Raw genomic sequence first — 123,151 nt, 5'->3', positions numbered from 1 at the left:
CTGTGTGTCTGCGCACACTCGTATGTGTGCTTGTTGCTACAGAGCTCTGTGCTCTTGTCGGCAATATGGGCGCAGATTTTGTCCTTTGTTGTTGTAACTGAGTCAGACTTTGAGCTCATGCACATAAAATGAACAATTAAGTCAATGATAGTCACAAAATGCATAGAAAGAAATGATAACAGGATGTGAAACTGGATAATGTAACTCCTTTATTCTGGAAGCAAATTTCTCAGCCTAATAAGCATATGGCAATATGGCCCGATATGCTGCGGATGACACAGCTAAGATGTGTGTATTACAGCTCGTTTGTTCTCAGCTGGACTGGTTTGTGGGGGCTATAGGGATGTCAGAATGTATTTCTACTTACATGATGTACTATGGATGTTTCTACTGTGATACTGGATGCTTCCAAATAGAGGGGGTTGTACATCTTTGTCTATCTTTTGTCTGTTTGTTGCCCTTTTGTCATCGACCTGATGGATTCCTGTTCTGGGTTGTTTTGTAAGCACACCATCCACCTCACAAGCACAAGCTCAGCACAACCTGGGTTCACTGAAAAGAATGAAGAAAGACATATATGTGCATTTGTGTGAGTGAGAAGATTTTATTTTTCAGAGTATGACAGAAACACATTATATGATTTAGTGCAATGACATACTGAAAGCAGGGTATCATATAGAGCTTTTTTCATAGCATCACATTCATCTGAATGTTGGTGCTGCAGCATTGTCACTCCAGTCTGGATGCAAAGCATGATTTTTTTTTTTTAAGTACTCAATTCATATATGATGAGGTTTGAGTCATGACTGTGCAGGCAATAACACCAGTGCTGACACAAACTCATCTGCAGCATTCTGTATTCATGTTTATGAAGCATAATGTAACAATAGCCTGAATAATAATTTACCTTCCATCACCACTGACATCTGTGGTAGCAGTGCCATTTGCAAATTGGATAGATGTTGTGGCTGTCCTGCTGTTCATTTCTTGAAGCATGACGTTTTGATGTGTTAGACCTGCTCTGCAGGTGGCAGGGGTGTGGCCGCACAGCAGCGTTACCTCTGTAAGCTGGTCTCTGGCTGAGGAAATTCAAGGTAAGATGGAAACTGGGGATAAGGATATACTGTAAAATGTATTGACACTATAATGTTTGCTGTCTTATACAAAACAGTCAGAAACCAAAAACTGGACTGGTGCATTTGTAGTCTTACTGACTTTAGGCTACAAGCCACATTTAACCATATATTCATACAAGGTTTTATTCTGTTGCTTTAAACACATTATCTACCTCACATCCGTGGCCATTTTTGTCATGGCCAAATTAGAAAAACAAATTAACCTAAAATGCATGTATTTGAACTGTGGTTAAGTTGAAATACCTGAAGGAAACGCACTCAGGTAAAGGGAAGATGCAAAGTCCACACGGAAACCAGACACCAGAAACCTTCTTGCTGTAAGTGCTAACCTTTTCACCACCATGCCAGCCAACTCAGCTTTATTGATTTTGTACTCTCCAAGAAACTGATTTTTTTATTCCTTACTTAAACCTGGCAGTGTGACTCAAATATTTGTCCCTCATCAGAGTTTGCCCGGGTGATTACACCCTCATTAGCCAACAGCGAATGAGGAGGAGGTCTCGCTGCAGTCTGAAAATGGTTCTAATGTTGTTCAGAGAATGTTGGATATTTTTTGAAGCAGCTGATTAAAGTCATGAAGAAGGGTCCTTTGTATTGTGCTGTGGTATACCATGCTCCATGAAGTTTTCCAGATTGGTTACAACTGGGGATTTTAACATACAAATTAATGACAACTCTGACGTCTTTGCCAGAGCTTTTATCAGCATCACGAGTTACCAGCATGCTTATGGCCCCACGCATACCAGAGGACACAGACTGGAGCTTGTTTGTACTTTGAGTTTAAATGTTGTTTGGATTTGTTTTAGGAACATTTTTATTTCTGATCATCACTGTATTCTTTTTAAAAAGTATTTGTGCCTTTCTCCCCACTCAGGTCTCAAATTTCAAATTGTTTTTCTGCTGATATTTTTTTTATGCTTTCAATTTATTCTTATCCCCTAATAACAATGTTAATCCTTTAATATATGTTATATCAGTCATTGTCTTATCAGTTTAGATAAAGTATGTCCTGTTAAAAATGAGGACGTACTCTTCTCCTTGCATAATTTATTTATGGTTTAAGGTGTTCTCGTCAAAAAGTTGAACTTGTTTACCCATTCATTGCTTTCATTTAAATAATCTTTTAGTTTGTTTTAAAACTTCAGAAGAAATACAATGGCTGCTTGCTTTTCAAACCTACGGTAGTTTCAAAGACCAAAGGTAGTCCTAGGGTTTTATTTGACATTGTGATATTGTTACTCCTGCTCCACCTGCTGTCACAAATATTTCAAAAATCAATTATGAAAATGTTCATACTTTCTCTGCAGGAAAAAAAAAACAAAAAACAGAAATGTGAGAAATAATAATAATTCAGCATCTTCACTGTCTGTTCCTGCCCCAGCTGAGCCTGTTATTTGAAGATTTTTACCTATTTCTTTTCTTTATCTGTTGAAATTAATTGAGTTATTGACATCATCCTCCTGTTCTCTTGATATTTTACCTGCAACTCAAAAATGTTTCATTTACTAGTATTGGTTCCTATGTGCCTACTGTAATCGAACTTCAGTGATGGCCGATCAAGTCCCTGCTTATTTAGTCACATATTTTTTTTAAAAAAAATTATTTTTTTAAAGCTTAATCTTTCTCTTCTTAGCACTTTTAAGACCAATCTCAAAATTGTTGTTCTTTGCTCACCCACTGAGCCTAACCTCTTCCTTTGATACTGCTGAACCTCACATTATGCTCTATAGACTGGGATACTGGGTGGGTGTATCAGGTTCTACTTTGTAGTGGTTCTTTTCATATCTGTTTGGATGATCCTTTGGTCTTCTTCCAGTTCTCTATCCATGGTGTGCCACAAGGTTTGATTTTGGGGGCCTTTACCATTTCTGTTATATCAGTTCCCTCTTCAGAACATGGTGATGCATGCATTTTTAAGGATATTTCTTACCACTGCTGCACAGATGTCATTAAGCTGTATATTCTTTTTAAGCCCCATATGTTTCTACATTACAGATCTTGTACAGGTGTTGGATGGCTGACGGCCAACTTTTTCTCTAACATAATGAGGAGAAAATTGAAATCTTTGTTTGTGCCCCTGATAAATTTATGCATGGGCTAATAGAAACACTAGATTCACTTTCCACTTTTACAAGTGCTTTTAGTATCTTGTAGTAGTTTGTGATATTAATCTGGAAAACAGCTATAAAAGTACAAATGTTACTTTTACTTACTTTGAACAGCTTTACCTGCTGATACAGAAGGGGATATCTGCTGGCTCCTCCACCTGCTGTACATAGGGCATCGGCATCTCAGTAGATGGGTATAGGCTGACCTGAAGTCCCTGTTGAGGGCTCCGTAGAGGATTGGATTTAGGGCTGAGTTGGCATAGCCTAGCCACAGCACAATGGAATATTCTGGCACTGTGCCAGGGTCTGGATGCTCCTGTAAGCCCAGCACTGTGAATAGGATGAAATAAGGTAACCAGCACACCACAAAAGCCCCAATCACTGCTGCCAGTGTCACTGTGGCTTTGTGCTCCCGCAGTGCCACAACTGTAATGCTGGAAATCACAGTGGTGGTAGTGGAAGAATTGCTCCTGCAGTTGTAGCTGGTGATGCAAGTGGGCCGTTCACTGACAATGCGCTTGGCCTGTGCACGTGCAATGCGAAGTATTCTGAGGTAGGTCCAGCACATAGCCACCAGAGGCAGGTAGAAGGTGAGGAGAGAGTCAGTAAGCACATACGGTCTGTTCAGTTCAAAACGACATTTCCCCTCCGAAGCCCAAGGCCCGTGGTTCTGCACTGTCCCGTTAACGGTGTTCCATCCCATTTGGATGGGCAAGAAAGACACGGCCAGAGACACAGTCCAGACACTCGCCATGGCTACAGCAACTCTCCACGGTAACACCAGTGATGCATATCTCAGAGGCATGGTCACTGCCAGGTAGCGATCGACACTGATTGCCAGAAGGGTGAGGATGGAGGCAGTGCACAACATAACATCCATGGAGATATAGAAGTTGCAGAAGACTGCGCCAAGTGGCCACTCTTCATTTAGCTGTAGGAGAGCAGAGAAAGGGAGGACTAAGAGGCCGAGCAGCAGGTCTGTCACAGCCAGCGACAAAATGAAACAGTTAGTGAGGCAGCGGAGACGTCGAGAGGCACAGACAGCCAGGCACACAAGTACATTACCAGCGACAGTCAGGAGGATGAGAAGGATCAAGATGAAGGCCAGCATTACTTTGGACAACATTATTGCTGTTACTTCACTGGAGTCAATCAGACGACATCATGACCGCTGCTTTATGTGAACCATTGTCCTGTTTTTGTGTCAGATTTTAATCAGATGAAGGATGGTTACTTCAAGGACTCTCATTGATTAAGTGCCACTTAAAATCTTGGCCACCCACATGTAATTCTTTTATCTCCAGCTCTCCCTGTATTTCCAATGTAGGTAGTAACTGATTGTTTCCTGTTGTTGAAAAACCTAAAAAGTATCATATGGACTGATAAGAACAGATTTTCCATACATACTAATGACAGTAAAAAAAAAAAAAAAATCCGACTGGCTGTTGGTTGGTTGTTGAACGGCTTTATGTCTGCAAGGCTGATTAACAGTGGTTCATGGTTCATCTTTCTGTCTTCAGCACCATTTCATATGGATATAGTGACACCTAGTGGGAAAAGACAAAAAGTACAATTAATAAGCCATTATGCCGTACAGTCACAGACACACTTCTACACTCACACGTCAAAAAGATGCGGCTTTCTTATAAATTGGTTGTAACTGTAATTTATGTTATGTAACTGCTAATATACTACTACTGTAATAACCCTTTAATGCCTGCAATATTAAAGCAAAGGCAGCTAGTCAAACAAATGGTAGATGTCATATTAGGACAAACTGGGTTACACTGATAAGATCCTGTCCTGTTTGAACTGAGGAGGTCATGTGAAGGAGCATTTAATTGCTTGTAAATTCAGATTTTGTTTGCCAGAGAGTTTGTTGTTTCTTCTTTGAAAACTTCAGTAGTGTGTCTTTAAAATGACACATATTAACCTGTTGAAATGTTGTTTAAGGTTGAAATTAGTGCTACATATGCTACAGCACCAGCAATGGCTTCACTTTTGTGCAGCTTTAGATGGTTGCATGCATGTCTTACACCTAATGTTTTAAATGTATAATGCATGATGCTAATTATTTCATTGTGAGCTTGCACATAATTAATTCATTACATGCATCATCATATTTTACATGTATGCCACTCTGTATTCTTTTATGCTTCCATTTTACAAACCTGTTTTCAAACAAACAGTCAATCTGAAAAATATCTTTCAGTTTTCGGTAAATATTTAAATCAAGGGCGTCTCATACACAGCCTAATTGTTGATATGACTGGATATAAAAAGAGAACTAGAGTGTGTAAAAGATTCTGTAAAACAATATGTGAGCAAATTTTCTATCAATAGCAAGATATTATTAACATAATATATAATAATAACAACAAGAGCACTCAGAAAGTACAACTCCTCCACGAAGGGCAATTGCTAAAGTTTTATGTTTTTATTACAATATGATGACATCAGTCTGTTATGGCATCATTGTGTCGTGATAGGCATCATAGTGAAAAATAAAAAGTTTGTTGTACAACTCTCTTTTTGCCCTTTTATATGATATGTTACTCAATATGTTTTCTCAAATGTTTTTTCAAGGACAACATTGACCTCGGGTGCTAAAAATGATGGTCAAGGTAAAATGCTTAGCCAACCTAGGTACTCATTTCTCCTAGTATATTCCTGTGAAATTTGAAGACAATCCATAGATATTTTATTTATTTATTTATTTTTTGCTAATATGAAGTTTTCACTGGTTTTCACATTTGCTGTGCCCATGACCAACTTGATTCAAATTTTATCAAAATTAAATCAGCTCGAGATGTCATTTAAATCCACCAGCACACAAAATTTGAAAATTATATCTTGAAAACTGTGGTCAATAGACTGCCAACAACAGACAGACAGACAAACCAACAGAACCAATAATATGCTCCCTTCCTTCGAGGGAGGAATTTTAACAAAAAAAAAAAAAAAAAAAGAGAGAGAGAGAGAAAAAATTGAGCAATCTCTGAATGCTAGTGGCAAAGACCATGACTAAATGGCCGTGATGTTCAGGCCTTCAGGTGCCACTTCATCCATAATACACAATATTGAGGTGGAAATCACCGCAAGGGTTTAGGAGCACTTCTGAAAACTGTTATTACTAAATCAAACTAAATTTTAAAGCAGAAAACCTTGAAAAAAAAATCTTTTTTTAATTAAAAATGGATAGAAGTGAAGTCTTTCACTGTCTTGTGAGCAGAACAAGGAACGAGGTTCATATTCAGAAAGGAAAAGGAAAAGTTTGGGAAATTATTGGCTTATAGAAATAGCTGTCAGGGAGTTTTAGGATTACCTGAAATACCAAAACTTGCCAGCTATGGATACTTTTTCCCTGCTTGGGTCAAATAGCCCTTGGACACCTGTTGGAGGAGTTTGTTAACTTTTGGAGGAAAGATCCACTCACAGGTTAGAACTCTACTCTGAAAGGCACTGGGAAAACCAGATCTAGGGCTCAAACATTTATTGTGAATATGATGCAACACCAGGTAAATGTCTCGGCACTGTGTGATAATGCACAGGCTTTGCTGAGGTCTAGCTTCCTATACTAGTTGTATTCTCACCTGGATGATTAGAAGAATCAAAGTTTAATGCACTTCTGCATTGGCTTTCCCTCTAAGTTATATCTTTTACAGTCTATCTCAACCTGAGTCTGAGTCTATAGATGGTGACAAAAGGTAAAAGGCTGTTGCTAAAGATGTGATTTATTTCTCTACAGGACAGGTTGTTCGCTACTGCAGGAACATCAGGAAGGTTCAGTGTTTCTATCACAGAGGAAGTGGAACTTCTTTTTCGAATGCTGTGGTTACGCCAGCCTTCTAAAACAAACATGGCAGCCCATACGGAAAAGAAATAGTAAAAACTTATATGTGATTACTCATGAAAGTGGCCACTTTCGCATTACTTTCATATATTGTTTTAGTAAGTATCCAAAACATACAAGTTTCATTATATAATTTTTCAAGGGATCTTATATCTGTTTTCACACTTATATGCTTTTCATACAAGTTTCACACAAGACAGATACAAACTTTATAAGATTTATATATATCTTTTCCATATGGGAGGGACCTGAATACTTTCTAAAGTGACTTTGTGCCACAATGGTAATACACAGCACAGTGCAAAAGTCTTAAACCACCCATCATTTCTCTATATTTTGCTGGGAAAATGGGTGATGAGTGCACTGATTTATTGAAACATGCAAACTTGAATAGAAATATGGTATAAGTACTGCATACGGTGACAAGTATAATTCAAAAAGAGAGTGGTTATTCTTCAGCACAGCCTGAACTCTCTTGTAATTTCTTCAAGTAGTCTTCAGGAATAGGTCTCCAGGCTTCTTGGTTGACATTCATATTCTCTTCTTTGGATGTTTCCTGCCTTTTGTTCCATTTTCTGGCAAGATGATCCCACACTGCTTTGATTTGAGGTCCAGGTTGGGCAGGTCAGTATTCCATTATGTGTTTTTCTATCAAGGTATCCTTTTATTGCATTGGTAGCATGGAGGGGATCATTATCATGCTGAAACATGAAGCTGCTGCTAATTAGACATTTTTCAGATAACAACAATTTGTAAGACCTGCAGCGACTGATTTTCAGTACATTTTTCCTCAGTGTCACACATTTCTACCTGTTTCCTTTCCCGTTTCCTCATGGCCACTGGAAGCTTATTGGCCTTACTAGCATGTGACCCACATATGCAAGTCTAATGCAGTGTCCTGATTTAAATGTGCCCAAAGGTTATACACTGTGTCCTATCTTCATCTTATTCCCAGCTTTCCTGTCTTTGCCTGTCACAGTCTGGCGAGGGCAGACTGTATGAATTGATGAGAAGGACCCAAAATGCAGACTCCAAGGAACAGGGAACAAAACTTGAATGTTAACAAAAGGCGAGCCATTTAATGAGGCTGGTAAAAGGTACAAACAAAAGGCAAGGCAAACTGAAGCAAAATTAACACAAACCTAAACTGGGGAATCTAAACCACAATATGAAAAAACCTGGACATGAAACCTGGCGTAAAGAACATGGCGTGAACAACAGACGACCTGACAAGGAATGACTGAAGACACACGGACTAAATACACACAGGAGGATAATGAGGGAAACGGAAACACATGGGGAAACAGCTGACACACATGAACATAATGACGTCACAAGGGGAGAGTAAAACTAAAAACATTGAACATAGGAACACAGGACCCCTTCAAAATAAAACAGGAAACATAATGAGACGCAGACATGACAACCTGAACTTGACAACATAAGACACAGACATGAAACACATGAAGGGCAAGGGAGACTTAACAGGGGTTGGAAGACACAAGAGGAAACTAATAACAAATGAAAAGAAAAAATAACGAACTTAACCATATACCATAAACATCAAAATAAACTAAAACTCAAAACACAGAGTCATAAGAACCAGGATCGTGACATTTGCCCCGCTGTCCTATCACAATAACAATAAAAATAAAAACATTTTAAAAATATATATCAAGAAATAGAATGGCATCTTCACAGTGCCCATTCTGATGAGGATTCAGCAAACAGTAGATGAATCAACTGAAGGACAAGATGCATCTCACAGATTCTGTATCAGGTCTTTTGCAGTATTTTCTGCATTTTTTTTAAAAAAAAGACATGACTTCACATACTGTTCATCTGCTAAGGTAGTTTTAAAGCCATTCTTGTTTTGTTCTCCACATCTCACGTTTTCTCCAGTTTTTTAAAGGTCACACTGCACACCATGCAGCGATATACCACCAGCTAACACATCTTCGGGAATGACGTAAAAATACTATTTTGGGGGGTCAAACTTGCCTTTCGTCATAGATTAATCTAAAGAACACTGAAAAAATGATGTGCTTTTGTACCAGGCTGCTAATAACAAAATACCTAAAGATACAATTTAGTTTAAAATTGGTTCTCCTCATTGCTAAGTAGTCTGTAATGAATAGACCCAACGTTGGTTCATCCCTTGAGTTAGGTGTCTTTTTATGCTTAAATAATTCATCGGTCAGTGTTAAGGGGTCAAATAAACAAAACAACATAAAAGCTTTCCTCTGAAAATGGACAGGGACTGGACTGAGATGAGTGAATCAACAACTAATTGTCAAAGAAGAAATTTCGAATGACCTTCAGAAAGCTTGGAAAACAACTGTTCAAGACCACTTATCCAAAATTACAAGAAAATCTGTCTCCTTGGAAGCAAATTAGAAAGAAATGAAGGGGGGCGGGGGGGCTTAAGACTTTTGCACAGTACTGTATGTAGTTTTCCATTAATAAATAACAACCTTGAATGACAAATTATTCAAAGCTTTACATCCAGACGTTAATGCTTTGTTTTCTACATAGACCTTGTTTACAGATTTACAGAGCGGTATTTGTACTCTGAGAACACTAATGAGATGTCGGCTTACGCTTTTAATGTGTGCCTGGTGGAATGTGGAAAACCACTACTAGATAGGTAAGAGAGATTGTGTGTGGGCAATGTGTGTCTATTAAATGTGGTTGCGTCAATAGGTGGTGGGTAATGTTTGCCTCTCTGTTTTCTAACACTGTAATGGATAATGGGAGATTTGCCAGACTTGGTTCAGTGCCACTTGCTTATCATGTTAGATAAAGATGCTGAGACTCTGGGCCGATGGCTTCAAATCAAGACAGGAAGAAAGAAATGTTTTAATTAAATCTGGTTTCACAGAAACCAGCACCAAATCTGTAATCTTTGAACTCTTCTAATCTGCACATTTCTATGACTTACTCAGCACTGAGCTACATCCAGAGCAGGGGTAGGCAACTCCAGGCCTCGAGTGCCGGTGTCCTGCAGGTTTTAGATGTCCTTGATCCAACACAGCTGATTTAAATGGCTAAATTACCTCCTCGACATGTCTTGAAGTTCTCCAGAGGCCTGGTAATGAACTTATTATTTGATTCAGGTGTGTTGACCCAGGGTGAGATCTAAAACCTGCAGGATACCGGCACTCGGGGCCTGGAGTTGCCTACCCCTGATCCAGAGCAAACACAGATAACAGAGCCACTAACGCATGAAGTGCATTTCCTAAATGCACGAGCCTTTATGTCTCACAGAACAACAGACAGACCCCAAATTTCACCTATTTACATCATCAAAATGTGTCACTCACTTTGTCTCTCATGCACATTTTCTTGCAGAGAGCTAGAAATAGATTTGGCTTGCTTTCAAAACAGGCCTTACAGGCCTTACAGTCATTTTTTTAAAACAAGGGCAACTTTATCACAATCTTGGGCATACCATACAGAAAATGTATATATACGCTATGTATGCGTGTGCTTTTCTTACTTGCTCTGAGCTCAGTGCATTAGTTCAACTTCCCATGTCACAGTGCATGTGTGAGAACTTAACTATGCTTGCTTCCTGTGTTTATCTTTGCATAAACATTTGTTTTAATTTTATAATTTATATTATTATACAGCCTTGACCAGTCACTTATAGTAAACACATAATTTATTTAGCACAAGATGCAAAAGACCCACGTACATTTGTCTTTCATCAGTATAAAGTCACCAATAGTCTGTGTAGATAGTAAAAAATAAAGTCAGTCAGTGTCATTCACCTTAATGCTGGGAAACAGAATGTGATGATGTGTAAAAATGAAAGAAAAAAAAAGATTTAAAAAAAAATCCCTCATTTAGACACTTTATTACTGACCATCTGTTTTCTTTCACAAACCACTCATTAGTTGTCCCTAATGGAAAGCAATGGTGAGTGCTACTGCAGCTGTATGCAGTATATAATAACACACATTCATGCATGCACATGTAGGTCTGCACTGACACACTAACATGACCCAAAACATATGTCTTGGTAATGGATTTTGAGGACCGTAATGGATTGTAATGACTGCTGAGTATTTTGTTTTCCACGGGATATAAAAGGCTGCACTATCCTCAGAAGTTTCTTGCAAAACAACAGTTTAAAAAAAATGTTTTCAGGTGTTGAGGAAAAGGGTCGCATGGGTTTGTGGATATGAAAACAGCACTTTAAGAGTTCATCCTGTGTTTAATAAGGTGACGTCCAGTATTTTGAGGACTTAAGAGAGATGAAATATAAAGTGATTAACTGTTAATTGCAGCAATATTTTCCTGTCTTTGTCTTCTCAATGTAGGGAGATATAAATGAGCTGAAGAGGCTTCATCCTGTCTCACCCAGATCTTTCTTTACTCAGCAAGCTTGTGAAAAGAGTCCAATTTGGGTATAAGGATGAAAGGCAGGCAGAAAAGTACTTAGAACAGTGGCTCTTTACCAGACATGGTCTAAGCTCTGGGATGAGTAATGGAGTTATTTATCTCTCAGCTGGGACTCTCTGCCTAAATTGTGATATTCTCCAAATACCAAGTGTTCATCCTCTGACCTCTTTTTTTTTTTTTGTTCGCCAGATGCGTCTTTTTAGAAATAAACTAATAATAAATGGATGCTCCTCATCATCCCAATAGGTAATCAAAGTAATCACATCTATTGTGATAAATGCAATGTAATGTCTTTTGAATACGTTTAGATTAATCTACCCTCTCAACTGACTCCAAAAGGTAATTTCACCCCCTGCTGAATTGCAAGGGGTGAAATTGCCTTTTCAGACTGGTTGCTACCGACTAGTCATGGATCCAAGGAATAACTCAGCTATACATTCATTTATGTTTCAGGAAGTGTGGCAATGGCCTGAGATTGTGTGCTGAATCAAATCTCTTGTTTTGCTATGAATTCATGCATTTTTGAGTACCATATTTATTTGATTATGATTGGACAGCAGCTAAGTGGTTAAATTATTCAACGGCAAAAAGAAGATTAGACTGTACGGCAGCTGGTGCGATTCTGAAAACGTAATTTTTTTTCAACTATCATCAGATCAATAAACATTTGTCTAGTGCTAAAGAGGACTACTGATGTTGAAAGTAACTCGTGGATCATGTGCATATATCGTCCATTAGAGAAACATAATACAATCAGGAATACAAATCTTTAATTCGTCTTAATACAGTTTAATTGGGTATCAAGTACTTGGCTCACTGACTTCCTCTGTTTTTGCAAAGCAATCTGTGGCTGTCTGCTTTGTTGTGAATGTGCGTGCATGTTTGTCTGTGTGTATGTGTTCACATTTGTCTTCCTGCTTGCCTTTGTTTCTGTCCTTTGGTCTTGGGTGCTTGGTAGGCTAGCTGTTGTGTATTCTAACCAGTGAAGGAAAGCTGTGGAATCCTGATGAAGCATGGAAATGAAACACACTGCGACAGACACGACTGCAGACAGACAGGGGGATCAGACGCATAAAATATGCATAGACACTAACAGCATGCTTTGCTGTGGTACACGCACGTACACACACACACACACACACACACACACCTACACACACACACACACACACACACACACACACACAAACACACAAATGCAAGTTTGGGTCACATGGGGGTGATTGATTGAACTCAATATGTCATGCTTGACCTTGCCAGATCACATCTGTCATGTTATCATTGCAGCCATATAGAGTCCTTTACAGAAATAATGTTGTGTAATGTGGGTTAGACACACACAGACTTAAAAAAAAAAAAAAAAAAGACCAAATCTGCACACAACTGTATCAGCTGGGATACAGCTGATACAGTTCATACAGTTACCAGCAGCACATTTGAAAGGGAACTTCTGAACTGCTGAACTGCAAATAAGATGCAGTGACCATGTCATGACACTAAACCACATCCTCTTGCTATTCTTGTAACCGTTTCTCGTTCTTTGCTCACTTAGGTGTAACATCCAGTTTGAGCTGTGTATGTGGCGACCTTTATTTGAATAACTGCACACTTTAATTTTATATAGGCCAGCTTAAGTCAGAGTTTGTATATCTTGCTTTAAATGTATGATATTGCATGTCTCTCAGAGAAACAGCAATGGTGTTTTAAAACAAAGTGGGTATCATTAGACGTGACTGCACAATGGCTGAAAGAGCATAGCTAGTCCTTCCTTAACTCCATAAAAATCAATGAAACCAGTGCAACAGTTAAAAGCCAGATTGCCTCAGTAATCTCTTATATACAAAGTGATTTACAACAAAATAATATTATTAGATATAGCCAATATTAAATGCCTATAAATACCAAATGTAACCTTCTGGAAATCACTAATTTGAAAAAATAGAATCAGGAATTTAATTATTTTGATTTTTATCAGATTTTATTTCCCAATACTCCTACAGTTTAAGGGATAAAATCATTATATTTTGTTTATCAGCAACTCCAGGAAGACTTTATGGATAATAGGACAATAGGACAATGCATAGTAATGTACATGCTAACAAGTACATGCTAATATGTAACGCAGACATATTTGTTATGTCTTGTTATGTCACAGACCTTCAAAGTGTAAAAGAGAAATTATCACACAAAGAATAATCTCACTTCCTCATATTCAGAACTGATTACATGACCTCTTTGTATATTTGTCTTTGTGCCTAGTTCACATGTTCACATCAGGCTCAGAAGTGGCCCAGCTGAATTCTACACAGTTGCAAACCTCTGACATCTGACAGTTTCTATTCATGACCACGTCACTGCCCACATACGTACTGCTTCTATACTTTTTTTTTCTCCTCATCTTTGCATTTAAATGCAATAAACTATAAAGAAAATCTGATATCAGACCATAAAAAGAGACTTAAATTGAATTTGCACTGACTGTGCTGTCAATTAAATACAGTTTCATCACCTATTTGACCAATCTTAAATGAATTTAACTTTTTTATTTCTATTAATTAGCATTCTTGCTTGGCTGCTGAAAAGCACTCAAATAACACAGTGCAGATCAAATATTAACTCAAACTTGATTATGCTGCCTGGCTACAGCATTCGCCGTGTTTTCACACGTTGCTCGTTTAAATTTGAAGACATATTAAACAGCAAGTATAAATTAGGAAACTATCACTCACCTCAGCGCTTCTTCTCCTTGTCTGTGATGACTGCCCTCGTTACACTGCTCTGCTCCCAGAGCGAACCACAGTCTTGCTCGTGAAGTGTGTGCATTTGTGTGCGTAACGAGTGTGTAAGTGTGTGTGGGAAAGAGAAGAGAGAAAGAGGAAGGGAGTAGCAAGTCCTCGTACAGCTCCATTCCTCTCTCTCTCTCTTTTCCCTTTGCTCTCTGTGCGTCTCCTATTGTTGTCGGCTCAACTCCTCAGGGTAATTTGCTTTTGAAATTATTTTAATGACACTGCCATTCTCTTGTCACATTTTATAAATTGTATGTGCCATATGCCAGAACAAAGAAGATTCTCCTCAACAGTTTGATCCAGACTGGCCGATATTACCTGAATAAATTAGGCAACCTGTTGTATTCAGCCTTAATGGAATGCCCAATAAGTCCAGTATGGGTTGAGAGACTCATACAGGAAGGCATGGTATTTGCGCTTGTGTCGTTTCTTGCCTTAATATTTCTTACTGATCTAAATTCTTCTGCTTTATAAACTTTCTCTGAGAATTGGAACCAGATGGGCTCGAGTGATATCAGCAGAGATGGGCAGTAACGCGTTACTTGTAGGGATTACTATTGCAAAAACGGTAATTAGATTACAGTTACTTTCCCGTAGGAACGCTGCGTTACTGCGTTACTAAAACCATGATTTTTTGCGAGAATGTCTCACGACAGTGACGTAAACGAGTGCGCCGTTAGAGACAACAGCTGTGTGCAGATCAACAGTGGATCATATATCGATTGTGGGAGAGAGTATGAGCGTGCAGCGTTTAAAGCGTGGAAGCACTGACCTTACTTTTAGTTTGATTCCATAAAAAGTGACAAAAACATTAGCGTCCATCGTGCGTGGGAAGAAAACTTCTGTCACGGCTGGCAGAGGGAGCCGTGTGGTGTGGAGGAAAAGGAGGACCCAAGATGCAGCGAACTGATGACAGAGTGATGTTTATTTACAAGGTGGTGGTGGTGGCAAAAACAGGCAACTCAACATGAGCAATTACAAACCTAAACTGGGAGAAACTAAAGACAAACCTGAGACCATACAAAAGGGGTGCGGGGCAGAGAGACGCAGAGACAGGAACGAAACACCATAGAATGCAGAGCTACACGGAGGAACGCAGTGATACATGGATGAACGCAGACGAGCCGACGAGGAGCACAGGCAGACACCAACTATAAATACACACACCAGGTAATGAGGAAATGGCACACAGGAGGGGACACAGCTGGAACTTAATGGGCATAACGAGACACAGACCTACAAAGTAAAACAGGAAATCTAGAACCCGAACCGGACACAAGGGGGGAGGACACAGAATAACTAGAACAGAGGGAAATAGTCACAAAACACAAAACGCTGGGTCAACGACCCAGGACCATGACAACTTCTTTTTACAGCGAAAAAAACCCCCTAAACTTCCAAGCAAGCACCGAGTGCGCAACGACATAATGGGAAATTCACAGAGAAACTCGCGGATTCTTCAACTGACCACGGCACACCTGCACCAGGGTAAACCTCCGCCTACCGCAGTCCTGCTTTACAGGTGAAAATAGAGCAACAGGACCGCTGAGTCTTTGACTTTATTTATTTTCTGCTGTGTTTTACTTGCATCTATTTGAAAGAATGAGTGTAAACACAAAAAATATTTTATTTTATTTTATGTGCTGGAATGTGTAGAAAATAGGTTTAAATGTTAAACTAATTTATTCAAGTCAGAGAATGTTGCATATAATTAAATTTTTGCTTGATGCATAAAGTTAAAAGATTAAAACTGATAAAACAAGTTAAAAAAATAGACTTTTCCATTTGATTGCATTTTGTATGATGGATTATGTAGAAAAAGTAGAATTGGGCTGAAAGATCTATCGCTTTATCACCTCTTCAGGTTGTAAATCGTGTTTTTTAAAAAGTAACTAAGTAACTAAGTAATTACTTACTTTTGAAAATAAGTAATCAGTAAAGTAACAGGATTATTTTTTTTGGAGAAGTAATCAGTAATTAGTTACTGATTACTTTTTTCAAGTAACTTGACCAACACTGGATATCAGTGACCCATTGGGTCAGAGAGATTTCTAAATCAATCTTCCTATTTCTGGCGCAGTTTTTTAGTCAGCCTTTGTGCCTATTTCTCACATGCTTTGGCTTCTAGTGTGGCTTAGATCTCTTTTCCAATGCTAATTTATCTTCCAAACTTCAGTCTGAACAATCAAAAGTCATTGTCACTTCTCTTTTCATACTGTGTTCCTTTTTTTGACTCCCCGTCTCAGTGCACGTGGCCTAGCTCGTATCATAGCTGGGACAGAATTCAGTCTCCCTTTGTCTCGTTTTTTGTGCTTTCTCTTCCTGTTAGAGAGGCTCCCTCTGCCTGCTGCTTCTTTTTATTCCTTCAGCTGTACATCAGTTAATCTCTGTTGCATCTCTTTTTTATTCCATGCTATGCACCTTTAAGCCCTACCTTATTTTCCTCCTCCTTGAGTTCCAGTTTATTTCCACTACAAAACTATGAGATAACATATCTTCTGTCATCCATTATCTCTCTCTCCTTCTCACTTCGTATATCTATTTTTCTCTCATTGCCCTTTTTTGTGTACACAAATGTTGTCAGTCATTTCTAGGTGCCAATTCCTAATATTTCACCTTTTTTCAGTGTTATATCAATAGCATGTCTCAGTCTCACACCATGTTTCCATAACAACAAGATTTCTAGAGGACCTTCTGGTATTTCGTAGATGGTGGCGAGTGCCTGACTGGCATTCCTAACTTGGAGTCAGTTCTGAGTTAGGACTGCCAATGGCTCTGTTTGTGATGCATATTAAAAATAAGGCTGTGGATGGATGCCTTTTAGCTCAAGTGCTTTTACAGCAAGTTAGAGAAATAAAATAATAAAATAAACTATTTAAGCTGGCAGAAAGTATGCAAAAGGTAGTTGGCAGTGAAACCCCATATACTCATTGGCTACTTTATTTGGTGCACCTGTGCAATTCCTCGCTGTCGCAAATATCTAATCATGTAGCAGCAATTTTAGGGATTTAGACATGGTCAGAATGACCTACTGAAGTTCAGAGCACGAGAATGAGAAAGAAAAGTGATTAAAGTGACACTGAACTTCGGATGGCTGCTGGTTTCTGAAATATCAGACTATCCAGATGAGGTGAAACAACAGATCTGCAGATGTACTAGGAATTTACCACACAACCAACACTAGGGTTTATAGGGTTTGCAGATAATGACCCAAAAAGAGAAAATATCCAGTGAGCTGCAGTTTTCTGGATTTAAATGCCATGTTGACATCGGACAAGAATGGCCGGACTACTCAAGCTGATTTGGTGTAGCAGTGGAACGTGGAGAACATAATTACTTAATAAGTTACAGTTAGTTTCGTGAAACTGTGATAAGATGACCCTGCAAGTACTGAAGCAGAAGCAAGAAGAGCCTTGATGTCCTCAAAGGCTTTTTGACAGTGATCTCACCACTAGAACTTAACTTTGGGAGTTACATTAGTTAGAGGAACCACAGGAGAGAATTTTTTAAAAACTCATGGTAAAACTCCATTCCAAGAAATCACTGACATTGTCTCTTAGTAGTGGTAGGAAGGAACTCAAGAGCCTCCACTTTGGCTCTGAAGGGATGTGCGTTCTCTTGTTCAACCACCTTAACCAAATAGGTGGCCTTAGAAAACTCACATTTGGCAAGACTCATTCTAACATTTGCCTTAATTAGATGAACAAAGCCTGGATGCACCTAAGATGATCTTGACAGGTGTTGCTATATAAAACTACATCATATCAATACAGCACACCCTTCCAAACCAGAAATGATGCAGTTCGTCTGGCACTGGAATGTGGCAGGAGGATTTCTCAACCCAAATGGCATAACTGTAACTGAAAATAATTCAGCTGGTGTGATAAAGGATGCAATTTCTCTAGCATGTGGTGTCAAAGTGGATGGGAACATCGAACAACAACGCAGTGTAATAATTGAGCATAACCCATCCTTTCTAGATTATTCTAGAAGGGAAGGGCTATGCTATTCTATATGTCCTAACATTAAAATCAAGATTATTCAAAGACACTTAAGATAACCCTGTTCGAAACCTTTAGATTTCTCTAAGACCTCTCCAACTACTCCCAACTGGATCTAAGCAGTTCCCCGGAGTAGAAATGATGTAGTTCAGTTCTACGAACTGGTGAAAATAGTAGGAGCACACATTTCCTTGTAAAGGCGAATTAACAAGAGGCAAAGGGTCAACGCTTGGTCCCCTAGGCCAGGGGTTAGCAACCTTTAGCACCCAAAGAGCCATTGGACCCGGTTTCCAGGCAAAAGAAAACACTGGGAGCCGCAAATACTTTTTGACATCTAAAATGAAGATAACACTGTATATATTGTGTTTTACTTTTATGCTTTGTGTGAACAACTAAGGTGTGTTGCTTAAATCCATGAAGTGCTACAGAGAAAATTACATTTTATTTATGTAATTAACACATTTTGAATTCTTAAAGAAATATAACAAAAGGAAAGACACCCAGCTGAACTAAAATGATCCATGTAGCAAACAAAAACTGTTGAGAGCCACCAGCCTTATATCGCCTTTGTGCTTTTGGAGCCTTAACCTGACTTTAAAAAAATAATTGGGAAAAAAGCACTATGCTGCTAAAAGATGAAAAATAGATATTTACAAAATTCTGCCTAAATATGTATTTTAACTGGTTAATGTGTGTGGCGGGGCGTGGCCTGTAGCGCCACGGCAGGGGAGGCGGACGCACCTGAGCGGCACCCGCAATCACGCCTCGCCGCCTTGACGTCTGTGCTATCTATGCTGTTGTGTTGGTGTGTGTCGGGCTGTGAGCTTTAACACTGGCTGTATATGTACAGCAACCGTGTGTGAAACGTGATGTCACGGGGGTGGGCTTGGAAAGGATTTTGGAAAGGATAGATATTGGCATTATTGCAGGCAAACCAGCCAATAAAATGGATGAAACACATCGTGACTGGGTCCCAGCGCTACACAAGGGACCTGCTTCAAACATACCACCATGCCAATCAGATTACTTCTTCCATGTGAGGGTGAAGAGGTGACCCTTCTGGATAAGATGGTGAAGGTTTGCTGTGTTTGGTGAACAGTGTGGTAGTAAAACCAGGGCAGCAGCCCAAGCAGAGAAGCCCAGACCTCCCTCTCCCCAGCCACCTCCTCCAGCTTATCCGGAGGAACACCAAGGCATTGCCAGGCCAGCCGAGAGACATAATCTCTCCAGCGTGTCCTGGGTCTGCCCCGGGGTCTCCTACCCGTGGGGCATGCCCGGAACACCTCACCCAGGAGGCGCCCAGGAGGCATCCTTGTCAGATGCCCGAACCACCTCCTCTACATCTCTAAGGGAGAGGCCAGCCACCCTTCGGAGGAAGCTCATTTCCGCCGCTTGTATCCGCGAACTCGTTCTTTCGGTCACTACCCACAGCTCGTGGCCATAAGTGAGGGTAGGGACGTAGATCGACCGGTAAATTGAGAGCTTTGCTTTTAGACTCAGCTCTCTCTTCACTACGACGGACCGGTACAGCGTCCGCATCACTGTGGCTGCAGCACCAATCCATCTGTCGATCTCCGGCTCCCTTCTCCCATCACTCGCGAACAAGACCCCGAGATACTTGAACTCCTCCACTTGGGGCAGGAACTCATCCCCGACCCGGAGTGGGCCCATCCCTGGAGCCAGGCCCGGGGAGGGTGCCTGAGGGCGAGCGTCTGGTGGCCGGGCCTTAGTCCATGGGACCCGGCTGGGCACAGCCCGAAAAGGGGACATGGGCCCATCCTCCCCCAGGCCCACCACCCGCAGGAGGCACCGAAGAGGACGGGTGCATCGTGTGCCGGGTGGCAGCCAGGAGCGGAGACCCTGGCGGACTGATCCTCGGCTACCAAGACTGGCACTCCTCAAACATTGTGACCAAAACCCAAGTCATTTGGACTAAAGCCAGTGCTAGACTGAGCTACTTCTCTGTTCAAAAGTCAAGTCACCAAAACTTAAAGTAGAACTTACTCAAGCCTGCACTGGCGACCCCATCACGCCTTCTTCAGTAACCATATCATCATGCTTTGAAACACTAGACTGTTTCAACTAATAGTTTTGTTACACCAACTCAGCTGTTAAAGCAGTCAGTAAAGCATCCTTAAAAGCCTGTCTGTAAAGATTAAAACGTACAACAATCTTCAACACTGATCTCTTTTACATTTATTCAAAATCGCCTCACTTAGATAATCCACAGACTCTGCTACTGTAGCCATCATTTCAACCTGAAAAAAAGCTACTAGCACTGACTTTGCTACTAGTTATTTGCTACCACAGTACAAACCAGGACACACCACTCAATAATGGCAAGCTGAAACATCCCCCCACCCAGCTAACTGCCTCTCAACCCTAGTCTTCATCCCATGACATATACTTAAAACACAAAGCCCACTTGCGTCATTTAAGTTCCAACTATGCTGTTGTTCACCTAGACAGGAAAGTGACACAAGGTCTTAATCCGTTTCTGCACAAAATAACATAAAAGAGCAAGCCAACTAGCCCACAAGTAGACCGAGTTGCTTATCCCTGCAGGGAAAGTTAATCTAGAGAAACTCCTCTACTATCGATACCATCCCAAAATAACCCGACAGCAAGTCAACCATACAGCCAAAGCAACAACTGCCTCACACAAGGGCATTCTACAGAACACGTCAAATTTACCATTACTCCAATAACAGACCCAGGCCAAATAGAAACAAAAGCAACCACCAACAGGTGGTGATCTCCCTCCAAACCTGCCTGCAACTTAGTCCTTAGTAGTTGGTATTAGCACCCACTTTGTTATAAGGGACTCTAGCGTGCGACAAAAGAGGGATTCTATACAAGTAGGATATGCATTACCTATTTTATTTACAGGAGATGGAAACAAAAAGAGGAGTAAATTAGTGCTGCAATATATGCTTTGTTGGGTGACTATAGGAGCTGAAGTGCGTCAGTCAGAGCGCCTCCATACCATGTGAGGACAGAGAAAGAAACAAGGTTGGCTCTTCATATACACTGAGTCACAAACAGCCCCTGATGACAGCTAGCTGGCAAGAATTCATATTTTCCACCCATGAGTCACATGACCCAACAAATCAGACTAAGGGTCATGTGCTGTAAATGGCACTTGCTGAGCACTGCATACCTTTGAAAATAGTCTCTCATCTTCCTCTTCTGTACTCATTCTTTCTCCATCTCTCAGGCTTGCACATTGTTTGTTTGCTCACCCAAGGAAATACTTTTAGCTAGCTGACACACTTTATGCCAAACTAAACAGAAACGTTTTTGTGTATTTGATTTGGATTTGTTGAGCTACTTGGAAAGAATTTGAAATTGCATTTGAAACCTCCTACTTTAAAAACAATTACTTTTTATGCTCACTGTCTTCTTGAGTGATGAAACATCATCACATGTGCACCTTGAACGCATCACAGGGATGAGAAGAAAATAGGCATGTTTTGAGAGTAAATAACAACCTGTGGGATGTCTTTATTTTCCTACTACTGAGCAAGTATATGCATGCCATCATATATTATCTAAGAGTAATATTAACAAAGAGTTCACTGTACTCAAATGGCCTCCATAGTCATTAGATCAGTCCAATAGGGCAGCTTTGAGATTTGCATTATGCAGATTTTCCTCATGGAAAAAGGTCTGCAGTAACTGTATGATGCTATCGTGTCAATATGGATCAAAATGTCTGAGGAAAATTTCCAGCACATTGTTGAATCTATAGAGCCATAACAAAGCCAAAACTACTAGCAAGGTATAACTAATAAAGTGACCAGCGTGTGTAGTGTCTAGTCTATGTCAACACTATGTTCAGAAAAAAAAATATACTGATCAGCCAAATCTTTATTTCGAAAATGTAAGTAACAAGTGTTAATACATACAAAAACAAATAAACACAAAATAGCTGGAAGCCTTTCTACTCACAAGGAAAACCAAAAACCAAAAAGCTGACCATTTCCCGTTCAAAAAGGAGCAAGAGGAAGCAAATACTTCTTACTGATAAGATATAAGTAAATGTTTGAAAAAACCAAACAAACAAACCATTTAAGAGCTCTAGCCCCCTCTTCTGGATTTTCTTTTTGACCCATCCATACAGGGTTTTTTTCATGTGATTTCGCTTTTATTCTTATAAATAACAGTTTTTGATATACTGCAAATGTTAACTTAGCTGGCTACTCCAATGCACCCAATTTATCTCTATGTTTAACAGATGAGGAGCTGTGGTAAATATGCATGAACGCCTTGCTGTGAAACTCTGTCATGTTATTATGATAAACCGCTACCAGGAATTTAGATTTACTTGTGATTGTGTTTTGTAAGGATGTCCTGATTTGCAACTTCAAATGATGTTACTTGAGAGTCACAAGGCGTGGTACAAATGATCTCACCTACATTATAACACAGACTATATAAAATGTATACTTCAGGTCCTGAGAAGTGAAGCAAATGCAGAAGTGCCTCAAACCCACATTGTTTTCTAAGGTTACCAGCAGGTGACTCTTATGACTTAAGGTTAGGTGCTGTGGTCTATAAACCTCTGTGAACACTTTTACAGAGGTATACAGTGACTTAAATGACCATGATTTGAAATATAAAATTAAAAACTTAAAAAAATGGGTGGCCTATAAAGGGACATGTGATAAGTATGTTAAAGTCACACTGCAAAAAACATTAATTTGGTAAATCCTGGTCCCCACTAGAGTCAAACAGGATGATATATTGACAAGCATCCTATGAGTACCGTGTGATTTCTTGGTTAGTTCAATTCTTGCCACATTCAGTTTCATTAAGTTTCAAATTACCAAGTTGGTAAGGGCAAAAACTTTACACTTGAAGCTTCTCAACACAACGCCCCAATGGACAAAGCAAGAGTAGCTCTACCTTTCATTTACAGTCTATGGATTATACACATTGGCTATCACTTGTGAAGTACCCAAAATCCCTTTATGTCCTCACTTTAGTAAAGAATACTATTTCATTTTCAAGGATCATTTCAGACATGGCTAATTTTAAATGTGCGGCGTGAGAAAGCCTCTAAAATCACCATCATAACAAAAGTAAACAGCGATATGCTGATGATAGATCAGTTTTTCATGTGTCTGTAAGGTTTTGACAGCATCATTGGTTGAGGCTGTCAAAACCTGACAGCCATAGCCTTATTGGTTGAGACCCAACCTGCCAATCGGCCTTTTATATTGTGAGCTACATTGGCTGTCCAAAAAGTAATACTCACATAGAGTATTTTGATTGGTCCTTTGTCTTGTGAAGATGTCCAGAAGAAACTAATCCGTGAGTCATCCATATTTCCCCTAATAGGGACTATAACAGAAGAAAAGCTGTAAGGATAATCATCAACCAGTTGAAAATGGTTTGAAGTTTGAGTTTATATTTACAGGGTACTTTTTTTTTTTTAAAAAGGGTGGGGGGTGATTGCTTTGGGAGTGTCATACTGATGATGAAGTTCATAAAGACTTGAGGATGATTATTGGTTCATAAATGGATCGTTTGGATATTAATTACTTCCCACTGGTCTCTGAAAAGTTACTATTTACTATTCTAAGAGTGTAGGTTATAATTAATGTCAAGAGAGCGATCAATAATATTAAAAAAGGTCTCATCAATTATGGATGCTTGTTGCCAATTGCTGTGTAAAGGATGCTGTCAGGAATGGAAAGCTAATGGTTACCAAGGCAACAATCTGTGGGAGGTACAGGGTAAATACAGTTTATTTAAGGAGTGTTTTTTTCAGTCCACAACTGGAATATTAATTTTATATAAGATTCTTAAAACCAGCTATTCAGGACCCAGTTAACATCTGCGTCACTTCACATCTCTTGCTGTTTTTTGAGGTACTAGTGCAGTTTCAGTTTAGAAAGTATATAGAGCTGCAGGAATGTTCCCTATTAAAGAGACAAAATTGCTGCGGTTGCTATACATGCAGTCTTTTATGTGTCTTTCAGCTAACATTGCAAACATTACAAAGTTTTTTAGTGATTGCCAAAGTCAGTATAATTTTTGCTTCATGCTGCTGGAATGTGATCATTAGATCCTTTTCACTGTATTCACATGCATATCAAATTAACCATTAATGAGGTATGGAGAGCTAGCCAGGCAGGGCTTGATGACGTGGCCTCTGGGTTATTACAGACATTTTTTAGTCTTTTCAGATCAATTTTAATGAGCAGCAAAATTCATATTAAAAAAACAGAGTGTGGTTTGATGTCTCATGCAAGAAAAAACCCAGGAAGCTTTTAACCCATCGTCCCTATGCAACATAAAATTGTTAAAGATTAGCATTAGTATTGTAGTGCTTGCCTAGCCATTCGGATTGTTAAAGCATTTTCTCCACTTTTACCTTTCTGGTTGTAGATCGAGGAGGAAGGGGGAGCTCAAATTATCTGTAATAGAACACAGCATCAAGCCATATTCTCTGATGCTTTGCCGTCTACAACATTTGATTTCACAAGCTCAAATGGTGATCCACAAAGGGAAAAGTCAGAGTATGTTATGTGCAAGATGGCTGAATAATGGTTTAAGTCATCAACGGTTCAACAGCTAGATGCTACTGTGAGAAAGCAGACAACCTGCGTTTTTCAGATATGAAAACATGAAAAGATCTTTAAAAAAAAGCACAAAAAAAAATGTGCACGTACAGGCCCGGTTGGACACTCAGACATCCTCTCGACTCTAACACTTCTGTAACTGTCATCGTGTGTTACTGACGCTTTACTTTGAATAATGACGGCACGTCGAGTCTAAATGAGGAAAATAAGAGACATCGCACGCTGCAAAAGCCTGCGGGTGCTGTAGGACTCCACCTTGTTGTACTCACCCACTTCCTCTTAACCGCCTGAAGGCAGGAAGAGAGAAGAGACAGAAGGGGAAGAGAGGCAAAGGGGGATGGGCTTATTGCTTTCATTTAACGTTAACAAAATGCAGAAATGAGAAGTTAAGGTGGACGGACAAACTAGGAGATTTCTAAAGACAAAAGTATAAAGTAGGTAAAGGATTACACACAATCATGGCTCCTTGGATGAAAACCACAAGAGAGCGGTATGGTGTAGGTAAGTCAACATGTGCTTGTTTGTATGTATCTTTGTGTGAGATGTGCAGGCACATCCAGTTTTTATGGTGCCTTTCTGTTACGGTATGATGCTAGCCTATACAGCGAATGAATAGAAATGAGAAAAATAGATTCCCATCACTTCCTGCTTGGCGGATGTAGGCAGGTGCCAAAGGCCTCAAAGAGCTTTAGGAGGTAGACATCAGCTTTAATCCTTCCAAAGAACTGAGATCCTGAAATCTTATTCATCATTTAACTTCAGTGCAACTACGCTAATTATAGTTTATTTGCACTGAAGTGGTTCTGCAGTGGTTTGTAAGGGATAAAATCATAAGCAAAAATGGAGAAATAAGCAGCTGCAAGTAGGCAATCTCTACAAATTGCATAGCATGCAGCACATAAATACGGAAGCTAAAAGATAAACAGTCCTTAAAAATGTTCATTTTTGAAAGTGAAAGCCTGGTTTTGGCTTGGAGCAAATCCTAGAATGGGCAAGTACAGTGTGCAGTTTATCTGTTATGTATGTGGGTTTAATATGGCGGAGCTAATCAGTGTGTGTTGCCATTAGATATGCAGTGCAGTCACACACTTGGAAAAGACACAGATTTCTGCCTTCTAATACAGACTTTATTAACTGAGGTTCACTGGTCTGTTGCAGCCACTGCATTGATTTATCATTTAACCTACTTGCAAAAAGATAGACCATGTAGGGTTCTTTCACCTGGGTAGTTCATCTACTTATAGCACGAGACTGATGCTGATGGTGGGTGTGGGTTAAAAAGTCATTTTAAAGCACTTTCTAATATACTTACTCAAAGAAAATATTGTTTATTGTATCTAGTATAAATATCTTCCTGGTCTGTGTAAGACTACAACACAGGAAGTGGGGGAAGAAGGAAGTCTCAAGTTTGAATACAGTAGAAAAGTCTGATGCAAAAAAAAAAAATGTTGACAATTTAGTCTCACGAAGTGCGCACAAATAAGCTTCCTTTTCCTTTTCTATCAGTTTAAGTATCGTCTAGAAATAGTCTGACTTTTTTGCTTGGTTTTTTTGCACAGTCAGAATTTCATTAGCAGGCATTTTGTAGCTGCAGTTCTTCTTGAGGGCAAACCATCTTTAAGCTCAAATGGAGGAGAGCAAACCTCTGAACTGTTGCACAAAGATGAATGATAGACTGTAGCTGTCGGTGCTCTGCACACTTTTCCTCTGCCGTGCAACTGGTCTTTGGCTGCAACCCATGTCGCTACTCACTGCTGCTTTCACTGTTTCCTAAATCCGATCATTTTGACTGATACAGTCATTAAAGAAAAGACAGAAAGCAGAAAAAAAGAGCCTACTAACGTCTTTAAATTGCTCCAGAGCTCCGGATTATCAACAGCCCAAAACCTAAAGAAATGCTGTTTACTATCGCATAAACCCAACCTGAGGCCCACTGAAGAAAGGCGTTGCTCCTTAACCTGTTCCGTTGCCTGCCTACTCGTGTGTGCCACCGTTTGCAGCTGGCCAGCATCTGGATACACTAACTTATTTGGACTACCTATTTATATTTACCTTAAGCTACTTAGTCGCCATCTACTATTGTGTTTTACTGCTACTTTTTTTTTTACTGGTTAGCCTTTTTTAAAAAAAAACCTTATAACGTGTGACGTCACGAATCAAGCTAGCTTACCGTGTGTACTAAAATCTTCCTGTAACCGAGGCTTGCCATTGCATACTTAGTGTTTGTGTTCAAGTTTATTTTTCCATTGTAACAATAACCTTATTTATATATTCAATATATTTATGTATATTTTTATTTTATTCACTTATGTTTTTTTTCTTCTTTTTTAGTAAAGTGGAACTTTGTTGGCCAAAATGAGAAGCACCTTTCCCTGGAGGTGGGCGAAACTGTCCACATCCAAGAGGTTTGCGAAGGTAAAATGTTGTTAAATAAGTCGGTTATCCGGTTTGTCAGTGTGGTTCAAATACTTTATACATAGATGTGTAAAACTTTGAAATTATTTGTTATTGAAAAACTGCATGTTAGTAAGCATATTTTGTTCGTGTTTTTGTAAATGTTACATTTGTGAGAGTTAGACGTTTATCATGTTTTATGGAGTATAAACATGATAAATACATTTAAAATACAATAATATGTACGCTCAACTGCTACTTTTTACATCCTTGTACTGGGTTTAATCCCCGTTTAGCCTTCAGCATTGCCTTAATTCTTCCTGGCAGAGATGCAACAAGATGATGGAAACATTCGTCAGAAAGTTTGGTCCATGTTCACATGATAGCATAACACAGTTGGTGCAGAGTGAATCTTCTTGATGCAAATCTAAAAGGCTGGATGGAGATTTGGTGTCTATGGAATTAGCCAGATGATTTGGGCTTTGTCACACAGAAACAGCCATTAGAGGCCATCAGAAGATGGGTACACTCTGGCTATAAAAGGATGAGCATGGTCGGGAGCAATATTCAGATAAAAAATGCTAAACTGGTACTAAGGAGTCCAAACTGTGCCAACACGATATCGCCAACACCATTACACCACCATCTGTCTGAACTGTTTATACAAGGCCGGATGGTTCCATGCTTACATGTTGTTTACACCAAAGTCAGACCCTACTATTTGAATATTGCAGCAGAAATCAAGACTCATCAGACCGGGCAATGTTTTTTTCCAGTTTTCTACCATCCAATTTTGGTGTGCTCAACCACATTATAGCCTTAGTTCTTAGCTGGCAGACCAGCGAGCCTGGCTGTAACGACAGTGCCTCATTCAGAGTCCCTTCAGTCGCCTTTCCTCCCCCATTCTGAAACTCTGTTTGAACTTCTTAAGGTTGTCTTGAAAAGGTACTGAGTTGCTGATATGTGATTGGCTGATTAAATATTTGCAGTAGCAAGCAATTGAACTGGTGTACTTAACAAAGTGACCAGTGAGTATAACTATTACATTGCTGTAACTTCCAGAATCAGAGTACTTTATTAATCCTTAGGGAAATTATGTGGTTACAGTTGCTCCAAGACAATAACAGTAACAGACTAAATTAAGAACTAAATTAAATAATACATCCATCCATCCATCTTCATCCGCTTTATCCGGGACCGGGTCGCGGGGGCAGCAGCCTAAGCAAAGAGGCCCAGACCTCCCTCTCCCCAGCCACCTCCTCCAGCTTATCCGGGGGAATACCAAGGCGTTCCCAGGCCAGCCGAGAGATATAATCTCTCCAGCGTGTCCTGGGTCTGCCCCGGGGCCTCCTCCCGGTGGGACATGCCTGGAACACCTCACCCAGGAGGCGCCCAGGGGGCATCCTTGTCAGATGCCCGAACCACCTCAGCTGGCTCCTTTCGATGTGGAGCAGCAGCTGCTCTACTCTGAGCCCCTCCCGGATGGCCGAACTTCTCACCCTATCTCTAAGGGAGAGGCCAGCCACCCTTCGGAGGAAGCTCATTTCTGCCGCTTGTATCCGCGATCTCGTTCTTTCGGTCACTATCAACAGCTCGTGGCCATAGGTGAGGGTAGGGACGTAGATCGACCGGTAAATTGAGAGCTTTGCTTTTACACTCAGCTCCCTCTTCACCACGACGGACCGGTGCAGCGTCCGCATTACTGCAGCTGCAGCCCCAATCCGTCTGTCGATCTCCGGCTCCCTTCTCCCATCACTCGCGAACAAGACCCCGAGATACTTGAACTCCTCCACTTGGGGCAGGAACTCATCCCCGACCCGGAGTGGGCACTCCACCCTTTTCCGGCTGAGAACCATGGCCTCAGATTTGGAGGTGCTGATCCTCATTCCCGCTGCTTCACACTCGGCTGCGAACCGTTCCAGTGCGAGCTGTATTAAATAATACAATATATCACAAATTTTACAAAATATAAGAAATGCCTCCAATATGTACAAATAGCTCAATTATAAATATCCAGAATATTGCAGAGGTGAAATATATATGATTGACATTTTACTCTAAACTGCAAAACTTGTTATTTGTTATTTTCACTGTAGAGCATGTGCAAAACGGTGTAGTTATTGTACTGTGCATTAGATGGAGGACTTGTACAGGGAGATGGCCACGGGTAGGAATGATTTCCTGTGTCGTTCCGTGGTGCATTTGGGAAATCTCAGTCTCTCACAGAACATCCTCTTGTGACTGACCAGCACGTCATGGAGTGGGTCAGAGGTATTGTCCTAATGTTGGACAACATCCCCCTCTTTGATACCATTTTACAGGAGTCCAGCTCCATCTCCACAAAATTATGGAGCTGGACTCCCTTAAGGTGGTGATGTTGTTCCAATTAGAGAGTCTACGCTATCCTGATTTCCTGTCTTGATAGTAAGATGCCACTTTGTCTTTCAGGTTGGTACAGAGGCTTCTTGTCTAGGAACAAAGCTCAACAGGTAAGAGCCTACACAAGCATAATATCAGTGAAGATTTACATTAACAGAAAGCTTTAAAGCACATTTTAGCGGTCAGCCAGATTTATTCATGTGAGAATTTTACTTTTCTTATTCTTTCTTGTGGAAAAGAATATTCCAAGCTATCACCACTTATCATTTCCTCATTCATCTCCTCTACATGTATTCCAGGGAATGTTTCCAGTCAGTTTTGTTCAAGTTAAGGAAGTCATAATTGAAAAACGAGGGTATGTAAAAAAAATAATAATAACAGTACCAAAAATAAGGCATCTTTAACTGTCTGTAAAAGTTTTTTTTTAATTTGTTCCATTTTCCATTACTTATGCTCTGACAGAGATGAGGAAGTGGTGTTGTCTGCAGAGATGCCCTTGGTGAAGGAGGTGACCACTACGTTGAGGGAGTGGGGAAGCATATGGAAGCAGCTATTTGTGGTATGAATTAAACAGTGAGCCACTTTTTGTACTCGTGTGTGTGTGTGTTTGTGCGCCTGAATCGAACATCATTTATTTACCTCTCCAGGCCAATAAAGAGGCACGTGTCAAACAGGTCCAGAGGCTGATGTGGGAACTGATGGAGTGGCGTTCTCAGCTCCTGTCTGGCACCCTGCCTAGTGATGAATTCAAGGAGCTAAAGCAGAAAGTTACTTCCAAGATTGACTATGGCAACAAGTACGCCTGCATTAATATTTAAACATGTTTATACTTTCTCATTGTTTAAAGCTTAATCAACCAACCAGATTTTTGTCATACTGACTGTATAATTCATGTTAGTTTGATCTCCTTTGAACATCTTTCTGTTCTTTTCCTGATAACTTTGTCTTGCAATCTCTATTCCTTTGCCTCCCAGTCCATACCCCTTGCTGTGTTCCTGTGTTGCTCTTCCCTCATCCTTGTTCACCTTGTATCAATCTTCCCTCTATTACTCCCCACACCAGGATCCTTGAATTGGACCAGGTTGTTCGAGATGACGACGGGAACATCTTGGACCCAGAGCGAGCCAACGTCATCAGTCTATTTCGGGCCCATGAGGAGGCCACAGCCAAGATCAATGAACGCATCAAAGAGGAGCAGGTATATAACAAACTGTAGGAAGGAGAGGGCCATATAGAAAATGTTTTCCAAGGGTGAATGTGATGTCACAGTCACAACAGTGTTGTTTTTTTCAGCTTGGAAGCAACAACCAGGGAGTTTTTTTTTCTGGAGTAACTTCTACCCCATTATTGGGGTAATACAAGTACGCGTAAAAGTTACCCTGAACTAAACACAAGTAGAAAAACGACTTTATTACTTTTTAAAAAAAATAATAAATTAGTAAAATAAAACTTAACCCTTGTGAAAAAGTCCTTAAATAATACATTTTACTTCCCAGTCATGTGTGCTAGCTTGGACTAATTAAGAATTCACTTCCTTTCAAATTGGCTTAACTCCACTTCAACTCCATCCAGCCAATTTTTCATTTCAGCCTTGACTCAGTTCATTGACAGAATGGATTTCTGATGATTTTCTTACTCAGTGATTTCCATTTCCCGCACAAACCCACAATCTGCAGCTGCAGCTGGTGCATTTTAGAATAAAGTAACCACTAATTATAAAACATTAGAGCAGCCAAACACATTTATCAGACCCTTGCCAAAATGAACACTTTTGGTTGGAATTTTATCCTGTTAAATCATCATCAGTAGTTATCTCCTAAAATTAATTTCCTCTCACACAGTCCAACATCCAGACAGACCACAGCGGGATCTCAGCACGGATCCAGTCCTCCCCCACCCACAGCCTCTACGTCTTTGTGAGGAACTTTGTCTGTCGCATTGGAGAGGACTCCGAGCTCTTCATGTCCCTCTATGATCCCAATAAGCAAACCATCATCAGGTGTCACTTCTCTTTCCTTACCGTATTCCCTAAAGGTGTTTCAGACATATGTTCCTGTCAGGTGGATTAGACGCTCAGGAAGATTTGGCTTCACATTGTGAAGTAAAGTTATTGCGGGTCTTATATATTTTTCAGTGTCACTGAAAGGAAGTGACTTTTTATTTTGTGTTAAATCACAAACATACAGACTGAAAGATAAGGCGATTTTTTTTCTTATGTAATTGATTCTTCTTTGGAAATTAACATCATAGTTCCAGCTAAAAAATTACATCCCTTGTTTGTTTAGATGTCGTTGTTGTTGTTGTTGTTTTTAACCTTACCTCAATTGTTCTGCTGTATAAAACATATATGCAAAACCTTTTTTCTATTTCTTCTTGTGTCTGTATACCTCTCCATTGTTTCTCTTCTATTGCTAAGCCCTGTTAAATGTGAACAACGGCATGCCAAAAATAAATATACAGAAACTACAAATTATAGGGCCGCACATACTGAGTGGCAGCACTGTGTGGTGCCTGACAGTGCTGACGTTAAGCCCTGTCACTCACTGTCATACTGGCTATATCTATGTCTCAGCCACAGAAGCTGAAAGTATTAAGATAGACCCAAGTCTGTCATCTTATTCTTATAACATATATTATCCACAGCTACTCTTTTGTATTTTCTTGCATTGGCTGTGATCTCTGATTCACTTCTGTCTCATCTGTGCTTATGTGCTTAAATAATTTACTATTTTCTTTGAAAACCTTTTTTTTTCGCAGAGGTATGTTTATCCACATCTCCCTGAAAAAAAGTGAAGAACAGTAGGGTTCAATATTTTAGAAAGATATTAGGTTTTTCTAATTTTTTTAACCTTACTGCACCCACAGGTTTTCTTGGGGTCCGCTTTTCTATTCTCCTCCCTTAAAGTGTCTCTTACATGTTTATGTAGCTACACAGGGTAGATTTAGTAGTTACAGCTGTTTGCAAGGGGATCAAAGATTTGAGCTTAAGTTTCACTGAAACTGTTTTCATTGTGAATCATGTGCATCAGTCAGGCTGCAGTGCACAGTTTCATTTTGGCTAGTAGAGTATGTCTGAAAATTTAATTATGAATGATGAGATAATCTTTATGTGGTTGCTTGCTAAAATGTAAAATTAATTTAAAAATGTTTATTTATTTGTGTATTTATTTATTTGTAACTCTTTACCCTTCTTTGTACAGTGAGAACTACTTAGTACGCTGGGGCAGCAAAGGTTTTCCTAAAGAGATTGACATGCTCAACAACCTGAAGGTTGTCTTTACAGTAAGTGACCACACGAGGGCAATGTCACACTGTTCTTAGCTGTGGAGAGATGAAATAGGTGACCTATTTCTTTTCAGAAGATTACATAGCATTTTTGTTTGTTTGTTTGTTCCTTTATTCCTGATTTCTGAATTTATTTCATACACAATTGTTTTTGTCTTTGCTCAACAGGACTTGGGAAACAAAGACCTGAGCAGAGAGAAGATTTATTTGATCTGTCAGATTGTAAGAGTAGGCAGGATGGACCTGAAAGAAGCAAACAACAAGAAGTTTACTCAGGGCCTGAGGAGGCCTTTTGGGGTTGCAGGTAAGTCATGAAGAGACAATGCAGAGGTTTTTTTTTCCAACATGCTACTAAATTTCTAGCTCTAGTGATCAAGGAGTGGAAAAAGTACATTGGCAATCTTCATTGTCAGTGTTTGCTAGTTCAGCGATAAGCAATGTTTATTTTAGTTTTGTTACATATACGTGACTTCAAATTATGACACACTTTTGCACTAATGAACAGATATATTGAACACTAATCATCGGATATAGTGAACAGGAAACACACTATTGCATAATTTGAAGGCAGTGAAGAAGACTGCAAGTCTGTGAATTTAAAAAGTGCAGGGTTAAAACCCTTTTTTTTTTTTAAAAAAGTAGCTTTGTAAATGCTTTGTGAGCATACTGGTGACCTCAAGGTAACTGAGCGTGTCTTTTTGATTAATGTTGAGGGTCAAATGGGAAATGGCCTGCATTTGTATAGCGCTTTACTCAGTCACTAAGGACCCCAAAGCGCTTTGCACTACATTCAGTCATTCACCCATTCATACACTGGCAATGGCAAGCTACAGTGTAGCCACAGCTGCCCTGGGGCGCACTGACAGAGGCGAGGCTGCCGGACACTGGCGCCACCGGGCCCTCTGACCACCACCAATAGGCAAACATGGGGTTAGTATCTTGCCCAAGGATATTTGGCATACAGCCAGGAGGCAGCCTGGGATCGAACCACCGACCTTCTGATTAGTGGCTGACCTGCTCTGCCACCTGAGCTACAGCCACCCGTAAAACAACAGAAGCTTTCATCCGATTCACAGGAGAAAAGGCTAACACATCTCATTTCATTACCAAATTCCACCAGTTTTACCATCAATAATGACTTTTGTTAGGTGCTTCAATCATTATTACTTGTGTTCTCTAAAGCAACCTTTTTTTGCGCCACGGACCAGTTTATGCCCGACAACACGGACCGGCCTTTAAGGTGTCGCGGATAAATACAACACAATAAAACTAGTACCGGTACTGAAAAAAATATGATTTATTCATAACACACGTGAAAAGACCCAGGAAAACCGAGTTAACGATAAAAAGAATAACAAAATAACGCTGAAAACCGATAAAAACCCTGAAAAACATACATTTCAGACCTGAGCCTCAACTCTCGGGGCCCGGTACCAAACGACTCACGGACCGGTACCGGTCCGAGGCCCGGGGGTTGGGGCCCGCTGCTCTAAAGGTCAACATTGTTTTGCTTCTGCTTGTGCTGCTGCAGGTATTATTGAACATACTTACACCTGGGAGCTATCCTTTGTACAAAGCTAAAATGTTGATGGTGACTATAAAGCCCTTTTTTTTTTTTTACACTTTTGGCTTCTTGGAATCTCACTTCTAAGTTGCCTATATCCTCATGTAACTTCACAACGAGCAATGAGGAGGCCAGTCTTTCTAATGTGGTGTTTTGCTAATGTGAAACCTCAGTACGGATTACAACCTAGTACTTGTTTGATTCTGTCATCACAGACACATTTGTTTTCTCTTCTTGGCAGTGATGGACATCAGTGATATCATCAAAGGGAAGATTGAATGCGATGAAGAGAAGCAGTATTTCATCCCCTTTTTCCCGTATGTCCTGTTTCTTGTTTCTTTTTTTCCCACTCCACCTCTCTCTGACCTTTTCTTAGCAATTAAAAACCTGAAAATCTATTACCTATAAAATTAAGAAAACAGTACTGTAATTTTCTGCATATGAATGTTTTCTTTGTGTTTGTATGTTTGACTCCAGGGTAGTTGCAGAAAATGACTTTCTCCACACCTTACTGAACAAAGTGACAACATCACGAGGAGACAGTGGTGGCCAAGGTACAGTTTTGCAATCCCAGGCTTTGTTCTTTGTTCCTAGTCATGTGGCAGTTCTTGCAAAAGTCCTGCACGCACTGAAGGTTCCCACTGGACTGTATATGCTCCAGTCATTTGTGGTTAGATAAAATGGCAGTTCTTCATTGCATCCTCGCCTCTTTTCTCTGCACTAGGGTGGAGAATGAACCCACCCTTGAGCTGGTGTTTTCATATTACTTAACCTCCATTTCTCCCTGACCAGACTCTAGTCTTGCTGCTCACTACCTCATGTTTATGGCAGACTTTGACAACCCCTATGGGTGACACTGTCTTGTTCCACATAGAGTAACCCCGCATATCCGACTGCACTGTCATATCGCTCAGCTTTTATCCTCCTCTCACTCCTGAAGGCCCTGGGCATAACCTGGAAAATGAAAGGAGCACTTGAACAAGCAGATATGGAAGGAACACTTGAGGCCACCAGATGCCTGCTCTTAACATTACTCACCCCTAATCTCTCCTTCCTCTCTTTTAGGTGCTTTTGCTACTGTCCAGACACACACACACACACACACACACACACACACAAAACACATTGAGTGTTTTCCCTGTAGGTCTGTGGTTATCCTTGAAAATGTAGGTTTGTAACACAGTCTAGATTTCACCACCTATGTATTTCCCTAAAATAGCTCACCTCTTTTTCCCCTTTTGATTCCCAATTCCTTTTCTTTGCTTTTTCACCTAATTTCTCTGAAACCCTCTGAGAGTCCATTTTCTTTAGAAGTAAATTCTGTTGATAATAATAATACCTCCATCTTTTCTTTTCCCCCTTTGCTCCCATTTCCTAAATGGGACACAGCAATTTTCCAGCATTTATTGCAGTCTTGTCTGCAATGCCAGCACATCCTCAGTTCATTTTAATATCATGTTTCCCATAAATAACAGTAACCTTTTACATAAAATAAAGCATCCATTAAGTTCAGCCCTCAGGCCTCATGTTTCAGGGTTTCTGTTGGTCCTGAAAACATCTTAAAGTTTTTTTTAAATTCAGTTTTAATACTACAGGTCCTTGAAGTTATTTTCATTTATTTGGCTTCCATTTGAATTTACATTCCCACAGAGAAATAAATGAACACTCGTTTTGCGATCCCTCGTTTAAAGAAGACTTGAGTGGTGCCTGTGTTTACATGCAAACGCTCTTAAATTTGCTAAGGTTTGGTCTTGCAAAGTTCTTTAAAATATTCAGTTTATGCTCGTGCCCATTAAAATACACTGTTTTTACACAGGTTGTTTTATATGATAGATGGTCCTGCAGGCCAAATCTTATCTGTGCATCTTTCTCTTTCTGGTCTGTTGCATTTTACAGAAACGCATGTATGCTTGAAGAATAAGCATAAAAAGTTTTATGATACCATAAACTGACTGGTATATAATGCGTACCCTTACTCTAACTGTGTGCTCAAACCACTTTTTGCTACAGTGCTCATTCACATACATTCAAAGAACTTTTTTTTCTATACCATTTTCACACGAACTCACACTCTGATGCATCAGAGGCAACATCAGAGGCAACTCTGGGTTCAGTGTCTTGATCAAACATACTTCAGTATGCAGACTGGAGAAGCTGGCGCATCCACTGATCTTCTAGCCACAGCTGCCACAAAGCTGGGCTTGGAGCTGGGTTTGGGTTTGAGCCTGGGCCCGGTCTTGCAGTTGAGAATGGAGCCAGCGAAACATGTGAGGCAACTGAGGACGGGGCTGGTCACCTGAGACCTGCTCAGATTTACCGGCATTAAGATTTCCAAAGCCAGAATAGGAAGATTTCATATGTGCTTCAGGGTTCCCAACAAAGCATACCCATGGCAGCTCTACACAAAATATAAATCTCATGGCTTTAACTAGAAATGTGACCAGATATAAGCTTGAAAAGCCTCTTCCTAGCTTCTTTTAACCAACACAACCACAACTCTGCATCACACTTTATGTAGTGCAGAAGAATAATATGTATAAGGAAAAAACGTATATAAAGTCATTATCGCATCTTTTTTTTTTTTTTCAGTAGTACATTCTCTTCCTCCATCTCTAATACATAGTCTTCTTCATTCTCTTATCCATAGGGCTGTGGGTCACCATGAAGGCTCTGGTGGGGGACATTGTGCAGATTCGGAAGGAATACCCTCACCTCGTGGACCGCAGCACCGTGGTAGCCCGGAAGCTTGGCTTCCCAGAGATCATTATGCCTGGAGATGTTCGCAATGACATCTACCTCACCTTACAGGGCGGAGACTTCGACAAATACAACAAGACAACCCAGAAAAACGTAGAGGTCATCATGTGGGTCTGTGATGAGGAGGGCAAAGTCATACAGGTGAGGAAATGTGAAATAACAGGGACAGAGCATATCAATGGATTCAAAGAGGAGAGGGATTTCTATGAACTGTGATTGGTTTGTGTGTGTCTAGGGTATAGATAAAGTGTGCGGGTGCAAAAGTATATGTTGTGTATTAAATGATTGAGGTGGTGTAGGTCATTGAGCAAGCACGGTACTGATGAAACACTTACTCACCCTCTCATAGTCAGGGCAAATGGATACGGATTTATCCCAGAAGGCAAATCCATCTTAGGCATACATGGATGCACACACAAACATAAATTCTTCACAGTCACTGTGAGGCGTATTTTTCTTTACCTCTCTTTTTCCTAGAACTCCATCTGTCTGGGAGCAGGGGATAAGGCAGTCAGTGAGTACAGATCTGTCATCTACTACCAAGTCAAACAGCCCCGCTGGATGGAGACGTTTAAGGTGTGTGTGTTTTATTTCCTTATCTACTAGTCTCTTCGTTCCGTTGTCTTGATATAATGCATTTGCATTCGTGATTTCTAATGTTCAAGGAAAGAAATCACATCATACTGTCAGTATGTCTTTAGGATATCAGTTTTATTATATTCTACAATAACGTGAGATATCCTCCAGGTGGCAGTCCCCCTGGAAGAAATGCACAGAATTCATTTACGCTTTATGTTCAGACATCGCTCTTCCCAGGAGTGTAAGTATCACCCTCTGTCTCTCTCTACTTGTCTGCATTCTTCATTAGATCATCACTCTTAACTCCTCCTCTCTGATCCCCTGAGTATAATGTGACACTGAAAGGACAGAATGAGTCTAACCTATTTGGAAAATGAGCCAAGGCATCATTACACATACTTGATTAAACAAATGAGCACTTTTTCTTTCTTCTGCGTGTGAATTCGCGTGCCGTGTGAACTCCTTCCTCTCTTTCTCTATTTCCCTGATGTGTTTTTCCCCTGGCCATTTCTAGTTTTGTTTACTTATCATTCTCCTTAATTTGCAGCCAAGGATAAGAGTGAGAAGAACTTCGCTATGGCTTTTGTGCGTCTAATGAAGGATGATGGGACTGTTCTGCAGGATGGACTGCATGAACTTGTGGTCTTCAAGGTCAGAACCAGCGGCAGAACTTTTGGATAAAGAAAGACGAACTAATGAATGGACTCAGTATCCTCTCAAAAGGAAATACCATCATCCTCGTTTTCCAGTTTAGAGAATAGCGCATATAGACCTAAGAACACATAATAACAAACAAAGAATGATCCTTTCATGATGAATTTATGTTTACAATATGAAGGTCAAACAAAAGTGGTGAAAATGTGCACAGCCACTTGTCGAAAATACTGTATGGTAGATAATCTACAAATAAGTTTGAAAGATGATTGCACCGGGGAAAACGTCTAACAATGTATGTTTAAATGCAACAATCATCAAAACTGACCTAAACATGTAGCGAGTATAGATAAGAGGTTATGGCCACCCAGACAGGTTGAGTGAAGCCAAATAGATTTCCTGCCAAATGAGCCCAAGCTAAGATTGAATCCCCATATTGATTAAATGCCAAACCCAATGAAGATTAATTACTCGTGATTCACTCAAAGACCAAATGGATGGTCCCTCTGTGCCCTCTTTCTCGATTATCTCTCGTTATCCCTGCATTCCTCTCGATCTCTGCGCCGCTCATGGCTTCACTCTCTTACTCTCCAATTTTTCCAGCCACTCACTCATTATTTACTGATGTGGCATTAATGAGGACAGAGTTGAGGGTGCTGAGTTGAAAATATGACATTCACTGATGCCCTCACCTCTGCCGTGCCAGAGCTGTCCCACTGCTACCACTACCCACTACCTGCCACCCTGAAGCAATCAACCTAGAAGAACCGTTGATGTTGATGTGACAAATTAACGGTGTTCTGTTTTTTTCAAAGCTTCTATCTTTCTAACTTGTCTGACACAGCTGTATCCAAAACTATGAGTTCACAAAAATTAAGGCAGAAGTAAATAAGGCTTAGGCAAAACATAGGATTACGCTTTACAAATCTTACAAATGTATCAAATCGATCAGTTTTTCATTTACATCAAGACGTCTTGTAAGCTGAGACAATTTCTATACATCTATGACAGCTTTGTCGCACTAATGGTATCCACAGCATTTTGTTAAAAATGACTTTGTGCTTTTAGGGTGACAGCAAGCGCATGGAAGACGTGAACTCCTACTTGTCTTTGCCCTCAACCCGCAACCATCACAGTGACCCCCACAAGATGTCCACACTGAGCCGCAGCTCAAGCAGCGTGTCTGGGGGAGGAGGAGGCCTGTCTGTAAGCTCTAGAGACAGCTTCACCATCTCCACCCTGGTCTGCTCCACTAAACTCACCCAAAACGGTACGTGCAAGCCTGATATTGTGGCGACGTTAGCACGCTAGAGGCTTGGCAGGGCAAACGATTTTTACACAGAAACGGCCATGAAAACACAATAGATGACAAAAGGTCAAAAGCAGACCTTTATGTGGAGGAGGGTGCTTGAAATCAAGCCTGACACATCCAAAAAAAGAAAAAAAAACATTAATTAACAACTTCTTTCAACAGACTAATAAGGCCAGGCAAAGACAATGAATCATCGGTTGGCTGTGAAATTAGTAGAGGACAAATCCACTCCTTACAAGTCTGTAAGAAATACTGGTCGGATGTGGCCTCATGTATTGAGCTGGATTCAAATGTTTCCCTTGAAAACAACAAACTTGTGGTGAAATGCAATCAACATTTTACTGACGTGCTAAGACTGTGTTATTTTTAGGTTTAGAGTTAAAGGTTGAGGTGAGGTCAAATTAGAGGAAAGACAACCTCTAACCAATTAATGGTGAGTCAACAGAATCTTAATTAGACTATATGTTTTGTGGTCATGGAATAATAAGCAAGGGATGGAGGGCAGGCTGTGTATATACATGGATTTTATTAGCAGGGAAAGTCATCATTTTGTCCTACACACTCAGGCAGCCCCACAGGCCAGACACACACACACACACACACACACACACACACACGCACACACACACACACATACAGAGTGAAATGCACATCTACATCTAATGCAAAAAGCACGTTCACCCCAGACAGTAAGGTGCATCAGAGACAGGTGGAGTTCAACAGCTGTTACTGAGGAAGTCAGTCCATCACTATAATGAACATTATCCTGCTGTATTAATCACCTGTACCACGTGCACACAGACACACACATGCACACACTTACACACACAAAGGCTTTTAAGCATGCATGCACACAATGTTGTTCAGGGCCACCCACCAGATGTGCGGCTTGGCCCGGTGAGTCAGAAATTACCGGTCAGGGAAAGCAGTGAGCCTTACGTGGGCAGCACTACAGAGACATGGAAATCTGCCCCGTGTCAAACTGAAGCAGAATTAATGACACAGACTGTGGATTTGAAAGTCCCAGAGGGATGGGCACTGTCCATATAACAATCATTACTTGACAAATCTCCACTTTATTGGCAGATGGAAATGAACTTGAGACTCTAGAATTAAATGTATATTGCCCAGGAAGCATACACTTTATATTTATTATTGTATATTTAAAACCCGGTTGATTACATTTACAGTGGTTTAAAACAGGGAAAACAGCAAATTGCTGAACTTCAGTGCTGTCAGTTAATTAGTGTAACTAATTAAATCATTTATTGTTTCAACTCTAATTTTAATGCAGCGCAGAAAAAATCAGCTTACTATATTTCACATGAAATTAATACTGAATTCTGCGCAATACCAAGGAGAATCTCTCTCTTTTTTAATTATGCTGTTAATTGAAATGGCATTTACATTATAGTTGAGTAACCTCAACTTCCACCTGAACATCAAAAATCCTTTGTTTTCTCGTCTGTGTAGTGGGGCTTTTGGGTCTGCTCAAGTGGAGGACTCGACCTGAGCTCCTCAAAGAAAACTTGGAGAAGCTAAAAATCATTGATGGAGAGGAGGTGGTCAAGGTCAGTGGTGTGAATACAAGTGTGCCATTCAATAAGCGTGTAGACTAGTGTGTGTGTACTTTGACTGCTTCTCCCTTTTTTTTCTGTACATGTGTATATAGTTTCTGCAGGACACTCTGGATGCCTTGTTCAACATTATGATGGAACACTCTCAGACTGATGACTATGACATTCTTGTGTTTGATGCCTTGGTGAGTGTATGGTTTTTGTGAGTCTGACTTTGCATGCTTGCGTTGTCAACACATGTAGCAGATATCTTGACAGGCTATCTCTGCGTTCAGCGGGTCTTGACATCTTTGTATCTAACCGTCCATCTTTTCCCAAATAAACACGACTGTCAGATGATCATACAAAAATTCTCATCTGCCTTTTAAATGTTTTACTGCTTTGTAAGCGTTTAACAAACTCTCATAGTCTCTCTTCTCTTACTATGTCTGGCAGATACACATCATCGGGCTCATCGCTGACAGAAAATTCCAGCACTTCAACACAGTGCTGGAGGCCTACATCAAGCAACATTTCAGTGCTACGCTGGCTTACAAGTAGGTTATTTCCATTATCTTTCCATTATTTCCTCTTACTGTCATGTCACTCCAGAAAGAGTAAGATACACTTTTTAACAACACATCCCATTTACTGGAGCAGCAAAGGAAGTTGCTGAATGATTTGGTGAATTGAATCTAAACCGCATGGTGCAGTGATTAATAACTTCACTCTTGGTTAGTCAGATTCCTGGTCTCAACAGCTCACAGTGACACATGACAACAAGAGCTCAGTAAATAGAGACAGGCTTTTCCAGGAAATGTGAGCTTTTGTCTGAACGGTGCTGAGTGACAGGATGCAGCCAGAGGCCGATGGTGTGGGTTTTTGTTTACTTGTATAATGACAATAGAAATAAATATGGTGATGAAAACCCCTTATGTAATCACATTAATCTGAGGTAAATGAGTTTATATTCCACATAATCACTGTAAAATGTCACGCATTTAAGAATAAAATAGGAAATGCCACTCTTATTGAAAAGATGCTGTAAATGAGGCAGCGACACGTAGGACTGATGAGAATATTACATTCCAGCATGTCCCGCATGGCCGGCAAAATATCACGTTATAATGAAGTGGTCTTATACATGGTGTATTTATTGAGTTTATTTTGCAGTACGCAAACTCAAAAACTGTACACTCATAATAGATGAAAATAGACTAATTATCAGCATTTCCACTTCAGACAAAGAAAACGTCCTTAGTGTTTCTGGGCAGAGGCCCTGGCGATCCCTCTGATCGTCCAATGCTTGACAAATCTGGCTAAAGGGACATGGAACGTCACCTGTATGGAGGGGAAGGAGCCCATATTAGTCTGTGAGGTCGAGAAACAGGGTCCCCTAGCTGAGGGTCTGAAATCAGTTTCCCCTTGATAAGGGATGGAAGGCTGATTTCCACTCTGGATTTCTGAGGCAGTAGACAGGGATGGCTATACTTGTATTTCCCTGGTGCCTGTACACTGGGTTCACCTTGGTGGACAAGATGGTTATTTCCCTCACCTCTAATTTCATTGTTTCATATGTGCTCTATCATAACTCCATCCCTCTCCCGTTAGTATGTTGGCATTCACCCTCTAAGAGGGTCGCTGCAGCTTATCGCCTGTCAGCCCAGAGGCTATTATGTAAAACTGTCTAACTTGCTCTCACCATATTTTAAACTGCTCTCAGATGGAATAAATCCTCCTGTACTTGCCTTTAAGCTACTGCACCAAAACAAAACTAGGGATCACTGACTAGTAATTACATTGGATGTATTTTCAAGTCCACTCTAATGGCAGTGAGGCCAGATTGGAGTCAAGTTTTAAAAGGACTTTTATTGTTTAAGAGGATTGTGTAGTTTTAAAGTGGTCGTTCTTAGCGAGCGATCCGCTGTTGCCACTTCATGGAAATTGAGCTATCACAAAACCAAAAGGCTATATAGCTACTGTACAAATGTTCTAGTGTTGTATAATATTGCGACACAGGAAGGTTAAAGAGGAAGATTCTGGTAGGTTGTAAACTTAGACTGAACTTTGTGCTACCCAAACCTCTCTCCAACTGCGTTGGCACAGCAGAATATTTATGTGTGTGTCTAAAGACGCCTGCAGGGTGTGCATGTGTTGGAGAATGATTTCTTCACCATGCATCTGAGGGCAAATAAAAATGTCTGTGAGCTGTGTGAAAGGTACATCTGTTCAGGTGTGAAATACTATTTTGCTATTTTTCCACAGCCACCTCTCTGACAGTTTTTCTCTCTGGTTCTTTTGCTCTCACTCTATTGCACTCCGTCTTTCTGCTCTATGGAAGTGAAAAATGGAGTTGGTGATTAACTTTCCAACCTGTGCAACATCAGAAAAGGAATGACAATTTTGTCTGAATGATTTTGATTGTCTCCTTTCTCCCCATCCTGCACCTCCTTCCTGATTCCTCCCCCGTATCTTTCTTCCCCAGAAAGCTGATGTCGGTGTTGAAGAGGTATCTAGATGTGTCCAGTCGAGGAGAACAGTGTGAGCCCATACTCCGAACCCTCAAAGCCCTCGAGTATATCTTCAAGTTTATTGTTCGTTCACGCATGCTCTACTCGCAGTGAGTACTTTTTTTTCTGTTTTGTTTTTGGATCCTCGACAATGCAAATAGAGATTCTTGAACACACACAGAACCCAGTGACTCTGCATTGCCAAAGTAATTGTTTTTGACAGCTCTGTGAGAAAGGCCTGCTGATTACAGCACTAAAGGTGCTAATAAGCATTGATGATGAAGTGCAGCAACCAAATGATCTAGCTAATGTCAGGGCAGGACTGCTGAATGGGCAGCCAACATGGCCAGAAAAGTTCCAGCAAGAGAGACACCCACTGTGCTGAGCCCAGGGCTGCACCATATGACGAGTGTAAACACCATTTATAACTAGTGAAAAAGTTGTTGCTGAGAGATCAGACAGATGATCCAGAAACATGATGTTCCCTGCCTGTGGGTAACTTGAGTGACTTTGTGTTGATGCCACTGGATGTAGGTACATAGGACACAACCCTGTAGAATTCTGTATGAATGTTTATAGAAATTAGTTTTGAGGGGATGTGTGTGTGTGTGTGTGTGTGTGTGTGTGTGTGTGTGTGTGTGTGTGTGTGTGTGTGTGTGTGTGTGTGTGTGTGTGTGCCACCTGATCAGTGACAGTCTGTCTTTTTAATCTTCTAAAGGGCATCAGGGGCTTTTGATTGTTTGTTTATTTGATGAGAAACTGGAAATGGGAAGAGATATATAAATTCAGATAATAAATTGATTATACTGAGTTTACTCTGCCAGTTGGGGACAAGGGCAAGTCCATCAAACTTTTAAGGTCAGATTTTGTTTGTTCCAGCATTCTCATGAAATTATATTGGTATACCTTGCCCATTCTGATCTGGATTCCCATGTTTTTAGAAGATGGAAATCTAAGTTTGTGAATGTGAGAGCTTGAGAATGAGGCAACAATGAGACCTTAAGATTAAGTGGAGCTTGTAAATGAATAAGTTTGAATCTTAGTGACCATGACTTCAAGGTCAGAGGTCACTGAGAGTCACAACAATGTCACAACAATGACATTGACCTCAAAGTCAAGGTCAGAGGTCAGGTTTTCTGAAAATCTTGTGAACGTGATAACTTGAAAACGAGGCGACATAGGATTTTGGATACCATTTGTGTGTGTACTAAGAAGCTGAGGGTCAGCACTGGCGGTCATGAGTATTTTTAGAACCTGAAACTATGCCCATTTTAATATACAGTCTACAAATAAAAATGGAGATACATATGCCTATTTAGCAAGGTGTTACAAAATGCTATTATAAAAAATGGCAAGATCCAGTGTCTCAGAATGATAGAATTAGAAAATGGCAGATTTCTCTGTCAGTGAGTTCAGATTTTTCTGCAGGTTTGTCTTTTTGTGCTTTTCTTTGTGTTTATGTATGTGCATGTGTGTTCACACAGACATTTTAAGCAGACATTTAAGCATTCTTCTAAGTAGATGCTTTTGTGTGTGCATGACATTATCTCATCACTGGTCCTAGACTGACTGAGCTTCAGTCACCAGCATCCCCTGGGTGTTTCTAAAGCGATAAATCTCACTCTTCTTCTCGGCTTCTCTCTCTCCTTTTCTGTCTCTTTGTCTACCAACTACCTGCTGCTGACAGTTTCAGCTTCCTCTGCATCTAAAGTTTTCACATCAGATTTCTCCTCTACTCTAAGGCCTTGTCACGCAGAGAGAAAATCACATATTCAGGGGAGCCACCGTGCTGTAGATGCATCTGTAAGGCTTCATCACCGTCACCATGAAGACTAGCAGTCATTAATAGTTAAATAGGTGGCATTGAAGATTTATTAGGTTGTCAAACCAGCTTCGTGTTCAAAATCTATTATGAATGTGTAATGTGTACTTCAGAAATATGTAAGGCAAGCAATTCTAAATTTTGCTTCTTTTTGTCCTCCAAGCTTCAAGCTTGTAATTTCTCTGGTGTCTAGTTAATCGCTCTCACAGTCCTCTTTAATATGTTCACCTCAAGTAAACTGCATGTAATTATATCACATGAAAAAGAATGTTTTCTAATATGAAGACTTATTCTTATTAATGTGATAAAAAAATTATTAGATGATCATTTTATTATCAGCTCAGTGTTTTCTAGTTATGACAATAGATTTGTTTCACAGCAGCCATTTTTATATTACAAAGAAGGTAAACACAGGTGTTACTAATCACATTAATCCTCTGCATCTAAATTAAATAGAACTTTAATGTCATTAGTAACACCTGTGTTTACTTACCAGTTCACCGGAAAATGGTTGCTGTGAAACAAGTCTGTGTCTGAGCTTTTGAATTTTGTTATCTTATTGTTAACACATCTTATTATTTAATATAAAAGCAGGCAGAAAAGGATAGTACTTTGACAGTAAAAGACTAATTACAGGAAAAATAGTTCCCAACTAAAATTCAGGGTCACATTGATGCGTACCTTGGGACTCTGTTCCATCGATCAGATTGAAACATTTCAAGCGTTACAGACCAAACAATAATCAGAGGATTTTTTACAGTTACGCTCATTGGTGATGCATCTTAGAGGTTTTGGTTATTCTCATTTCAGTCAAAATATTGCAGCAATGAGCACTTCGACTCCAGGGAAGCCGATTAAAATTACGAATCAGAACAGGGAGATATTTATGACTAGAAATTCATATGTCATGTTTACTGGTGTCTTGAAGACATTATTTTTACAACTACAATATCTGCAGCTGAGTTGCTCTTCAGCCCCTCTTTTAATCAGACTTCTTCTCTGCCGCTCACTCCTTTCTTAAATTTACATAATTTTGTGTTAGTGTACGCTTCGTGAGCAAATAAAATTTAGGTTAAGAGTAAAGTGATCATCTATTGTGTAAAATGCAGGAGAAGTGCGTATTTGTGGTATGAGTGCACAATCCAGTCTTAGCATAGCAGCACTAACACATCAACTGTAGATAACACCCACGCAGGTGTGCACAGACACACACATACACACCCCCACACACACAGAAACACTCACGCACAGACAGGGCTGGTGGATTAGCAGGACAATGCGTGTGTAATCATAACTGTACTCTGCAAAGAGCCCAGTGATAATACCTCTGTGTGTTACTGCCTAATCCATCCTTCCACATGCTAAATTTGCTGTGTGCCACATGCTAATCCTTCCCCCCAGCACTCATAACTTCCATTGTAATTAAAAACTGCACAGTGCAATTGAATCGCTCAAACACAGTGAGGAGAAGGAGGAAGGAAATGGGTGGAGAGATGGATGGCAATAAAGTTTGCTAATGCGCTAGCCCGTAGACCTGAGGGGATGTTAGAAGCAACACAATCAGCCAGCCTTTTCTTGTGACAGGATGCTGTAGTTACAACAGTCAGTGCTTATCAGTGTTCAGTTGCAAAAACTGGCTTCATTTTGTTAGTGTAATGCTGCATTGTTTTTTCTCCATTACTACAATTGAATATAGGACATTAAATCAAAGATATTGCTTTGCTGTGTAATTACCTAGGCAGTTTTTCGTGGGTTTTACAGCTTCGTATGCTAAATAAATGATTGACTTAGGGTTTAAAGTGCACTCCTGTTACAGAAAGAAGATACGAGGAACTGTAGCCAGTTTAGTTTATACCCCATATCCAGAAAATCAGAAAAATTCAGATGCAGTGTCACTCTGTGCTAAGTGACTTTGATTTCATATAAAGAATGGCAGCACAGAAAAGATGAAGATAACTTAACAAACCTTTCATTACAAGCCTGGAATCAGTTTAAACTGTGAAGAGAAACACTGGTTGTTTTTAGGAAAGCCACTAAAACTTATCAGCGGTATAAAATTGGCTACTTAAGAACTAAGGTTGTTGTGGAGCTGCAATAACAGTAGATTTAGGATTTGAGGAGATGTGGACTTTTTTACCCACTAAATTAATTTGGGCTGATTTTTTAGTTTGGCTTTGGCTCAGGAGGTAAAGCGGGTTGTCTACTGTTTAGAAGGTTGAAGGTCTGATTCCCAGTTCTTCCATTTTGCTTCTGGGCATCATACTGACCCTTGACTTTCCCTTATGCATTTACTGAAGAGTGTGTGTGAAGAGTGTGTGTGAATGTTGGATAAGGTGATTAGGTTTAGATATGTATGTGTGTGTGACTGGGTGAATGAGGCTTTGAGTGCTCATTCAGAGTAGAAAAGTACTCCAGTCCATTTACAGAAAAATCATTCAAGTACAGCAGGCATTATTTAGTAGAGGACAACATTCCTCTTTGAAGTGTCTGACTATGGCACGCATCCTTATGAATGACCTATGAATGAGCTACACATGGCCTGACATCTTGTGATCATATTACTTCTAGAAGTGCGTGTCTCAGCTGCTTATGCAAGGGGATCTATTGGTTTGCAAAGAGAAAGAAAATAGAATAACATAAAATATTGTGACTAAAACCTTGAAATAATTATCCACCAGTCTCTGTTTATCGAATTAATCATTTATAGTACAAACTGATATATGTATCAGTATGCATATGTATCAATTATAAATGAGACTTATTGCGTCTTTTTTGCCCTTTTTGACCATTCTCACTCTCATTGATTATTTAGTACACTTGTTTATTTTCTGCTGTTTTAATCCGTATTGTTTCTTTTATAACCTGTTCACTATTCATATTCCTCTGTAATTACTGACACGGTCTCCCGTCTTCTCTTTTCACGTTTTTCTGCGCTTCTAGGCTGTACGAGGGGAAGGAGCAGGAAGAGTTTGAGGAGTCGCTGAGGAGGCTTTTTGAGTCAATCAACAATCTGATGAGAACAGACTACACCACCACACTGTTGCTCAGGGTAATCACATACACTCACCCTGCATCCACGCTTCACAACCTAGTGCACCTCATTACATTGTTTTTATATACTTTTCATCTTTATCCGAACCCTTTTTCCGCTCCTTCTGTTTTGCTAGACGTCCTGTCTCACTATGTCTCACCTTCGCCTCATGCTCCCACTTCTCAAAGTCTGTTTTTGACTGCATCAGTATTCTGCTGCTTAGTGTTTTCCTCTTATTCTCTGTGCCTACACGTACACAGACATACAAACAGAAAACATCAGAAAAAGTTAGGTAGAAAGACAAGAGCCCAGTGAAAAATGAAACACCCCCTTTAAACACATGTGGAGAATGCCTGTTTGATGGCAAAGTCACCTTGCACAGGGTTTCAAGACAGTAATTTAACACTATTTACTTGTTGCGTGTTGTGTGTGTGCATGTGTGTGTTGTTAGGTTGCTGCTCTGAAGTACCTGCCAACAGTCCTGCAAGATGTGGAGAAAGTATTTGATGCCAAGCTTCTCAGGTAAGCTTATCCTTAAACTCACAAACAGAGAGATATGCACACACTAGCACTTTATCTTTGGTCTTGTTCGTTCACACCTACAGAGAGAATATATGAGTTTTTTCACCTCACGTTTCCCACTTGGCTTTATTCAGTGACCCTTATTCTTCTATTTCCTCCCATATTCCATCGTGGTTAAACCTTACCTCCTTTATCAGGTGATAAAAATCCCATCAAACTGACGTGGACACAAGGACAAACACTCCAACACACTCTGCTTCTCCTCTATGTGCCCCTGAGTGAAATGACAATTTTAGCAGAACCATCAAACAAAAGCCATTTGAACCCCTTCTCTTTTATTCTCAGAGTCCTGAAAAACAAAATGACTTAGAAAGACTGGCATAACCTTTCCTTGACCCAACTGAAACATACAATCAGTGTGCATACTTCACCAGTTAGTATGTTTTCTTGTCTTGCCACATTCAGTTTTTAAACCTTCCCATCCTCATATATTGTCTTTTCACCTTTCTGTGACCTGTGGGGTTTTGTGTGTCCGTGTCTGAGCTCGTGGACTGTCTGCATCTGCCAGTTCAGTCCCTCTAGTGGCTCGATGTCAACACAGTGTCACAGAGGTGCTACCTTAAACACCTGCTTCACACACGAAGATGAGTGTTGAGGCAGAGTTAAAAGTCAGGGCATATATTATCATATTCTGTCTTTTGTCATTCATTTCCTTTTTTTATCTCCCAATCCCAAACCCCTTCACTCACCCTTTATATTCTGTCTTGTGCAATTCTTTACACACATATCCACAAACATATCGCAGCCATCTGAACTTGAAAGTAAAGTCCCCTTTGCATTCCTGATCAGGATCGCCTCGAGCAGAGTTTCCACAAACAGGCCATGTGAATTACAATTACGCTGCTCGAGGTGGACATCAAAGCTTTGTATCGTGTCCTGTATAGTTACATTTCTACACCTTGTAAACGCACCTGTAGTGTGATCTGTGCAGTGGTACTAGTGAAGACATTGTCTGCTAAGGATGTGTTTTGTTACTCAGGGTATCTGCAGCATCTCCACAGAGTATGTAGTGACATTTTGGATTTTAATTAGACTCAGCCCAGATGATTAGTGGACTTCACTGATCCTCTGTACTCGAGCCTGCTCCTGTGCCAGCTTGGGGGACATCAAAAGTCACACAGACCTTTGTGTTATGTTTAGTTTGGGAGCAGAAGGTTTGCATTTTCTTCTTTTATGCCATTATTGAAAGTGCTGCAGCAGCCTGTGTGGCATAATTCAAGGAGACAGAGACAAAGTGAGATACAGACAAAAAATTGAGACCGAGGGTTTGCCATGTTCTGAGCGTTCAATCTTTCTAAGTGGCGTCAGGGCTTGCAACCAGCCCATTTAATTATTCCAAAATTGAATTTGGGGCAGAGGATAAGTCAAACCCATGTCTTCATTAAGATGTGTGCAGACTTTAGCTCATTTGTTTTCCATGCGGCATACACTGCTCTTCCCTGTGATACAACTGCTGCTTCTAGTGGTTGCATATTTTATATGTTAAAGGTGATGTGTCTAAACCAGGGATGGTTTTGCTTTTGATCTTTGAAGCAGTTACATTGTGTGAATTAGTAATGCTTGGTGAGATGTATAAAATGTGTAAAAATATAATTTCTGAATATTTTGTGTGTCCAGTTGCTGTTCCCCATGTGATAATCTTTTATGATTATTCATTTTCCTCTGTGTCATTTTCTCTCCGCAGTCAGTTGCTGCATGACTTTTACTCCTGCATTCCTCCTGAGAAACTCCAGAAACAGAAGGTGGCCTCTATGACTGAAATTGTCAGCAGCCAGCTCTTCCAGAGACAAGGTGCATCATTTTTTCCATTAACAGTTTTCAGCACTGAGTTACTAACAAACAGCAGACTTCATGCTGTGTAAAGAGCGAATCACAAATACACATATACATTCTGAGTGAAATCCTTCAAAATCCTATAAAACATTCGTTGCTTCTTACTTAACAGTAGTGATCAAGTTAAAAGGTCTATGCTACAGTAAGTAATTCTAGCTCAGCAACTGTACCAGACTGCTTCTACTGTACTTTATGGCCAGTGAGGGTGCTCTTTGCACTAAAGGTTTGATCACAGTAATACAGAAAGGGTAATGTTCCATTTCCTGTGGGACAATCCAGTAAAGCACTTAGAATAAAAGCATTAGCCAAACAGTAAAGGACATAATGGGTTTGTGAGCATTTATTCGGTTTACTGCAATAAAGACACATGTTCTGATGAAGCCTTTTTTTAGTTGCATCAAACTGACAGTTTCATGAATTTTTCATAGTTGCCCGATTCTCTTATGAATTTCTTTGTCAATAGATTTCAAAATGAAAGAATAAGCCTAACTTAAAATCGTCAGCTGCCTTAGTTAGGATTTATTTTTGTGTTTAGCTTGTCAGGTAGTCTTCTCTGTGTGGCCTATTTTCTGTTGAGATCAAAGAAGCGACGTAGCTGTTTGATGCTGATATTATAACATATGATTTTAGTCCTGCTATGCTCACCTACACTAACATTGCAATCAGCGCAATGGACACGAGTCAGATACCATCTTATTACAATCAGCACAAGTGGCACCGATTTTTGTATTTATACACTGATGGTAAAGGTCACTTCAAGTCAGTCTCACAGAGATTAAAATATCTTGAGCCTGGTGTGCGATGTGAGGGGATTTTGGTTTTGACATTCCAATGAACATCCCATGTCCAAAAGCTATATTGCAAACTGAAATGAGTTGACTGTTCACAGCTCACTAGGTGTTGATGCTGAATAGAGAGAAAGATGAGTCCTAGACATATTAATGTCACGGGCGATGTCAGCTGTCTGCTAAAGGAAAAGTGATATTGTACGTTTGTAGCTGATAAAACTGGAAGCCCTTCCAGAACTCTGTCATTAATGTGTCACTTTTTACCCAATTCCTTCTCTATTCGTAAATGATTTTCACCAGATTTTAAATGGCTACCGGGGACACATCATTTTATCAGTATTGTTCCTTTAAAGTGTACCACACATCGATGATCGCATACTGTGCACTAGCCTCATTCAACCCCCTGCCTCTGCTCAGCCCTATTATGTCTGTCTAATTCGCTTGTAGTGGGCTGATAAGTGGTAAATTCCCCTACAGAGGTCTGCTCGATGATGGATAGAGTGATCCTATGTTGTGCTGCTGTATAATATAGACTCAATAAATGGGTCCATAATCAGACCTCTGCAGTAAAAACTGATTAATTGGAGGCAGACAGTGAGTGAGTGAGTTTGAAACTGATATCAGTCTTAGTGACACTGAGAAAAGCTAGATGACATGCTGGGAAAGACGTATTTGAATCACGAACATTGCTCCCTGTGAAGCATCTCTGAAGCATTCTCATACACAACCTGCAAATATATTTGTATGCATTGGTTTCAGAGTAGCTGAGACTGTGTCTGAGTGTGAGTGTGTTTGCGAATCTGTGTTTGTGCAGTGGTGTATGCTAAGTGGTTGTGTGGACTGCTTTGAATGTTGTTTTTGAATAGTCCATTGCTGTCAGCTGAGTCGGTATTCAGTTGAGGATATGGTTCTTTGGTATTGATCCTGGGTTAGATGATTGATTCCACAGGGGATGATGTGACAGGTTTGGCCCTCTGGCTTGCTGTCAACATGCTCAGAGTCACACAAGCGATCAAAGTGAAAGCAAAGGCAGTGTAGGGGCATGATGGGGAGGAAAACAGAAAGTGTGATACAGAGAAAAAGAGCTAACTTTTTGAGGGACAAAATACTGTCGATTGTGCCATACAAAGTTCTCTAATTACTGCCATGTTTTCTAAACTGCAAATGTCTGTTTAGCTGGACGACGTTGAAATGGACCTAGGCAGAGGCAGTGGAGAGGCTAGTTAAAAGGAAAGGTTGAGGAAGAGATTTTTCAAGGAGCAGGGCAGAAAAAGGAGCATTTAATAAGCTGACTAGAAAGAAAGGATAGAGGGTGACATGATTATTGCTAAAGGATGGTCAGGCAGAGAAGGATAGCTAAAGAATGGTAAAGATGGATGACAGAGGAATAGGGAGGAGATATGGCTTGTTGGAAAAAAAAAGAGTTAAGCGCACCATTGAATGGTAGTGTCAAGAGGAGAAAAAAATGGGATTAGGAGAGTATAAAAATGAAAAAAAAGAGTTAGTGAGACCAGTAACTTCACTCGCGTTGCTATTAAACAGTCCAGAAATGATTAAAGTTTAAGCCCAGCTCACAATCAATATATCAGCAAATCTGCAAACTGTGGGTCAGTGATACCTTTTTCCTCTGCTGCTTTCTTTTCCTCCATATTTTGGCACAACGCTTTCATTTATTCTGTCATTTATACACTGGCCCTTTCCATCTCGATCCCTGCCTCACCAAATGAGACCTGACACTCAGTCTAATTGAGATGCATTTTAGCATTGGGATGCTAATAAGGAGGCTTGTATGCTAGTGTGCCATTTATCCAGGACGCTGAAATATGTAGCTGAGCTGAATTATATATTTATAATACCTAATGGCCTGTGGTGTCCTATCACTGTGCTGCAATACATATTTAATAATCCCAACTGTCTGAGCTAACCTACCTACCTCACTCTCCAGGGAAAAATGTCACACTGCTGACACCACTTCAGTGTAAGAGTGGTCAGATGATGGGAAAGGATGGTGGGTGTGTGAGTGTATGAATGTGACAGGAGATCAGTTCTTGTTCATGTTTGACACTTAGTGGAAATGACCAGTCTGATGAGGTTTATTTTTTATTATTATTTTTTTTTTTATAAAACATAAAATCTGGAATGCAAGTATGCTTTAAATTTAGCACAAAAAGAAAGGAAATTTGTGTTTGGTCAATTATTTATTTGCTGTAAAATGTTTCTTGGTAATAAGTCTTATACTGTTGTTTATTTTCCCTTAAATGGTCCCACACTGGTAAGAAAAATGCATTTGTGGGTTGAGCAGCAGACCCACCAAACAGGACTCTTGTTTGGTGTTGTTTATTCAGTCGGATGATTGAAGTCTGAAGAAACAATATTGAAAATGTAACAGTTTATTAATTTAACAAACGGGGGACCCCAATAGCACTTGGAAGAAGCATAGATGGTAACAACAGCCTGGCACCTCTCCATCATGCTGGTCACCAGTGCACACTGCAGTGGGATGGTATCCCATTCTTCATCTGTCGCAAGTCAGCCAATGCGCTTGTGTTGGTCACAGAATAAGCTGTTTGGCATTGGCAAGGAAGATTTGGCAAGTTTATCATTGGCACAACCTACATACTCTACTCTGCTGTTCAACCCACAAATGGATTCTTCTTACAAACGTGGGAGCACTTCATGGAAAAAACACAAGCTTTACACAAGTAGAAGAATCATTGTTATAACAGAGAAACAATTGATCAAACATTTCATTACTTTTTGCTCTAAGTCTAGTAGTTTTTAACTACCATACTGAAATACTTAAAATACTTTTATGCACTGTTTTTGTATTCTGCACTTATTCTGCTAAATGCAGAAGTAAAGCATCCAGCAGAGTGCATTATTTATGATGAAGACCAGTCAGATGGTCACATGTATTAATTTTTCTCCAGTCCTAGATCTAGTTGTGCGATTGTGTTCAACTTGCTGATGTTGTCTGTCCATGTGTGCTTAACTCTTTGAATCTATGGGCAGTGTTTGAAGGGATAGGGATTTTTTTTCTCCCACTCAGAAATACTCCTGATTTATTCAGCATACGCTCCTGGGATTAAGGGTCTTGGCAAGCACATAGTGTATCCACACACAAACATGCACAATGCGCACATACCCGTGCTGGCAGACGCGCATAGATAGACATGTGCATCCTGTCATATGGGTTAATCTGGTTTTGAGACAAAATTAAATTTACAAGGCGCATTATGGCTCAATTTAGTCAAATTATTATGCCATGAGGCAATCGCTGTGACAGATTGAGAGCATCAGCACTGATAAAGGAAAAAAAAAACAATGAGAGATCAGGGAGAGCAAAGAGCAGAGGGACAGGGGGATGAGCCTGTCATTTTGTTTGCCCACTCATTTCCCAAAGCTGGTCAAAGTCCTTTATTCCGTCCACTAACCTTCACGTTTTTTCTCAGCCAAACCTTCATTTCTCCAGCTTTCTCCATCTTCTGTCTGCACAGCTTGAAACAAGTTATGTCATTCATATTGTAGTATATATTAAACAGATTAAATTAAGCCCATATATTTGAGTGTAATGGCCATCTGCGAAGAACAGTTACAGCTGGGTGTAAAAATAACCCATAGTGCAAAAACTCAGAAAGCTGTCTGTGCTATGGTGCCTAAAATGATACATTCTTTAATTTTAATGTATCAATCTCTACAAATGGCATGAATCTCATTATATAAATTGCTTGTATTATACTGCCATGCATTATACAGTATTGTTGGCAATGTTCACACCCGTGTCTATATTTCTCCTGCTGTGATTACTTAACGGATGCATGTCAGAGCTTGATGAATATGGAAGACTGATGTACTGTACAGTTATTATCGTCAGGGTTTAATCAGTGCTGAGTGATCTCAGTTGTTCCTACACTCTCTGTCAATCAGCATTAAGGACAGGTCACATTAGGCCTCAGTTATAGCTGAATGTGGTTTCATACTTCTGGTTTCTAAGAGAGGTTTGAGTGACAAAGTTGTCAAGGGACCAAGAAGGATCTGGCTACAACTCTGTCTTATTTAAAAGCAGTAGTGAAAAGATTATATAAGATATACGTAACAGGATTAACCTGCAAGTGAGCCGGTGTTTGAATGCACCAGAAAAAGCTGCGTTTCTTTCATTATCAAAACAGCTGTTTGAGCTTAAATGTTTAAATTTCACAGGCTTACAGCAGCTTAAGGTGTGTGAGTACACTGATTTTTTTAAACCGTTTGCTTGGTGGTCCAGTAATCCCCAATGATTCCATATGCTTTATCTGTAGTTACATAGATATATTAAGACATGCTAACATTAAAAAAACATAATAGTCATATTGCTGTCCCGTCAGGCTGTCTCTAAGCACTGTTCTCAGTTCTGCTTCTTATGAGATGAAGTGTTTGTTTGCAGCATTTCTCTTCTCTTCTCTTCTCTTCTCTTCTCTTGTATCATGCTCTAATGCATTATTTTATGCTGCGTTACGTTAAATTAGCTTTTGCTACATCACATTAAGTCTCGTGTCACAGCTTACTTTAAATGCAATGCGATAATGCCCGCAACCAACCAGCGAAGACTGACAGTCAAGCCTGTAGAGAATTAGCAATGTAAACTGGATTTGTAAACTGAAGGAGTGGCCTGCGTGTGGATAAATATGTGTGTTGGGCTTTTTGAGAGCAGGAGCCATCTGCCAAGCCATTTTTGACTGTTGTTATACACGCTGACCCAGAATAGCTGTGGTCATTGTAGAGCCTTGGGTCGATGGTTCAAAAGGTTAATGACAGAGAAAGAGGTAGCTGCTGTCGGTTGGTAATTTGTGAATGAGAGACATGGAAAAAAGGGATGGATGACATTTAATGGAGCAAAATGAAAGGAGTTCAATCATTTTGGGAAATGCCTCTGTCTCAAGGGCTCCCTCTGCCTCATTTATATTCTGATGCTTATTTCTGTGGGATAATCTCAGTGGAAACTGAATGCATACAAGGGCAGGAGAGGGACACACTCTGTGAACACTAATAATTCATTGTGTGAGCATGCGTTACTGTTAACTACAGATGAGAACCTGACAGAGCAGTATTGTATTGTAAATCATTGGGTTTCCACTTTACTGCTAACCTTCCAAATTTCGAAGGTTTCTGGGAGTATTTAAGACTGAATGATCCCTATTGAAGTTGTGGGCTATTGTATAGCATCAGTGATAACTGCAGAAGTGGATGCCATTGAAGATACCATGACAAAGAATTGCAACGTTTGAGTAAATTGGATAAACTATAATATAATCTGAACAAATACAAAGCAGGATTTAAAAACCAAGATCAGATATAGGCTTAGCTCGAGCCAGCAGCTTTGTGATGTATTACTCTCTGATTAGAGGGCACTGGGAATAAATCTGCCTATCAGTCAAAGCAGTGAGGTGGTTGACCACAAGGCTTTCATCTACATTGATCTGTTTTGGTTAAATTGATCAAAATGGTGTAGCAACTAATGCTACCAAGAGAGTAATTGGTCAGTCAATTTTATAGTCACATCGAACATGGAACAGGGGAGGAAGGCAGAGTTGAGTGGTGGCAATTAGTCTGTGACTCATAGAGGGTGACTAAGACAGGTGGAAAGAACGAGAAAAATAACAGACTGTGTGAAATATAGGGATAAATAAATAAAAGCAGCAACCCAAAACAGCACGCAAAGCATTAACTCATGATAATATCTGGTATATGGCATCCTTGTACTTGGTGCAAGTTTTTGTTTTTCAGGTAAACATGACAAAAATGCCCATTTCGTTTTGGACAAATCAGCAAATACCAACATATACTTGGTGTAATAAGGCTTTTTTGCTATAGTGGGATATCTTTATGTGTATATGTTCTGTATAATTGGAGAAAACCCTGAAGAATAGTCATTATATTCAAGAAAACCCCTTTTACTGAGAGATTGTGCACTTTTTCTGGGGTGATTTATATCAACCTCATAGCAGAAATCACAGTAAAAAATTGTAGTTGCAGGCATCTTCACCACTGTGTATCACCATCACTCACTAGTGTGCTTTATCATCTGTAACGTATTGGCCTGTAATTTTGGGAGAGCACTCATTCACACAGTCAAGGCAATCTTAAGCACCTCTTTTTTTTTATTCTGTCCTACTAAACCATTTTGAGATAGATTTTTTTTAAAGCTTTTTTAAATCATGCACGTCAAATATATTTTACTAACGCAGTGTATTGAGGCAGTAATTAAAAACAGGGAAGTGTGGACAGACAGGCACAGCATAAATACGCTCAACGGAAATGTACAGCTGTAAATTCGAAATGGGGTTTAAAGACGGAGTAGAAGAAAAGTGATGAAGGGGGGTGGAATACAAATGAAGGATGGAGGGAGAGTGGATGAGAGGAAACACCCATAGTGACACGAGAGAGACATTTAGTCATCACCAAGCGAGAAGACAGTTGGCCGCGTCCCAGCCCCCTATCAGCTCGCAAGATTTACTTGTCGTTGGGCCCCCAAACCTCATTATCGTCGTTTCTATCGCTCTATCTTCCTGCAAGCACAGTACAACAACCAGAGGAGGAAAGAAAAAGAGGATCGAGAGTAGGAGAAGGGAAACTCGGATTTACATGCCTCTTGGAAACTTATACGGCATCTCATTATCATGTGCGATAGTTTATTGTGTTTGACTGTCAAATGAGAAAAATGGAAAAGAGAAAGGATGAGCTGGCTGCTGAGCCATCAAAGCTGCTTTCCGTGTGGTGGCATGCCAGCATGGGTGCTTGTATGCTCTCACGAACTTGGTAATGCGAACACATAACCACCCTTTTACACAGGCACAAAGACATTCAAGCGCGTACACATCAAATAGTGGTGAAGGACCAAACCATACATATAAAGGACAATTCACACTTGGGCACACAGGCATCCATTGGTATTAAATAATCAAAGTCTGAGATTACAGCTAGAATAAATAGAAATTTTGAATTGAATATAGATGAGTACTTGAAGCTGTGTTGGTGTGTGCTTGGAATATGTTGCGTGTCGTGCTGCAGCACCTGTGTGTATGGGTTTGTGTGATGGCTAGAAAAAGGTTAAAATTCATGTCAATGTTTGCTGCAAGACCTTGATTTCCATTTGTTTTTCAGTGTCTGCTGGCGAGACTCTCGTCCACAGCATGGTAGAACTGATTTATTGCATTGTTGCACTGTAGGCTACAACTTGCAACATGCAACTAAATCATACAGGAAACAGGACTGAATAAGCTAGAAAAAAGTTAAAATTCATCTCCGTGTTTGCCGCAAGACCCTGATTTCCATTTGTTTGTCAGTGCCTGTTGGCAAAGTTCTCTTTCACAGCATGGCTGAATTGATTTATTACGTTGTTGGAGTGTAGGCTACAACATGCGACTAAATCATACAGGACACTTGAATGTAAAATAACAGGTGTGTTTTTAAAGTGCAAGCATTGTTGCATTTACCAATGTTAGTTTTAGTCATTGTAGTCTCGCTGATTCAGTACGAAATCAACGTTTTTTTCTCTCTCTTTCTCTTTTGCCTTTTCTTCCTCATTCCTAACATTTTTTTTATTTACTTCCACCAGATGGACACAGTTTTTTAGGTAGCAAGTAGTTTGTTTCAAGAAAACCCACCGCTGTTGGTCTGTGGGTTTGGGTTGTCTTATATGCTTTTGTATTGCGTAATCCAAGACTGACTACATGTTGCTGAGATGAGGCATAGCATCTATTACGGAACTCATTGTCCTTCTTGTGTTTGAGGACAGTTCCCATCAGCTTCGGCAATATGTTTAGAGTTGTTGTCATGCAGCAAAATGGATTTGGGAGCAGTTAAACGCATTGTGATAGCTACAAAGATGTAAAGATGTACTTACAGTCCCTAAAGGCTCAGAATTGCACAGTACTGTATTTCTATTGATTAAATGAAATACAGAGCTGGCAACGAGACAGACTGGATGATTGGTTTATAATTAATTGATTACAAACAGTAGTGACAGAGCTACAGAAGTGGAAGTGGAATAAACTGAATTAAGACACTTTGCATTAGAAACTGTATTATGGTAGAAAAGTACTCTAAGACCAATGATAATAGAAGATAGTCGTAGTCATAGACTCTTGAGGCCTTTGGGGGGATTTTTTGCCAAGAAACTTTATCCACTAAAAATATCAGGTAGCTTAAATAAAACTTAGAAGAAAGACAGGAATGTTCCATGATATTTGATTGACTGAGACAGGACTCTTCCAGACACTCTAAACCAAGGCACAATGTACATTCCAAATTCCTTTAATTTTAAATATGTTTATATTGTCTAGGCTTTTGCCCCCTGGTAGGGTCTCCCATGGCAAATTGGCCCTGGGTGAGGGACCAGACAAAGAGCGATTCATAAGACCCTTATGAAAAGGACACCGAGGGAACAGTTTACCCTGCCCTCCCCTGGAGCCAGGCCCGGGGAGGGTGCCCGAGGGCGAGCGTCTGGTGGCCGGGCCTTAGTCCATGGGGCCCGGCTGGGCACAGCCCGAAGAGGAGACATGGGCCCATCCTCCCGCAGGCCCACCACCCGCAGGAGGCGCCATAGGGGTCGGGTGCATTGTGTGCCGGGTGGCGGCCAGGAGCGGAGGCCCTGGAGGACTGACCCCCGGCTGCCAAGACTGGCAATAGGGACATGGAATGTCACCTCTCTGGTGGGGAAGGAGCCTGAGTTAGTGCGTGAGGTTGAGAGGTACCGGCTAGATATAGTCGGGCTCACCTCTACACATGGCTTGGGCTCTGGAACCAGTCTCCTGGAGAGGGGCTGGACTCTGTCTCAGTCTGGAGTTGCCCCTGGTGAGAGGCGGCGGGCTGGGGTAGGTATCCTAATATCCCCTCGGCTTGCTGCCGGTACGTTGGGGTTTTTCCCGGTGGACGAGAGGGTTTGTTCCCTGCGCCTTAGGGTCGGGGAACGGGTCCTGACTGTCATCTGCGCTTATGCGCCGAGTGGCAGTTCAGAGTACCCAGCCTTCTTAGAGTCCCTGGGGGGGGTGCTGGAGGGTGCTCCACCTGGAGACTCTGTTGTCCTGCTGGGAGACTTCAATGCTCACGTGGGTAACGACAGCGAGACCTGGAGGGGCGTGATTGGGAGGAACGGCCTCCCTGATCTGAACCCGAGCGGTGCTCTGTTATTGGACTTCTGTGCTAATCACAGTTTGGCCATAACGAACACCCTGTTCGAACATAAGAGTGTCCATAAGTGCACGTGGCACCAGGACGCTCTAGGCCGTAGGTCGATGATCGATTTTGTAATCGTATCAGCAGATCTGCGACCATATGTTCTGGACACTCGGGTAAAGAGAGGGGCTGAGCTGTCAACTGATCACCACCTGGTGGTGAGTTGGATCAGGTGGCGGGGGAAGACGCTGGACAGACCTGGTGCACCTAAACGCGTAGTGAGGGTGTGCTGGGAACGTCTAGCAGAGGCCCCAGTCCGCGAGATCTTCAACGCACACCTGCGGCAGAACTTCAACAGCATTCCGAGGGAGACTGGGGACATTGAGTCCGAATGGACCATGTTCAGCGTCTCCATTGCCGAAGCTGCTGCATTGAGCTGCGGCCGCAAGGTGGTTGGTGCCTGCCGTGGTGGTAATCCCCGAACCAAATGGTGGACACCAGAGGTGAAGGGAGCCACCAGGCTGAAGAAGGAGTCCTATCGGGCTTGGTTAGCCTGTGGGACTCCGGAGGCAGCCGACAGGTATCGACAGGCCAAGCGGAATGCGGCTCGGGCAGTGGCTGAAGCAAAAACTCGGGTGTGGGAGGAGTTCGGAGAGGCCATGGAAAAAGACTTTCGGACTGCCTCGAAGAGATTCTGGCAAACCGTCAGACGTCTCAGGAGGGGAAAGCGGTGCTCTACCTGCACTGTGTATAGTGCTGGCGGAGCGCTGCTGACGTTGACTGAGAAAATTGTCAGGCGGTGGAAGGAATACTTCGAGGACCTCCTTAATCCCACTGACACGTCTTCCGAGGAGGAAGCAGAGTCTGGGGATGAGGGGAATGACCCGCCAATTTCCGGGGGCGAGGTCACTGAGGCAGTTAAACAACTCCTTGGTGGCAGAGCCCCTGGTGTTGATGAGGTCCGCCCCGAGTTCCTGAAGGCTCTGGACGTTGTAGGGCTGTCCTGGTTGACACGCCTCTGCAATGTTGCGTGGAGATCAGGGGCAGTACCTGTGGATTGGCAGACCGGGGTGGTGGTCCCCATCTTTAAGAAAGGGGACCGGAGGGTGTGTTCCAACTACAGGGGGATCACACTCCTCAGCCTCCCTGGGAAAGTCTATGCCAGGGTGCTGGAAAGGAGAGTTCGTCCGTTAGTCGAACCTCGGATACAGGAGGAACAATGCGGTTTTCGTCCTGGTCGCGGAACACTGGACCAGCTCTTTATCCTCTCCAGGATACTTGAGGGTTCATGGGAGTTTGCCCAACCAGTCTACATGTGTTTTGTGGACTTGGAGAAGGCATTCGACCGTGTCCCTCGGGGTGTCCTGTGGGAGGTGTTGCGGGAGTATGGGGTGTCTGGCCCATTGCTACGGGCCATTCGATCCCTATACAACCGTTGCAAGAGCTTGGTTCGCATTGCCGGCAATAAGTCGGACTCGTTCCTGGTGGGTGATGGGCTCCGCCAGGGCTGCCCTTTGTCTCCGGTTCTGTTCATAATTTTTATGGACAGGATTTCTAGGCGCAGCCAAGTGGCGGAGGGCTTTCGCTTTGGTGGCCTCAGAATCTCATCTCTGATCTTTGCAGATGATGTGGTTCTGTTGGCTTCATCGAGTGAGGGCCTCCAGCTCGCACTGGAACGGTTCGCAGCCGAGTGTGAAGCAGCGGGAATGAGGATCAGCACCTCCAAATCTGAGGCCATGGTTCTCAGCCGGAAAAGGGTGGAGTGCCCACTCCGGGTCGGGGATGAGTTCCTGCCCCAAGTGGAGGAGTTCAAGTATCTCGGGGTCTTGTTCGCGAGTGATGGGAGAAGGGAGCCGGAGATCGACAGACGGACTGGGGCTGCAGCTGCAATAATGCGGACGCTGCACCGGTCCGTCGTGGTGAAGAGGGAGCTGAGTGTAAAAGCGAAGCTCTCAATTTACCGGTCGATCTACGTCCCTACCCTCACCTATGGCCACGAGCTGTGGGTAGTGACCGAAAGAACGAGATCGCGGATACAAGCGGCAGAAATGAGCTTCCTCCGAAGGGTGGCTGGCCTCTCCCTTAGAGATAGGGTGAGAAGTTCGGCCATCCGGGAGGGGCTCAGAGTAGAGCAGCTGCTGCTCCACATCGACAGGAGCCAGCTGAGGTGGTTCGGGCATCTGACAAGGATGCCCCCTGGGCGCCTCCTGGGTGAGGTGTTCCAGGCATGTCCCACCGGGAGGAGGCCCCGGGGCAGACCCAGGACACGCTGGAGAGATTATATCTCTCGGCTGGCCTGGGAACGCCTTGGTATTCCCCCGGATAAGCTGGAGGAGGTGGCTGGGGAGAGGGAGGTCTGGGCCTCTTTGCTTAGGCTGCTGCCCCCGCGACCCGGCCCCGGACAAAGCGGATGAAGATGGATGGATGGATGGATGGATGTCTATTCTGTAAAATAGTCAGATGTCTATTCATATTAAAGTACAGAATTCACCTGCTTGCTGCTACTACTGCACATTCACCCAATGTATATACTATTATATATATATATATAATGTTCTTCCTCTACCCCCCCATTTTTGCACATGTCGAGGAGCGTGTCAGGCTACATTTCACTGTGTGTTATACTTGTATAACTATGCATGTGACAAATAAAGAACCTTGAACCTGAACCTTGATTGTACCACCAATCTGAGCCTCATTAGCATAAAAGGAAGGTTTTGTAGGTATGAAGACAAACGTTTTCCTTCAGGGTCAGAGTGTTAGGTCAGAAACCTAGACAAAGTGTTTTTTTAACAGTAAATAGCCATTATTTTAAATGCCCTGTTAAAGAATGGCCTAGACCTGGAGCTGCACCCCATGGTCACTGATGTTCTTACAAGACTGGAGGCCCCGAGGACCAAAATGTAGTTCAAAGAAGTCTCTGAGAGAGCTGCTGTTCAGACAGAGGCAGCAGATATTAACATTCCTGATGTTATTCCAGGCCAAGCAAGGTAAAAAAGAAATACCTGCAAAGTTAAAGGCACTGCTCTGCATCGGTGATTGAAGACTATCAGGCACACAGTCTGAAGGACCATAACTAAGGCAGCGTGTACTTCATTTATATGCTTGCATTAAAAAGTTCTATACGTGATTTGAAAAGAAAGTAAAATAAAAACAGACAATTGTCACTCACAGATCTATCAAAGGATGTCACAGAAGAGCAAGCTATTATGGTACTCTTATTTATCAGTTTTATGAATTTTAAGATGGGACATAGCTGCTGACTGAAATGGCTCTACATACACGAGCTCAGCATAGGTTTTGCAGATTTTGTTCAGGGTGTATCAAAAAGAACCATCTTATTTCAAAAGGCTATATTTCTTTTCAGCTGGGGGTAAATTTTAAAATACTTGGCTAAATATAAAGTGTTATATACAGAACTTAAGACGTTCACAAGTGCTTAGTAGTAGTAGTAGTTATAGACTGAACTGAACTTAAGAATAGTGATTTTCAGTCTAACTTTTTCACATTTTTGAAGCTTTTCAGCCTGACTTTTACTCCTTTTTTTCTTCTCCTTTTTTCCAGCTTTTGTATTTGCTTTAAACTACACTGAAAATGGACTGTGCAGTGCTTTTATGTTATTATTGGCCACTCAGTTCAATTCAATTCAGTTCAATTCAATACAATTCATTTTTATTTATATAGCGCCAAAACACAACAACAGTCGCCCCTAGGCACTTTATATTGTACAGTATATCCTATAATAATAGATGCAATCCAAGCACTCTACACTAAAAACAACACTTACCACTTTATCTACATCACATCACATTACATCCAAGACTGTTAACTTGGATTCAACAGTTAACCGAGCATGCATTGCATGTCTTTGGACTTTGAGAGGAAACCAGACAACCCAGACAAACCCCAGGCAACCACAGGGAGAGCATGCAAACTCCAAGATTTGAACCCAGAACCTTTCTCCTGTGTGACAGTATTAATCACTGCACCATCTTTTTTTAGCTACAAGTACGTTATTTAAACAGAGATAGACTTTATTAGTTACACACTGCTCAAATTCTGGGTAAATTACTGCAGCACAAGGGCCAGGTTAATTAATTATTTAGAACAGAATAAATTACAGATGTATTAGAAAAATTAACAAAAATATATAATGTACAAATAAAAAGCCAGCATACTATACAAAACTACTCAGTGTGCTCTAAGTCGAGTTAGTCACTTCCTTTGTCCTTCACAGCACTGGGTCAGGGTTGGCTTACGCCTCAAAACTTGCTGTGTTGGTTGTGTTTCCATAATGGGACATGTCAAAGTAATGCAACACAGGTTACTCTATGAACGCCTCCCACCTCATCTTCTCACCATTTCACGTTCTCTCCTGAGAACATGTTTCACCCAAAATATCAACTGGGTTCATTTGTTAGATCAATAAAGCAGCAGGTGGCTTTGGGGTTATTTCACCAGGGAGTAAAGTGCACAGGTCCACTGGTTTAATGTTAGATCCAAGCCAGAAGGCAGATGGATTAATTCCCAAGCCAGATCACACAACCTTTCTGCTATAAAACACAACTCATTGTTTTCGCTGTCTGAAAGGACAAAGATGATGAGTTTCTGCTTTGATGGATTAAACAGATTTAGCAGGGTTGCTAAAATGCAATGCTCACAGAATCTAAACCACCATCCTCCACCTTTCTAAAAGCCAACACAAGCCGTTAGGCCATCCTGTTTCATTTTTTGTGACACAAGCTTTTTCTTTTCTTTTTCTTTTAGCCACAAACAGACTGATTTGTAACTGCAAAACTCTGCTCTGCATCTCCAAACCTATATGCAGATTGTCTTAATGCACTCACAAACTGGAAATTATTTGTGCAAATGTTATTCATTTATTCATTAAATGCTTTACACAGCTGCAGATCTCCTTTCAGATTCAAAAATTAAATCTATTTGTTCAGATATTTTTACATATTCACTGATTTAAATATTAAATGTCTTGGCACATTCGAATATAGTGATGCACAGCAACAATACTCTTGGCTGGAGTCTCCTCCCTCCATCTTTGAGTCATTGAGGGCATTCGGTGACGCATGCATTTTCCCTTTTTGATTCCCCTTCCTCTCTTCATGTTTGTGTGATAAAGTGAGTGTTGGGATGAGGATCCACTCAGCAGGCCTATAAGGCTTAGCTCAGTTATTAATGGAACTAACGAGCATCAGCCCAAATGAGCTTTTAATGGGCTCTGTCTACCTGCAGCTACAAAGAGAGGGATGGAGTGGAGGTGGTGGGGGGGGGGGCAAAAGGATGGATGCAGAAAAGACAAGAAAGGGTGAGGTCAAAGTATTTAAGCAGAAAAATAGATAGGATCAGTTAATGTTAGATTCCAGTAGGGTGGCAGTTTTCTTAAATACCGGCAATTAATGGTTAAACATTTATTTAACTCTGACTACAAGGTGGTTTGCCTAACTTTTACTGGCTTCAAAAAGTATTAGAGGTGAATTCCTGAAGGATGCCTTCCTTAGAGGAACCTTTCCAGACATTTCTGCTGATGACCTGTGTGGGTCCAGCTTCTATTATGGACAGGCATTTCATTATCACCTTAACTATTGCTTTTTGCCCTTTGTCAGCTGAGATAGGATCAGCCCCCCTCGTGACCCTATGCAGAATAAGCAGTTAATAAAATGGATGGATGGATTTCATTATTAATGGAAATGGTTCTTTTTTCATACCTGTGAAGGGATCATTGGTTTTAGTTCACTTTGGTACACTATCAAATTCAACTTAGGAACTTGAGACTCATTACTTCCTCCTCATAGCTTTTGCATAATAAAAGTTGGGTTGTTTTTTTTTTTTGCTTTTTCAAATTAATTCAGGTAAACTTGCCTCATGACCTCTAAATAATTTTAGGTCTGTCATTCATATGGTGAAGTCAGGCTCAGGCTACAGAACTTCTTCATTTAGGTACTAAATGCCAAGGTTCAGCAACATTGGCTCACAGTGAGAAAATCCCAAATTAAGTTCATTTTCCTGTTGCTTCACCCTTGACAATACAAAGGCTTAATGCTACAGTTGGTCTCTAGGCACTCCACAATAGCAGCTCTGAGAACTTAAAAGAAGTTGAATGTCGACCATATATTTCCATACAAGGTTCTTATCTGCATACCTGTGTGTAGTAAAAGCAAGTTTTCCGAGGCATAGCAATGAATTTTAAGGTGAATCACCTTACTATTTAATTTAGTAAAATCTTTGCAAATTCATTGAAAAGCTGGAATGACATTTTAAAGTCTGTCTTCTATTAGTCTAAAACAGGCTGTGAAGTCTGTAAAGAACATGGTCCAAATCCACAGTAGAATTTCATGTCTTCACACTTTGGCCTTTCTTCTTTCTTTCTGTCAGGTTTCAAGAAAGTTGATCTTTTAGTTTCTGTGTAATCCTGATAGAAAAATGTGGCTGGTTGCTCATGGGAAATAACTGGTTTGATCCTTTAATAGTCAGTACTTGTATTTATCTGTTACAGCATTCTTGGTCCTGCCTTCGGCCTCACCATTAAAACATCAAAAGGCAGAAAATTTGTATTTTCTAGCAGGACAACTACCCACCAAGTTTACTGACAAATTGCATCCTTGAATAATCTTAGACTAATAGATTTCAAGAAAATGTGTTGTTTACTGCTTTGTTAAGTGTAGTAAAAACTTGTTTTATTTATTCACATTTCTTTTTGCTTCACTTTCTACTGCAATACATTGCTACTTTTGTAGTTCCCTATAAATCCCAAAATGACTTTGAACAACTGCCAGAGAAGAGCTGCGAGAGATGTATGATTAGGCACAGATGTGAGTGCATACTGTTATAAGACTAGTGACTGTTTTTAATGCTCTTGCTGCTCAAATGTTGGTAAATTTAATGTGTTTAATTCATTCCATTGTATTTTGGAATCAAAGATTTGGATTCGTCAGAAAAATGGGAAAGAGAAAATAATAGTTCGGTGATTGATGTGTTGACTGTATCTAACAAAGCAGTGCACTGAACTGTAAATCGACACTTGATTGATATCACTCCACTGTTCAGTCTGGGGTGAGGTTTGAATTTCTTCTCCATGGTCCAGTGGCATCATTACTCATTGCTGTGTGGCTGCAGCAGTCTCCACAGGTGTTTGATTAGTTTTTCAGAGAGGAATAACACTGAAGTAAATTTTTATGGTCTGTCTTTTGATATATATAAATGTAAACAGTTTAAAACTCCAAAGGACTAAATTTTTAACAATCTTCCTGCCATATCCTGCATTATGCTGATTTTCCTTTATGTTTTCTGTTGCTTTAAACTATCTGTCTTTGGCCACCGTGTTTAGTGTTGTGCTCTTACTTATACTCTTTGCCTTTTGTTCCTACAGAATGCCGTGATGTGTTGTTACCCCTGATGTTGCGGGAGCTGAGTGGGGCACTGGTCACAATGGCTGACGGCCCACACGATGAGAGGAAAAACAGTTTGGAGCTCCTCAACAACATCCTCGAAGTCCTCAGCAGGAACAATGTGGTGAGACACAACGCAACCATTTATATAAAACACTGATCTCATCTCTCATTTGTGGAGAGGATTAAGGGTACAGTTAATTTAATCTTTATGCAGCTGGTCTTTTCCCACACTTGTTGTTCTGTGTGACTTCGTATACAGCCAAGTCCCACAGCCACAAGCCATTACAGAGCTTTTTCTGTCCAATCTCTCTACGTTGCCACTCGCTTCCCTGTTTTCTTGTTTCTTTCATTTTGATGATTTCTGTGTAATTGTAGCAAATATGCTGTAGCAATAATTACCCTTCATAACAGCAGTCCCAGTTTCCCACAGATACAATCAAATGTCAGTGGGAAACAAAAATCAGATCCTAATTTCACTCAAGTGACTTGACCTAATCTTTGGAACCATCAATAACTCCAGAGTTTATGTAGAGACAATAAACATATATCGAATGGTGAAAGGTCAGGCAGAAATGTACAATCTTCATTTATAGTAAAGATTGTTTTAGGCCAAGCAGACAGTTCAGCAGAATCTGATGAGACACTGAACCTACGGGGTATCATTTTGTCGGAAAATTCGTCTATCTTACCTCCATCATCTTTGCAGAAATGTGAGTGTAAAAATGATCCAGTCCACAGATTAGATGAAATTTCCTTTGTCTCTTTTTACTGGATCTCCTCGCTAATTGGATAAATTGAAACTAGCCCGGAGCTCTGTTTCATCCCAGTTGAATCTACAGAAAAACCATAAGCTGTTTTGTCTCCAGCCATCCTCTCATGTAATGAAGCTAGCCTTGACTAGGGATGGGTATCGTTTAGGTTTTATCCGATACCGGTGCCAAATCGGTACTTTTGAAACGGTGCCGGTGCTTAAACGGTGCTCAAACCGGTGCTTAAAGAATGGAGAACACAAAATTGGTCCAAAAACCTCTCATGTTCAGCTGTTTTTTGTAAAAAGATAACAATGTTAGCCTTTTCTGCAGCTATGGGGCATATATGGTATCACTCTTGGCTGGAAGCAGTGCTTAAACAATGGAAAAAACACAAACTTTGTCCAAAAACCTCTCATGTTCAGCTGTTTCCCTCTTTTTCTTTGGTCATTTTAGCCTTTTTGGCCAGGGTGAAGGGAGTATCTGCCATCAAACAAGAAGACAGCCGCATGTAGCTATGATGATGTTTGCTAGTTCACCTTACATGCATTAATGTAATAACGTGGTTAGCCTACTCAACGTAAATTACACGAACAACATTAAGCTACTCACGCAGAGAAGAACGGCTGCTGCTGCCATCATCATCCATCATCATTTCTGCTACACTGGCAGGGCTAGGAGGCAGGACTCTCCTCTTCGTGTTTTTGGGTATGTTGCTAACTCCGGGTCCGATAACAGGCACCACACCGCAGTAGATGCGCTCGGTGTGAGGTCTCGCAGCAAGCTATCAAATACAGCGCATTTCTTGGTTTTTGAAAAAAAAAACGCTATGCGTCGCCAGGTGTTTCATCGGATTCGAGGTGTTACCTCCTTTGACAGTATCAGCTTAAAGCACTTGTTGCAGGCTGCTGAGTTTGCATCTTTTGCTGTGAAGTACAGCCAGACTGTTGACCGCTTCACTTTGGGCATTTTTAATCTGTAGCTCTGCATAAAAGAACGTACGTACCTAGCCCCGCCTACTATCCTCGGAAACGTAAAATGATTGGCTAGAAGTGTATCACAGCTCAGGAAAAAAAAGCACCGAAATAAAGCACCGAAATGTGCGCTGCTTTTCGGTCTGGTTACTACCGTTTATGTCAGAATCGGTGCCATCATGGCACCGGACACCGGTACCCATCCCTAGCCTTGACCAATTAGAATTTATTTGATTTTGGTTCGCACGTGTTGCTGCATGTTTGTATGTTGAGACAAAATGCAGTTAGCTCTTTAGTTTAACACTTAATACTGTATAAACACGCAGACGCACACACACATACATAAATGTAAAACAAATAGATCACCAGCATCTAGCTCAAGGCTTTTTAATTGCTTCTGCAAGTTGTTGACAGCATGCCGAGTCTTTGAAGTGAAGGTATGCCTTTTTTGGCTCTATTTATTTGGATGAGCTAATGAAGCATGTGCCAGTGGAAGACAGATAGTGAGAGAAGAGAGCAAGTTAATGAATGAAGTGGAGTGGAGTGAATTTGATGAGATGAATTTGCGGTGGTTGAGATATGAAAACAAATGCAGGTGGTGACAGAGTGTTGAAAGGACATCACAAGTTGAAATTCGGTCTTGTCTGGATCACAAAACCAGTGACGCACAGCCTCATAGCGTTTTTCCATCAAACTACACAAGGACAAAAAAGTTTGCTATAGAATGACGTTATTGTTTGAGGCTGAGCACTGTTTATGGGCATGCAGAGAGGCTGAACAAACAATATGAAAACAGAGGATTAACAACTAAACACACAGTGATTTCATAGATAATGTGTCAACCGTGTTTTACAATGAAAAAATAGTCATGGGAGACAGAAAACAGGTGCAAGATCTAAGAAAAACAACAGAAGTAGAGGAGGAAGAGGTGATAGGAGATGAGTTTTGCCTCCTCTCTACTTTTCTGCTCCTTGTCTCCTTTGTTTTTCACCCTTCTGTCTTCCTCGCTCTGGGTGGTACCTGATTAAATTGTCACACAACAGATGTCTTCGAACCAAAGAGAGGGGGAGAAATACAGGTTGAGGAGTGGAGATAGAAGAGAAGATGTCACTATAGACATATGCTCATATCTCTGGAAGAGTTTGCATTGAATGTATTCACAAGTAACTTTTGTATATGATAATGTTGCTTTTTTCTGTTCTATAACGGCAAATCAGTGTTTTCAGTTTATATCTAGTTGCTCGGGGAGAAGATAAACCAGCTGGCTACAGTTGGAGATAAACAGAAATGAAACTTTAGAAGAAGAAAGGAGCATTTGTGACTCTCATCTTTCAGCTTCCTGTTCTGAGAAACCCTTTCCAGGGGACCAAAATACCTACAGTGAGCTAAAAAGATTTAAGCTTATTTAGGATCCACAGCTGTGCCTCAGTTTTACTATATGAGTGTGTGTGAGGTAGATGGAAATAGTATGCAAGATGACATACACACATTTAGACAGTTGTTTATTTTGTCTATGTCCTCTGGCTGTGAGTCAGCGCATTTCATGTGATACAATCATATCTACCTGATTCTCATCAGACCCTGCTGCCATCAGGCCATTGCACATGCACACAGCTGCACTGATAAAACTTTGAAGCTGACTTATTTAATTTTTTTTACCTTCCTCTGTTATTTTTGTACCCTCCCTCTGTTATTTTTGTACCCTCCCTCTTCTTTTCATGCATTGCTGAACGCCTCATACAGGAATATACACACAAAATAAACACACACGTACACAAACAAACTGACACACACACTGGGACTAACAAGGGCTTAAAAACACACACACACACACAGATGCACCCTGCAGTATTAGTACTAAGGTGTGTCTGAATGTAGCCGATGCTTCATTGGTGAGTTACTACCCCCAGGCAAGTCTGAGTCAGCGTCCATTGACCGCCTTTACTGTGGCAGAGTGTGCTTGTGTGTGTCCCTGTTTTTCTTTTTTCCCTGTGCACATGCACTGGATCCATAATGAGATTAGATATTTTACATATACATATATGCTTTCAAGAGATGCCTTTTTCCTGTTTGGTATGCATTTCTCTTAACTTGCAGTCTGAAGGTTTTTTTTCTGTACACAGTAATAGATGGGCATAGTTTCACTCTCCCATAAGCAAGCTTATGGGAGAATCTGGAAAGTACAGCAAGCTATACATGCATGCACACACGCACACGCACACGCACACACACACACACACACACACACACACACGTGAACTAGTGAATGAGACTTAGCAAATGTCATTCGACTCCAGCTGCTTGTGTCAAGAACGTCTGTCAATCAACACAACCGCGCCCCTAACTCAATTATCCAGGTGGATGAGTTTTTAAAAAATGACCCCACTCAGAGTTGGTGTAAAGGAGGAAATATCCATAGAGGCCCAAACTGATTTTTTTTTTTTTTTTTCAGGCTGTAAATATTCTTTTTAATGCTGCAAAGTTTGACTGGGAGTCTAGAGAAAGCCTCGAGTTGCACTGCAGTTGCATTAAAAATCACCCTCCAGAATGTATATATTTCATGAAGTGTATATAAAGTAAAATGTACACTGAGAGTTGAATAATTTGTGCTATCTGAAGTGCTTTTATGATAATATGTATAGATGTATAGATGTAAGGCTGTGTTTAAGTTAAGTAATATTATTTTTCAAGGTCAGAAATGACCCTGCAAGTCCAGCTGCAGTTAGTCCACTGAATAAAATAGGAACAAGACCAATTAAAGGAGAGCTGACATTACTGTGACACTTTGAATCGAGTCAGTTTAATATTTAGGCTTTGAGCTTTTTGTTCTTTAAACCTGCAGACTTTCTCTAAGGTTTAAACAGGCATCTGACCTGAACAGGTCTGGGCACAGAGATCAACTCTTAAAAACATTTTATCCCCTTTGTTTAATTCTGGAAGGATAAAAGAAAAAGAAACATGGCAGGGGAGTGGCTTCAAAGGGAATGGAAATATAGGAATAGGAAAGTAGGTCTGCACTGAAAAAGTCTACATTCACGTGTCAAAAATCCTTTTGCAGTTCATTCATCTACACTGAGGATGATTAAGTAAATGTCCTGGTGAGGCATTTCAGAAAAGTTAAAAGACTTTAAACTTTTATATTCAGAAAACATTTTTTCTCTTTCTTCAAGTGTTTGGTCCACCGTGCATTCAGAACCATAGCCATGATTTGTACTCTGCAATTCTGGCTGTTTTCACGCTCAGCATAGTTAATTCAAGGGCAGAACACCTACACAGATAAAATGCTCAAGTAATCTTAAGTTTTGTAAAGAGAAGAAGTTCTGGGGTATCCCCACAAGTAGTACTAAAGTTATGCCTGAGTGAATAATGTTTGAAAAGGGCAGGAGCTGCTCTGCATCTGTCTGTGTATCTATTTTTTTTCTTTTGATCTGAGAAAATCTAACAATCTCCTGTGTATCTCTGTGTTTTTCTCCATATCCCTCTCTCTGTGCTTCTCTTTCCCCTCCACCATACACCTATACTCTGACTTGCTATCAGGGGGACACCTTCCAACATATCCAAGACATTGTAGTATCTCTGCTACGGGTCATCAACCAGACAGTCATCACCATGGGTCGAGAGCACGCTCTGATTGTAAGTACTTTACAAGTAGGACATATGGTGGACTCTTTAAAACCTTCTGTCTTGCGTCCTTGACATATTTTCCCTGCTGATACCATGTTTATCAAAAAGGATTTGCAAGAAAGCACCTTAATTTACTCCGCTATGGTATTCAGTTTGTTTTTGAAACACAAAATATGTTGACAGCAGAGTATTTTGTTTAAAATACACAATTTTATTGCACATACAAGAGGGATCGTGAGGGCTCACACACTGTCATGGGAAAGCTTAAGAAAATGCAGGGACAGAGCATTTTGCGCATAAACTGGTTAATTACTAAGTGTAGTATCATCCAGGATTGTATTTGGTGGCAACTGTACAGCCATAAGCAGTTGAAGGACGCCCTTGTGAGATCAGTTGTTAAGCTCTAAACTGCTGTGAACAAAGCAGGTTGTGAATGCTCTGTGTGTGTGTGTCTGTGTGTACAAAATTAATGTCCAGATGAATGCTGTTTGCAAAAATTTCTGTTTATCTACCAGTTGTGCTATGCTTTTACAAATATATTGTTTCCCTTTGGGAAAAAAATCTTCAAAAACTCATCACCCTTAGTGACTCATTTTGTATATTTTGTTAACCTAAATTTAAAGTTTAGCACTAATATTTGTTGATTAGGAGGGCAAGTGTGGCCTGAATGCTACAGAACACCTATATAGATATTGAAATGATTGTCTGATATATTTTACATGATTAAGTTGAAGTGTGCTGTTGGTATTAAGAAAGAGATTGAACCTTTTCAGGTTTTTTTAAATTAATTTTTCTGGTTATCTTCCTGTTCTCTAAAGCTTCACATTGTGTTGTACCAACACAGCACTCACCTGCACAATTTGTGCAATGGTAAATTTTGAAAAACAACAATTCATTGGTGCCTACTGTATACATTGTATATTGATACTCAACATTTAAACAGGCCAGTCATTAAAATGGATTGACAGGTCTGTTCTTAGTTTGCACTGGTTCACAAATGTATTGAGTGTTTACTGTGTGAGAGAGGAGTCAGTTGTTTGTATTTCAGTGAGTATGCTGTATGTGTAAACTGATGCCCGCTTGTCAATGCCACTAAGTGCATGCGTTCGAATGCACACGTGTGTAAAGATCCTTGAAACACAATTGAGACTGCAGCAAAACACTTCCATTTTGGATGATAATAAAGGAGAGAATCGATTACTCTGTCACTCAGGGTTGACAGAAATTTTAATTATCTGACAAAGGCTGTCAGTCTTCAATCAGCTGTGTATCACATTGTCTGTTAATGTTTTCTTAATACAATCTGTACTTTCCCTGTGAAATCCTGATGACTCAGTGAGCAAGCTGTGTGTCCAGACAGTTCATCAGCTTGTTTTCCCATGATATCCTTCAAGTGCTTCAGTTGTTGCTACATTCAAATTATGTCTGTCCAGCATCCAAAAACATAGCATTCAAATTAATTTTTATATTCCTTTGTTTTTCACATTCATTTACATTCCCCTGCTTATTGCTGTAATTTATCCAAAACTGTTATAACGATTCATTCCCAGCTCGTACATCTGTCCATCTGTTGAAATAGCCACTGAGCCAAGTGACAAACTGTATGCTGTCTAGAGTGACAATGCTTCATCTGTCTGCAGCAGATTTGTTATTGAAAAACACTGTCCTCACTGTCAGGCGAAACGTAATCTCAAATTAGCCAGCAAATACTGGTTTCTGCAAATTTCACCTTCTTCCTCCCAAGCAGTCAAGAAAGTTTAACAGCCTCTTTTGTCCTCTTCTCCCTCTTTATCACATTTCCTTTTTTTTTTCTACCTTGTCACCGGTGTACAGGGCTCAGGATTGGTTACTGTGGAAAATGTGCCATTCACAGTCCATGTTTTCTGCTCAGAAAAGATCACCTTCTGAATTTAAACTTAAGCTCAGTGCACACCCACATGCTTTACTCCGCAACATCTTGGATCCCCTGAAATATAATCCGCTCCTGCACCTGCTGCCCAGAAGGCCAGTTGTGGCTTTTCCAACTCTTAGAGCTTAGAGCCACCAGAAACACTTCTTGCGCAGTTTCTTGACCCGTGCCTTGGTACTGGGGCGACTGGAGGATGCCGGGGCTGGCGTCGGCTTGGTCAGAGTTGGTGCAGGCACATCATATTCCCCCTCTAGGGCCTCTATAACCCCCTGGAAACGTCCCTCCTGCTGTCTAAAATCATGCTCCACACTGGAGGAGAGAGAGAAATGGAGAAGGCAGTTGAAGAGGAAGGAGACAAAGATGAGTGAGAAACATTATAAGCATGATTTAGAGACTGAGCTAATGTGAACCAAGCCAGATGTTTGTTTGTTTTTTAAATTCAGTTCCTTTCTCACAAAAAGAGAATACCGTAAATGTAGGGGTTAAAGGGAGATAGTGAACAGCTGTGTAAAACAAGAGGAAGTCTACTGGGCAGAAAGAGAGATTAGAAAGAGAGGGGTTTAGAGACAGCTAAGCTAAGGTGACCTAGTGACATCAAGAAATGCTGACAACACCTTAAATACTGTCCATAATGCAGTTTTTATGGAGGTTTAAACTCATATGTTCTTAATTTTGGTGTACGCGCCATCAGCCCACACACTCTTTCACACGTGTCTCAGCTCAGTACTCTTTTCACATCTATAGTATTCTTTTGCACTCATGCACCAGTAGATCACAGGCTGGTGAGATGAGAGGAGTGGGAGGAGAACGAAAAAGAGAGTAGGAAAGAAGAAGAGCATTTGCACAATGGAGGAGCTAAAAGAAGGAGCAATGGAGGAACTTTTTTACTCTTCTATGTTCAAAGCAGACCCTCGTGGCTTACTTTTTCTATGCTCCCATTCCCCCTCCACCCCTCATCTCGCTTGTGCTCTTTTCCCCTCACCATCTCTCTGAAGTGCCCATCGCTGCAGGTCATAGTGTAGCAGACTCTGAGTTTCTCCCTCCATTTGGTAACTTGTGTGTGTGTGTGTGTGTGTGTGTGCGTGTGTGTGTGTGTGCTGAGCTGGATTATATGGGTGGAGCTACATAGGGTCTGGCATCTGGAGTTAATGAGGCACATGATGAGGCAGGCAGATCGGAGACGACTACCAGTCCTTCCCTCTTTTTGTATGCCAGCAAACAGACACACACACATGCGCGCGCGCACACACACACACACACACACTCAAAAACATATAATATACAAACACAGACGTGCTCCCCTGCCATCTCCATACATCTTCCTCAAAAGCCCACGGCTGAGTGAGAGTAAAAGAAAAACATGCAGAGACTTATGAAAGAAGAAAGGAAAGAGACAGAATCTTCGGGGAGATCGAAGGATGGCTAAATGAAAGAAAGGCGACCTTTAATAAAACAGGGCAGAGAGGTCACTGCATAGTAAAAGAGGAAACAAAAAAAGACAGGGAAGTAAAGAAGGACAAGATGAGTGCCACTGGAGATATGAAGAGGGGAGGGCAGCAAGGTCTCGGCTATCCGAGAAAGTGCGCAGTGATGGAGGGAGAGACGGAATGAGTGAATATAGGAGAAAGTAAAAGCTTGGGTGGGCACAGAGGAATGGAGATGGCCGCATGAATAATTGATAAAGAAGATCTACCGAGACACATATACACAAACAAAGCCACACAGCATACATATAAAGAAAGATAAAGGATGGCACCTGCCCCACATCCACTTACGGTACAGTGTGTCTTGTTTTAGAAACTAAAGCTTTTTCCATGTCAGGTCTCTCTATACGTCCCCTTGTCTCAAAACCTCAGTATAGCTCTCTACCTCTCTCTACCCATACCTATTTCACTCCCTCACAATTTTTCGTGGATTTACTGCACAGCTGCGAAAGCTGCTATTCTTAATTCGTTGTGTAAGCTGTCACCTTCAGCATCTTTTTACGTGCATGTATGACTGCGTGCTACGGCGTCTTTCATCCCTGTGAGACACAGCTAAACCCAAAACCTTTATGTTTTTAAAATGAGGTGTAACATGTGGAGATCAGGGCTAAAGTTTTGGTTTGTTTGCTTAATACATCTGTTTAAATTTGAGACTTGTGTGTGTATTAGAATACTTTTAGTTTCTAGGTGCGCATATGTGTTTTGTTCTGCTTGTTTCAGCTGTTTAAGCTTTGGGAGGAAAAACAGAGGAGCTGTCAGAAGTTCCTCTCCCTCTTGTCTCTCATTGTAAAGATTAATTAAAACAGACGATGGCAAAACATCTTCAGGCAGTCAGCCCACGTCAAAAGCTCTTTTTTTCACCACAGATCATTAGGATGAATGTTTTAGTCCCACACGTAATTCATCCTCTGCCTGGGTGTCTCTTATGCCATCTCCACTCCTCTTTACCCAGAGTCCTCTAGGGTTTTGATAAGGCCATTATTGTCCAATCAAACAAACAGAGCTCGTGTAGTTGTGACTTCTCTGTGTGTATGTCACAATAAATATGCTGATTTTCTTTTTTTCCACCCCTGTTTTTGAAACAAACTCATACTGACACGAGAAGAAATATGACTAGGCTGGAGAATCTGCCTTTCAGTCCAAGTCATTAACATATTTCAAAGCGCATGAAATATATTCTTTTTTTTGTTTGTTTGAAATGTGTATGCACATGAATCAAATAAAAGTTGATTTCCCTTTGTGCTGGATTAATTATCCTGTTTGTATTTGCATGTGTGCAATTAAGACAATAAGAAAGTAGAGCAGGAGAGAAAATCTTAGAAGCTGAGAAGAGAGAAAGGTGGACTATAATAATGTGAGACGTGCATACACCAGAGACCAGGATTGTTCCAGGTCATGTAAAGTATCTCCCCAAAATATTCGAAAGCCTCACATTTTGAAGACTTCCATGTCTGGCTAATGTTAGACATTGTATGACTATGTAATGACACGTTTCTTTGTGCAATGTATGCTACTAGACTACTGAGGGGGTTTATTTGTAGTACAAGAAGATAATAGTATGTTTTGTTCTGTAAACACTAATTTTCTGCTAATTTTATAAACCGCTAATATCTAGGTTTAGCACGTTCAGTTGTTCTGCTTGTCTTCCATCAAGTTTTCACAGTCTGCGTGGAAATGCTTCTGAAAGTGCTTATTTAGTCAAACAGTTCAAAATCATTTTTGGAAGTGTTTATGTTTTTCTGCTTAAGTGAATTGTTGCATAATGCAGGTTGTCTTGTCATTAAAGCATTTGCAGTAGTTAATCAGGCTGTTGTATAATTACTGTCAGTGTTTTGCAAGGCTGAAGTCAAATGCCTTGTTTTCTCTTAAAAGCAGTTCCCATTTAAGATATTCCACAACGTGGAAGATGATTCTTTACTGTGTGAACAAAGGAGCTTGCATATAAGTGCATTTGTCTCACTATGTAAAGTAGTGGTGGAAATCAATGTGTGTATATATGTGTGGATATGGATGAGCATGTTGCCATGTGGCAGCTTTCTCCCTTGGTGCTCATTGCTACTTACTGGGATAAGGATTTTGCTGTGTTAATTAGGATCAAGGGAACAAAAAATGAGATGAGGGGAAACAGAAAACTGGATGCAAAGAAGAGATTAACTGACAGAGAAATGGAAAGTCAAAACAAGAGCGAGATGCAGAGGTGGGGCTGCTTTGAGGCAAGTAGCTTTGAGAGTTAAAGAGAACTGAAGAGGTAAAGACCCCGCAAAACTTGTCTTTATCCCCTCGAGGCCTGCGAGGGAGATTTGTATGTGATTGTAAACAAGCAGAATTAACTTCAAGCCTAGCTTTGGTCTGTAAATACTTCTTTTCTTTTAGTTTTATCCATGAAGCTACATGCAACCTACATTTCCAGCTTATGTGAGCAGTGCAGAGAAAGAGTAGAGGGTGAAAGTGGGGCACACTGAGGTGATTAGAGCTTTGGCGATTGACAGACAGAATGAGGCACAGATGTAGACAGGAGTTTGTTTAAAAAAAGAAGAAATGACAGAGATTTTAGTGGCATGTAATGGAAATGTTTATGTGAACATTTGTGAGAGAGAGAAGGAATATGTGGAGCTAACAGGAGGATTAAAGTACAGTATGCGATAAGAGGCAGTGCAGTTCTGCAAGTTGCTGAGGATCTAAGAATGCAGTTAGTTATTTAGGTCAGTCAAGCATGATAACTGGACTGATCATTTAGATGTTGAATTAATATCCTTGTTTGCACAGAGCATTATTTTGTGTGTAAATATCCTCCCTTGGTAGAGCATCTTTCACTAATCTGCAAAGTACAGCAAGTATTAATTTTAATATTTATAAGAGCAATCACTCTTAGTTTCTTTTTCCTTATAATAGTGTATGGTATGAGTGGTACAATAATCAGAGTGGAAGAAAAGGGCAGCGACAGCAGGGTGTCAGGAAGAAAGGGTAATGAAACAAAAAAAGCTGAATAAGTGATAAAAACCTGGAAAGGCTGAAGAAATAACAATGGGAAATTGCATCCTACGAGAGGCATGCAGTTTTACAGAAGTTTCATGGCTATTTCTAAAGCTCCAGGTAAGAATTAGTTGTCATTGGTGTGTTATATAATACAGTAAGCTCATTATCTTTATTAGGTTACCTGTAGATGATGCAGGCTGTCTTTTGGCAGGTGGGGCAGTTGTTTATGTCCTGACCAGTTCTGTATGAGCTGCGACTGCAGAAACAACAAATGTAAAACGTTTACACACATGAAAGCAGTTTGACTGAACAGAGCCGTGAATGCTGATGGCAGTTACACGTCTGGTTTTTAATTTTTGCTGTAGTGTTTTGATTGGTAATGATCTAAACAAAATTCTATGTAGGCATACAGTGCATGCGTTGTTTGTTATAATCCGCTTAAGTAAACCACTCTGATATATTTACGATTGCTTTAATCATTAGCATATATGATTTTTAGATACGCTACTTCAACAAAAAAGGAAAGAAATCCTGCCAAGCTTCAACAATATTCATTTTTGTAATAGTGAAAGATTATTTTGCACAAACAGCAGGCTGGGCTTTTCGTGGCGGTGTCACGCTGGTGTCAGAATTGTTATTTCTCTCTCCATGGACACGTACCCAGTGCAGCAACAACAGACATGCTGTCTACGTGTTGTCAAAGGGCACAAAATAGTTGTGATGTTTAGTGCATACAATGTGCCCCAGTAACACTATTCAGGACATTACCAGGATTGCCCCAATGGTTGAGTACCTGCCTGTTTACTATTCTATGCAGGAAAAAAAAATTGCAGCAACTGTCTTGGTACATCAGGTTTTGAGCCACACGTCACATAGCACAGATATTATTACCTTAAATTAGAGGCATAGTGAAAGTAAGCTTATTGTCTTTCATTTTAGATGGCTAGTTTGAACAGCAGAGCACACATGCCAACTGCATCAAGGCTGAACAAGACTAAAGAGACTACAGAGCCAAGGACACTGTTTACATGTTAGAAAATAAGCTGGAATTTAAAAATATCTGTTAGGCTTGTACTGCCTGCCTCCCAATTAAAATACTTTATTTTGCCAAGGTATTTTGGCTGGCCTTCAGTTGAACCATTTAGAGAAAAAAGTAACTGATTTATGTCAATAAAATTGACATTTTAATTACATGGAGTGAGACTGTGTAACTGGCATCATTTTTCTCCCCCACCAGTCTTTATCAAAGACGACAACAACAGCATGAGAAGACAAGTTTTTGCTTCAGGAGAGAAACGAGACAAGGAGCTGAGCACAGCGACAACCTTTTAGCTCAGCCGACACTTTTATCACAGCAGCCCACTTAGAGTCCTTTCATTTCTGGCACAGCACCAGATTCATGCAGTCCCTCTATTACTTGCTGCTTCTCTTAATGTTCATTCTTTTAATGTCTTCCTGTCTTTCAATAGCTACCCTCTCTCTTCTGTCTGACTTTCAGTCTATCTGTTTTTCTGTCACTCTTAGCATGATACATGGGCATCCTCCCAAAAAAGCCTTTACACACAACAGAAGCATGAATGCACATTATACAGCAACAAAGATGGGGTAAGACAGCTGGAATACTGATTTTATGTGTCTTATTGTGCAGTTTAAAGATTAATTGCAAGGTAATCTGAAGGGATTAGACTGCAGCCAGAGACCTCTCTTAACGCTGGACAAAAATAAGGAGGGATGGGAGAGAATAAACCATGTACACAGGGAGTTTAGGTGATGATGGAGAATCATCAGTTTTAGGATAGTTGAGAGGTAATGGTTATGGGTGGGGAAAAAAGGTGCAGACTTTAACTTAATGGTGAAATGGAAGAGGGTGGTGAAGAGGTGAAGAATAGGAAGCAAAACAAAACAGTGTGACAGCAAAGATCTGACAGCAGGGAAGAGTGATGGACAGGTTGTTGGGAGAGGAGAAGGGGGGAAGATGAGAAGGCACAGGAGTGATTCACAGTTGTTAGTTGAAGATATGATTCATACTTTACGGTGAAGTGTGTAGCGAAAGATAAGGAGTGGGAAGGTATTAATTAAAAATGCACCAAAGAAAGGTGTGTGGCTGATGGTGAAGAGAGGGATAAATTACTAAAAGCGGGTTAAGAAGCAGTGGAGAAGAGGGGGATTTTTGAAAGACCAGCTGTTATGTGTGGAGGGAAGAGGAAGAACATGTGGCCAGGGAGGAGGAAATTAAGAATCAAAGATTTAGCAGGGGAGAGAAAGAGTAACTGATTAGTTCTGTTTGCTTAGAAGTAGTGTCTGTTTGGGGCTACATGCTCTCAAACTCAAAGAAAATGCAAGAAAGCCAACGCTGACCTCCTGCTGGTAGGTATCAACTCTCTCCAAACATGTGTACACACATTGGATCTCCACACTGGTGGCATTTAAAAATCTAATATACTGTATTGAAAGCCTGCCAGCTATAAAAACTTAAAAGTACTCTGTTATTAATCTCTTTCACTCATAGTGCACCCTCTCTTCTACCCCTCTTTCTCATCTTTATCACCTCCCTCTTGCTTAAACATTTGCTCACGCGGTGAATGCCTCTACCACTCCTTTTACATGTGTTATCTCTTTTTATCACTCCCTTTTTCATTCTGTCTTGACATCTATGTTTCTTCATTTCACACTTTATTCTCAGATTATCCTCTTCCTTTCCTTCTTACCTTCTTCCATTCCCCTATTTCCCCTTCTCTCTTCAAGTTATTTTCCTTCCTAAGTCCCTTCTCTCACCCTTCAGTGAAGGCTTTGCTCTTCTCCAAGTCTTGAATCACGTTGAGAAGCACCTTTATCTTCTCCTGATTGGACAGCAGGTTCTCCTCCACACTCTGCAGCTGCTTCTCCAATCCACGTGGTGCTTGTACTGCATGTCCGTCCAGAAGTCCTCCCGGTGCCCCATTGCATTGTGCTTTCATATGAGTCTTACAAGGCAGAGTGTGGTCATCGAATGATTTGCTCTTCTGATTTGTGTAGTCCTTGAGTTTGATCCGTTCTAAGGATCGTTTCGGTACGTTTGTGGTCTCCTGGGTTTTGTTTTGCGCTACAGATGTGGCTGGTTTAGACTGAGTGGATAGAGGACAATTTTTTGGTGGAAGAGGTGGGGTGGTGCTAGATTTTGAGCTATTGTGACAGGAAGGAGCTGGAGACTTCAAAGCAATACGGGCTACTGTGTTCTGATGTGACTCTTCATCAGTGCGTTGGCCTTGAGCCACAACTTGACTGCGTTCATCATTTGAGTGTGATTTTATCACCTCTAAAGTTGGCGTGTGTGTTTGTTGTGTATGCATGTCAGCTGTGGTCCTATCTGTGTTACTTTGTGTATCTGTTGTCTGCGTGGAGGAGTCCTTGTAAGAGGTAAATTCTGCAGAGTGTGGCCTCATGTGCTGCTGTGAATCTTTGGCTTTGTTCTGAGTGTGTGTTGCGTGGTTTGAGTGTGAACTGTGCGCTTTTGGTATAGTGTGCGACAGCTGTGATAATTGAGTAGTCTTTACTGATGTGTGTTGCTGTGTGTTGGCTGTGTCTGTTTTTTTGGTGCAAGACTGGGAGTTCATAGTAGCAGAGTCTTTCCTTGACTGATTAGGAGCCACAGGCGGTTTCCGTGGCGGATTAGGTAAAGTCTGGCTAGCTGTTATTTGATTAACTGCCCTCCTGCGACATGCACCAGTGCACGGCGAAATCTGAGATCGTCTCCTCCCACATGTCCCACAAAGACGAGGCGGAGAAGTCGTCATTAATCTGCAGGGCCGAGGTGGGGTGGCGTGCACAGTTGTACAAACGCTTACTGTCTTTAACACCGTGCGATGACCCTCCCCTCGTAGAGACTGCACCCTTCTCCTCTCTTGGGCAGGCTCCTTACCTTCTGTGGCTTCACTGCAAACCCCTCCCACCACATCAGAGGCTACCACACTGCCATTTGTGTACCGAGCTGTCCTTTTACCTCTCGTGTCCTTTGGGTTTGTCCGTATGTTTTTGATCTGGCAGTAAACTCCACTGCCTGATCCCTGTGACCCCATGTCGTCCTGTGTCAGGCTGTTGATCTCGTTTTGAGATGTCTCTTTTGACACCGGCAGACTGTTGCTGTCACTTCTGATAACTCCCCCTGCCTCTGCTGTTGTTGTTGTTTTGTCTGTTGCCATGGTGAGGAGCCGAGGTGTGTTGGTTGGTTGGCTGCTGTGGCGTTTGATGGAGGGGAGAGTCCGAAGTCTGGGAGATGTCTGCACCCCGACACTGCACAGTGGGCCCCATCGCCCCCCCGCCAGGGGAACTCCCAGTGCAGGGACTGGATTTGTTGGGTCAGCCACCCTCCTGCCCATACTCCTCTGGAGGCTTGCTCAGCCCCCTGAGGAGCTGAAAGGGATGGAGGCAAGCAGCGACATCAGCCGCCAGCAAGATTAGATCTAAGCGCAATCCAAGATGTTTCCAGCTCTTGTTTACCCAAATTAATTTATGTGAAAGAGTTTTTAGGGAGCTGGAGAAAGGAATTCAATATCCAATAAAGCTGTAGACTCTCAACTTTCTTCCATTAATGATCTTATTACTTGAGCTACTTCCGACTGGATGACACTGTCAAAGCTTTTCTCAGTTTCCAACCAGAGGCCCACAGATGATGAGTTGGATTGCTTTTCTGGGCATTGCTGGTTTGTTCTGGAGAGAGGAAAGAAATAAAGGCAATGAATGATAGAAACAAAGGTAGAAACAAGAGAAACTGGCAAGAAATAGTCAGACTGGCAAGAAGACATAGACATTAGGCACGTAAAGCACCGTGTAAAAGCTTCGACCTTGACTGAGAGCATACACTGACCAGATCAATATAGGTCTATCAAGTTCTTATTACCCTAGCAGGTGGGTGAGAGTAACAGTGGCAAAACTTTAAATCCCATCAAGGAGAATGAAAAGACTATAGAATATGTTCAGGGTAGGTTATGGGCAATTGCATGTTTCTCTATAGAGTTGGGAGTTGCATACAAATCACAGGAGCTATAGATCCTGTCAATTTAAAAATGCTGCTTAATTCTTTTATTAAGTGATCTAAGGAGCTTGGATCACTTTAATTTAATTTAATTTTAAACGTTACAACACATTTAAAATTATTTTTTCTTTCTTTACATTCCATAATAGTTTGTAGACTTATAACTAATCATTTGTTATCATTTGTCGTAAAAGCAGTTTGGAAATGTTTCAAATGAGTTAAGATAATTTAATAATTTTGTGATCAACTCTATAGCATTGTTCCATGTTTAATGTTTCTTTTGTGTCTAGTAATCTATACAGACATTGTGCCCTTCGGTCTATTTTAAATGTTTTTTTTACTTGATTTTTTTTACAGGCAGGAAATTTAATGTTAATCCATGACTAAATTATGTTAAGGTCTTATCTTTGTTTTGTGTTATTTTGCTTAGTCTAAAATTTTTGCATTGATTGGGAGAGAAGCAAAATTAGCCATTTAGTCTTTATCATTTCAGATCACTGACTCAGTGTAATTCAGTGGCGCACTGTGTCACTGCGATTAGCTGATGAAACTGGGCCAGAATTCTATTATATTTACTGTTTTTTTCCATATCAGGATTTTGGGCTATTGCAGGAAATATGGGCAGGGTACATCAAAAAGAAAAAGACAGATAAGGAAGAAAAAAGATCGCTATTTAAATAACTTACCCAACTGGTACTATATTTAAGAGCATGGAAAAGTGGATGCAGGAACATTTGTCTGGTATATTTCGTTTTAGCTAATGGAGCTATGCTAATTTGAGCTAATGTAATTACACACAGTTTGGCTCTTGAGGATAAATGGCAGTGCAGTGCATTTGCTGTCTGCACAGAACTCAAGCAACAATACATTTTAAACTTGTTGCAGATCCAGCTCATATATTGTAGAAAATTTCTTTTTGTCCGCCTGTGTTTAAAAAGTCAGTCACCGTCCACCTTTGATCCCTCACTGCCGCACACAAAGCTGGTCTGCAGCTGGTGTGAGGTAATTTGTCCATGAAATTAGGCTTGTGTGTGTATCTAGGCTGAAATCTTTGTGTCTTCGTTTTTTCTTCTATCTTCTATCTTCACAAACAACGTTGTCACTCTATTCAGCCAGTGTGGGGTGCAAAAGCTGGCTGCATACACACACACAGACACACACACGTAATCAAACACACACAGGGAAGATGAATGGCTTAGTTTACACCAGCTGGTGCAACATGTCACACAGATGCTTGCTGTATACGGTCAATTGTGGAAAAAACTAAAAGATATAGAGAGAGAGAGAAAGAGGGAGAGAGAAATAAATCAGCTATAGCCATGTTCACCTAATAGTGTAAGAACCCATGAGATTACAAACAAAAAAATCTTCTATTGTTTCATTATTGTAAAGAATTCTTTCTCAGGGTTTTGAGAAGTTTTAAAACAGCTTGTTGGCTCTGGCACTGTAGCAGGTAAAATTATGTGCTCACTAGTGGACAGGTAACACATCCTAACTGCAGTGAGCCTGACTGCTACTCTAATATTTCATATGTATTCAGAATGAGAGGCTTGTACCCATTCACTCATACCAATGCCCTGTCATGACCTAAGCCTAATACCCCATGCTGTTTTGACTGCACAAGGAGAATAAAAATTGACATCTTAGCCTTTTCCCCCCCTTTTTCCCTGACAGCAAGTGTAATTAAGGTTGTCAGACTCTTTTCAGTTTTCATTTAAAAAAAATTAAATATTAATACTGATGCTGGTGGGCTTGCCCATGAGCTGAAGTGCTGAACAAGGAACAGTTTAAATTTAGACTGTTCAGCCTGCATCCTGCGTCTGAAACTTTCTAGACATAGAAAACAATAAGTGTCACACAGTGCACTGCATTGCTTGAGAGCTTCAGTGACAGTGGTGCTTTGAAATGTAAGGTTTCTGCATAAGGCATTAAAGATCAAAGGATTTCTGTTTCAGTGACATATTGCTCCTACTTATATAAATATCTTGACAGTGTGTTTCGCTTGTGGAGTGTGACATTGCCAGGGAGGGGTCTCGCATTATTGACAGCCCAGACTGCTTATTATTGTTTACTGTGCTAACTGTGGTAATCACTTTCCTGGAGTGGACGACTGAAGCTTTAACTTATATTTCATGCGTCCCTTTTTATATACAAAGCAGGGCACAGCGACTGGGTGAATGAGAAAAGCACTGAGATTCGTTGTTTGCACAAACAAATTGCAGATGATGATGGCATTTCTGTGGTGAGAAACAGATGGAGAGGGAAAGCAAGAAGAAGAGAGCTAGCCGGTGTTTGTGTGTGCAAAAAAAGAGAGAAAGAGAGAGAAAGGATGCATATGTGCGTGCATATGTCCCCATTTGTGTGTTTGATTGTGTTTAAGAGCTGTCAAGCAGCTTGTCTTGGGATTCAGACTGAGTGAACTAAAGGTAATTCCACTGCAGCTGACTTGCCTTTCCATCAGCAGCCTCATCAGACAGCAGAGCACCTGCTGCAAGTTTTTTCTTTCTTTCTTACTTTCATCATTTTGTGTGTGTTCCTTTTTGAAGTCTGACTCTTCACCCCTGACCTGCATGATGTCAGGCAGAAAGTGACACCATATCCTCAGAAATCCAGCTCACACTCTGTGTATCTCAGACTCTCTACCCTTCTCTTTTTCTCAATCACTTCCCCCTCTTTTAAATCTTAAAGGATAGCACTAACCTCGCATCCCTCTTTCATCACTTGCTGTGTTTGTTGTCACACTTTCCCACTCAGCACCCTCTCTTCCATCTCTGTCATGCAACCTTTGATTTTCTCTGTGCTTCTCTCGCCTCCTCTTTGTTCTTTATATATAAACATAGTCTCTCACCAACATTTCACCTCTGGCTGTGCAAAATAAACGGGGAGGAGAAAGGGAGGAAACATTGTCATCTGGGGGATAAAGGGGAGGCAACTGAAGAGGATAACAGGGTAGACGCCGGCACAGGCAGGGCTGACAGGTGGCCAGGGGATGACAGCGAGAGAACAGATGTATTAGCAGAACTGTGGACAAGATGAAGGACTCGCGCGAGCATTTGTATGTGTGGGTCAGCGGAAGAGATGTGAAGGCCTAATTTTCTATAGTTGCTTTAAATCTCCAATCAGTTTCTCCTTTCATAATCTGAATGACTTTTTTAAAAGATAAAAGTAAAAACAGAAGACTGGAGGAGAAGGAGGAGGATGTGTGAAGAGACAAACTTTAAAGGAAAGGAAGAAAAAAAGATCTGGGATGCCACACACATTGCTTGCCAGTAATCAATGAACACCGCAAGTGTGCTTGAGCATCTGTCATCACGCACACAGACCATACAAGCCTTTCAACACCGCAGGGAGTTTCTTGACAGGGTGCAGCCTTTTATGAAATCTGTTTATACATGCAATGAGTTTAATTTGCCAGTCGGTGGGTTTGAGCTTTTAAAGCATTGTCTATGACACAGGCAGTCTCAGCGATGCCCTGCATGTTTTTTACATGTGTCTGTGAATGAGTGCACACCCACGCCTTTGCAGTGGTAACAGAGCGCTGAATGCTCCAGCGAATCGAGTCCCCTGTCGTTTCAAGGTGAGTCTCATTTTTCAACTGCCGATTGACGGGCCCTGTGTGTGTGTGTGTGTGTGTGTGTGTGTGTGTGTGTGTGTGTGTGTGTGTGTGTGTGTGTGTGTGTGCAAGCGTTTTTAGGGAGACTGAGAGTTGCTTTACTGCTCTGTAATCACACCACCCCTTTCAGTTACTATCTCTCACCCACTCACCACCAGAACAGAACAAACGCAGCACTTTATTGGCCCTTTGAGACGGGGCACACAGTGCATTTTGTGCAGTTCATTAGGCTTTTTTCCCTCCAGCCACCGTTGTTTGGGTTCAAGGCAACAAAAACATTTCTCTGTTATATATTGCCAAACCTTTCTAATCTTACACCTCTGATTTAACATGTGTTTGAAACTTAAATGGTAGGCAATGTGTTTTTGGTGCCACTGGAAGAAAAATCTATAATAACCTTTCAGCATATTGTAATTCAAAGTGTCTGAGAGGAAACAGACTCCTTCACTTTCTGTTAGCTTTGTTTTCAGGATTTTAACAAGTCTACTCCTCAGAGAGAGACGTTGGTTGATCACAGATCTGTTCAGACAAGAACCGGCGTAGTATAAAGTTGAACAAAGAGCAACATTGTAAGATGTAGCTCTGCAGTGGGTTAAGCGCAAAACTTTCAGCTGGAAGAGTGGGTTCTAAATGTCACATGAAGCTTAAAAGTCAGCATTATCCTATTTCTATTCCATGTGAAACACCTGCTATTTAGTGTGGACGCCCTATGTCTGGTGGGAGGGACTTAGAACAGTGAGGTGAGAGCTGCATCTTCTTTCTTCTTCTTTTTCTGCCTCCTGCAAGTTTTATTCTATCAGAGACCTTTATGAGAAATAATTTCTGTCCATTTCTTACAACTGTTATATTGGATAGGAAGATACTTTTTAGACATTTAATATTCTCGCACGTATAAATCAAATAAAACTCTGTGCGGAGGCATTTTGTATGGGATAACTGCAGGAGATAGGATTGCCACACCTGCCATTTAAATATTTGAGCACCTTGTAAGACCATCTCTCTGACTCTTTGCTACAATAAGCAGACAAGCTATCAAGCAAGATACTAAGCTCCCCTCAAAGAATTGTAATATAAAAATATAAGTTTGTTCAGTATCTTGCATTGCTTTTATTACTTTGCCACAATATTCTTTTTTTTTTCAGTTAACTTTCTTCAAAATGCAGGAGATGGGGGAAAAAAAAACAATCAATATTTAGTATGAGCGCCCTTGTCCGTGAAACCACACCAGTTCTCATTGGTTCACATTTTTCAAAGCAGTTAGTGTGTTCCAAGCATCCTAGAGAATTTGCCACAGTTCATCTGTGGATTTGGGCTGTCTTACTGTGTTCTGTCTCCTCGTTTAATCCCAGGCTGACTCCATGATGCTGAGATCAGTGCTCTGTGGGGGGTGTCTGTTGCAGGACTCCTCTTTAGCTTTGTGACAATACTGTTTGATGCACAGTACCCTATATGTACCCTATATATTTTCTGTTTGTCTGTAGTTTTCAAAATGTGAAGTCAGCCTCAAATTCAATATGATGATATACATACTGTGTCTCTTTGTGTTTGTTTGCATTTTTAATTAGTGATTTCACCTTTGTTAAGTGTCCCAGTATAACACTTCTTCCGGTAACTCATAGAAAAATGAATCCGGTATTAATCATCAAAATAAAAAAGGACATATACACAGCTGATTCTGCAGCCGTTGTCATTCTGCATTTTAATTGAGAGCAGCTGTATTTTTTAGGAACAGTGCCCATAAATTAGCATCTCAACTGGAAAGAGGGAAGTCACAAAAGGCTAATGTTCATACACAAAAAGCCAAACATTTCACTAAGCCAGCAAGTAAGGGTCTAAGTGAAGAATTGTTTTGGGAAGATTGTGCGTAATATTAATGAGAGAGTAACTGAGATACTCAGGTTCCTCTTAAAGGTATGCAGTGCAAACTGTGGTCACTGTTGCTCTCCAAGCAACACAAAAAAGATGCAAAAGAGGACTTAATTGGGGTTTTTATAGACACACTCAAATCCCAACCACTTCACAAACAACAGGAAAATGGAAAATGCTCTGCGGCGCCCTGTGTACTGAATTTTCATGAAAAATTTACATTGGACAAACTCTGTGTATATGTACTTTGCGTGTGTGTGTGTGTGTTTTTGTTTCTGCATGTTTGGAATCAGAGATGCATAAATTAAGCAGAAGCAGAAAATAAATTAAACAGAGAACTGAGAGGCAGACTTCCCCGCACGTCTGTCTAAGAAGAAACTCAGATAAGGCAAACAATGTCACTAATTGAAAGTAAATCTGAAGGGTTTTAGTCTGTTCAGTGCATGAACACTGTAAACAGACACTGTAAGTCATTACAGTCTTTTTTTCCTTCTCAGGGACTCCCTCTAGTAGAGGAATGAAAGGGTTCGTATCGATGTTTAAACATGTCTACCTTCGGTCGTGGTGCAACCCCAATCAAAAGGCACGGCACGACGACACAAAGTGGGAAAAACAAAACTGATCTCATAACAATGGATTTTATTAAAAACTTGTAGCCCTTTCAGCCCCTACTCCTCGTGTATGTGGCAACAAATAGGAAATAATTCAAAGCAATGTTCTTTTCCAGTCAGAAAGACCCCAGAGGAAAAAAAAGTCAATTCGGTTTTAATGCTGTAAGCTTATTTATAACCTGTTAGGAACCTATAATAAGAAAAGGGCTGCAATACATTACAGACCAAGAGCACATTATTGACAAATCCATCTGGCGATTTAATTCATTTGTTTTGTTGTCTGCTGGAGTAATGTTTGCTGGTTGAGCAGCGGGGCAGAGAAACCAAAGGAAAACGGCATATTTATGAGATATTTAGCACCAAATACTTAATAATAGGAGATAAACATGATAGAGTGGAAAACTAGACCGAGTCAGCTAAGAGGGGAAAACAAAGTGTTTGAGTTAGAGGAGACGCCACAGATGCACTACTACATAAAAATCTTATCAGTGTAGCTAATAGGGTGTGATATCATCAGAGGTTTACATTTTTGCTTTTACTGTGTACTCTTCTCTCTCTGAGCATTTTTTTCTCCAGTCACCTTTCTTTTCCCCTTGGTCACCTGTCGTCATCCTGATTACTACCTTTTGTCTTTGTACTCTTTTTATCATCTCATTGTTCTCTTCTCTTTGATATCACTCATCCTGCCTGCACATCCCATCCAATATCTCCATCATTAACCCCTAATCTATTCCTCCTCCTCTCATCTCTTCATCTTGTTGCCCCTGCTGCCCTCGCTCCCTTTCACACATCCATCTTCCCACCATTCTGACTTTTGTGTCCTTTTGTCTTTCACCGCATCTCATCTGTTTCTCATCACTTGTTCACAGTGTGTCTGGTTAGCAGAGCGGCTAAAGTGTCACTGACATGCACGTGCGGATGCACTGACAGATGCACAGACACACACACATATAACTTCATGTGTGCATGCCAGTACATACTTCTTTGGATTCCTCTTTCTGTCTTCCTGTTGACTGACTGAACCTTTATTTCTTTATTTCTTTCTTTTTATTTCTTCTTTCTTTTTTTATTTCTTATTTCTTTATCTCCATTATTTGTGAACCTGCAGACACTGAATGTGATAAAAGTCAATGTAGTTTAAAGCTACCTACTGATTAGGTTTTCCCAGTGTATAATTTTAGATGTAATTCCTGTACTAAAGTTGTTTCCAATATGTGAACCTGTATTTGTGCATTTACTACTAGACACATAAATTACTTTCTGTATAAGTCTATACAAGTTAGAAGTTATTACCAAATAAATGAAGTCCAACTCAGGAGTGTTACAAACAAATCAGGCCTAGACATATGCAAAGAAAACATGTTTATATGTAAATAAAGAATATGAATTCATAAAGCACATTGTTGAAAATATTCAAGAATCTTTGAGAAAGATTTCATTGGTCCTGAATCAAATTCCTGCCTTCACACATCAGCTATTCATTATTATTTTTCCCAGAACAAGAGCAGAGAAAAGCGTTAGCAACATTCTGGTGCATTCCTAATAACCACGACAGGCTCTTTGTGAAGTGGCATGCTAAAATTTGGACATTCCTGAAAATATTGCATATTATGTTAAAGTGAGAAGAACTGAGTGCAACCACTGCAGAAAACAGATAAAAATTGGGTTTTATTCAAATATGGATGTGGTTTTCAGGGGGTTTTATCTGCTTATTAACTTTTCACGAACTGATAATATGCTGCTCTGGTATGTGTGCTTGGTCATTTTTGTGCTTTTAAGGTTTCATAGCATCAGCGGTTCATTAGACTTTAATTGACTCAATAGAAAGAATCATCATTGGGAGTCCAGAGCTTGATTCATTCTTGATTCATTGATCCTCTATTTCAGATTTCATGGTAACACCAGGGCTGACTGGTGATCTGAAAAATTACATTTTACTTTTACTTATGAGTTTGAATGCTGTTTAGAAATCCAATGCACCCCGTTCCTTTAAGTGGTGGCTTTTGGCCCTTCATAAAAGACCCAAAAGAGTCCCAGCTTGTCTTTGACATATTTATTATTTCATTTAGGTGAATAGGGCATTTTTTTAAAGATAAGTTTTACTTAAGGTGTTTAACTTAGGTTAAACAAGTGTTTTCCAATGTCAGTGACTAATGATGTTAGAATAGTAATACTTGTCTGAATATTGACAAAAACTCTTTTCTAAAAAAACAAAAAACAAACTACCAGCTTGAAAATTCCACTTTCTGAAATAGCGGTAATGAAAATGCAAAATTTGTAAAAATCAAGAAAACTTTTTTATTTTATAAATCTGTACATGCTGGGCAAAAAGGAAAAGCAAAACCAACACATGGCAACAAAAGGCCTACAGGACGGTGCCGCAGCAGAAATGCACTGTTTCAATGTGCAGACATGATGCACAAACAATACCCATGTAGAGAAGGCAGAACGGGGAAAACGTCCTTCATTCTCACAACAAATTCAGCATCTTAAGTATGCAAAATAACATCTGAATAAGTCAGTCTCAATTTGGAAGGAAGTACCGAAGACAGATGAAGTTCAAATTGAGCTGTTTGGCTGCAGTTATCGAAGGCATGTGTGGAGAAAGGAGCAGCATTTGATGAAAAGAACACCTTGTTAGCTGGAATGACTCTTGTTTAGGGTTGTGCAGTAGCTTATGGCAGAGGAAACACAGCATACATAGAGAGAGGAGGAGTTCAAATATTGCGCAAGCAGTCAAGAAAGTCAAACTGAAAACAGATTCCCTTCTACAGCAACAATAATGACTCACAACACAGTACAATTAACTGTTTTTGGCTAAACATCCCACACAGCAGTAAAAGCGAGTAATTTAAATTTAATAAATTTATTCAACAAGTGCGGTTATTTTGCTGTAGCCCTGTAGACATGTCGCTGTAGGACTAGAAACAACATTATTTTTCTTTTCATTTTTCAACTTGTTGATGTGTTTGTGCAAGTGAAAGACTGGACTGTGTGATAGTGTAACACATACACACACGCACACACATACAGATATGCACAGATTGTGATCCTGATTTATGTTATGAGGTTATATAAATTTTGCACACAGGTCACATAAATCCACACTGTCTCAGTTTGAGATGTCTGTATACAGATTTGATCGTTTTAAAACAAACGCGCGCATACACACAAACACAGATGCATGAGGTCAGCATTAGTGTATAAAGAGAAGGGTTATTGCTTTATAATCCCACATTAAAGCTACACTAGCTGTCCCGATGATTGGTTCAGAGGCTTTTAATATTAGTCGGGCAGCAAAGACACACACGTATTCCCATAAACACACAGGAATGTTCGGAATCGTTGTTAAAGGAAAACTTGTAATTAATATTGCATTATGAAACACACTCACTTAAGCACACACAGACGTATTCATGTGAATCAAATCCTACTGTGACAGATGGATGGGATTACTCACCTGCCACACACACACACACACACACACACACACACACACACACACACACACACAGCGTATCTGCTGTCGATACTAATGCAGTGATCATACTACTTTTTTCTTCCTTTTTTGCAAAAATACACTTATAAGGTTTCCATAAAACAGATAGACCGTCTGATATATAAATACACTTTTAGCAGAGGACTGACTCTGTAAGGAATGAGACATCCACCAAGCCAAAATTTGTGTGTTTTTGGATTGTTTGTTTGTATGTTTATCTATGTAGCCCAGAGGTTTAACCTATGGATTTTTTTCCTGCACTCCAGTTAGCTCTCTGGTGCCTCCTTCCATAAAACCAGTTACCTTCATTCAAAACCTTAAATCTTAAATGAGCATCTTTGAAAAATAAAGTATTTGCCTTGGGCTACCAGACCAGAAACATTCCTCAGATGGCCATAACAGCGCGAGAAGAAAACATGTTAGGCTTTTATGCTATCACTCCCCTATACACACAAACGCACACACACACATACACTTAACTACATATACACTCAGTGTTATTTTTTAACAAATATCTTTGCTCTTGCTTTCTTAGTCACTTACCTTTTCTTATCATCCCCTTTGGTCCGCATGCTTCTGTCTTGCCCTGGTTCTGTGTGTGTATCACTCGTGTGTGGTAGTCCTTTAGTGCTCAGTAGAGCTCTCCTCCGATTCTTTACCACTCTATCTCTCTCTCCGTCTCATTCTGTTGCTGCTGATCCTCGTATGCTCGCGGAGCCCAGTGATCCTCCCTCCCTCTCTCTCTCTCTCTCTCTCTCTCGCTCTCTCTCCCTCTCTTTTTCACACACACACATACACTCCTCTCTCCCCCTCTTTCCCTGATCAATATTTCTGCCTGCTTCTCTTTAGCTCTCATGTGCTTCTCAAATATTCTCACTCATTTCTTAAGTCATCCAGTGTCATGATTCGCTTTATTTTTATATATTGGTGACAAATCTGATGTCATGCCCTGAATTTTGTGTCTATGTTTGTCTATGTGCCTACATTGACCCTGGCACAGTAGTAGACCCAGTGAAACTTTGGCAGTGTGCTCCCGGGAGTCGAGCCAGGACACAAACAAACACACATGCGTGAACACACAGAAGCACACACTCGTGCTTCTACCACTCACTTTATTTATACCTTTGCTTTTCTGTGAGAATAAAGTCTAGCATTGCCTTGCTAACTCGCTTTCTCTTTCTCTCTGTTTTGATTTTCTCCTTGTAGTTTCACCTCACTCTTCTATTTGAGCTACAGTATTTGGTCACTGTCCTCTCTCTTCTTTGCCCCACTTTCTCCTCTTCATGCCATTCTTTAGTGTTCTTTCATCCTCATTTTTCATACTCCCCTCATGCTCTGTATTTGGCTGTCCCACCACTCATCCTCCTTTAAGCTTATTGTCTTTCTTCCCCTGCTCCCATTCATATGAGCTGAGAATGACACTGCTTTCTTTCTTGTGGCAAATAAGGCAATTAGATAAAATGAAAAGAAAGTGAGATTAAACACCATATGACATCGGGTTTAAATTATGCTTAATGATGAATGCTTTGTCTTTTGAGCCTTCCAGGAATTGTGTGTGTGCGTGTGTTTGCATGTGTGTGTGTATAAATTAATTTCTTCTTTTGTCGTGCATCAAGGAAGACAAGAATGTTTTACCATTTTTCACATCTTTTACTGGCAGCTTTCAGATTTAGAATTCAGGTTTAGGGATTGATCTTGTATGGTTTCATTAGGATAAACATTTGTTAGGCTGTTAGCAGTTAAGAAATAAAGCTGCAGGGAATTTACAAATGTAATGCTTGTACAATAACACAATGCAATGTCGAGTTTGATTCTCCATTCTAAGCAGTGATTGTCAGTGAAATGTTTTGAATATTTCTTTAAAACGCTGCGAGTTTGCGTGTTCCCTGAGCGGCTGTTTGATGCAGTGTCCATATAAATGTCCCTCCTGACCCCTCCCCCATCTGAAAATAACTGGCGATGTATGCACCACTGCAAAGTGGTTGACTCACCTTGTGTTGTGTTTCAATTGACCTCTGGTGTGATGAGGTAAATGGTGTGTGTGTATGTGAGTGTGACAAATATAAATGTAATTATGCACATTGCATAAGCAGCAGTCACCGCAGTTCAACACATGAAGGCTTTTAAAAAATATTACACGTGTGCACGGAAACACGCGAGGGCCATAAATCATGAGATAGTTGTGCCAGAGCTTAGAGGTCGTGGTAATTTGATTTGGGAGAGGAAGATGAGAAGGGGTATGAGAGTGTATGGTGTGTGAGCTTGAGAAAACAAAAACCTGTCCTCTTTTTAAGCCTGTAAATGTTTTATTTCACTGCATTTTCTTCTCTTTTTTTTTTTTTCTCTTTTTTCATTCATTTTCCCTTGACCTCCCCTCCTCTCACTCTTCCCTACTTGCGTTAACTGATTCTGGCTCTTTTTACATGAGTAGGAAATGGGCTGAGGACACATTGATCTGTTTTCTGAACAGTCAACAGGCGTGCAGGTTTGCATACGCTGTGTAATGCACACAGATAGACACTCATGCTACCTCTCTCTGTTGCTCTGAGTCAAACAAACATGCAACCAATCCATCCTTAAACACAACGGCTCTAATTACTGCTGCACACAATCCATCTCTTTTGTCACCCCCCCCCCCCCCCTTCCCCAACCACCTCCAACAGTCTCCCCACCCACCACCTCTCTACATTTCACCTCAGCCCACAGGTGTTGGAAAAAATGTGTCTGCATGTATTTGTGTGTAACAAGGAGGTCAGTGTTGAGCATGTCGCTGTGAGGGAGTACAGTAAGGAGTGCTGCAATTGTCCAGTGAGAATGTGTTTTTTAGATGTTCTATTTAAAAAAAAAAAAAAAGGATGATGACTTCTCATTTAGGGGGATGTCACAAAAGGAACCACAGAGGGGGGTAAAGAGGGAGATTGGTGAGGAGAGCACAAACGGGATATAGACTGCTGTGAAAGGCATCATTGGTGGAGTCTGATGTGGAGTCATTTGAATGGATTGTTCTTATCGTGTGCCCTGTGTTTTAAATTGAAACTCCAGATGCCTAGACCAGTGGATAGTCATCCACTAGTCTAGGCTAGTGTCTATATGTATATATCTTGGTTATTTGCACTGTTAAAGGTGAAAACATGGACGTAGATCAGTGTGTACTTAGTGCACTGCTTGATTCCCTGTTCCACACTATTGATTGGCAGTTCTGTCAATGTCAGAAACAGCTACTCGTGTAAAGATTAAACCCTAAAACCTTAAGCATTTAAATTGGGACTGTCACAGTTAATGCTTTAATTCTCTGTCTTAATTTAAAATTAATGATATGTTAATTATATTTAATTGCATCCATCGTCGTTCCACTGTTTATCCCGCTGGGCATCTCGTGGGCATAATGAACTTTAAACAAAATTCAAACTCACTGTCATAGAGTCTATGTAACATTTATAAGACAGAAAAGCCCAGGCTCCAAAAAATATGAGCAATTAATTCGGGATTGCCAACTTACAGCTACTACTATCAGTGAGAATATTGACAGAGGCTGATGGCAGAGGTTACTAATATAATAATATAGTTACTAGATAGTGCTGATCTAATGATATAGATACAATAGTGTGCTCACTAGGGTGGCTGTGATGAAGGCTTAATTGAGTCAGTTTACAATTTCATGGTTATTTCCATACTTTTTTAGTTATTGTTTACTGTGTTCCTATTTTCATTATTCTGTTTGATTCTAAGGCTTTAGGTAATGTAAAGCAGTCCAACAGAAACTGGAAGAATATTTAAACTTAACTTTAACTTTAATTTTTTTTCCAAATAAAGTTTGTTGTTAAATGCATTGCCTCAGTCTATTGAACAATCTGTCTTTCTTTTTGCCAGCTGTCTTCTGAGAGAGGACAGCTGGCCTTAGATTACTAGTTTATGATTTTGTCATCTGTCATCTACCACACGAAACATAACTTTAAGGACATTCAAATGTCATGCTAATGCATTTTGAGATTTCTCAATTACGGTGTTTTGTAGGCGATAACGTCAAATTAGCAACAGCACCAAATGATAACACCTTGGCAGCTGTGTCTTACTCTGTATTCTTGCCTTAATCACAGGGTTGACGCTACAATGTGAGATGCTAGCTTCTCTATATGGCAAATTTCCAACACAAGTGCCAGTCTACCAGCTGAAGGGTAGAAAAGTATACTGTGTAATTTTCCTTCCAGTGTAACAGTTCTGTCTCCATGTCAGAGGTAAATTGTCATTTGTAGTGATAAAGTTATGGTATGTTCATAAATGCACATATCTCTCCTGCTTTGGGGGCACTCATATGGATCTTGCTGATCTGTAAAATGAAAGTAGCAGGAATTTAGGTTCAGAGAAGAGACTTGTACAAATAGAACTAAGATACAAGCCTGGATTACATTTGTAAATGTGAATGTTGTGGTGAAATCCTGATATTCACATTTTTTTGCTATGTTTAGAAAAAAATCTTTTCGCAGAAAAAAAGTTCCCTCTTTTTTGGTGTATTAGATTAGTTTGGTTAGCAATCATGGACGCGAAACACACATCTCTATACATCTCTGCAAGCATAAATTAGTTACAAATAATAATAACATATATCTATTAAATCCTACTTGTATTCTGTTTATATTTTGGCTTTACAGTGGACCAACCAGGAATTCTGTCATTTGGTGGCTGGAATTCCACACGAAAATTTCATGTTTCACTCTATTTTTTTTGCTAATTATGGCTCAAGACACAATAGAATTTCAGTTTCACTATAAGCTGTAAGCAGGTGTAACATCTGGGTTCAATTACTATTTCAAACTAGTAATTTGAGAGTGTAAATCATATCTTCCTAATATCATCTGTTGTTGAGTGGATGAATGCTGACTGAGATCTATCGCTGCTATCACTATCAGTAAAAACATTTCGTTTGACGCTGTCACCACAGTAATGACAGCAACACATTATCAGACAGCAGATGATATGCAGTGAAAGTTATCAGGATACAAACTGCTTTGTCAGGTAACTGTCATTTGGAAGCAACTTGGAAATTACAGCTGTGAATTTGTTGCCAACAGCAGTGGCCAGAATGAGAGAATGGATAGACATATTAACCCTTTAAAGCCGGTCGGAGCGGACACGCTCCATTTTGCGTAACTATTTTTAAATCCTGGTAGCTCTGTAACCACGTGAGCTAGAGCAATAATTTTTTTTCATATGAAACCGGAGGAGTTGTACTTACATCTTATGCCATCAGCTTGTCCTAAGTCACAGTTTCCTTCCACATATAGCTTTGCAAAAACTGCATAAAAAGCACTTGTAGCAACAAAAACATAATATTCCAGAAACACGCTTTGCCGATCCGATCAGCTGTTCATAACACTTCCTACGTCCATCAGCGTGAACTATCGCATGTCCGCCATGACCTGCTCGAAACCGGAAGTGTCGTTATTTTGCGGAAATGTAGTTTTTTACCATTGTGGCCTTATGAGCCTCTACTGGTGTTTTTAAAAGTTATCTTTGACTTTATGACTTTCTGTGTCGTTTCTGGGATGCTTAGAACTCATATTGCACTGCTCGAAATAGTTTGTTTTGATGCACATGCTGTTTTTTTTGCTAATTTGCATTATAATATTTCTTTTTGTTTTTCCTGCAGTATATGAAAATTGGTGTATTTCAAAAATAAAACTATGAAGACACTTAAAATAAATTTCCTGTGGTGGGAAACTATTTTGTGCAACTTTTTTGTATTTAAAGTTTTGAGGGATAAGCCTCTTAAATTTCTCTAACTAGAAATATATGTTAAAAAAACAAAAACAATTTTCAATTTTTTTGTAGTTTATTGCACTTTTTTGCAATTTATGTAATTACTATGCACTTAATGCAGACATATTATTAACATTTGGGCTGTAATGGTTGTATTGATGTAAATCAACTTGAAATGCTCCCAAAAATGGCACTACGGCATGTAAAAATATAATATAAGCTCTGGCGGACTTGGTTCTATGGTAGGTCTTAAAGGGTTAAAGGAAAGCAAAGGATGGAGGAGGAAGGGAATGAAATCTCAGACCTTGGCAAAGTCTGTGCCATGTTTTGCCAGTAATCTTTTAGCTGTTGTGTAAGGCCTTTGCCTCAACAAGCCCTAAGCTCTCTCTCTGTCATACACAGTGTGATTGTTTGCAGTTTTATTATTATACACAACAAAAATATACCTTCCATGCGTCTTTGCATGCAACAATGTGTTGATGAAACACATTCATGTGTGAGGACGCAGGAGCATTTGATGGCTAGATATTTGGCCCTTTCAGCATTTGTGTCGTGTTTAGATGGCGTTAAAGGAGATTGAGAGCACTGCCCCTCAGAGAACACCAATTAGAGTGAAGTAGGGCAATATGACACGTGACCTACACTTCAAAACAGTAACATCCACATATACACCAGCACAGTGAACACTAAACCAAAAATGTATGAGCTGTTGAGTAGTTTTCCTGAGTAAGTGTGTGTGTGTGTGTTCCTAATCCTATTACTGATCAGGCAGTGCACTCTAAGGAGGCAAAAAAGGAAGAGCGAGGGGTGAAAAAAAATAGAGTTAATTGTGCTTCTTGATCCTGTCTGTTGGTTTTTACCACCTTTGGGGAGAGTTTCCTACTAAATTACATATATTAGTATATATGCATAATTTAAAGACTTGCCACTGCTGTCAATAACAGTGTTTTCTCATACTAAGGTTTACTTTCAATGACAGGAGTTAATTTTAGTGACAGATAAGTTGTTATTTAAGCACAAACTAATCATTGTTCCCTCATTTAAGTGTTTCTTCCAGCACTTACTCTGTACTTAGGTGTCACACTAAACTGATCTCCCAGCACTTTTAAGAGGGAGACATAAGAGGAAAGAGAAATGTGAAAGAAGGGAAGCGAGATTAAAAAAGGAAGTATGGTGATGGGGTCTCTGGTGTCACCATAGTGCAGACGGTTGGGTGGAGGATGGGGGTAGTTATACCCTGAGCACTAATACACAAAACCACACACACACACACATAGACACACACACGCACGCACATTCAAGAACATACATTCTCAGTAAGATATTTATTAGCGACTAAGCTCTGTAGGCACCCATTATATGTATGCTTTTTATTTCATCATTCATTCCTTTCTTCTTCTTCTCCTCCTGCCTTTAGAGTCTGTTGGCAACCCCAAGGACTGCATGTTAAAAGTTTAGAAATGTGGCACAGCGTTCAGGGACAGTCCCTGGATTCCGAGGGTGCTTTTAATTATGCTAACTTATGCATCCTCAAGTCCTCTCCCCTCCCAAGACCCTAAATTGTTTCTCCTTTGTCACAATGAACGATCTTTCAAGTCCTTAATTGCATCTTGAGGAGAGAGAGAGCTTTTAAAAGGGCTGAGAGTGAGGAAACACATGTGTAACCCACAGAAGCCTTTTATCAAGTGCTGTGGTGAATAAATGCTGCACCTCCTTATGGGACCACAAACTATGTGTACTGCTGTTTTACTCACACAACTTTGTGTCGTCATGTATAAGCATTAACAGATAATATAAAAGATGATATTGATTTACTGTAATCAAGTTGTGTATAAAAATCAATCCTATATATTCAAGAATAATTCACTTGCAAAGTGTTGTAGGATCACACAAAGCTGCAGATTTTTATTCATTTATTTTTTGTTTCTCTACTTTGAAATTGAAATGTACGTGTTCTAGCACAGCTGTGTTTTATTTTACTGTTTAAGGAACAATGTTGCAAGTAAATAAAAAGACTATCGCATCATCTCAAATAGCAGAAGATTATCATGTAGTCGGTTTGACAGGTGATCCAGTTTTGCAGCACATAACAGACTAACACAATGGAAGAATGGTTTGATCATTTGGCAGCTTCGGCGTCTCTGTCCTTGCATTTCTTACACATCTGTCACCAGCATTGCTGCTATCAGGAGCTGAAAAACAACCAGCTTAATAAAAAAACATCCCTCGTGTTGTGTTTGAGGCTTGACCACGCCTGCACCGCCACTGGTTTAAAGTTGCAAAGTTTAAAACACGTGGATGACTTTTTAACAAATGAAGTACTGCTGAACTTTGTGGCTTATGCTGAGACATTTTGATTTTTATGAAAATGTTTTTGACGTTTTCCACAAAGTTGTCACTGATAAGCCCTAAACCCATGATAACCAAAGTTGACATATTTTTTTTGATTTTTTTGATTATTATTTAAAGGCAATAATAGGTCACAGTCAACTGAAATCAGCAGCAAGCTTACAAATGTGGTAGTGAGGTCATATCTCAGCAATGCTCAGAGCTATTACATCCAAACGTAATGCACAGACCCGGGACCACATTGTGAAGACTGTCTGTTTCCTATGAGTGCTTAAAGTCACGTTTCTAACACGATCACATTAAGTTGCCATGGTGACTGTGCCCTGCTGAACCGCTTGCCCCCTTCGTTGCTGCTCGCAGCTATGTTTTAATGAAGTTTTAATGAACTTTTAAGTTTTGTTTGCATACATGACTAAAAAAGTATCGTTGCTTATTAGAATGCAGGCAAGCACAAACACAAACCCTGCCACTTTTGATCAAATTAAAGCTGTCATCGCGTTAGATGCCATTCATCTTTCATCTTCAATTAGTCATCCATCATCCTTAATCTCTGTCTCGTGTCTCCTTTTCTGCCACCAACTCCGAAGGATAATTTCTCACAAATCCCGGTGGCAGAAATACCTGTTCTGAATGTTTACTGAACTCAGTGAAGCAGCAGAAGGAGGATCATAACAAAAACTATATGTAGTGTAACAAAACAAGGGCATATAAGGGGAAACATATTAGTGTTTACCAGTGTTTAAAAATGTTCAGGCCCTTTTGAGGCTCAGTGGTGTGATGATTATGTGGAGGGAGGATTTATTTACAGACCACTTGAAGAAGTCAAATTGAACCTGGCAAAAAGAGTCAATGAAATCAACAAGAAAAATGATTAAAAATGCAACAGTAGTCCAGCTGGTGGAGAACATGAAGGAGGAAGAGTGTAGATTGACAAAATTTCACTTAATCAGCAAAGATTTCAACACTTTTAGGAACATATATAATATGCACAAACCTTAAAATAAATTCACATTATCTTTCATGCCAGTAATTATTCATGTTTTCTTCAAGTTGATGCAGATCAGTTTCTGTATTTTTTTTTCTCTGTTTTCTTCACCTTCATTGACCATTACCATTCTCAGTGCCTTCCCCCTCTCAGCCTCTGGATGTGGAAAGATCTGCTCTAAATTTCCCATGAATATTCTGCTCTAATCCAGCTCGAGAGAGTTTTTCCTCAGTACTTTTCACACAGATTTAAAGCTAACTTAGGTAAAACTTTTTTTTTCTTTTTCATGCCTAGCCTCATCTTTCATGTCTGTCTTTCTCACAGAAGTCGCAGCTCCTTCTTCCAACTGCTCTGTCTCAGGACTCTTTCTATCTTCTATCGCTGACGCTTGCTAATACTAAACTCAGCGTGTGTCTATGTGTACTCAGCTTGGGCCATATTTCAAGTTAAGTGCATGAACTGATGACCCTCACAAACATGAAACATTCAAACTCTATTTCGTTTTTGCTTAACGATCTTTAGACAACATCACATGTTATCACATTATAAAGCCCCTTTGTGGTGATATTAAGGTTGACCACATCACTGAACTTTTGTCTGAACTGCTTTTTTTTTTTTTTTTTTTTGCTTTTGTTGATGTTTGAAAGGTTTTCGTCTCTTTATCTTTTCAACAAGTAAATCAGATGAACTATGTTAAAATGAATTTTTACTGAAGTTCATTGTACCTTTTCTCATTTGTTGTTATCAGAAAGTCTGAGCGGTTTAGTTCTGTATTTGTTATTTGGAGTGATCGAGTCATTCGGAAGGTATTTCTTTTTAATTTCACCTTGTGGCAGGGTGCCACGATGTAAACTATAGAATGTAATTTAGAAACTACAGACACTGCCAGCCTTCCTGGCAATGATTGGGTTTGGTTATAGTGATTATGATCATCTGAAAATTCCATGGTAATAACGAGCTGTTGATGCAAACAGTTTAATTTCTGTTTAGCTATGCGTCAGTCTTGGTGCAGTATGGATAACCTTAAGTGACTCAAAAGCACCCTGCAATAGATTGCTGACCTGTTCTGGGTGTACAGTAACACACCCCTCACCTTATGAAACTGGAATAGTCTCCAGCCCCCAAGCAAAAACTGAAATGGATAAGTGGTTTAGAAAATAGATGGATGTATGGATGGATGATTCAGTTTTCGGCTTAAGATGTGTAGCTCTCAGGCTAAGAGTAATGGGTTATCTCTTTCTTTCTTTTTCTTTTTACACACTTTACCTCTGTAGTCGAGGGTTGTTGCCTGCATGACAGCTATTCTAAGTCAGATGGATGATCGACACTATTCTACATACATCGAAACCTTCAGTGGAACTACTGATCTAGTGGTAAGTGCCTCACACACATATCCGCAGATGGCAGAAAACTGGATTTTTTTTAAAAACTGGAGTGTTTATTGAGCCTTCTGACAAATAATAAAAAAAAGAAATTAAGTAACTGTTTGGACATATAAGTTTTAATTTGTATCATTTTTGCTATATCTGTCATTTTTGTGCAGCAAAATGTCTCATTTTCCTATCAAAGTATAAATGAAGGGTGGCTCAAAACTTTGCATATTGCTGTGTAGTACAGTTCTATATTCTCATTTGTCTCTTGTTCTTCTTGTCTTCTTCTACTGCAGGACTTCCTAATGGAGTCCTTCCTCCTTTTCAAGGACTTGATTGGGAAACATGTGTATCCGTCTGACTGGATGGCCATGATCATGGTACAGAACAGGTAACATATTGCAGATATGTACACACACATGCACAGAACCAGTTTGAAAGTCTTCTCTTGCATGGTTCTACATGTGTTTGCCCATGAGCTACAGCTTATGCATTTAAAAAGTCGACATCAACAGTCGACTGGTTCATCCACATGAACCCACACAGGGATAAGTTAGCGATAGGAAAGCTGGGATCAAGGCTGCGATGATGAAAACGGCTGATGTGGCAAATATGACTGTGTGTGAGCCGATGGAGTGAAAGCTATCAGTGTTTTTTGTGATGTAAGCTAAAGGGAGGCTAAAGCTGTGTCAGACGAAAAGGCAAATAGGAAAAATTTAATGTGAGGTACAGGAAAAGGCAGTTTGATAAGGAGTCTGCAGACCGGGGTTAGAATGAAGATGTGCAGATATAGAAAGAAAAGCCTACTTAAAAGAAAATGAAAGAAGGAGGGGGAATGAGAAGGAATGGCATTTGGCTCTGTATAATGGTGATAGATAGACAGTGTTGAAGCAGAGGGAGCCTGAGAGTAGTTTTGCTACTTAACTTTAGAAATCCATAAGGCCATATCACGCCAATACACCTGCACACTTTGTTAACTTGCGATCATGATCTATCACTGTGACAGAAGATTTGAATTGAATGCGATATTGCATTTTTTTGTCTGGAATAACAGTTTAAAGCTGTGGCTTTAAGCTCTAGAGCTGAATTCTTTGATAAACAAAAAATAAGCTGCATTGTGGTTTTTTAAAGAATCCCATCCTTTTATTCGTTTTTTACTCGTATTCTCCTTTTTTTAACATTCAGTTTGATCAAACACAGCCACAGCAAAGTTTACTTCATTGACATGTCTTTTTGATTTATTTTTTTATATCTGTTCATTAGGGTGTTCCTAAGAGCCATCAATACATATGCTGACACTATGAAAGAAAAGTTCCTTAATAACGATGACTTTGAAGTCCAGGTAACTGTATTTTTATGTGCAATATTTCCGAGCTTTGTCTCATATTGATGCCATCCTTCTTATTGTGTCTGAATCCCCTTAAACGCTATCTTTCTCTGCATCCCCTCCCTTCCTCACTCTTCCTCACTGTCTAGTTGTGGAATAACTACTTCCACTTGGCAGTTGCGTTTATTACCCAGGAGTCCCTGCAGCTTCAACATTTCTCACCAACCAAGAGGAACAAGATTCTGGCCAAGTGAGAGAAGAGCTATTTAATTTCCCAATTTACCACACCTACTCTCCCCACTGATTTGTGGTCTATTTAGGATTCTTTGTTTGCTGTCTAAACTCCACTACTTATTAAAAGTGTGTGTTACCTGTAGATAGGCATTTAATTTAGATCAAGTTGAGTAAGAGTAGGTGAGCATTATCTTTTCCACTCAGTAATAACAGTATTGATTAGGACACTGCTTCCAAACTAACATTCTAATGTCTTCTTTTTTCTCTTTCTGTGTATTTTTCCTTCCTTATTGTCCCACACTCTGAATTCCAGATATGGAGATATGAGAAGGCTTATTGGCTTTGCAATCCGTGACATCTGGTATAAACTAGGTAAGAACTATACTGTAATGTGTAGTTTTTCTTCTTCATAAACTGTGGATAGAAAGGTTCATGAGTCAGCAGCGTTTCACACTGACAGACACCAATCTGAATATATCAGTGCACTAAAAATATCACAGTTTTCTGTGGTGTGTACAGAAGAGTAGGGTTATATCCTGCACAGAGCTAAAGCTCTTACTGTAGAAGAAAAATACTTCTTGTATTTGCCAGACAGAGACCTGTAGTGTTACCTGAGGGTGAGTGAAAAATGCTGTGTCTGCATATACGAGCAATTACGTGTGTTTATTTCTATGTGTGTGTTTTTTCAGGCAGTCATAAAATCTGTTTCATCCCCGGCATGGTGGGTCCCATCCTGGAGATGACTTTGATCCCTGAGGAAGAGCTGAGAAGGGCCACTATTCCTATCTTCTTTGACATGATCACCTGTGAACATGCACGTTTTGGAAACTTCAGCAAGGTACACACATATAAGAACACAAGCGATTAGTATACATACTAAACTTAAGACAGTCGAGCCATTTAAAAACTAATCGTGATACAAAAAATACTTAAATAAATCTTGTATATTGCAGACTTTGATGCATTTGTATCTATGAATACATGCTAAAATTAAAAGAAGAGACAAGGAAAACAAATGAAATAGAAAATCTATAACTGTGGCACATACACATTGTGCTCCCGCATTGATTTCCTGTAATGCAGCAGATAAAAGTAAAAGAGACACCTTAATTATGCTTGCATGCATAATTGATTTCCACTTCTGTTGCTCCCGTCTTTTGCTTCTTAATCTACCTTTTGTCCCACTCTTTGCTTTCCCCATTTTCAGTGCTGTTCTTTATGCTATTAATCAAGCTCTGAGTGATAAATGTCCTTTTGTTCTGATACCGAAAATATTTTTCCCTGTTACTTGGACTGTATGCACATAGCACTATTGTGAGGTGTTACCCAAGCGAACACTTATTCTTTGTTTTAAATACAAAAGGACAAACAAAGATCACTCATTAGGTAGGCAGGGAGAGGGAATCTGATGACTCAGTAGATAGTGATGCAAAGTTGTTTGATGTTTACCCTGAAAGAGAAAGCCTGAAAAACAATTGATAAAAAGAATAAAAGATGTGATATGAGCATACGATGACGCTCCAGAGCTTTGTAATTTGTTATCCGTCTGCCTTCTAAGGACGTTGGTATATTAAGAATAGAATACAATAGAATGTAATAGTTACTTTAAAAAAATAATAATAAAATCTTCGGCAGTTTGAGAATGAGATCATTCTGAAGTTGGACCATGAGGTGGAGGGTGGTGGAGGAGATGAACGCTACATGCAGCTACTGGAGAGCATGTAAGTATTGTAGTTTTTTTCACTATACACAATCGATTTCCTGCTAACTCTCATGAGCAGCATTTCACACTTGGCTCTGGTCTTCTGCCAGTACATTAATAGACAAACTGAATAACCCTGAATAACAAGGTAAAACCCTCTCAGAGGTCTCTGATGATTAAATTGTGGAAGCATGTCTGCCAGATTGCTGGACTGTGCTGCTGAGAAACCCACGCTGAGGCCACAGGTGCAGCACTTTGTCTCCTTGGTGAAGGGGCTCCTCATTCGTCTCCTTGACTACCGCACCGTGATGAGCGATGACAGCCGCAACAACCGCATGAGCTGCACAGTCAATCTTCTGGTAAGAACCACCTTCTTTGAAATCAGCTGGCAAAGTTGCCAGCGCTTGAAAGTCTTGTTAGCATCATCATCATTAGCTTTCTAGTGTCTAAGTGTGATATGTTTGTGTCATCATGGATTAGCATTTATTGCTACTTACCTTGTGATTCTTGCAATATACAGTGCCTTGTTGGTGTAGTGTCTCATAGCAAAGAGTTGCTGATCTTAGATGTACGCACATCAACACCAATAAATCTATTAGTAATTGAATATACAATATAATGTGAAACTTTGTTTTATATAGAATCCAAAGCAGCCAAGAGTTTATTATGAAACACAGATTTTATTTCTTGTCGTATGTGCCAAGGCCTTTTTTCTTTTCCCCCATTTAATTTGGGTGCTGATTGATCTAAAGGTAAAGATTCATCTCCTTGTCTGGTCTCCTACATTTTGCATTGGGTTGCATCAGCTCCTGTCTGTTCCACGTCTTTTCTCTTATGTGATCTCCTAATCAGATTCTCCCCCACAGTATTCTTAGGTTTAGTAATGGATGCCATCTACCCACCATATGATCTTTTCCACACCAGATTAAATCGTATGATACCTCAGCAAAACTCTTTTCCTTTCATTTCCAAGATGCAAACATTTAAAAAATCATAATTCGACAGATGGATGCGTCTGTGTTTGAATAATAATGTAGAATAACTCTTTATCCCCCACCCCCAAGGTGGAGGCTGCTGGTACATGGCAGGAGTGTTTAGTTTGTAGCCTGTGGCAGTTGCCCATTAGCTATTCTGTTTCATTCATTTGGCCAACTGAAAAAAATTCCCTCTGCCCACAAGCAGGCACTAGTGCACTCCCCTAACCGTACCCCCCAGGCTAACTTTACTAAGGAATTATACACACAGGCACAGTCACACGCATATTTATTCTGCTCTTTCATGTAGATGAACTATCAAAACAAAACAAACTTATTTGAACATAAGAAGTACTCTCAAAAGGTTTGCAGTATATCATTTTGGTTTCATTTTTCTTTTTCGTTGTTACAAATATTAACTCAGTACACATACTGTACACTATATCTACAATATACTAAGCATACATATGTGTAGATTTTTTTTAAACAACTCTCAGTTGCTGTATTGTTCTCTATAAAAGATAGAAAGTGATGCTGTAGTTCTACTGAAAGTTGTGTTGCTATAGATATAAAAGACAGGTGGACTGCTGCAAATCTTTACTTGTCTTCTTGATGGGCACCCTATATAAACATGTTAGCTCCCTAAATTTAAAATTCATTGTCCAATAAATAATAAATCTTACCCTTGACAATATAAAATGGTTCGATGGTATACTGTGGAAAAATTAACTATAATTTGTCACATTTGTGATTATGTGTCTGTTGGTGCTGTTGTGTGTATTGGCCTGTGCTAGTGATGGGAGGTGAGGTTACATCAGTTCGTTCCCCTCCTCTGTTCACTGTAGATATCATTAAACTTAATTAAACTGGGAGTTTGTGCAGTTTATCTAGCACACTTGAAAACACACACGCTCCCACATTAAAGCACAAGCAATCAGTATTATAGTATAGTACTGTAGTATAGTATAAAATAGGATAGTGTAATGTGGTATAGTGTAGTGTTGTAGTGTAGTGTACAGTATAGTATACATATTATTGGATAGTATAGTGTGATACAGCATGTTATGGTGTATAATATAGTATAATATAAACGTGGAATTAATAGCATAGTTTCAAAACCTCTATCAGTTATATATGCATATGCATGCGAACACAGGCATACATACACACAGAAACTACACTAACCAACCCCTCCTTCTGTCTTTGCAGAACTTTTACAAGGACATCAATCGTGAAGCGATGTATATCAGGTATTTACTTGCTGGATTTAACTTAAATGGTGCATATCTGTGTTGTACGCATGTCTGTGCATGTCTGTGCATGCGTTCGTGTGTGTGTGTGTGTGTGGCTCTATAATCTGACAAGGGATTATATGAGTTCCACTGAATTAATGTCAAAATCCACAGGATCAGCTCGGCCTGACTGGAGGGAGAGAGAGACATGATGAGTGTGAGGGAGGGAGAGGTGGAGAGACAGGGAGAGACAGAACCATTTGTAAGAGAGCGAGAGAATGAGCGGGACAGACAGGAAAGAGAGGAGGAGAGGAAGTACAGATCTAGTCAGGTCCCGCAGTGCACTTCTGAGTATGGCTTTTAGACAAATTAGTTATCTGTATGTGTGAATGTGAGTGAAAGTCAGTGGTTGATCAACTGCCTTGTCAGCTCTGTGGATAATACAGTAACATTTAGCTGGCTGGTTTATTGGTGTCAGCCAACAAATATATTTTAATGCAAATAGACAATTTATGTCTGTGTTATATAATTAGTCACAATTTAATGGTGCGCTTACATAACAATGGATAATGAAACCCAAAACTAATTAAAATTCCCTTTGTGCTGCTGCGTACAACCCAAATCAGCCACAATGATGAAGCACATGATCAAGCTTCAGATTTAAACTCTGTCATCATTTCAAAATCCTATGAAAGAAAATATGAAATTAAACTGCACTGGACTCACCTCGCTGTTTTGGTTCGCATCCCTGGTGCATATGATAATGTCTTTTTCTCTAAATGCAGTACGTTGAAAACTGAATCTGCTCCCTTCGCCAAGTTTCATTCTGCTATACATACACGTAGTGCTATTCGCTATATGTGCTACATACTAGTCACTGAAGCTTGTAGCTTTCTGTAATTTCTTTTTCTTTGTGTAGCTGTCTCATAAGAATGTGAGACAGCTAGACAATTCTACCACATAGGAGCTGTGAGCAATGCATCCATTCCCTTTGTAATAGAATAGAAATGTTGATGTCCTATTGATATTTTACAGGGTTTTTGTTTTGTTTTTTTACAGCATGAAGATACTGCTAAACACTCATAACCTGTAATATGGAAATAGGACACTTCTTATATTGTTCTATTCAAGGTGCAAATAATAAGATGAAACTTACTTATTTGTATCAAACAAAACCGAGTATAGAAGAATAAAAAAGATGCCTCCTGCTAAATTTGGATCATCAAAACCCTTTCAGTTTTGAAACGTGCAGGTAAAATGAAGCTAGAGAAAGTGAAAAACAGGATGCCAGAGAACAAATGAGATGAATACACGACTCTAAAATAATAGTCAAACAGATTGAGTAATTAATGTAAGTTGCAAATGACTTGGGAGTGAAACATTTCAGTTTTTTTGTTCCCTTTTCTGTTTGATTTCACATCCAATGACTGGACTGTCATAAACAACTTACAGCCAGATACATTTCCAACCAGAAAATTGTTATATCTGAAAGTGTGAGAAAGGAAATAGCAGGTGTGACATAAAAAAAGAATAAAAAACAAGGAAAGTGAGACTGTCAACATTTAGGCAGACAAAATAAGTGGTTGTCCTGTGAGCCAACACCTTACTTTGCAAGCAGATATGGGACTGTTCATTTAAAAGCATCCAGAAAACATTTCTTTTCCTACTTTGTCATCAGTGCTTTAGCAACAAAGTCCAGCCTCTGGCCATGTGGAGAAAGTTTGTCTTGACAGATGCAAGATACAACAAAACAGATCAAAACTAAAAGCAGTAGCAGTAAAAGCCGGTCCTCCAGGTGACAAGAAATAATCCCATTTTTCCCCTTGTCAGGCCTATAAAACATTATAGGCCTACAAGCATCTGTCAGACCATTATAAGACATATGCTAAATTGTGCTCTTTTGTGTGTGTGTGTGTGTGTGTGTGTGTGTGTGTGTGCGAGTGTTAAATGACCTTTTGCTAAGCTTAGTACATATTTCAGGGTATCTACCAGTGTGTTTGTGGGTGAGAGAGTGAGAGAAAAGAGAGAGAAAGAGGGCTAATGCTTCCTTTGCAGGTCTTCAGGTTGCCCAACAGTGGCACCTAGTGGAATAAGGTTTAATTCTCTTGTTTAAAGAGTGTGCCTTCTTTTTTTCTTTTTTCTTGTACTTGTGTGTGCTCAGGTACCTTTACAAGTTGAGGGACCTTCACCTGGAGTGTGAAAACTACACAGAGGCGGCGTACACACTGCTGCTCCACTCTCGTCTGCTCAAGGTGGGGCAAACAGTCACATGCACGCATATGAAGACACATATCGTTGCTTAATGCTGGCCCCGGTGTCTTGTTCTTCTTAATCACTTGCCACAACTGAGACAGTTTTGCATTAGCTGATAAACGTCGCTGGCCTCCAAATGATGAAGCGCCGAGTTTAGTTTATGGCATTGCGTCGTCTACTGCAGCTACATCACTATGGTGATTGATGCTGTGCACTTGCCCAGTGTGTGTGTGTGTGTGTGTGTGTGTGTGAGGATGTGCATGTATGAGTCTGAGGCTGTTTGACCTCTTATGTCGCTTCAACTCTTTTATAAGACACATGAATTTGAGCATCTCCTGCTCGTCATCTCCTCTGTGTGTCTCATTACATCAAAGCAGTTGAACTCTATTTAACAATTTTTATAATCTCCATTTATCTGCAGGGTCAGTCCTGTCATTCCGGTCACACTACTGGAAACAACAGGCTGGAACACACAGCATGCTATAATCTTTGCTATCCTAAGCAGATTAGACAGTTTTAAAAATCATGATGTACTGTTTTTTTTTTTCTAAATTTAATTCTGTGTAATTTATGTAATAGAAGATAAACAGTTGTCTCATTTATATAATAAATGGGCACTCTGCTGCTGTTTTTGCACATGCTCCGCTTAGGACTAATATTGATTTATTACAACAATGAAACTGTAAGCTTTAAGTACTTCTTCTCCCTTTGTTCCTCTGTGATAAATGGCACAGCAGAAATTAGAGTAGTCCTGAAGGCAAAGTTTTTCTTTTGTTTCAGCAATATCAAGTTGGGCCTCCCTTCGGAAATATCTCATTTTGTTTTTATCTTTGTCTTTTCTTCCATATCTCTTTACTTCCTCTCTGTCTCTGTTGCAGTGGTCAGATGACATGTGCAGTCAGTTTGAGTTCCACGGCTCCCAAACGCAGCGACAGCTCAAAGAAACTCTCTACGACACAATCATTGACTACTTTGACAAGGGCAAGGTCGGTATTGTTTCAGACAATGTCAAAATTTGCTTAGCTGTACCGATACTGAGTGATTAATTGAGTACTAATTAGCGCTCAGTTGCATTAATGAAAATCCGTGTGTTGTTGTTCGTTTTTGTCTTCTTTTTCTTATTTGCTTCACTCGAGGATATCGGAGACATCAAAACAGATATCCTTCAACCACACATGATCACTGTGCTGTATGTTAGTGTCACATTCATTTTGTATTCTCCCCGAGTGTCTCATGTTCTCTGAAGCTGAGATAGAGACTTCCTTCCACTCCACAGAGACTTGGACACAGACATTTTCATGATATGAATTCCCACCACGACAGCTGTGCCCGATTTATTAGCAGATGGTGTAATGAAGGACACTTCTGTTTCTTTCCTTTGTGTGCTTAGATGTGGGAAGAGGCCATCACTCTGTGTAAGGAACTTGCAGAGCAGTACGAAAATGAGATCTTTGACTACGAGCTGCTCAGCAAGAGACTGGTAATACATTACAATCACAGGGGTTCATGTCTTCTGTATAGCATTCATGATTGCATGTTTTTCCCCTTTCCCTTTTATAGATGTTTTAGATGTTTGGGGGGTTTAAGAAAGAAAGAGAATTCAGGCTACTTATCACGTCTTTGATTAAGGGAGTGCCATCCTATAATAATATAAATATGTACTGTCATCTAGTAACCAAAAATAGAGAGGGCATAGCCGAACATATGAAACAGGAAAATACCGCCGTGTAATCCCTTTATTTCAGCAAAGTAACTGTATTCTAAATACCACCTTTTTAAACGGTAACTGTAACTGAATACAGTTACTCATATTTTGTATTTTAAATACGTAACGGCGCTACATGTATTCCGTTACTCCCCAACACTGCCTCTGAATATATTGTTACATCATCTGCACACTCAAACATTAACAGCTATTTTTAAAGCTTACTCGGCATGTCAAATACTCCTTTAAATCAAGCTTTTTTTGAGCTTATGGCGTGTCATAAATATATGACCCCAAAATTATGATTCTTCATTAGCAGTCTTCAGCTACTTCAAAGTCCTCCTGGCCCTCACTTTGTCATCTCAATCACACTTCCGCTTCTTTCATCTCTTGCCTCTGCACAACAGAAGAAGTGATTCTCCCATTTACTAACTTTTGGTTTAGCACCACCTTCTCCTCTATCTCCCCTTCACTCAAATAACTCCTTCCACTCCTCGAAGAGAATCACACATTTCCCAACAATGGAAAAATCTCTCCCTCTCTTTATATGACTGCAGCAGAAGCTCTCTCAGCTAATGCTGAATTTATGTGGTTATATAAATGACAGACATTGCCCTTGGATGGGGTGTGCTTTTTTTTCACTACATCTATCACCCTCGCAGGCCCGGCATTCTGCTGAGCGTAGCTTTGTCATTGGCATGAGCTGATTAAACTGCCCAAAGTGCACATCTGAAAGTCTCCCTTGGACACATCCTCTGTTTCCTTCTGTCTCTCTACAGGAAAAACAAGCCAAGTTCTATGAAAATATTATGAAGATCTTGAGGCCTAAACCAGACTACTTTGCAGTGGGCTACTATGGACAGGGCTACCCTCCATTCCTCAGGGTTTGTATTTTGCTGTGTCACAGTTGAGTTAGAGAATACTTCAAATTGTTACCAGAAACACTCATAAAGTAGATATTAAGGAATTCACACCATTTACAAAATCCTAACTGTCTTCCATTAAAAAACGTTATTGGCAGTTAAGCTTAGCTGTTTACAGTTTTTTTTAAATCGCACCAGCAGGTATCTAGCAGAGTGGGACATACGATACCCTCCGGAAACATTTTGGATGTGTTGATTGCAACAGGCTGCAGAAATATAATTTTGCAATGATTATTGCTTCTGCTATGATTATGTGTGTTAATCTGCTGTGATAACAAGTAAGACAAAGTCAGTACTCAGCTTATAAGAGGGCAGTCAAAGGTGATCAGGTCCAACTTTTGAGTCTTTGAGAGAATTTCAGTGTCTGCCATTCCTAGGTGGACTCTGCCCTATTTAAGGACGTTTAAATAGGCAAAGAACTTTCCTGTGAAGATAAGCTGGGTCTTAATCTTTATTATCAGTATTAACACTGGTTTATTCCCCCTGGCTTCAGAACAAGGTGTTTATCCACCGTGGTAAGGAGTATGAGCGCAGAGAGGACTTCCAGAACCAGCTGATGAGCCAGTTCCCCAGCGCCGTGCGTCTCAACACAACCACCATGCCAGGGGATGATATCAAGAACTCTCCACTTCAGTGTATCCTTCAAGCAGCATTACACACTTATTCATTTACAGTCATATGTAGATGCATATTGAACGAAGAAAATTTTAATATTCTGCATGGTCTACAGTGTTCACCAGCACACTAGCATAGAAGTCATAAAATATTCACATGCAGCACCTTCGGGATTATTAAGTATTTGGGTCACTGAACACATTTGAAAGTACTAAATATCCAGGGACCTTTTAACCCAGAACCACAGTACATCTTAACCAACCATCAGATCTCTGTGTATCAAACTAAAATTTCATTTTAGTTTACTTGTCCTGTTCCTTTTGATGCACTTCTGTATGAACACATCCCTCCACTATGAGTTTGTACACTCACAGAGATACTGAGAATCTATCTCTTATGTTTATTTCTGAGCAGTCCAAAACAGATATCCAGTGTTTTACAGTGCAGCCAGTCCTCGAAATCCCTCCTCGCCTGAAGAACAAACCCGTTCCTGACCAGATCATCAAGTTAGTGCCATTCAAGCTAGTGCTTAAAAATGAACTGGAGGTTTTAAATATGTACACCTAATGTATATTGTGCCTCATTTTGCATGATTTTTCTGTTGTCTTTGTTTGACTCATTTCTTTCCTCTTCAGCTTCTATAAGTCCAACTATGTGCAGCGCTTTCACTATTCCAGACCTGTGAGGAAAGGACCCGTGGACCCAAACAATGAGTTTGCTGTGAGTTATGTCTTTAAAATGAAATGTGTGACCTCAGGGACCATGAAAGCATTTCAAGGACTTTTGTACTAGAACTGTTATCAGTCTGAAACTGTGAGTTTCTAATATATAAAATAATAGGATTTTATTCAAAGGCAGGATTTTTCATATGCTGAGGCTTGTGTTTAAAGGTTTCAGATGAGCTCTTGAGATGCAGCATCAGATTCCGGTATTACTGTGGTGTATGATTAGATTAGAATAAATAAGATTGTGCAGCAAGCGTCTGTTAAGATTTCAGGCTTCAATGCAAGATATGATATCAGAGTATTCAGAAGTGGTACAGATTTATCTGACAGCTTCTCTGTTTTTATACTTTTTTTTTGTTTTTTTTTAGTCCATGTGGATTGAGCGCACAACCTTTACCACTGTCTATAAGCTGCCTGGGATCCTGCGCTGGTTTGAAGCAACTGACATGAAGCATGTAAGTCTACAGGGCCATGTTTGTTCTCCATGTTTGACTTGTATGTTTGCTGTAAGTTATCTCCAGTGCAATGCGTTTCACATTTCAACACCACTGATTACAGGGTTTTTTTTATGTTTAATATTTAAAGGTTTTATTATACGTCTCCCACATCCGATCTGAAAACTCTCCATCCATCCACCTTCATTCCTTTTTCTTCTACTCTTTCTGTGTGTCTGCCTCCCTTTCCAGACTACCTTGTCTCCTTTGGAGAATGCCATAGAGACCATGGAGTCAACAAATGAGAAGATTTTAACGATGATTAACCAATACCAGTCTGACTGGAGCCTTCCTATCAACCCTCTCTCCATGCTGCTCAACGGCATCGTTGACCCAGCTGTCATGGGTGGCTTTGCAAAATATGAAAAGGTAAATTCTCAAGGATCATCACTAATATTACAAACCCAGTTCCAAAATGGTTGGGACGCTGTATAAAATTTAAAAAAACAACAACAACAGAAAGCCGTGATTCTGAAAACTCTATTAAGACCTTTTGTCATTTAATTTTTAAAAATTAACTCATTTTGAACTTAATGGCAATAACACATCTCAAAACGTTGGAGTGGTGGGAACAAAAGGCTGGAAGAGTAAACAGAAACAGACCCTGAAACAGATGGAGGATTATCTTGTAACTAATTAGGTTAATTTTCAACAAGCCAGTAACATGACTGAGCTTAAAAAGAGTTTATTAGTGAGTTTCTCAGAAGTAGGAGGGGCAGAGGCTCACCAGCTGGCAATAAAACACAAGCTAGTGTGGCCTTAGACCTGATCCCAATCCTGGCTACATTTCAATCAGGAAGGCATGCATAAATAGTATGGCCAACATACAAGCATCTGGAGACTGGTAACTGGTGCAAGTATTTAGTTAAACCAGGATCTAAAAATGAGAAATAGTACCGAGAATCATTCTTGCATGGTGCATTGTTTTTAAAAAAAAGAGAGAATCATTCCTGCATAATTATTATTATTATTTTAATACAAAATTTAAGTTCAGTAAATACTTTTGTGTTCAATATTTTGAAGTCACAATTAGCTATCATCAAAAGCCAACTGAAAGTAATAAGCACAGTCACATTTACTGTGAGCATAAAGCCAGATTTGGATATTTTGTGGCAGACAAAAGGAAATGGATATGTGTTCAAAGTGTAACAAAAGCGAACCACATGTTTGTTTGAGTCTTCTTTTTCTTTCATGACTCTGAAACAAAGCAGTCTTTAAAGACTTCGCCTGGAAAAGAGTTTGATCTCTACAGATGTTTCTTATTAAAAATTAAGTAACGTTTTTTTATTGCTTTTAGTTCTTTTAGAAAACCTCGCTGTCATACAACTTCAATGCTTAGCTTAGGATGTCGAAAAAAAATTGGTTTTCTGTGAATTTTGTGATGCCTTTAAATATTTGAAATGTAGTAATTAAGTGCTTTTAGATACACATTGTTTTTCATTAAATCAGATTGAGAGAGAAAAAGTTTGAGAACCACTGCATAAAGCTGTTATATTGCTATATATATATATTTCTATTGCCATCTATTGTAACACATACCACGTACAGCCAAATAGGGGTTGCGAAAAAGGACGGAGATTCACCGTAACAAAGTAAGTCCTTTAACAGATATCAGAGCTTAAGAGAGTGCTCTCATGCAAGACTCGTCTCTCATGATGAACTTAAATCCATTAAGAAGAAACTCTTTATCACCTCCTGAGGCTCACTGAATATAATCAAAGTCAGTTTCTGCAGTCCAAATGACATTAAATGAAATGTACTTATCTGACTATCATTTAAGTGCCTCCACACACACTATTCAGTATTATAATATTCCACATAGGATGGTAGTAAATTACCATTTTTGCTAGCTGGTGAAATAGTAATCGATTTTTATCATTTTTTAAATGAGTGTTATATAATATTTCCTCTGTATCAGGCCTTCTTTACTGAAGAGTACACCCAGCATCACCAGGAGGACAGAGAGAAGCTGGTTCGCCTCAAGGACCTCATCGCATGGCAGGTACTTAATACATATTCTCAAATACATGTACACAACATATATAGTCATTACTTTTATATGTGTGTGTGTGTGTTTTTCTGCTGACACCATGGCATTTTTATTTCCAGATCCCATTATTAGGTGGAGGAATCTCCCTCCATGGGAAGAGAGTGACAGAGGACTTGCGTCCTTTCCATGAGCGCATGGAGGAGTGTTTCAAACAGCTGAAAAAGAAAGTGGAGAAGGAGTACGGAGTGAGAGAGTTGGTAAGCTGAAAGAAAAATGTAGGAAAATCCTAACTTTTCTACTAAAATATGATGCTTCCGTAATCCAGAATATCTTTTTTTCTGCAAAGATGGACATGGAGCTGCTGTGGTAGAGCAGTGTAGAGCTAATTAAGCTGCAAATTAGCTGACCCAAGCGAATTTAAAGATCAAAGTACTCAGAAAACGCTGTGAGAAGAGTGTTGATGTGGGATTTGTACCTTTTAAATTTCTCTGCAACTAGAACAGGGTTTGGATGGTTTTAACGGGGGCAAATGTGGTCATTAACTTGTAATTGGCACTGCCTTTCAGGAGAAATTAAACAAAACTGGAGTAGAGTGATTATACACCATTTTAAGAGTGATTAGACTCAGTTTTACTTTTTTCTTGTTCTTTTTGTTTTTAGAGATGTCACTTTTTCTACGATATCTTTTTCGGCTAATCTACATATTGTTCACATTTGTCTTTCTCTCTCTCCAGCCGGACTTGGATGAGAGAAAGTCTACTCGTCCACGCTCCATGCTGCGATCATTTCGTCAGTCCGTCATCTCGATTTCCTCACTGCAGGGATCCGAGTGTGGGACGCCAACCAAGACACATGCAGACAGGTAACATGCACATTTTCGAACCCCTACTGTGTCACGAGAACCCCACGATAACACTCAGTTTAAACTGCATACATGAAGTCTTATGGAAAAAGCATCACACAAATATGATAATAAGCTTGGATTTCCTTTGAATGTCTAATCTAAATCTTCCTGCCTCCTCCCAGGGACAATCCTCCTGAGTCTCCAATCTCCTGGAGCTCTGCCACCCTGCCACGCTCCAGTGGCAGTGTTAGTATAGGTGAGGAGGGGAGCATGATGACAGTGGGTGATGCAGAGGTCAAAATGAGGAAGAGTAAGAAGAAAAAGAAAAGGAGCAGCATGATCTTCATCACAGAGGAAAGAGAACGGACCAGTACACTGGAATGCAAACGGGTGAGAATTAGTGATGATGGATAGCAATGTGGGGAAAATGTGAGAAAAAGGTACAAAGACAGAAAAGAGGGGAAGGTTGCATTACATGATTAAGTAATAGAACGCTCTGTTTCTGTGAAGTGTAGTCTGAGTTTTCTGTGATTTTTGTCTCCCTCTAGCTGTCCAAGAAACAGGAGTTCCGCAGTGACACCAACTTGTCTGAGCCAAATGAAGTAAATGTGGCGCTGACCAATGCCAACTCAAGATCGCTGCCTGCCATCACAGGTGACACACAAACCCACCTGGTGTGATGGAATTACTGTGACTGAGGTGCACAAAGCCCACAAAGTCAAAAAATCATGACCTAAGAGGAAGTGCTGCATTTTTCCTGCTCTGGAAAGCTGACTCAAAGAAAAAAAGAGCACAAGCAAGGTCATAATAGGAGAAATACCTTGGCATGCTATGGTGTGCAATAGAAAAAGTGAATGCTGGGGAATGCACAGTAACAACTTGCCCTAAGACACACTCTGATATAAGGCAGCAAATCAGTTTGAATGTTGTATTTTCTCAGAAGTATGTAATAGTTGCATCTGGTTTATATCTGATTGTTGTATTTACACATCCTTGCACTATGGTGAATCAGGCCACAATTTACTGATGCTTCGCTGGCCTCCTGCCTTCACTGAATCAGCTGAGACAGCACTCACTGCGGTGTTAATACACAACTACAAGCTGCACTGCCTCACTGAAGATACAGCACTCACAGGCCCCCAGTGTTGCTAGGGCACACAGGTCATTGGCAGAACAGCTGCGGGAGCCCAATTAGTCACAAAAAATCACCTGGCTACAGTGCAAGATCTGCTGTAAAATTGTAATCACGAGGACACAAACACTACATTTGTTTTTTCCCCTCTCTCTCTTTCTCTCTAGGCCTGTCCTTGTCAGTGGCAGGAGGGGCTGAGGAGGTGGAGTCCTCCAGAGCCAGGAGGGACAGTAAGAGCATGTCGGTGTGTGCAACCTCTGACCGAACAGCAGACAGACGCTCAAAGGGTGTCATCAACCTGTTATTCAAGTCCAAGGTAGAGTAATAGCCCAACCTGTTTAAGTTAACTGGGTTTAGATTCAAGAATAAGTGCTTCAGTTAAAAAGAACAGAAATACACCTATTTACTTATCTGTGTCAAGCTATTGCCAAGGTTTGTCAAGGTAGGTTCACTGGCTGCTGTTTGGCTTCATGTTTAATGTCCAGGTATGAGTGATGTCAGCTGTATGCGACCTCTTAGTAGGAATTCACGAATATATTTTTCAGAAGATCTCAGCTCTTTTCTTTAACAGAAGTAGCACTGAAAATTTATCTCCAGCATGAGTCTCTTGAATTATTCCAAGCAGGAGCTCAAAGCCCGCTGAAATAATTTATTTGAGCACATTTCAGGTCATTTTTACCATTAAGAAAAATCCCTGTATTTACATTATGTGTGTTTGTTTCGGCAGAGCTCCAGAGCAGAGGAAGTGAAGCCCAGTGATGCACCCAAAGAAAGAGATAGCCATTTTTGAAATGTATTATTTTCATTTCTTGTCTTCTTTACTTATTTGTACTATGCTTTTTTTTAAAACCAAAGACCTGTAGCTAAATCCACAATTATACACTGACTCACACAGTCTACTTGTCTGTCTCAATGTTGCTGTTGCCTTAATATAATTGATTTTACCTATCAGTAAAGGCTATTTTTGTTGTGTGACCTTTTTCCTGGCAATTTAAGTGATTCCCAGTGAAGCTAAATGCCATCTTACAGCTTTTCAATCAATTCTGCTTCTACAAGAATGAGCAAACACAAACCATCCCTCCGACACACTTGATTAAAAGCTTCTCATACGGCTTTCAGCATTGTTGACACTGAAGTTAATGAGAAAATAATAATTCTATAAAGCACAAAGGTTACTGTGTCCTCCCAAAGGACTTTAAACTGGAACTTGTTGCCACGAGGCTTTGGCACTGATACAACAAATATTAAAGTCTAATAAACTCAAATAGAGTCAACAAACTGTGAAACTCATTGTACAACATCAAAGCTGTGTGTACCCCAATGTTGAGTTTGTGTTTCTGTATGAATTCTTTTGGGAGTTACTTTCTGCATGATTTGGTCACAATTTTTTATACCTTTTGTTAAAATATAAAAATAAATGTTTAAGTGTATTTCCAGTTTGGAATTTGCTTTGGTTTTTTTTGCATCACCGGTTTTCACGAAGAGTTCTACCTAAGGAATACTTTAGGTGCCGGCTAAATACCAAGTTTTATAAATGTTAGAGTCGCTTCTACTCTTTACGGTAAAAAGAGTTCATCTTGGCTTTAGCTTCATGAATGAACAGCTTTTTAATTTAAGAGAGATTTGACTGTAAAACAAATGAAGCCAATGCTTGAGTGCCAACAGCTGTAGTTCTTCGAATGACCACTTGGGGCAGGCTTTAAAAGTCAGTACCCATAGACTCTCATGCTAAAATGGTCAT

At 40.2% G+C, this 123,151-nt stretch overlaps 3 protein-coding genes across 6 annotated transcripts in view; 1 reads left to right on the top strand and 2 right to left on the bottom strand.

Annotated features, from left to right (window-relative positions):
* The window catches only part of hrh2a (histamine receptor H2a), a 15,246-nt gene extending 974 nt beyond the window's left edge, over positions 1-14,272 (bottom strand). Inside the window, exons 1-4 of one of the 4 annotated variants that reach the window (XR_003273422.1) lie at positions 14,234-14,272; positions 3,350-4,791; positions 908-1,079; positions 368-552 (exon numbers count right to left, since the gene is read on the bottom strand). Coding sequence is in view for 3 of the 4 variants with exons in the window: in XM_026180321.1 (XP_026036106.1) it covers positions 534-552; positions 908-1,079; positions 3,350-4,370 (1,212 nt within the window). In the remaining variant the exon portion in view is untranslated. Of the gene's footprint in view, positions 1-236; positions 553-907; positions 1,080-3,349; positions 4,792-10,038; positions 10,094-14,233 lie in introns of those variants that run through there. The other 3 variants (XM_026180321.1, XM_026180340.1, XM_026180330.1) reach the window with 3 other exon arrangements.
* Positions 14,273-25,203: 10,931 nt separating this feature from the next.
* Positions 25,204-122,846, top strand: dock2 (dedicator of cytokinesis 2). The gene is made up of 51 exons (XM_026194526.1): positions 25,204-25,382; positions 27,213-27,296; positions 29,724-29,764; positions 29,954-30,009; positions 30,117-30,213; positions 30,302-30,450; positions 30,717-30,852; positions 31,496-31,653; positions 32,855-32,936; positions 33,108-33,243; positions 34,745-34,820; positions 34,981-35,057; positions 37,151-37,401; positions 37,738-37,836; positions 38,008-38,080; positions 38,387-38,490; positions 39,562-39,763; positions 41,279-41,376; positions 41,478-41,567; positions 41,818-41,918; positions 43,847-43,981; positions 48,634-48,742; positions 49,176-49,246; positions 50,991-51,097; positions 68,462-68,604; positions 73,744-73,839; positions 105,165-105,263; positions 105,557-105,651; positions 106,524-106,602; positions 106,737-106,837; positions 107,135-107,193; positions 107,511-107,659; positions 108,457-108,542; positions 108,726-108,882; positions 110,707-110,747; positions 112,891-112,981; positions 113,861-113,968; positions 114,373-114,462; positions 115,467-115,571; positions 116,104-116,245; positions 116,650-116,731; positions 116,861-116,945; positions 117,319-117,405; positions 117,637-117,813; positions 119,363-119,446; positions 119,554-119,691; positions 120,169-120,296; positions 120,461-120,668; positions 120,827-120,932; positions 121,578-121,726; positions 122,138-122,846. Exons 1-51 carry the CDS (start codon positions 25,340-25,342, stop codon positions 122,198-122,200), a joined length of 5,523 nt encoding a protein of 1,840 aa, XP_026050311.1. The 5' UTR covers positions 25,204-25,339; the 3' UTR covers positions 122,201-122,846.
* On the bottom strand, positions 74,021-95,525 carry insyn2b (inhibitory synaptic factor family member 2B). Its single transcript, XM_026194539.1, has 4 exons — positions 95,343-95,525; positions 82,975-84,885; positions 80,381-80,455; positions 74,021-76,048 (listed from the first exon to the last, which is right to left on the bottom strand). The coding sequence occupies exons 2-4, from the start codon at positions 84,552-84,554 to the stop codon at positions 75,865-75,867; spliced, it is 1,839 nt and encodes a 612-aa protein (XP_026050324.1). The 5' UTR covers positions 84,555-84,885; positions 95,343-95,525; the 3' UTR covers positions 74,021-75,864.
* Positions 122,847-123,151: the final 305 nt, after the last annotated feature.

The sequence above is a fragment of the Astatotilapia calliptera genome, chromosome 2, assembly GCF_900246225.1.
Source record: "Astatotilapia calliptera chromosome 2, fAstCal1.2, whole genome shotgun sequence".
In the NCBI taxonomy this organism is placed as follows: domain Eukaryota; kingdom Metazoa; phylum Chordata; class Actinopteri; order Cichliformes; family Cichlidae; genus Astatotilapia; species Astatotilapia calliptera.
The sequence above is the reverse complement of the archived record's forward strand: the minus strand, read 5'-3'. Positions and strand labels throughout refer to the sequence as shown.

Excerpts from the sequence above, each read along its gene's own strand:
- dock2 (XM_026194526.1), top strand. The coding sequence starts at position 25,340 with ATGGCTCCTTGGATGAAAACCACAAGAGAGCGGTATGGTGTAG. Across the intron at positions 107,660-108,456 it reads GTTTTGGAAACTTCAGCAAG|TTTGAGAATGAGATCATTCT; the intron begins GTACACACATAT and ends AATCTTCGGCAG. Across the intron at positions 116,946-117,318 it reads ACCCAAACAATGAGTTTGCT|TCCATGTGGATTGAGCGCAC; the intron begins GTGAGTTATGTC and ends GTTTTTTTTTAG.
- insyn2b (XM_026194539.1), bottom strand. The coding sequence starts at position 84,554 with ATGGGCAGGAGGGTGGCTGACCCAACAAATCCAGTCCCTGCACTGGGA. Across the intron at positions 80,456-82,974 it reads AGCAAAGCCTTCACTGAAGG|TCGCAGCTCATACAGAACTG; the intron begins GTGAGAGAAGGG and ends TTGTTTCTGCAG. Across the intron at positions 76,049-80,380 it reads ACAGCCTGCATCATCTACAG|TGTGGAGCATGATTTTAGAC; the intron begins GTAACCTAATAA and ends TCTCTCCTCCAG.